Source organism: Petromyzon marinus, chromosome 1, assembly GCF_048934315.1.
Source record: "Petromyzon marinus isolate PM22_M1 ecotype Great Lakes invasive population chromosome 1, UKy_Petmar_22M1.pri1.0, whole genome shotgun sequence".
Lineage (NCBI taxonomy): Eukaryota > Metazoa > Chordata > Hyperoartia > Petromyzontiformes > Petromyzontidae > Petromyzon > Petromyzon marinus.
The window spans coordinates 17025351-17140953 of NC_133667.1; the positions used below are offsets into that span (position 1 = coordinate 17025351).

At 55.7% G+C, this 115603-nt stretch overlaps 2 protein-coding genes across 3 annotated transcripts; one reads left to right on the top strand and one right to left on the bottom strand.

The window, feature by feature from the left end:
* The first annotated feature begins 22105 nt into the window (after positions 1 to 22105).
* LOC116943281 (multiple PDZ domain protein-like) lies at positions 22106 to 74583 on the top strand. Of its 2 annotated transcripts, XM_076065029.1 has the most exons (39): positions 22149 to 22216; positions 25072 to 25169; positions 25998 to 26047; positions 29121 to 29368; positions 32118 to 32273; positions 33182 to 33330; positions 36787 to 36988; positions 39307 to 39456; positions 40605 to 40688; positions 40896 to 41090; positions 42599 to 42701; positions 43166 to 43254; positions 43720 to 44068; positions 45032 to 45169; positions 46387 to 46466; positions 46630 to 46776; positions 47483 to 47626; positions 48299 to 48382; positions 49583 to 49948; positions 50265 to 50474; positions 51317 to 51520; positions 53159 to 53230; positions 53470 to 53545; positions 55157 to 55355; positions 55821 to 55865; positions 57457 to 57534; positions 58595 to 58684; positions 59250 to 59430; positions 60382 to 60492; positions 62878 to 62955; positions 63615 to 63740; positions 64797 to 64929; positions 66909 to 67036; positions 67468 to 67551; positions 69047 to 69238; positions 69960 to 70156; positions 70686 to 70809; positions 71825 to 72195; positions 72308 to 74583. In XM_076065029.1, exons 3-38 carry the CDS (start codon positions 26032 to 26034, stop codon positions 71969 to 71971), a joined length of 5175 nt encoding a protein of 1724 aa, XP_075921144.1. In that variant the 5' UTR covers positions 22149 to 22216; positions 25072 to 25169; positions 25998 to 26031; the 3' UTR covers positions 71972 to 72195; positions 72308 to 74583. The 2 variants fall into 2 exon arrangements, with proteins under 2 accessions (XP_075921145.1, XP_075921144.1); XM_076065030.1 differs by lacking the exons at positions 25072 to 25169; positions 62878 to 62955; positions 63615 to 63740 and having other exon boundaries at positions 22106 to 22216.
* Positions 74584 to 74942: 359 nt separating this feature from the next.
* On the bottom strand, positions 74943 to 106969 carry LOC116943339 (uncharacterized). The gene is made up of 10 exons (XM_032956158.2): positions 106773 to 106969; positions 104114 to 104322; positions 96037 to 96197; positions 93835 to 93935; positions 91454 to 91552; positions 90892 to 90999; positions 89785 to 90378; positions 84801 to 85674; positions 79871 to 79957; positions 74943 to 77987 (listed from the first exon to the last, which is right to left on the bottom strand). Exons 1-10 carry the CDS (start codon positions 106881 to 106883, stop codon positions 77806 to 77808), a joined length of 2526 nt encoding a protein of 841 aa, XP_032812049.2. The 5' UTR covers positions 106884 to 106969; the 3' UTR covers positions 74943 to 77805.
* Between the last annotated feature and the right edge of the window lie 8634 nt (positions 106970 to 115603).

Sequence of the window (115603 nt, forward strand, 5' to 3'; positions counted from 1 at the left end):
GATGATGACGATGATGATGATGATGACGATGATGACGATGATGATGACGATGATGATGATGATGACGACGATGATGATGATGATGACGATGATGATGACGACGACGAGGATGATCATGATGACGATGATGACGACGATGATGACGACGACGACGATGACGACGACGAGGATGATGACGACGTTAATGACGATGATGATTATGATGACGACGATGATGATTATGATGCCGACGATGATCACGATGATGATGATGACGACGCTGATGACGAAGACGATGAAGACGATAATGAGAACGACGACGATTGAAAAACAACAAACGAATCCGCTGCTTCGACCGACCCATCGCCTGCACGTGGACAGCCGCGGCCACGCTTTGACGACGCCAGCGATGGAGGTTGCCAGGATGGCGACGTTCGGCTGTTGTCCGGCCCCCCCCCCCTCCACCTCCTCTTTATCCCCACCCGCAACCTCACACCCCCCCCCCCCCCCAATCGCCGGTGAACACGAGGCGTGGGCGCACACCGACGAGACATCCGGCGCGAGTTTGCCTCCTTTTGTAGGCAACGTTGAAACTTCTTTCGCACCGTACGTGGCCAAAACCCGTGGTGGATCGGAGGCGCTTCCAGCCCCCCCCCCAGCCCCCCCTACCCCCAGCCCCCCCTACCCCCAGCCCCCAGCCCCCCCTACCCCCAGCTCCCCCTTTCCCCTACCCCCAGCCCCCCCTTCCCCCTACCCCCAGCCCCCCCTTTCCCCCCACCCCCAGCCCCCCCTTTCCCCTACCCCCAGCCCCCCCTTTCCCCTACCCCCAGCCCCCCCCTTTCCCTTACCCCCAGCCCCCCAATGCCGTAACGCCTATACCGTAGGGCACGCGTGTCCTCGCTATACAAGACCCCCCCCACCAAAGTATTTATCTTGCTGTCGCAAATCTGTTCGTGAAACATTTACTGGGAAAATTGATGCTTTTTTTTTCCTATGCAAAAAAATGTGCGAGAGAGACTCGAGAAAAATGTTCATTAAAGAAATAGGCTTCGTGCTGACTCGAGCGGTCTCTCTGTGGGTGTGGGAGTGTGGGTGTGTGTGGGAGTGTGTGTGAGTGGGTGTGTGTGTGTGTGAGTGTGTGTGGGAGTGTGTGTGTGTGGGAGTGTGTGTGTGTGGGAGTGTGTGGGAGTGTGTGTGTGTGGGAGTGTGTGGGTGTGTGTGTGTGTGGGTGTGTGTGGGAGTGTGTGTGTGGGAGTGTGTGTGTTTGTGGGTGTGTGTGGGAGTGTGTGTGTGTGTGGGAGTGTGTGTGTGTGTGTGGGAGTGTGGGAGTGTGTGTGGGTGTGTGTGGGAGTGTGTGTGTGGGTGTGTGTGGGAGTGTGTGTGGGAGTGTGTGTGTGTGGGAGTGTGTGGGAGTGTGGGAGTGTGGGAGTGTGTATGTGTGGGTGTGTGTGGGAGTGTGGGAGTGTGTGTATGTGGGTGTGTGTGGGAGTGTGTATGGAAGAGTGTGTGTGTGGGAGTGTGCGAGTGTGTGTGTGTGTGGGAGTGTGTGTGGGAGTGTGGGAGTGTGTGTGTGTGGGAGTGTGTGTGTGTGGCTGGGCATGCCCAGCCACACAGCCACCGCATGCCGAAACAGCTTTTGTTCTGCCGGATCGAGGGGGCTAAACGGGCACGGCACGGGCTAGAGAAGAAATGGAGTGATGTGGTACAGGAGGACGTGGAGCTGAGTGGACTTGCCAATGACTGGTACCAGCGGTGTAAAGATCGGCCTCTGTGGAGGAGGCTCGTGAAGGATGCTACTGGGCAGTTGGAGGCAGTCGCCCTCCAACAACAACGGAGGGCGGAGGAGCGACGCTCACAACAACGAGCGGAGCGCCGGGTGGCTAAAGCACAGCAGGTTGGCACAGTAGGGGGCACAGGTGGTGCATCAGCCAGTCATCTCAGTCATCTCAGTCAGTCGACCCGTGGCACCTGGGTCTGCCCCGTGACCTCCTGGCAGCGGGCGTTCGACACTTCACGTGGCCTCAAGGTGCACATGGCCTGGCACAAGCGTCGTGGTGACGTCACCGCCACTTATTGGCGAATGGCGATTGTTGTTGTTGTGTGTGTGAAAACCCGAAGGACCCCGCGACCACGAGGGAGAGAGACGCAGACTCTAAATTTCCAGCAGGCGTCAGGGACGGGATCGAGCCACTGGTTCTTCACGTTCTGTAGATGTAGATGCCACTGGTTCTTCACGTTCTACAGATGTAGATGCCACTGGTTCTTCACGATCTGCAGATGTAGATGCCACTGGTTCTTCACGTTCTGTAGATGTAGATGCCACTGGTTCTTCACGTTCTACAGATGTAGATGCCACTGGTTCTTCACGATCTGCAGATGTAGATGCCACTGGTTCTTCACGTTCTGCAGATGTAGATGCCACTGGTTCTTCAAGTTCTACAGATGTAGATGCCACTGGTTCTTCACGTTCTGCAAATGTAGATGTCACTGGTTCTTTACGTTCTGTATATGCCACTGGTTCTTCACGTTTTGTAGATGTAGATGCCACTCGTTCTTCACGTTGTGTAGATGTAGATGCCACTGGTTCTTCAATTTCTGCAGATGTAGATGCCACTGGTTCTTCACGTTCTGCAGATGTAGATGCTACTGACTCTTCATGTTCTGCAGATGTAGATGGCACTGGTTCTTCACGTTCTGTAGATGTAGATGCCACTGGTTCTTCACGTTCTGTAGATGTAGATGCCACTGGTTCTTCACGATCTGCAGATGTAGATGCCACTGGTTCTTCCCGTTTTGCAGATGTAGATGCCACTGGTTCTTCACCTTCTATTGATGTAGATGCCACTGGTTCTTCACGTTCTACAGATGTAGATGCAACTGGTTCTTCACGATATGCAGATGTAGATGCCACTGGTTCTTCACGTTCTGCAGCTGTAGATGCCACTGGTTCTTCCCGATCTGCAGATGTAGATGCCGCTGGTTCTTCACGTTCTGCAGATGTAGATGTCACTGGTTCTTCACGATCTGCAGATGTAGATGCCACTGGTTTTTCACGTTCTGGAGATATAGATGCCACTGGTTCTTCACGTTCTGTAGATGTATATGCCACTGGTTCTTCACGTTCTACAGATGTAGATGCCACTGGTTCTTCACGATCTGCAGATGTAGATGCCACTGGTTCTTCTCGTTGTGTAGATGTAGATGCCACTGGTTCTTCACGTTTTTCAGATGTAGATGCCACTGGTTCTTCACGATCTGCAGATGTAGATGCCACTGGTTCTTCACGATCTGCAGATGTAGATGCCACTGGTTCTTCATGTTCTGCAGATGTAGATGCCACTGGTTCTTCACGTTCTGCAGATGTAGATGCCACTGGTTCTTCACGTTCTGCAGATGTAGATGCCACTGTTTCTTCACGTTCTACAGATGTAGAAGCCACTGGTTCTTCCCGATCTGCAGATGTAGATGCCGCTGGTTCTTCACGTTCTGCAGATGTAGATGACACTAGTTCTTCACGTTCTACAGATGTAGATGCCACTTGTTCTTCACGATCTGCAGATGTAGATGCCACTGGTTCTTCACGATCTGCAGATGTAGATGCCACTGGTTCTTCATGTTCTGCAGATGTAGATGCCACTGGTTCTTCACGTTCTGCAGATGTAGATGCCACTGGTTCTTCACGTTCTGCAGATGTAGATGTCACTGTTTCTTCACGTTCTACAGATGTAGATGCCACTGGTTCTTCTCGTTGTGTAGATGTAGATGCCACCACCGCCATCTATTGCGCAGCGGTTGATCTTTTGACTCTTGGTCCAAACGGGCAACTGGACATACGGACCAGGTTTGTTCGTATCTCTGACTGTTCGTAAGTCGAATATTCGTAAGTAGAGGCGTCCCTGCAACACAGATCCATTACGAGTCTGTAAATAGTTTTCGTTTGATTTCTTAATTCCAACATGATGATGATAACGATGCTAAAACTAATGAAGTGAGATGGTCCCATAAAACTGCTTTGCAAGGGAGGATGTCAGATTTAAATGTCAAACGAAAAAAATTGTACTCACAGCCAGTGGGATATAATATCCTATTCTTTGGTTCTTTCGGTAAAGTCACGTAGATAGAAAATAATAATACAAATAAAAACCACGACGTTTCGATTGCAACACAAGCGGTGGTCATCAGGAACATTTTTCTTACGTTATTATTTTTCGATTTAAAGCTTTCGCGACTGCAGGGATTCATATTCTTGGTTCTTTCGGTAAAGTCACGTAGAAGGGAAACAATAAAATAATACAAATAAAACACTCTTTTCAAATTTTCTTGCTGTGGTTTTCATAAATAATGATGATGATGATTTCTTGTGTTGCAATTGAAACGTCGTGAGAATTTGATTGTTTTATCTTTATTATTTTATTATTTCCCTTCTACGTGACTTTACCGAAAGAACCAAGAATATAAATAAAAATATTTTTATTATTTTCTATCTACGCGACTTTACCGAAAGAACCAAAGAATATTAATTCCTGCAGTCACGATAGTTGAGTCAAAATAGAATATCCTTGTTTAATTGTTAGAATGTTAATTGGCAAAAAAAAGCTATGCAAACACACGCATTCCCTCTTTTCTCATATTATACCAGGCAAGGCCTCACCACTGAGCTATATACATCGTAGGGCTGAACGATTTGGGGAAACTATAAAATTGAGATTTTTCTGACAGATATTGCGATTTGATTGGCGATTACATTTTTTTAAGTCACGCTTCAGTTCAATATTCACTGTCATAGATTTAAAACATGTGATGGAGCATTACCACGTGATACCATCAAAATATGAACTGCTCTATATATTATAATCCAAGGATGAGAACTTAAACGATATGAATTGCTTCCAACATGTATTTATATATATTAAAAAAATTGAAATAGAACAATCAATCATAGAACAATTGTTAAGTTAAATAAATAAAGTTATAATTAAAAAAAACAATTCCAATAATAAAGTAGTTGAACTTTTCAAATCGCAAAAAAATCGCAGCCTTTGCGATTTGCTAATCGCATTGTTTCAAATTTTGATTTGAAATCGATTCATCGTTCAGCCCGAATACAGAGCTCCTTCTCAGAAGCGACCTGGCTATCACAAATGATAGCTCACACGAAGTGGCTTGTCGTCGTCGTCATCATCATCATCATCACGTAGACATTCATAACAGCAGCCAAATAACTCGAGACGCCGTGACGTTGATTCTCAACGTGGAGGGGAGAAAACCGGAGGACCCGGAGAAAACAAATCCACGCCACCACCGGGGAGAGAGACACGCAGACTCCAAATATACAGCAGCAGGCGTCGTCAGGGTCGGAATCAAACCCACGACCTCCAGACGAGGAAATTAACATCTCCTAGCCATCGTGAGGATAATGAGAGAGAGAGACACGTACAGAAACTCCAAATATACAGCAGCCTTCGTCGTCAGGGTCGGGATCAAACCCACGACCTTCAGGCGAGGTAATTAACATCTCCTAGCCATCGTGAGGCTGATGAGAGAGAGAGACACGCACATAAACTCCAAATATACAGCAGCAGGCGTCGTCAGGGTCGGGATCGAACCCACGACCTCCTGTATACCAGGCGAGGTAGTTAACATCTCCTAGCCACCGTGGTGATGATGAGAGAGAGAGACACGCAAACTCCAAATATACAGCAGCAGCAGGCGTCGTCAGGGTCGGGATCAAACCCACGACCTCCTGTACACCAGGCGAGGTAGTCAACATTATTTCCCCAGACGCGCTGTTCCTGCTGTTCTCGCCGTGCGTGGCGCGATATGTTGATGACACTTTGGTTGTCTGGCCACATGGTAAGGATACACTTCATGAATGTTTAAATCATCTCAATGCACAAAACCCGGCCATCCAGTTCACCATGGAAATAGAGGTGGACAACACACTCTCCTTCCTGGATATTTGGCTTGGACGAGGTCAAAATGGTAAAATAACACCACACAGAGAGCGTCTCCCGAAAGAGAACGCACACTGATGGCTATCTGAAGGCAGATTCGCATCGTCACCCAGCACAGAAATCCTCTCTCATCAATTCGCTCATGCATCGGGCAAAAACAGTGTCAGATGGTGAAAGTCTAAGGGGAGAGATTAAACATGTTAAAGAAGCGCTACGATTGAATTGCTACAATGATGCTCAAATTAACAGAGCATTGAATGCCAAACCAAGACCGAACAACAATACTGCTGAAAGTGATCAGATTATCAAAACAATTAAAATGCCATATATCGCTGGAGTTACTGACAAATTATCCCGTGTTTTGCAAAAGCAAAACATTAAAGTGAGATTTGGTACGGGAAACAAAATAAATAAAAAACTAGTGTCTTGTATTAAAGATGAATTACCGAAGTTATCAACCGAAGGTGTATATCAGATCAATTACTTATGCGGTAAATGTTATATTGGACAGACGGGACGTTACATTAGTGCAAGACTAAAAGAACACCAAAGGAACATTAAATTCTCCCAAACACAGCTGTCAGCAGTGGCAGAACATTCTTGCCAACAAGGACATTCGATTGATTTTGATAACGTTGAAGTGTTGTGCAAAACTAATTATTACTGGCCAAGACTAATTAGAGAATCCATCGAAATGGAGAAGACAAATCATTTAAACCGCTCTGATAGCTACAGACTCGGCGCAGCCTGGAAGCGTATTAATAAGTAATACACATTACATATTGCAATTCCTTATAGAGGAGTCACATGCTAATTGGCTGATTACTGATCTATTACATAATTGCAATACCCTCTACCTCCGCCTCTGATCTCGAAACGTGATGGGGTTCAACAATGATGAACTATTTCAGACCGGAAGCAGGTGGATGATGGATTCACTATTCTGGCAAATCGCCCCAAAGATGCTGGATGTAATTACCAGCGAAACGTCGTACAACTCATATTCTAACTGTTGTGGATTCACTCTTCAAACACACCGGTGGGATGAACAAGTAATTAATTGGCGTTTTGTTAACGTGACACAATTTCTTACTGATTGGCCGTGTCGGGTGGTGGAGGGTTGCGACACATTTGTAAATAACGCGATCTAACCCGAAAAACCTTTATCATGATTTTTTGTCTTTGGTCATCTTGCCAAGTGCCTGACGGGTGGGTGGGTGGCTGGCTGGTTGCCAGGTTGGGTTTAGTGGCACTGTGGGTGGCTGGGTTGACAAAGTTCCCCCCTATAGCCTTCAAACAGACTGTTGGGGCAAGCGCTGCTAGCGAGTAGCAGCACCTACGAAGCCCGGCGCTCGGGCACGCAAGGGGGTGGGTGGCCAGCACCACGCACGCACGGCCGCCTTTGTCTCCCCAGTGGCGGTGTTTTTACGCACCGCGCCAGGTACTCATTTGAGGCCGAGTCGACCTAGGGGAGACCCGGCACCGGTTCAGGTAACCGTCGATGGTCCTTGTTGGCTGTGAGCGGGAAGCGAATGCGGGTCGTCGGGTTCGTAGCACAGCGCTCACCGTGAGTGGGTGGATAGGTTGGTTTGTGGCTTCGTGGGGATGAGTGTGGGCGGGCGAGTGGGTGTGTGGGCAGAGAGGTGGGTGGGTGAGTGGGTATCACGACCAACACCAGTGACAAGTCGACCCTGAGGTCGACGCAGCCTCAAATTAGTACCTGGTGCGGTGTAAAAAAAAAAAGTCGCCAATGGGGAGACAAAGGCGGTCGGGCGTGGGTGCAGGCCAACCAACCCCTCGAGTGCCGTGCCCGGCCTTTCATCGGGTGCTGCTGCTACTCGCAAACAGCACTTGCCCTAGCAGTCTGTTAGAGGCTACACGGGGGATCTTTGTCTTTGTCTCCTTCATAGGCGCTGCTGCTACTCGCTAACAGCACTTGCCCCAACAGTCTGTTAGAGGCTACACGGAGGCTCTTTGTCTGTGTCTCCTTCATAGGTGCTGCTGCTACTCGCTAACAGCACTTGCCCCAACGGTTCGTGAAGGCTATACGGGGGATCTTTGTCTTTGGGCAGGTGGGTGGGTGGGCACGGCTGGTGACTTGCCAAAGCGGCAGATGGTCACGAATGCTTTTGATGAGATATTTAAAAAAAAATGTGCCTCACTCTCACTTTCTCTCCCTTTAACTCTCTCACTCTCTCTCTCCCTTTAACTCTCTCTGACTCTCCTCTCTCTCTCTCCCTCTGTCTCTCTGCCCGGACCCATGTTCACGGCAGCCAAGACGACAGATGGGGGGGGGGGGGGGGCTCCGGTGCCCCGTCTGTGCCCCCTCTGCCGCTCACACAAATGGCCAATCGTGAAAACCACGCAGCGCGTCGCTTTGCAGAATGTGGGTGGTGGTGGTGGGTGGTGTTGGGTGGTGGTGGGTGGTGGTGGGTGGTGGTGGTGGGTGGTGGTGGGTGGTGGTGGTGGTGGTGGGCGGTGGGTGGTGGTGTTGGGTGGTAGGTGGTGGTGGGTGGTGGGTGGTGGGTGGTGGTGTTGGGTGGTGGTGGCTGGTGGGTGGTGGTGGTGGGTGGTGGTGGGTGGTGGTGTTGGGTGGTGGGTGGTGTTTGGTGGTGGGTGGTGGTGTTGGGTGGTGGTGGTGGTGGGTGGTGGTGGTGGTGGTGGGTGGTGGGTGGTGGTGGTGTTGGGTGTTGGGTGGTGGTGGTGTTGTGTGGTGGTGGGTGGTGTTGGGTGGTGGGTGGTGGTGGTGTTGGGTGGTGGTGGGTGGTGGTGTTGGGTGGTGGTGGGTGGGTGGTGGTGTTGGGTGGTGGTGGGTGGGTGGGTGGTGGTGGTGGTGGGTGGTGGGTGGTGGGTGCCCGTGCCAGCTTGTGGGGGGAGGAGCGGTGGCGCAGCGGTCAGGTTCCATTCCCTCTCGCAAGCCGCCACCACCAAAGCATCGGCGACGGCCCATTCGAACGGCTCCCGGGTCTCGCCGTAGGTTTGGCTCAGCTTCGAACAGACGAGTAGCGCCGGGTGCCGGTGGTGTGTAAATATCGTCCCGCTAAGGAGACAAAGGCGGCCGGGCGTGTTTTTCTAGCTACGCCCCCCCCCCTCCTCCCCATCGTGCGCCACAGCGCCGGCCTTCAGAGGTGACAACAGCACTTGCCCCGCTAGTCTGTTGAGAGGCTACACGGGGGACCTTTGTATGTGTTAATACCTCCACCGAGGGGGCTTTGCCAGGTAGTTTTGGTGTTGCGTCTGTACGTGTTTGGGTGATTGGTTTACCTTGCCTCTGCTTGGCACTTCGATCGTGTTTGTGTAATTGTGTTGCTGTGACGTTCTGACACCCGTGCCCCCCTCTACTGGAAATCCGTGAAAGAGAGAGAGAGAAAGAGAAAAAAAGGAGAGATTTACAGCTGATCGGATTTCCTCCTCCAGTATAAAATAAATGTTCCGATTCTTCGTGCTCATGCCAGCATGCGCATGCCAGTGAACGCGCTGAAACGCCTCACTGGCTCGCCTTGGGCCCTCTCAGCCTCGCCATCTGTCCCTTCGAAACATGCCAACCTGCTGTTCCTCCTCCTGCCCCTCCGAAATAATAATAATAAAACACACGGGGGACTCCTCTACTTACGAACGAATTGGGTTCCAGAGGTCTGCTCGTAAGTGGTTTTGTTCGTAAGTACCAACTTTATTCCCGTCGATTCCAAACGCGTTGTACGGCGTGTACACTAAACACGAGGAATGGCTTTAAAAGTTTTATAATCTCCTGCAGATGTAGATGCCACTGGTTCTTCACGTTCTGCAGATGTAGATGCCACTGATTCTTCACGTTCTGTAGATGTAGATGCCACTGGTTCTTCACGTTCTGCAGATGTAGATGCCACTGGTTCTTCACGTTCTGCAGATGTAGATGCCACTGGTTCTTCACGTTCTGCAGATGTAGATGCCACTGATTCTTCACGTTCTGCAGATGTAGATGCCACTGGTTCTTCACGTTCTGCAGATGTAGATGCCACTGGTTATTCACGTTCTGCAGATGTAGATGCCACTGGTTCTTCACGTTCTGCAGATGTAGATGCCACTGGTTCTTCACGTTCTGCAGATGTAGATGCCACTGGTTCTTCACATTATTCAGATGGAGATACCACTGGTTCTTCACGTTCTGCAGATGTAGATGCCACTGGTTCTTCACGTTCTGCAGATGTAGATGCCACTGGTTCTTCACATTCTGCAGATGTAGATGCCACTGGTTCTTCACGTTGTGCAGATGTAGATGCCACTGGTTCTTCACGTTCTGCAGATGTAGATGCCACTGGTTCTTCACGTTCTGCAGATGTAGATGCCACTGGTTCTTCACGTTCTGCAGATGTAGATGCCACTGATTCTTCACATTCTGCAGATGTAGATGCCACTGGTTATTCACGTTCTGCAGATGTAGATGCCACTGGTTCTTCACGTTCTGCAGATGTAGATGCCACTGGTTCTTCACGTTCTACAGATGTAGATTCCACTGGTTCTTCACGTTCTATAGATGTAGATGCCACTGGTTCTTCACGTTCTACAGATGTAGATGCCACTGGTTCTTCACGTTCTACAGATGTAGATGCCACTGGTTCTTCACGTTCTGCAGATGTAGATGCCACTGGTTCTTCACGTTCTACAGATGTAGATGCCACTGGTTCTTCACGTTCTGCAGATGTAGATGCCACTGGTTCTTCACGTTCTGCAGATGTAGATGACACTGGTTCTTCACGTTCTGCAGATGTAGATGCCACTGGTTCTTCACGTTCTGCAGATGTAGATGCCACTGGTTCTTCACGTTCTACAGGTGTAGATGCCACTGATTCTTCACGTTCTACAGGTGTAGATGCCACTGGTTCTTCACGTTCTACAGATGTAGATGACACTGGCTTTTCACGTTCTGCAGATGTAGATGCCACTGGTTCTTCACGTTTTACAGATGTAGATGCCACTAATTCTTCACGTTCTACAGATGTAGATGCCACTGGTTCTTCACGTTCTACAGATGTAGATTCCACTGGTTCGTCACGTTTTATAGATGTAGATGCCACTGGTTCTTCACGTTCTACAGATGTAGATGCCACTGGTTCTTCACGTCCTGCAGATGTAGATGCCACTCGTTCTTCACGTTCTATAGATGTAGACGCCACTGGTTCTTCACGTTCTACAGATGTAGATGCCACTAATTCTTCACGTTCTACAAATGTAGATGCCACTGGTTCTTCACGTTCTACAGATGTAGATGCCACTAATTCTTCACGTTCTACAAATGTAGATGCCACTGGTCCTTCACGCTCTGCAAATGTAGATGCCACTGGTTCTTCACGTTCTGCAGATGTAAATGCCACTGGTTCTTCACGTTCTGCAGATGTAGATTCTACTGGTTCTTCACGTTCTATAGATGTAGATGCCACTTGTTCTTCACGTTCTACAGATGTAGATGCCACTGGTGCTTCATGTTCTGTAGATGCCACTGGTCCTTCACGTTCTACAGATGTTGATGCCACTGGTTCTTCATGTTCTGTATATGTACATGCCACTGGTTCTTCACGTTCTGCAGATGTAGATGCCACTGTTTCTTCACGTTCTGCAGATGTAGATTCCACTGGTTCTTCACGTTCTATAGATGTAGATGCCACTGGTGCTTCACGTTCTACAGATGTAGATGCCACTGGTTCTTCACGTTCTGCAGATGTAGATGCCACTGGTTATTCACGTTCTGCAGATGTAAATGCCACTGGTTCTTCACGTTCTGCAGATGTAAATGCCACTGGTTCTTCACGTTCTGCAGATGTAAATGTCACTGGTTCTTCACGTTCTGCAGATGTAGATGCCACTGGTTCTTCACGTTCTGCAGATGTAGATGCCACTGGTTCTTCACGTTCTGCAGATGTAGATGCCACTGGTTCTTCACGTTCTGCAGATGTAGATGCCACTGGTTCTTCACGTACTGCAGATGTAGATGCCACTGGTTCTTCACGTTCTGCAGATGTAGATGCCACTGGTTCTTCACGTACTGCAGATGTAGATGCCACTGTTTCTTCACGTTCTGCAGATGTAGATGCCACTGGTTCTTCACGTTCTGCAGATGTAGATGCCACTGGTTCTTCACGTTCTGCAGATGTAAATGCCACTGGTTCTTCACGTTCTGCAGATGTAAATGTCACTGGTTCTTCACGTTCTGCAGATGTAGATGCCACTGGTTCTTCACGTTCTGCAGATGTAGATGCCACTGGTTCTTCACGTACTGTAGATGTAGATGCCACCACCGCCATGTATTGCGCGGCGGTTGAACTTACGACTCTCGGTCCAAACAGGCAATTGGACACACGGACCAGGTTTGTTCATAACTCTGAAAATTCGTAAGTCGAATGTTCGTATATAGAGTAGGCCCTACAAAAATCTCCTACAGCTGGTAAGTCGCGCGATCGTTCTCATTACACCCACAGCAGGGCCGATCGCCATCAGCCTTGATCACCAAGGTGCTGCAGAAGCTCAGAAGCAGAATCGATTTATTAATACAGCAGGAGGAATCCGATGAGCTATAAAGCTCTTTTTTCACAGGCACGGGGTAAGAACGTGACAAAAACTAAACGCAATATTTAAAAAAACACACACGATCGTGGTGCAAAGGACAAGAAAGGTGAACGAATCGCCCAAACACATCACGAATAAAAATCTAATAGCCATCCCCATCCTACCAGCCAAAAAGCCCGCTGAGGTATTAACATTTCTTTTTTTCAAAAGCGACCTGTCAATTCCAAATTAAAGCTACACAAAATGGGCTATCCTTAGGGCATTTGCAGCATCAACAGGAGGGCCGTGGGTTCGATCCCGAGGCCTGCCGCCTGCTGTGTATTTGGAGTGTGCGTGTCTCTCGAATTCTCTCCCCGTCGTGGTCGCGAGGATTTTACTATCCGGATCCTCCCGGTTTCCCCTCCTCGTTTAGAACCGACATCACGCGTTTGGAATTATTCGACCACCGCTATAAATGTCCACATGATGATGATGATGATGATAAGCCACCACTTCGTTGAGCTATCGTTTGTGATAGTCAGGTCACTCCTGAAAGGGAGCTATGTATGTGCAGCTCAGTTGGCCTCACCTGGTACCATAACAAAAATATAGTGGAAGTTTTAGTTTTAATAGACCACAGGGCCACACGAGCTAGCGCCGTCTGTGTGTGTGTGTGTCTGTATGTGTGTGTGGTACTGGCAAGGATTATTCAACATCGCCTTGCTAGGCACGCTGATGAGAGGCTTGCGGAGCCCCAATGCGGTTTCATGAAAGGGCGGTCCTGCACAGATGCCATATTTTCTGTCCGTCTGCTACAGCAGAGGTATAGGGAATTCCAACAAGACCTAAATCTCTGCTTTATTGACCTGGTCAAGGCCTATGATACCATCAGTAGGCCTGGGCTCTGGGTTGTTCTTCGTACTTTCGGAGTCCCTGGCCCTCTGCTCACGCTCATTAACAACCTTCATGATAGTGAGCGGGCCCGGGTAAAAACTATGTGGCCGGGAGTCAGAGCCATTCCCTGTACACCTTGGGGTGCGACAGGGATGTCCTCTGGCTCCCACATTATTTAACATATTTTAACCACGTAGTTCGTGAAGCCTTCAATAGCTGTACCGAAGGAATTTCCATTTGGTACAGATATAATGGGAGGCTGATCGATGCCTGCGTGCGGTCAAGGGATGGCTCCCTATTGCTCAACCACGTTAAGTATGCCGATGATCTGGTAATTGCTGCTCACACAGAGGAGGAGTTGGAGGCGCTGCTGCTGAACCTGGAGCTTGCCACCAAGAGGTGGGGCCTTACCATCAGCCCCACCAAAACTAAGCACTTGTCTGGGTATTTTGTACCATCGGAAACTCCACCCCGGCTCCGGTTTAGCAGCAGAGGTCTCACTCCGAATCAGTCGAGCGGCAATATCTTTTCATCGGTTGCGTAACGCTGTGTGTAAGCTACCTGGTCTGTCGCTCCGCACAAAGCTTCAGGTCTTCTCGGCCACGGTCATCCCCTCCCTTCTCTACGCTTGCGAAACGTTGCCCCCCCTAATGGAACATCTTCGCCAGTTAGAAACATTTAGGCTGGCCTGCCTACGATCCATCCTGGGTTTCATCGGGCTGGATTGTGTGAGGAGCTCACAAATCCTTAAAAGATCTGGGCAAAGTCCCTTCGGTGAGCTCCTTCGGCAGGCAAGGCTGCGTTGGCTGGGTCATGTAGCCCGCATGCTCAGCCACCGCATACCTAAACAGCTTTTGTTCGGCCGGATAGAGGGGGCTAAACGGTCGCGGCACGGGCTAGAGAAGAGATGGAGTGATGTGGTACAGGAGTACGTGGAGTTGAGTGGACTTGCCGATGACTGGTACCAGCGGTGTCAAGATCGGCCTCTGTGGAGGAGGCGCGTGAAGGACGCTACTGGGCAGTTGGAGGCAGTCGCCCTCCAACAACAACGGAGGGCGTAGGATCGACGCTCACAACAACGAGCGGAGCGCCGGGTGGCTAAAGCACAGCAGGTTGGCACAGTAGGGGGCACAGGTGGTGCATCAGCCAGCCATCTCGGTCATCTCAGTCAGTCGACCCGTGGCACCTGGGTCTGCCCCGTGACCTCCTGCCAGCAGGCGTTCGACACTTCACGTGGTCTCAAGGTGCACATGGCCTGGCACAAGCGTCGTGGTGACGTCACCGCCATTTAGTGGCGAATGGCGGTTGTTGTTGTAGTGTAGCGGTCAGCGCGCTGCGCGATGAACCTGGCGACCTGGGTTCGATTCCCGCTCACGGCCGACACCAGTGACGATTATCTGAACCGGTCACGGGCCTCATCTAGGTCGACTCAGCCTCAAATGAGTACCTGGTGCGATGTGTAAACACCGTCACTAGGAAAACAAAGGCGGCCGGGCGTGGTGTTGGCCACCCACCCCCTCGTGTGCCGTGCCGGCCTTCATAGGTGCTCGCTAACAGCACTTGCCCCCACAGTCTGTGAAGGCTATAGTGGGGGATCTTTGTGTGTGTGGCTCTAGCGCCGTCTGGCGGTAGCTTAGCGGGTAGCGCAACGCTGCACTCCGAACCCCGGCAAAAGTCCCGAGTCCGATTCCCCCGCTCACGACGCCAGTCGCGAGAATTATTACACCATGCACACACACAGACCACACCAAGACAACAACAACAACAACAGTGCCAGACAACACCAAGACAACAACGACAGTCCCAGACCACACCAAGACAACAACAACAGCAACAACAACAGTCCCAGGCAATACAAAAAATCGTCACAAATGAGTCGCGAAGTTTAAAAATCAAATCGTTCCCATTTTGTCGGCTCGCTCCGACCGGGGCCTCGTCGAATCGCATCGCCATCGATCGTCGTTAAGCAGCGTGACGAGGCTTCGAGCGAAGATTCCATCGATCGTCGATGAGCAGCGTGACGAGGTCTCGAACGAAGATGCCATCGATCGTCGATGAGCAGCGGGACGAGGCCTCGAGCGAAGATTCCGCCGATCGTCGATGAGCAGCGGGACGAGGCCTCGAGCGAAGATTCCATCGATCGTCAATGAGCAGCGGGGCGAGGCCTCGAGCGAAGATTTCATCGATCGTCGATGAGCAGCGGGGCGAGGCCTCGAGCGAAGATTCCATCGATCGTCGTTGAGCAACGGGACGAGGCCTCGAACGAAGATTCCATCGATCGTCGTTGAGCAACGGGACGAGGCCTCGAGCGAAGATTCCATCGATCGTCGTTGAGAAACGGGACGAGGCCTCGAACGAAGATTCCATCGATCGTCGATGAGCAGCGGGACGAGGCCTCGAACGAAGATTCCATCGATCGTCGATGAGCAACGGGACGAGGCCTCGAGCGAAGATTCCGCCGATCGATCGGCTCGGAGGCGGCATCTGATTCAAAACGGTGAGAGGCTCCCTGCCTCCTCCAAGTCGTGAAACATCCACGCCGCTTCGCTTGCATCGGGGTCTCTCCGCGTCGATCCTTTGCCAGGTCGGCGAGGTGTTGAGTGGAGTGGAGGCTTCTCCCTCGGACGTGGGGTGCACGGCGTTGTTCACGATGCGCGTTGGACTTCTTTCGCGCCGTACGTAGGGGCCGACCGCGCGAATAGTCGGAGGTGCGCTGGGGGGGGGGGGGTGCTGAAAGGAGAACAAGGACACACACACACAAAACAGTTCTGAATAAATGGGTCTCTGTGAGTCTAAGGGTCTCTGTGTGATTTCCGCGGATATCTGTGTGAGTCTATGAATTTGTATGTGCGTTGGACTTATTTCGGATATCTGTGTGAGTCTATGAATTTGTATGTGTGTTGGACTTATTTCGGATATCTGTGTGAGTCTATGAATTTGTATGTGCGTTGGACTTATTTCGGATATCTGTGTGAGTCTATGAATTTGTATGTGTGTTGGACTTATTTCGGATATCTGTGTGAGTCTATGAATTTGTATGTGCGTTGGACTTATTTCGGATATTTGTGTGAGTCTATGAATTTGTATGTGTGTTGGACTTATTTCGGATATCTGTGTGAGTCTATGAATTTGTATGTGTGTTGGACTTATTTCGGATATCTGTGTGAGTCTATGAATTTGAATGTTGGACTTATTTTGCGCCGTACGAAGCCGACCGCGCTAATCGGAGCATGCGGGGGAAGGACAACAAACGGAACCCAACACCAAGCAGTTGTAAAAAATTTGATTTTTCAATCTAGATGATGATGATTTAACAATGCATAGTTCCCAGTGGCTTCCCAAAATAGGAAGGAAGAGCGTTCCAGACGGCCACAGAAGCAGCAGCAGCATCTGAAAGCACGCAGATGCAGTTCTGTGAGTCCATGGGTCTCTGTGTGAATCTGTGGGTCTCTATATGAGTCTGTGGGTCTCTGTGTGAGTCCATGGGTCTCTGTGTGAGTCTGTGGGTCTCTATTTGAGTCTGTGGGTCTCTGTGTGAGTCCATGGGTCTCTGTGTGAGTCTATGGGTCTCCGTGTGATGAGTCTGCGGGTCTCTATGTGAGTCCATGGGTCTCCGTGTGATCAGTATACGGGTCTCTATGTGAGTCCATGGGTCTCCGTGTGATGAGTCTACGGGTCTCTATGTGAGTCCATGGGTCTCCATGTGATGAGTCTACGGGTCTCTGTGTGAGTCCATGGGTCTCCATGTGATGAGTCTACGGGTCTCTGTGTGAGTCCATGGGTCTCCATGTGATGAGTCTACGGGTCTCTGTGTGAGTCCGTGGGTCTTCATGTGATGAGTCTACGGGTCTCTGTGTGAGTCCATGCGTCTCCATGTGATGAGTCTACGGGTCTCTGTGTGAGTCCATGGGTCTCCATGTGATGAGTCTACGGGTCTCTGTGTGAGTCCATGGGTCTCCATGTGATGAGTCTACGGGTCTCCATGTGATGAGTCTACGGGTCTCTGTGTGAGTCCGTGGGTCTCCATGTGATGAGTCTACGGGTCTCGATGTGATGAGTCTACGGGTCTCTGTGTGAGTCCATGGGTCTCCATGTGATGAGTCTACGGGTCTCTATGTGATGAGTCCGTGGGTCTCTGTGTGAGTCCGTGGGTCTCCATGTGATGAGTCTACGGGTCTCTGTGTGAGTCCATGGGTCTCCATGTGATGAGTCTACGGGTCTCTGGGTGAGTCCGTGGGTCTCCATGTGATGAGTCTACGGGTCTCTGTGTGAGTCCATGGGTCTCCATGTGATGAGTCTACGGGTCTCTGTGTGAGTCCGTGGGTCTCCATGTGATGAGTCTACGGGTCTCTGTGTGAGTCCATGCGTCTCCATGTGATGAGTCTACGGGTCTCTGTGTGAGTCCATGGGTCTCCATGTGATGAGTCTACGGGTCTCTGTGTGAGTCCATGGGTCTCCATGTGATGAGTCTACGGGTCTCCATGTGATGAGTCTACGGGTCTCTGTGTGAGTCCGTGGGTCTCCATGTGATGAGTCTACGGGTCTCGATGTGATGAGTCTACGGGTCTCTGTGTGAGTCCATGGGTCTCCATGTGATGAGTCTACGGGTCTCTATGTGATGAGTCCGTGGGTCTCTGTGTGAGTCCGTGGGTCTCCATGTGATGAGTCTACGGGTCTCTGTGTGAGTCCATGGGTCTCCATGTGATGAGTCTACGGGTCTCTGGGTGAGTCCGTGGGTCTCTGTGTGAGTCCGTGGCTCTCTCTGGCGGACATCTGTGAAAGAAAAGAGAGAGAGAGAGAAAAAACACGCACACAGCTCATCGGATTTCTCCAGGTAACAAACAAATATTCCGCCGATTTCGATCCCATCGCTTGACCGGGGAGGGGTGTGGTGAGGTCAATGGCTGGGGAGGCACTGGCTCATGTCAGAGCCAGATTCACACCACACTGAGGGGGCGTGGCCTCACTGAGGGGGGCGTGTTAGACACGGAGAGGCATTGATCGACACTCCCCATGCTCTTTTTTCTCTCTTCTTGGGTCTTTCGGTAAAGTCACCACGTAGAATGGAAATAAAATAATAAAAATAAAACATAATAAAATAAAAAAAATCTCACGACGTTTCGGCCACAACACAAGTAGCCTTAACATTATGAGACCTCCTTTGCCAGAAACAAGATATAGGAATAGGTAAAACCTTTGCCAGAAACAAGATATAGGAATAGGTAAAACCTATTCCTATATCTTGTTTCTGGCAAAGGAGGTCTCATAGGAATAGGTAAAACCTATTCCTATATCTTGTTTCTGGCAAAGGAGGTCTCATAATGTTAAGGCTACTTGTGTTGTGGCCGAAACGTCGTGAGATTTTTTTTATTTTATTATGTTTTATTTTTATTATTTTATTTCCATTCTACGTGGTGACTTTACCGAAAGACCCAAGAAGAGAGAAAAAAGAGCATGGGGAGTGTCGATCAATGCCTCTCCGTGTACGCCTTTTGGCGTCTTCTGGTCCAACACCAATGGAGACTAGGCTCTAAGAAAAGCTGTCTCGGGTGGAGACCAATCAAATTCAAGGACAGTGCATATTATTATCAGAGTTGTCTTTTTTGTTTGCATTTTGACTGCTTGTGTTGTGGTCATTGCAAACATGATGCCTTGAATAAAGGTGTCAGTTTTTGTGCCAGTTAAAAGGGTAAAACCTATTCCTATATCTTGTTTCTGGCAAAGGAGGTCTCATAATGTTAATGCTCACCCCGAGCCCTCAATACTCTGATAGTGCGCTGTTTTTGAGTTGTACGCCTTTTGGCGTCTTCTGGTCCAACACCAATGGAGACTAGGCTCTAAGAAAAGCTGTCTCGGGTGGAGACCAATCAAATTCAAGGACAGTGCATATTATTATCAGAGTTGTCTTTTTTGTTTGCATTTTGACTGCTTGTGTTGTGGTCATTGCAAACATGATGCCTTGAATAAAGTTGTCAGTTTTTGTGCCAGTTAAAAGGGTAAAACCTATTCCTACAAGTAGCCTTCTTCATGTGAACGAACAGAAGCATCTCAAGGTTATATTTTACTTCCATTCTACGTGACTTTACCGAAAGAACCAAGAAGATGAATCCCTGCAGTCAGTCACTGAAGCTTTAAATCGAAACTCCCCAAGCTGTTAGCGGGTAGCTTCCCCTTCGCGTCAACAGGGGGCAGAAGTGCGATCACGTTCATGTGAAGGACTATGGCCCAAGGGGCCAACGGTAATCCCTGGGATAAGGGACCCTGGGGCACAATCCCCAAACCCCGGGTGGGGGGGACTGGGGGATGATGTCACCTTCCAGAATGTTCTGGAAGGGAGGCGTGGCGAGGGCGGAGCAAGCCACGGACCTGTATATAAGCCGGGCCTCTGAAGGGTCTGGCTCAGTCATCTCCAAGCCGAAGACCGAAGGGACCGTCCGTACATGACGTCACGCGTTTTTGGATGATTTTTGACCCCCCCCTCCGTCGTCACACGGCGTCACAAAAAGTCAGACCCCCCCCCTCAAATATGACGTCACAAAGCTCTTCCCCCACCCCCCGCAAATAAAATAAAACATGCTTCAATTCGCTTTAAACTATTGTCACTGTAGTGCATATTTAATGTGGCGCTGCACTCTGATGTTGTAGGAGAAAACATTTATTAAAAAGTATATTTAATTAAGTAGAACATTGATTTAAAGCTTTCGTGACTGCAGTGATTCATATTCTTGGTTCTTTCGGTAAAGTCACGTTGAAGGGAAACAATAAAATAATAAAATAAATATAAAACAATACAATTCTCACGACGTTTCGACTGCAACACAAGCAGTCATCATCAGGTGTGAAAACCAACGGCAAGAATTTTATTGTTTTATATATATTATTATTTTATTGTTTACATTCAACGTGACTTTACCGAAAGAACCAAGAATATAAGTAGAACGTCTTGTCTATATTCATTTAAAGTTGCGCATTTTGATGTGACGTCACATTTCTCAACCCCCCCCGCCCCCCCTCGTCACACATCGTCACAAATGTCTGACCCTCCCCCACCCCCCCAGGTGCGTGACGTCATTTATGGACGTCCCCAAAGACGGAGCTGAAGGATAGGACCCCAAGCTCAGCTGTCCTTCTAAGGGCCGGAGCTGAGCGAGGCCAGCGGTCAGGGGAGGGTAGGTTCCTGAAGGATAGGACCCTGGACCCCAAGCTTCGCTGTCCTTCTAAGGGCTGGAGCTGAGCGAGATCAGCGGTCAGGGGAGGATAGGTTCCTGAAGGATAGGACCCAGGACCCCAAGCTCCGCTGTCCTTCTAAGGGCCGGAGCTGAGCGAGACCAGCGGTCAGGGGAGGATAGGTTCCTGAAGGATAGGACCCAGGACCCCAAGCTCCGCTGTCCTTCTAAGAGCCGGAGCTGAGTGACGCCAGTGGTCAGGACCCAGAGACCTTGGCACGGTCGGGTCAGCGTGGCCTCAACCTCGGGCCCCTAGCAGGAGGGCTAAGAGTTAGAGTGGTCCCAGTGTTAGGCGGCAGTGTGACCCGGGGGCCATACCCCGTCAGGTGTCGGGTGAAAGGGGCCGTTAGCCCTTTTTTGTGTGAGGGACCCTGCATTCAGAGCAGTTCAATAAAATATCGTGTTGCCTCACAGAAATTATCCTCTGGCTATTGACCCACTGCATACACACACGTGAAATACGTTACCTGGAGTATGGAAGGCGAGGACGTGAAATGAAGGGGTCTACAAACATTACATTGGTGACACACACTGAGATTGTAACGGGCACGCGCTTATTGCCCGTGCTCCATCCCGTTACTGAGGGGTTGCGCAATCAGAGGGGAGGCTGAACTCGTCGCTGCCTCACCGCTCGTCTCTTCCGGTATTTGCAGCGGAGCTCCGCAAATTTGGCGATTTTGACTCTAAAAATGATTGGAATCGTACAGAAATGACATTTATAACACAGATCAGTGGAAAATTCTTCATATTTATTTCATTTGATTATTCTTTTTTTTACTTTTCGTAACAGCTATTTGCATTGTAGTATGACAGCTGAGGCTCTGCCTCCCCTAACCGCACGTCCCTGGGTTTTTATTATCAAGGGTGGGAAAAACCCGATTTTTTTTTTGCCCGACAAATCGGGGGTATTGGTTTTAATGGAATGAAATCCGATTTTGCCGATTTAAAACCTGGTTTTATTATCGGCGTCTCGTGCACACTTCAATCCTGCTCCTCGTCGTCGTCGCCCTCGCCGCTGGACTCGGCGTTGTCGTCGGGCGTCGGGTAGTCGTGGAACGCATTGAGGTTCGACTTGATGAAGACGAGCTTCTCGACCGCGTTGGGCGCCAGGCTCTTTCCTCAACTTGGAATGGATGAATCCCAGCGTCGAGACATTCCGCTCAGACGCAGCAGCAGCAGCGGTCCACGTGGCCATGCTGAACAGTTTGATGGCTGATCTTCTGGAGCGCGGGATAGTCGCTGCCGTCGGTCAGCCACCACTCTAGCGAAGGGGTCTTCCTCCGCTTGGCCAGGAGCTGAAAGCTAATGGGGTGCGTGCGACTGAAATCCCGACTTAACTTTAATAAAAAAAACGAATAAAACCGGATTCGGGCAGGATGCAGGTGCTCCGGCTTTATATAAAAACCGATTAAAACCCGAATGAATAAAACCGGGCCGTGCCAGCCCTGGTTTTTATTTTGTGCGTTCGGTGGCGCTAACCACTGCGCCACCGCTCCCCCCCCCTCCCCCCGCCGCTTCCCCCGGCGGCCCCCGCCCCTCGGTTGACCCGGCTGGGTCACGTGGTGTGGGCTGCCCCCACCCAGCACTCTAACGGGACCGATCGGAGGAGGAGTGGCAGCTCTTGGATCAATCGTCGTCGGTCAGGTTTGTACCTCGTTCGTTCATTAAGAAAACAAACAAACAACAACAAACAAACAACAACAAACAGCGGGCGACGGCGGAACCTTAAGCGGTCATCGCGGAGCGCGAGGCTCCATCGCGGAGCGCGACGAAACGCGAAGAAGTTTTAAAAAAAAAAAACTTGGCGGCCGAGTCGTCGTCATGGCGACGACTCGGCCGCCATCGCTGACCCACCACCATCCACAAACAACAACAACAACGACAACAACAACAACAACGACGAGCAGCAGCAGCAGGCAGGGCAGGGGACGGTATGGCGGGGGTTGCGTTGTTAGCAGCGGCTGGCTGAGGCAGGCCGGGCAGGCCGGGCAGGCCTCGGCGGGGCGCAAGTGTCGTGACTTGCTGCTGCTACTGCTGCGGCTACTCCAGGCGGTGGTGATGGTGGTGATGGGTGGTGATGGTGGGGGGTGATGGTGGTGGTGTTGGTTGTGGTGGTGGTGGGTGTGGTGATGGTGGGGGGGTGATGGTGGGGGGGGTGATGGGTTGGTGATGGTGGTCGTAGTGATTGTGGTAGTGATGGTGATGATGGGTTAGTGATGGTAGTGATTGTGGTAGTGATGATGGGTTGGTGATGGTGGGGGGTGATGGTGGTGGTGTTGGTTGTGGTGGTGGTGGGTGTGGTGATGGTGGGGGGGTGATGGTGGGGGGGGTGATGGGTTGGTGATGGTGGTCGTAGTGATTGTGGTAGTGATGGTGATGATGGGTTAGTGATGGTAGTGATTGTGGTAGTGATGATGGGTTGGTGATGGTGGGGGGTGATGGTGGTGGTGTTGGTTGTGGTGGTGGTGGGTGTGGTGATGGTGGGGGGGTGATGGTGGGGGGGGTGATGGGTTGGTGATGGTGGTCGTAGTGATTGTGGTAGTGATGGTGATGATGGGTTAGTGATGGTAGTGATTGTGGTAGTGATGATGGGTTGGTGATGGTGGTAATAGTGATTGTGGTAGTGATGGTGGTGATGATGGGTTAGTGATGGTAGTGATTGTGGTAGTGATGATGGGTTGGTGATGGTGGTAGTAGTGATTGTGGTAGTGATGGTGATGATGGGTTAGTGATGATGGTAGTAGTGATTGTGGTAATGATGGTGATGATGGGTTGGTGATGGTAGTGATTGTGGTAGTGATGATGGGTTGGTGATGGTGGTAATAGTGATTGTGATGGTGGTGATGATGGGTTAGTGATGGTGGTAGTAGTGATTGTGGTAATGATGGTGATGATGGTAATAGTGATTGTGGTAGTGATGGTGGTGATGATGGGTTGGTGATGGTGGTGGTAGTTTTGATGGGTTGGTGATGGTGGGGAGTGATGGTGGTAGTGATTGTGGTAGTGATGGTGGGGGTGATGGTGTTAGTGATTGTGGTACTGATGGTGATGATGGGTGCTGATGATGGTAGTGATGATGAGTGGTGGTGGTGGTTGTTGTGATTATGATGGGTGGTGATGGTGGTCGTGATGATGATGGGTGGTGATGATGGTGGTAATGGTGGGTGGTGGTAGCGATGGAAGTTGTGGTGATTGATGATGACGATGGTGATTATTGTGGGGGTGATGGTGATTATGTTGCTGCTGATGACGCTGGTGGTGGTGGTGGCAGTGATGCTGGGGAGCGGTGGTGTAGCGGTTAGCGCGCTGCACTACGAACCCGGCGACCCGAGTTCAATTCCCGCTCACGGCCACCAACACCCAGTGATGATTATCTGAACAGGTCCTGGGCCTCCCCTAGGTCGACTCAGCCTCAAATGAGTACCTGGTGCGGTGTGTGTAAACATTGCCACCAGGGAGACGAAGGCGGTGGGGCGTGGTGCTGGCTAACCATAGGTGCTGCTCGCTAGCACAACTTGCCCCAGGAGTCTACTGAGGCTATACGGGGCATCTTTGTCTTTGATGGTGCTGCTGGTGTTGGGGTTGATGGAGGTGATGGTGGTTGTGGTGATGTCGTTGTTTGTTGTCAATAGACTTGTTGTCATAGGCGTCGCCATGCATTGATTAATCCACAAGTGGTTGCTTATTTGCTGACTGCTGTTGCGGTTAAGATGATGATGACGGTGGTGATGATGGCGGTAGTGGTGGTGATCATAATGATGACTGTGGTTGTCGGGAGAGCGGTGGTGCTTCGCTTAGCGCACTGCACTACGAACCCGGCGACCCGAGTTCGATTCCCGCTCGCGGCTAACACGAAGTGACGATAATCTCAACTGGTCCTGGACCTACTGCCCTAGGTCGACTCAGCCTCAAATGAGTACTCGGTGCAGTGTGTAGTAAACATCGCCACCGGGGAGACAAAGGTGGCCGGGCGTGGTGCTGGCCACCCACCCCCTCAGGTGCCGTGCCGGCCTTCATAGGTGCTCGCTAACAGCACTTGCACCTAAAAGTCTGTTGAGGCTATACGGGGGATCTTTGGGGAGAGCGGTGGTGCAGTGGTTAGCGCACTGCACTACGAACCCGGCGACCCGAGTTTGATTCCCGCTCAATCCACTGCTGGATGAAGGCCCCAGCTCCTCCCCCCCTTACATACCAGACGGTTCACAGGAATTATCTGACCATACTTCACCATGCTGGGCATCGGGTTGACGAACACGGGAAGCGCGCCTTGGAGCGCTTCCCATTGTCACAACCGATTGAGTTACAGGGGTCATTTAAATAAAAAATGAGCCACCTGGAGTCTCACCGCTGTCCCTCCCCCCCCCCGCCCATGCCATTCTCGGCCGCCGTCATGGGCTGGCGCGGGCCTCGTGCCGCGCTGGATTCTTGAATCCATCTGTGAGCGGCTGTTGCGCGTTTCATCCGGTTTCCTCCCCCCCGCGCCCTACCCCCATCCGAAGCCAAACCTCTCATTGCTCGTGCTGCTGTCGCCACCCATGTGAATTCCCGCTTCTGGGCGATAACCTCCCACATTCTCCTCCGCACGTTCCTTTCCTTGGTGAGTCTTTGGGTCTCTCTGTGAATCTACACGAGTCTATGGGTGCTCTGTGCGAGTCTATGGGCGCTCTGTGCGAGTCTATGGGTGCTCTGGGCGATTCTATGGGTCTCTGTGTGATTCTATGGGTCTCTGTGTGAATCTATGGGTCTCCGTGTGAGTCTGTGGATCTCTGTGGGTCTCTGTCTTGAGTCTGGATCTGTCTGTGTATCTACACGAGTCTATGGGTCTCTCTGTGAATCTATGGGTCTCTGTGTGAGTCTGTGGCTCTCTGTGTGAGTCTATGGGTCTCTCTGCGAGCCTATGGCTCTCTGTGTGAATCTACGCATTGAGATCATTTCCATTATATTACTGCTATAAATTTCCACGCGATGATAAGCCACTTCCTTGGGCTGTCATTCCTGGCCGGGTCGCTTCTGAAAAAGAGCTCTTGGCCACGGAACCGGCGGTCGTGGTTTCATTCCCAACCACGGCTCACGTCAGCTGCGAGTGGCATCTGAACCGGCTCCGGGCCCCTCTCTCTCTCTCCCCCCCACCCACCCTCACTAAACCCCCACTGACCAGCCACGGTGAAGTATGGTCAAGCAACCTCCATGACCAGGGGCAACCTCAAATAACAAGGAAGAGCCGTTTTTTTGTTGTTCTAATTCTGTAAAAAAACAAACACGACTCAATATTGATGAGAAAATAAGAATTGGTGTTTTTTGGGGGGGGGTTTTTACCCAGGAGGTGTTAAGATATTTAAAAAGCAAGTAGATACCTTAATAGACAACGTCACGAGGCAGTCGCAGGTTTGACCTCCCCCCCCCCCCTGTCTCTTCTTTACTTCAGATCGCACCGGCGCATCAAACGCACCGCAGGAGGAATGCCGGAAAATCCAGGTGCATAAAATGTTGACGAGCGTCGCTTTTCCGATCGTTGTTGTCTGGTGGTGGTGAGGTGGTGGTGGGTTGGTGGTGAGGTGGTGGTGGGGTAGTGGTCTGCTGATCTCTCTGGGTACTTGAACCCTCACCAGTGATCTCTCTGGGTACATGAACCCTCGCCGGCAGTCTCTCTGGGTACTTGAACCCTTGCCAGTGATCTCTCTGGGTACTTGAACCCTCATCAGTGATCTCTCTGGGTACTTGAACCCTTGCCAGTGATCTCTCTGGGTACTTGAACCCTCATCAGTGATCTCTCTGGGTACTTGAACCCTTGCCAGTGATCTCACTGGATACTTGAACCCTTGCCAGTGATCTCTCTGGGTACTTAAACCCTCGCCGGCGGTCTCTCTGGGTACTTGAACCCTTGCCAGTGATCTCTCTGGGTACTTGAACCCTTGCCAGTGATCTCTCTGGGTACTTGAACCCTCATCAGTGATCTCTCTGGGTACTTGAACCCTTGCCAGTGATCTCTCTGGGTACTTGAACCCTCGCCGGCGGTCTCTCTGGGTACTTGAACCCTCTCCAGTGGTCTCTCTGGGTACTTGAACCCTCGCCGGCGGTCTCTCTGGGTACTTGAACCCTCTCCAGTGATCCCTCTGGGTACTTGAACCCTTGCCAGTGATCTCTCTGGGTACTTGAACCCTCATCAGTGATCTCTCTGGGTACTTGAACCCTTGCCAGTGATCTCACTGGATACTTGAACCCTTGCCAGTGATCTCTCTGGGTACTTGAACCCTCGCCGGCGGTCTCTCTGGGTACTTGAACCCTTGCCAGTGATCTCTCTGGGTACTTGAACCCTTGCCAGTGATCTCTCTGGGTACTTGAACCCTCATCAGTGATCTCTCTGGGTACTTGAACCCTTGCCAGTGATCTCTCTGGGTACTTGAACCCTCGCCGGCGGTCTCTCTGGGTACTTGAACCCTCTCCAGTGGTCTCTCTGGGTACTTGAACCCTCGCCGGCGGTCTCTCTGGGTACTTGAACCCTTGCCAGTGATCTCTCTGGGTACTTGAACCCTCACCGGCGGTCTCTCTGGGTACTTGAACCCTCTCCAGTGATCCCTCTGGGTACTTGAACCCTTGCCAGTGATCTCTCTGGGTACTTGAACCCTCATCAGTGATCTCTCTGGGTACTTGAACCGTTGCTGGTGATCTCTCTGGGTACTTGAACCCTCGCCGGCGGTCTCTCTGGGTACTTGAACCCTTGCCAGTGATCTCTCTGGGTACTTGAACCCTCATCAGTGATCTCTCTGGGTACTTGAACCCTTGCCAGTGATCTCTCTGGGTACTTGAACCCTCATCAGTGATCTCTCTGGGTACTTGAACCCTTGCCGGTGATCTCTCTGGGTACTTGAACCCTTGCCAGTGATCTCTCTGGGTACTTGAACCCTCATCAGTGATCTCTCTGGGTACTTGAACCCTTGCCGGTGATCTCTCTGGGTACTTGAACCCTTGCCAGTGATCTCTCTGGGTACTTGAACCCTTGCCAGTGATCTGTCTGGGTACTTGAACCCTCATCAGTGATCTCTCTGGGTACTTGAACCCTTGCCGGTGATCTCTCTGGGTACTTGAACCCTTGCCAGTGATCTCTCTGGGTACTTGAACCCTCATCAGTGATCTCTCTGGGTACTTGAACCCTTGCCGGTGATCTCTCTGGGTACTTGAACCCTCATCAGTGATCTCTCTGGGTACTTGAACCCTTGCCGGTGATCTCTCTGGGTACTTGAACCCTTGCCAGTGATCTCTCTGGGTACTTGAACCCTCATCAGTGATCTCTCTGGGTACTTGAACCCTTGCCGGTGATCTCTCTGGGTACTTGAACCCTTGCCAGTGATCTCTCTGGGTACTTGAACCCTTGCCAGTGATCTGTCTGGGTACTTGAACCCTCATCAGTGATCTCTCTGGGTACTTGAACCCTTGCCGGTGATCTCTCTGGGTACTTGAACCCTTGCCAGTGATCTCTCTGGGTACTTGAACCCTCATCAGTGATCTCTCTGGGTACTTGAACCCTTGCCGGTGATCTCTCTGGGTACTTGAACCCTTGCCAGTGATCTCTCTGGGTACTTGAACCCTTGCCAGTGATCTCTCTGGGTACTTGAACCCTTGCCAGTGATCTCTCTGGGTACTTGAACCCTCTCCAGTGGTCTCTCTGGGTACTTGAACCCTTGCCGGCGGTCTCTCTGGGTACTTGAACCCTTGCCAGTGATCTCTCTGGGTACTTGAACCCTCATCAGTGATCTCTCTGGGTACTTGAACCCTTGCCGGTGATCTCTCTGGGTACTTGAACCCTTGCCAGTGATCTCTCTGGGTACTTGAACCCTTGCCAGTGATCTCTCTGGGTACTTGAACCCTTGCCAGTGATCTCTCTGGGTACTTGAACCCTTGCCAGTGATCTCTCTGGGTACTTGAACCCTCATCAGTGATCTCTCTGGGTACTTGAACCCTTGCCAGTGATCTCTCTGGGTACTTGAACCCTTGCCAGTGATCTCTCTGGGTACTTGAACCCTTGCCAGTGATCTCTCTGGGTACTTGAACCCTTGCCAGTGATCTCTCTGGGTACTTGAACCCTCTCCAGTGGTCTCTCTGGGTACTTGAACCCTCGCCGGCGGTCTCTCTGGGTACTTGAACCCTTGCCAGTGATCTCTCTGGGTACTTGAACCCTCATCAGTGATCTCTCTGGGTACTTGAACCCTTGCCGGTGATCTCTCTGGGTACTTGAACCCTTGCCAGTGATCTCTCTGGGTACTTGAACCCTTGCCAGTGATCTCTCTGGGTGCTTGAACCCTCATCAGTGATCTCTCTGGGTACTTGAACCCTTGCCGGTGATCTCTCTGGGTACTTGAACCCTTGCCAGTGATCTCTCTGGGTACTTGAACCTTTGCCAGTGATCTCTCTGGGTACTTGAACCCTTGCCAGTGATCTCTCTGGGTACTTGAACCCTCTCCAGTGGTCTATCTGGGTACTTGAACCCTCACCGGCGGTCTCTCTGGGTACTTGAACCCTCGCCGGCGGTCTCTCGGTTGGTGGCACCCAGCGGACCTGCAGGGTGCCGTGGCTGCCGTGGAGCGGCTGCAGGCGCGGCTCCGCGAGCTGAGCGCCGGCGACGGCGACGCCAGCGGCGGTGGTGCCGCCGACGACGACGACGACGACGGCGGCGGCGGGGATGGCAACGCGATGGACGTGTGCGAGCGCCGGCTCGGCGCCCTGCGGGCCACCCTCGAAAGCCCCCTCTTCCAGCAGATCCTGCGCCTGCAGAGCTCCGTCCGGCACCTGCGTGACAAGGTGAGGTCGGCAAAAGCTAAGTCGGAATCGTAAATGGACATCCATCGCGGCGCGTGCTCCGGTCGTCATCCTCGCGGTGGCGGCGGCCGGCGGCGACCACGGCGGCGGCGCCATTCGGCTCGGCCGTCGAAACGAAGGCGGCGGTCGGCGTTCATCGTCGTCGTCGAGCGGCGCTTTCAGATGCTGCTGCTCCTGCGGCCGTCTGGACCGCTCTCTCCCTTCCGATATTCGGAGGCCACTGGTGGCTACGGTGCACTTTTTAACCATCGTCTAGTTTGACAAACTTGATTTGAAGCTCTCGTGACTGCAGGAATTCATACTCTTTGGTTCTTTCGGTAAAGTCCGCTGTGACGGGGCATTATATAGACCCTCCCCCTCCTCGGATCTATATAATGCCCCGTCACAGCGGCTTGTTTCTCTTTCTCACCTGAAGACGATTTGCTTGCTGCTGCGATCGAGACGTCGTGATCTATTATTTATTTTTCTATTTACGTGACTTTGCCGAAAGAGCCAAAGAGTACAGATTGACAAACTCGTTTCTTCCGGGCCCGCTTGTTGCATTTAGTGTTGTAGTCCTTCGCGCGGACCTCCGATTAGCGTACAGAGTCATTGTTTTTTTCCTAGGGAAATCCGATGAGCTACAAAGCTTTGTTTCACAGATGCCCGTGCGGTGCATGGACCGTGCGAGTACCGCACGTTTCGCAGCGGGCGGCCCGTAAGTGATCCCTTCTGCGTCCGCCGTTCGGCACGGAGGGCAGGGCACGGGACGACGATAGGGGTGGCTGGCGTCGTCATGGGCACATTCCATAAATTACTCCGAAGGTTGCTCCCCCTTGGGATGACCCGCCGCGGCAAATCATCGCTCCCCTCCTGCCAGATTAATTCCCACTGTTTTGCAGGCCGCCGCTGACTCTGTGCCACCCCCACCCACCCACCCACCGGCCCCGCCCACACTCCCCACCACCCCCACCACACTGTTCTGCCGTGGCATTCTAGGAATGTTCATTTGTCCAGACCGTGAGGGTCTGGAGGCCCACGTGTGTGTGTGTGTGTATGTGGCGGTCGTGACGGGCTGTGGTCCCGGCTGGCAGAAGCGCTGCGGATAGCACGGGCGTCCTCGGACACGTGTTCATGTTTTTAATGCACAATAAGCAAACAGAGAAGGCGCCGGGGTGAGGGCTGGTTAGCAGATGGGAGGTGTTGGGTACGTGTTGGGTACATGTTGGGTACGTGTTGGGCACGTGTGCGCGTGGCACAGTAGGAGGGGGGGGGGCACAGCTGGGTGCATCTGCCACTTATCTCAGTCACCGCGCCACCTGGGTCTGTCCCGTGACCGCCTTCGACACTTCACGCGGCCTCAAAGTGCACCTGGCTTGGCACAGGCGCCGTGGTGACGTCACCGTCACTTAGTGGCGAATGGCGTGGAGTGGTAGTTGTGTGCACGTAGGCAGTGGGGAGCGGTAGCGCAACGGGTAGCGCCCTACAAACCCGGCGAGCCGGGTTCGATTCCCCTCTCACGACCACCGCCAATGCCAGCAACGATTATCTGAACCGATCCTGGCCTCCCCGAGGTCCACGCAGCCTCAATTGAGTACCTGCTGCGGCGTGTCGTAAACATCGCCACTCGGGGAGACAAAGGCGGCCGGGCGTGCCGCTGGCCGCCCAACCCCTTCGTGTGCCACAGTGCCGGCCTTAATAGCTGCTGCTGCTCGCTAACAGCGCTTGCCCCGACAGTCCGGTCAGGATACACGGGGCCCATCTTTTGTCTCTGCGCCTCGCCAATGCAGCAAGGATCACGTTACGGCCGCACGCTCTCCCGTTTCCCTTTCAAGGCAGTAATGGGGTTTAAAGGGCTCAGCCGTGAGGTTACCCGTTGCTCTGTTTGGCTTGCGCTCGGAATTCAGCCGCAGCGGCGATAAGAGAGATTAATTGCACCCTACAGAGTCGAGACCCGCGCAGAATGCCTCAGCGGTACCCACTCGTCACCGCCTCGCAGCGACAAGGGTCTGGGTTCGATTCCGGACTCCAACACTGGTGTGTTTTAGAGTAAACCCACAACATCTTGTTGTGGGTTTACTCTCTAACACATCTTGTTGTGGGTTTACTCTACAACACACCGGTGTTGGAGAGTTAGAGAGTTAGAGAGTAAACCCACAACATCTTGTTGTGGGTTTACTCTCTAACACACCGGTGCGATGTACCAGTAACGCATTGGCATGTCTTTTGTTTACGCGACAAACCTTACTAATTGGCTGTGTCGGGTGGTGGCGGGTTTAATGACGCATTTATATTTACGTAATCTAATCCAAAAACCTCTATAATCTATATATACAGCAGGCATCATCAGGGTCGGGATGGAACCCACGACCTGTAAACCAGGCGAGGTAGTTAACATCTCGCCACAGAGAGAGAGAAAGAGACACGCAGACTCCAAATATACAGCAGCAGCAGGCGTCAGGGTCAGGATGGAACCCACGACCTTCTGTACACCAGGCGAGGTAGTTAACATCTCACCAAAGCGAGAGAGAGAGACACGCAGACTCCAAATATACAGCAGCAGCAGGCGTCAGGGTCGGGATGGAACCCATGACCTCCTGTATACCAGGCGAGGTAGTTAACATCTCAATACAGAGAGAGAGAGACACGCAGACTCCAAATATACAGCAGCAGGCGTCATGGTCAGGATGGAACCCACGACCTCCTGTACACCAGGCGAGGTAGTTAACATCTCACCACCATGGCGCCACAGGCGACACAGCTGCCCGGCGAGCTGGAGTTCGGCGTGGCGGACCAGCTGGGGCTGTCGGCGACGGCCGTGCCGTGCTCCCGCTCGCCGGTGCTCACCTCGGCGCAGGTGTGCGGCGAGCCATCCGGCTTCGGGCTGCTGGTGCAAGAGATGGCGCAGGTGAGGGTAGCGGTGCGTCCGTCCAGGCGTCCGTTCGTGCGTGCTTGCGAGCAAGTGATGAGCCATGTTCGCTCATCGACTCAGAGACAGATAGGGGTCTCTATGGGTCTCTATGTATCTCTGTGAGTCCCTATGGGTCTCTATCTCTAAGGGTCTCTATGTATCTCTGTGAGTCTCTATGTATCTCTGCGAGTCTCTATGGGTATCTATGTATCTCTATGGGTCTCTATGTATCTCTGTGAGTCCCTATTGGTCTCTATCTTTAAGGGTCTTTATGTATCTCTGTGAGTCTCTCTGGGTCTCTTTGTATCTCTGGGAGTCTCTATGGGTCTCTATGTAACTCTAAGGGTTTCCATGTATCTCTATGAGTCTCTATACATCTCTGTGCGTCTCTTTTGGATCTCTATGGGTCGCTGGGTCTCTTTGTATCTCTCTGGGTTTACGATACGGTCCATAGTGGCTCATGTCTTCAAGCCACAGTGCTGTGTTGTAAGAGCTGCGCTACGATCTCGGCGACCCGAGTTCGATTCCCGCTCACGGTCAACGACAGTGGCGATCATCTGAATCGGTCCTGGGCCTCCCCTAGGTCGACTCAGCCTCAAATGAGTACCTAGTGCAGTGTGCAGTAAACATCGCCACGAGGGAGACAAAGGCGGCCGGGCGTGGTGCTGGCCACCCACTCTCTGTGTGTGCTGTGCCGGCCTTCATAGGTGCTGCTCGCTAACAGCACTTGCCCCAACAGGTTGTTAAGGCTATGTGGGGGATCTTTGTCTTTGTGTACAACTCAACCTGAAATGAGTACCTGGCGCGGTGTGCAGTAAACATCACCACTGGGGAGACAAAGGCGGCCGGGCGTGGTGCTGGCCATCCCTGCTTTTGCCCCAACAGTCTTTTTTTTGTTGTTGCAGGGGCGAGTGGTGGAGTGCGTGGAGCTGCAGAGGCCGCGTGGGGGCACGCCGGGCGGCCTGGGCTTCCGCGTGGCCGGCCTGCGCAGCGACGAGAGGGGCGACCTCGGCATCTTCGTCCGGGACATCGCCCTGGGCGGCACAGCTCACCGGTAGAGCCACGTCGGCGGGCCTCGGGGGGTGCCGCCACGAATAACGTCCAAATCACCGGGGCGACCGAGTTCGGCTCTGGGGCGTGGCCTCCCTCCCCCCCCCACCATTGGTTACCACCCCCCCCCCCACAACGTTGGCTACCACCCCCCCCCCAACATTGGTTACCCTCCCCCCACCCCCCAACATTGGTTACCACCCCCCCTCCCCCACCCACCCAGGGCAGAGGTTGGCGGCTGTAATGGACCGGGAGCCAAGAAGTTGCCCCATGACTTCTTAAAAGAGCCAAACGCCGGTTGGGGGGCGCCGGTTGGGGGTCGCCGGTTGGGGGTCGCTGGTTGGGGGGGCGACGGTTGGGGGTCGCCGGTTGGGGGTCGCTGGTTGGGGGGGCGACGGTTGGGGGTCGCCGGTTGGGGGTCGCCGGTTGGGGGGGCAACGTTTGGGGGGCGACGGTTGGGGTCGCCGGTTGGGGGGCGACGGTTGGGGGGGACGCCGGTTGGCCACCGCTGCCCTAGGGGCGACTCGGGCTCACGGCACTTGACCCAAATATCCCCGGTAGGCTACCCGGATGATCTTTGCCCTCGTTTAGTTTTCTTGTCACACGCCCCCCCACCGCCCCCCCCCCACCCCTCGCGGCAATGGCGCACGCCAGCACCGAGTGCCAGCGCCGAGTGCCACTCGAGGTCGCCAAAGTGCATCCTGCAGCGGTCGGACGCGAGTGGGCCCAATGCGGCGACCCTGATCCGGTTTAATCGAAAAGTGGTACAAATTTCACGTGTTTTTATATTTTTTTATTCTACCAGGGTAAGGCCCACGCAGCCGCTGCATAGTAGCTCTTTTTCAGAAGCAGAACATTTATACTGTACGAGGAATCCAGTAGGGGTACGGGATAAGAACGTTACAACAACAAACAATACAACAACACGATTGTAGTGCAAAGCCAAAGATGGGTAAACACATCACCCACACACAGACAAACACAACAATAAACCATCCCCATCCATACTCTTTGGCGTTTTCGGTAAAGTCACGTAGGTAGACAAAATAATAGATCACGACGTTTCGGTCGCAACACAAGCGTCCGTCTTTTTTCTGCCTTCGTGACTTTACCGAAAGAACCAAAGAGTATGGATTCCTGCAGTCACGAAAGCTTCAAATCAAGATTCATCCCCATCCAACCAGGCAAAGCCCCACAGAGGTATTAATTTATTTTTCAGAAGCGACCCGACTATCACAAATGATCGCCCAGCGAAGTGGCTCATCATCATCATCACGTGGACATTTATAGCAGCAGCCAAATACGTGTGGTGACGTCGATTCTATACGTGGAGGGGAAAAACCGGAGGGCCCGGAGAAAAATCCACACGACCAACACGGTGAGAGAGAGACACGCAAACTCCAAATATACAACAGGCATCCGGGGTCGGGATCGAACCCACGACCTCCTGTAGACCAGGTGAGGCAGTTAGCATCTCCTAGCCACCGTGATGATGATGATGAGAGAGAGAGACTCGCAAACTCCAAATATACAGCAGCAGGCATCCGGGGTCGGGATCGAACCCACGACCTCCTGTAGACCAGGTGAGGCAGTTAACATCTAGCCACCGTGATGATGATGATGAGAGAGAGAGACACGCAAACTCCAAATATACAGCAGGCATCCGGGGTCGGGATCGAACCCACGACCTCCTGTAGACCAGGTGAGGCAGTTAACATCTCCTAGCCACCATGATGATGATGAGAGAGAGAGACACGCAAACTCCAAATATACAGCAGGCATCCGGGGTCGGGATCGAACCCACGACCTCCTGTAGACCACGTAAGGCAGTTAACATCTCCTAGCCACCGTGATGATGATGAGGAGAGAGAGAGACACACAGACTCCAAATATACAGCAGGCATCCGGGGTCGGGATCGAACCCACGACCTCCTGTAGACCAGGTGAGGCAGTTAACATCGCCTAGCCACCATGATGATAATGATGAGAGAGAGACACGCAGACTCCAAATATACAGCAGGCATCCGGGGTCGGGATCGAAGCCACGACCTCCTGTAGACCAGGTGAGGCAGTTAACATCTCCTAGCCACCGTGATGATGAGAGAGAGAGACACGCAGACTCCAAATATACAGCAGGCATCCGGGGTCGGGATCGAACCCACAACCTCCTGTAGACCAGGTGAGGCAGTTAACATCTCCTAGCCACCGTGATGATGATGATGAGAGAGAGAGACACGCAGACTCCAAATATACAGCAGGCATCCGGGGTCGGGATCGAACCCACGACCTCCTGTATACGAGGCGAGGCAGTTAACATCTCGTCGCCTTGGCGTCCAAAGTCGCAGGATCACGAGAGATGGCGAGTCGAAACCGGATGGCGTTTGTGATATTTTTCTTTACTTGGCCCAGTGAAGTCTGTAACGGCCATTCGTTCCTCCGTTTGCACGACGTGAAACGCCCACTGTTTAACGACCGATTTAATCGTGGTGGTTGCCGGCTTAACGAGCCAGTGAATTTGGGGGTTCATCGATGCCGCTATTTTTTCCATCCCTCCTGCTGCTCCTCCTGCTGCTTGCTCTTTTGCTTTGCGAGCAGCAGTTAGCGGGAACTTTAAGCGAAGCGTTTACAGAAACCACTCCGGTCGTCGCTCATTAGCTGATTACATTTGGAGCGTCGGTAATTGCTTTGTGCTCTGCCAGTAAAACAACAAAAAACCTCCATCGCCAATGTTACTGTGGAGCAATTACCGTTGTGGAATAATGGCTCTGTCTGTGAGTGTGTGCGTGGTGTGGAGAGCAGCCATCACCGGTGACGATTATCTTAACCGGTCCTGGGCCTCCCCTAGGTCGACTCGGCCTTCAAATGAGTACCTGCTGCCCTGTCACGCTTGGGGAGACAAAGGGGGCCGGGCATGGGACTGTCCACTGACCCCCCCCCCCCCCCCCCCCCGTGTGCTGTCCCGGCCTTCAAAGGTGTTACTCGCTAACAGCACTTGTCTCCCATTGCCTGTGTAGACTACACGTGGAACATTTAGCTTGTGTATATTGAGAGGGATGAGCTTTGTGTGCCTGAGGTGCTGTGAACATCAGTACCGGGGGAGACAAAGGCGGCCCTCGTGTGCCACCGTGCCGGCCTTCATAGGTGCTGCCCGCTCATAGCATTTGCCCCAACAGCCTGTGAAGGCTATACGGCGGATCTTCGTGTTGGCCTTTGTGTGCGTACGCAAGCACAAAGACACGCCAACAACAACAACAGCAACAACTTAGATTTGTCCTGCGCCCACAGCAGAAACAAACTGTCACGCAGTCACACACGCAAAGACAAAGATCCCCTGTGTAGCCTTAACAGACTGTTGGGGCAAGTGCTGTTAGCGAGTAGCGGGCACCTCTGAAAGGGAGGCGGTAACTTTGCGTTTTTTTTTTTTCTCGGCCGACCTGACCCCCCACCCCCCGCACGGCAGGGACGGGCGGCTGCGTGAAGGGGACCAGATCCTGGCGATCAACGGGCTGCCGCTGGACACGAGCGTGTCGCACGCGTGCGCCGTGTCGCTGCTGCAACAGGCCGCGGGCCCCGTCACGCTGCTCGTCGCTCGCCCGCCGTGCCGGCCCGGCGGCGACGACGACGACGGCGACGGCGGCGGCGGCGGCGGCGGCGTCTCGGCGGTAGGGGGCCTCCACCCTGCGTGTGCGTGTGTGTGCGCGTGTTCGTGTGTGTGCGCGTGTTCGTGTGTGTGCGCGTGCCAGTTTAGGGCCCCCCTCTATCCGGCCAAACGGAAGCCGCTTGGCCACGCGGTGGTGGTTGGGCATGCGGGGGCTGCCGGAGGAGCTCACCGATGATGGGGGAAACTGTTTCCAGATCTTTCAAGGATTCGTGAGCTCCTCACACTTTAATCCAGCCTGCAGGTTAAACCCAGGATGGATCTCGTAGGCAGGGCCAGCCTGAGTGTTTTTAACCGGCGCAGATGCTCCATTAGAAGGGGGTCCACGTCTCGCAGGCGTAGAGAAGGGAGGGCATGACAGTGGCCGAGAAGACCCGAAGCGTCGTGTGGAGCGACGGACCAGGTGGCTTCCTCTGCTGTCAAACCGGAGCTCGTCTTAATAAGCACTCACACACTCACACATACACAACACCAACTGCCAATGAGTGGCGGTGACGTCACCACAGCGCTTGTGCCAGGCTTTGTGCACGTTACGGCCACGTGAAGTGTCGAACACTTGCGCTGCCCTCCCCTCAAGATCTGGGGGAATGGCTTTAAAAGTTCTATAATCTCCTGTCGACGTAGATGCCACTGGTTCTTCACATTCTGCAGATGTAGATGCCACTGGTTCTTCACGTTCTGCAGATGTAGATGCCACTGGTTATTCACGTTCTGCAGATGTAGATGCCACTGGTTCTTCACGTTCTGCAGATGTAGATGCCACTGGTTCTTCACGTTCTGCAGATGTAGATGCCACTGGTTCTTCACGTTCTGCAGATGTAGATGCCACTGGTTCTTCACGTTCTGCAGATGTAGATGCCACTGGTTCTTCAGGTTCTGCAGATGTAGATGCCACTGGTTCTTCACATTCTGCAGATGTAGATGCCACTGGTTCTTCACGTTCTGCAGATGTAGATGCCACTGGTTCTTCACGTTCTGCAGATGTAGATGCCACTGGTTCTTCACGTTCTGCAGATGTAGATGCCACTGGTTCTTCACGTTCTGCAGATGTAGATGCCACTGGTTCTTCACGTTTTGCAGATGTAGATGCCACTGGTTCTTCACGTTCTGTAGATGTAGATGCCACTGGTTCTTCACGTTCTGCAGATGTAGATGCCACTGGTTCTTCACGTTCTGCAGATGTAGATGCCACTGGTTCTTCACGTTCTGCAGATGTAGATGCCACTGGTTCTTCACGTTCTGCAGATGTAGATGCCACTGGTTATTCACGTTCTGCAGATGTAGATGCCACTGGTTCTTCACGTTCTGCAGATGTAGATGCCACTGGTTCTTCACGTTCTGCAGATGTAGATGCCACTGGTTCTTCACATTCTACAGATGTAGATGCCACTGGTTCTTCACGTACTGTAAATGTAGATGCCACCACCGCCATCTGTTGCGCGGTGGTTTAAAATCCGACTCTCGGTCCGAACGGGCAACTGGACATACGGACCAGGTTTGTTCGTACCTCTGAAAGTTCGTAAGTCAAATGTTCGTAAGTAGAGGAGTCACCTGTATTGTTACCTTAAAAAGCTGTGAACCATCTTACACGCAGCCTACATCATTGACAACGCTGCACCCATTTGTCCCCCTCAAGGTCCCTAAAATGTGGGGGGGTGCAGATCATCTCTCTGCATTCTCAGATCGAGGCTTCTTCGGCCTATGGCAGACCGAGACTTTTTTTCCCCGTGTAGCCCCCAGGCTACGGAACGCTCGTCCACGAGATATCAGGGATTTCTCTCGGAGTCTGTGGATTTTTTTTTAAATGTCTCTTGAAACCTATTTACATACGCATCCGCTTTTTTAACCTTTAGTTCATTTGGCGACACGGATTTTTAAAACGTACTTGTAATATAATTGTTTTTCATGCCGAGTGCCTGCTGCTGCTGCTGCTGCTGTCGTTTACAGCGCTTTGAGATCCATGACAGAGACTTGGCTGTGTCACCATCCGACACAGCCAAGTTAGTAAGGAGTTTGTCACATCAACCAAACGTGGCCAATTCGTTACGAGTACAGCACCCACCGGTTGTGTGTTGGAGAGCAACCCCACTACAACGTTTACAATTCCAGTACCGTGACGTTTCGCTGGTGATGACAACAACCAGCATCATCAGGCGACAGCCAAATGTAACCCAACGAAAACCCCTATCTTGGATGATGTTGGTCGCGAAAGCCGACGTGTTAAACTGCTTTGAGATCCTTGATGAGAAGCGCTATATGAATGAAATGATTATTATCACCTGTGCCCCCAACCCACCGCCGTCACCGTCAACGGCGCGGCAGGAGGGCGACGTCCCGCCGTGGGGCTGGGAGCGGGCGGTGGACACGGTGGAGCTGACCAACGACGGCTCGGGGCTCGGCTTCGGCATCGTCGGGGGCAAGGGCACCGGCGTGGTCGTCAAAACCATCCTGCCCGGAGGGGTCGCCGCTCGCGTGAGTCCGGTGCAGGGCCAGCCGCAACCCGTGCCGCCTCCCCCCCCCCCCCCACTCCACATCCTCGCCTACCCCACCACCAAGGAGGAATCGGACAGATTTTATTTTTTCTTTTCTTTTATCTCTCTCCCATCACGATCAAACGATAGGCCGTCGCGTCGTCATCGTCGCCACCGGAGATTCCGTCCGGGAGGAAAATCTCGCGGGGGGGGTGGGGAGGGGGGGAAGGACGACACCACCCCTCCCCCCCCCCGCTTGTAAAGTGGACATCGCGGAGCCACGACCCGCGAGTTCCTCCCTTTCCGCATGGAGAAAGATTCCCCCCCCCCACCCCGTGTAGCCTTAACAGACTGTTGGGGCAAGTGCTGTTATAGGGAGCAGCGCCTATGAAGGCCGGAGCAGCACACGAGGGGGTGGGTGGCCAACGCCGCGTCTCTCCCAGTGGCGACGTTTACTACCCCACGCCGCACCGGGTACTCATTTGAGGCCGAGTCGACCCAGGGGAGGCCCAGGACCGGTTCATATAATCGTCACCGGTGTTGGTGGCCCGTGAGCAGGAATCCAACCCGGGTCGCCGAGTTCGTAGCGCAAAGCGCTAACCGCTGCACCACCGTTCCCCACCCTCCCTGCCCCCACCCCCGCCCTCATGCCTCCACCAAGGTGGAATAGGACGATTTTATTAGGACTGATTGGCCTCCACCATTTAGCGTTGTTTCTCTGGTCTCACACTGGTGGTGAGACTGGGCCGCAAAGGAGGCCGGCTATGGTGTGGGCCAATCTATTTCAAAGGCAAATGCGTCCATTATGAACGGAGCATGTTTGTTTGCATGTTCTAGCCACAAGTGCTGCGTGTAGTTAATCCAGACTTTTGATGCCTTGCAAAAGTTGTCTATTTGGTGTTTGAACATCTTAACACCTCCTGTTTCATTGCCAGGAATGGTAAAAACCTATTGTTATTTTACATCATTTTGGATACTGCTAAAAAAGTCCCGTGGATAAATATGGGGCAGTATGTATGTACGTTGAACTTCTTTCGCACCGTAAGAGGCCAATCTGAGGTGCAGTGCTGCGCCTGTGGATGATGATGATGATGATGATAATAATAATAGCGATACAAATAACAACAGCAACAACGTCTGGCCCTGCAGGATGGGAGGCTGCAGAGCGGAGACCACATCCTGCAGATCGGGGACACGGACGTGCAGGGCATGGGCAGCGAGCAGGTGGCTCAGGTGTGCCAACGCGCCCGCGCCCGCCCGCTGTGCACGCACACGCTCACCCCTCGCTCGTCTTCCCGTCCGGAGTTCCAGTGCGGTGAAGGGCGATGCCGGTGCCCGCGTGTGTCATTGCGTGCGTGCCGGTATGTGCTGTTCTGCGCGTGTGATGCACGCGCCGCCGCGTGTGTATGTGTGTGTGTGTGTGCACGCGTGCGTTCGAAGGTCCTGCGTCAGTGCGGCACGCACGTCAAGCTGGTGATCGCGCGCGGCCTGAGAGAGGCCGAGCTCCCGCAACCGTCGCCGCCGCCGCCGCCGTCTTCGTCCCCCGGGGGGCTGTCGTCGTCGTCCAGCCGGTCGGCCTCGAGGCAGGAGGAGATCCCCTCGGTCGCCTCCCTGCACGCCCTCCGCTCGGAAGAGGTGCGCGACCGGTGAATCGCCGGAATGGCCGAGCGGAAATTGCGTTTGGTCGCGCGCTCGCGGCTGCGCGCGCGTTTCATGTCGACTCGGCCACGAATGGGCGCCGAGGTGCGGTGTTGTAAAACGTCGCCGCCGTGGGGGCAATGGCGGCCCGGGCGTGGCGCTGGCCGGCCCACCCCCTCGTGTGCCGCTGTCGCCGCCGCCGCTGCTGCTGCTGCTGCTGCTGCTGCTCGCTCTAACAGCGCTTGTCCCCACCAACGGTCTTGTTGAAGGCGACACGGGGGGGGGGGGGGGGGAGGGGGGACCTTTGTCCCTGCGTGCCCACGGTCGTGACCGCCAGCGGCGCGTCGGGATTTCTCAACAGACGCGCGCGGTAAGCGTTTGGAAAGCATTTCTCTCTCGCGCGATCAGCGCAGCGCGTTAGCCCCGTGATTTTCACCTCGGCGACAGATGCCGCCGCGTGATGAGCTCGGAGATCGGCGTTGGCTCCCGCCCCCCCCTCCCCCCCCCCCGCGAGACGACTTCAAAAATCTGGTGCCGCAGATGCCACCGGGACTGGGAATTTGGCAGACGCGCGATAACGAGCCTTTGCCACCGCAACCCTCTCCCCATCCCCCTCCCCCACCGCCCCCCCATCCTTGGCAGCTGTGAACAACAACAGCGGCAGCAACGACTGAAAGGAAGGGGAAAAAAAAGGGGAAAATATCCGGCACAACATTTTGCACTTTTGGGGGGGGGCGAGGTGCCTGTTTGCCCGTCGCGTTGGGGCGCCAGCAGGCTGAGCGCCAGCCTTGCGCGCCGGCCAGCCGCGGTGGGCCGTTGTAAATTGGCGCCGTCTCATTGACCTGAATTAATGAATTTGTCTCGACGAAGTAGCTTTGGATTCCTTGAGTAACAAAAAAAAAACTGGAAAAAAAACTGAAATTGATCAAAGTGTCATTGGCGCCTGTGAAACTGAGCCTGTGAATTTGACAAATTATCCGCCGCCGCCGCCGCCGCCGCCGCCGCGTTGGGGCAGTGGTGCACAAGCACAACCAACAACAACACAAACCTGCCCAACGCGTGTCGACGACGACAACAACGCCGCGTGTGTGTGTGTGTGTGTGCGCGTGTCACGCTCGCTAACAGCACTTACCCCGGCAGGCTGGGAATGCTATAGGAGGGGGATCTTAGTGTGTCAGTGTGTCAGCATGTGTGTGAAACAGTGGCACAGCGGTCGGCGCTCCGCGCTACAAACCCGACGACCCCGACGTTCGATTCCCGCTCACGGCCACCACCAACGTCGGCGACGATTATCTGAACCGGTTCTGGGCCTTCTCCACTGGGTCAGCTCAGCCTCAAATGAGTAACCTGGTGCGGTGTGTATCAAACATCGCCACTGGGGATACAAAGGCGGCCGGGCGTGGTGCTGGCCACTCGCCCCCCCCCCCTCGTGTGCAGTGCAGGTTCGTCATAGGCGATGCTCGCTTGTTGAAGGCTACGCGGGGGACCTTTATCTGTGCCGGCAGGGCGAAGGGGTGGGTGGCGTGGAGGCCTACGAGGTGGAGCTCACGAAGGACGCGCAGGGGCTGGGCATCACCATCGCTGGCTACGTTGGCGATAAGAACTCTGGTAACGTTTCGCCATCAACGTGTCCATGGGTCTCTGTGCGCGTCGATAGTTCATGTGTGAGTCTGTGGGTCTCTGTGTGAGTCGATGCGTGTCTGTGTAAGTCTATGGGTCTCTGTTTGAGTCTGTGGGTCTCTGTGTAAATCTATGAGCCTCTATGCGAGTCTATGGTGTGAGTGTATGGGCAGTAAGATATTGGGTCTTGACCAGGCTACTCCCGAAGGTCGGCCTCTGGCTCACACGCCGGCCTAGGCTATCAAAAAACCTCCACCGGTGGAGGGGGGTGGGGGGTGGGTAGGGGAGGCCTTCGTCCAGCAGTGGATTGATCGTGACGACGACGACGACGACGTGGTTCAACTCCTCGCCCGCAAAGTTTCGAAGTGTGGAGCGTGTAGCCTGCGTGGCCGCGCAGGGGTGACGCTGCGTTGTTGCCGTGCACGGCTGTTTTGCGGTTGGCCGCCGAGCAGAGCTGTCGGGAATCTTCGTGAAGAGCATCACCCCGGGCAGCGCCGCGGAGCACGACGGGCGCATCTGGGCCGGGGACCAGATCATCGCCGTGAGGCTCGCGCGGCAAGCACCCACTCGCACGCACGCGCTCGCTCGCACGCACACGTGCATTCACACGCGCGCACACTAATACACTCACGTACTCGCGCACGCACGCGTACACGCACGCACGCACTCGCACCTCGCACACACTGACACGCACTCGCACAGGCACGTGTGCGTACGTGTGCGCACAGCACGTGCGCACACGTACATGTACACACGGCACGCACGCACAAAGAACGGTTCGGATAAACGTCACTGGTGTTTGGTGACCGTGAGCGGGAATCGAACTCGGGCCATAGCCGGGTTCGTCGTGCAGCGTAGCGCTGATCGCTGCACTACCGCTCCCCACCACACACGCACGCACGCACACACACACGTACACACGTACGCACACACACACGTACACACGTACGCATGCACGCACGCACACACGTACACACACACACACGCGCATACGCGTGTACGCCAGGTGGACGAGACGGACCTGCAGGGCTTCACCAACCAGCAGGCGGTGGAGGTGCTGCGCCGCACCGGCAGGACGGTGCGCCTCACGCTCGCCCGCCGGGAGCCGCGGCACGGCGCGGCCGCCGGCGGGCGGCGCTCGCGGAACAGCCCCGGCTCGGGGTCGAGCGAGGGCGGCGACGATGACGGTGACGACGGTGACGAGGTGGAGCAGGAGGAGGGGCGACAACGCTCAACCTCTCCCGGTGGTCGGCGCGGGCTCGGTGGCGGTGGCGGCAAACGAGAGAAGATCTGGAGCGCCGACGCGGAGACGGACGCCCCCACCGTCACCGTCACCATCTCGCCCTCCAGACCCGGTGAGACTTTGGGTGCGCCACGGTGGACTCGGAGATGTTGACTACCTCGCCCGGTATACAGAAGGTCGTGGGTTCGATCCCTACCCTGACGACGCCTGCTGCTGTATATTTGAAGTCTGCGTGTCTCTCTCTCTCATCATCATCATCACGGTGGACTCGGAGATGTTAACTACATCGCCTGGTGTACAGGAGGTCGTGGGTTCGATCCCTACCCTGACAACGCCTGCTGCTGTATATTTGAAGTCTGCGTGTCTCTCTCTCTCTCTCCCCGTGGTGGTCATGTGGATTTTTTTCTCCGGGGTCCTCCGGTTTTTCCCCTCCACGTTTGGAATCAACGGTAATGTGTTTAGAGTTATTTGGCTGCTGCTGTAAATTTCCACGAGATGATGATGATGGTAAGCCGCCACTTCGTTGAGCTGTCGTTTGTGATAGCCAGGTCGCTTCTGGAAAAATATCTACAATATAGCTGAGTGGGCCTAACACCGTGTGAAATAAAAAATTGTTTAGTTCAGTGGTGGTGGCGACGAGCGGTTGCCGGGTCGCAACAAACTTCGGGCGGCTTCCACCGTGCAAGCACCGCCGACTCTGCACAGCAAAAGTGCCGCGCCGGCTAATTATCGTCTTTCTTTTCTTACCAAATACAGATTTGTAAACACTAATTGTGTTTTTCCACAATCGTGGTTATTTTCACTTATTTTTAATCGGCCAAAATCTTTGACCGCGGATGGCCGCTGGGCTGCAACCGCTCGGGACGCGTCAAGCCCCGAATCGTTTCGTCGCCGGTTCGGTTTCTTCATCGTCGTCGTCGTTGTTGCCGAGGAGGAAGCGGTGGTGGCAGTGGCGGCGCTCGGAGGCCACGCGGCGGCGGCGGCGGCGGCGGCGGCGGGCAAAACGTTACGGACAAAACGAGCGAGCGAGCGATCGACGAGCGGGCATGCGCGGGCGTTGTGTTGGCGCGCGTAGGCGGTGTGTGGGGCGGCGCGAGGCGCACCAGCGGCGGCGGCGACGGTACTACGGTGAGCGCCGGCGGCACGGACAACGATGAGGAGGAGGCGGACGATGCTCGTGGGCGGGAGGCCGAGCGGCGCCGCTTCCTCCCCGGTTAGCTCGCCCGGCCCCCCACTCCCCACCCCCCCCCCCCCCGCCCCGCCTTGACGGCCACCAACGGGAAGGGGAGTTTCACAACAGCGTTCCACCAACCCTCCTCCCGCTGCTGCTGCTGCTGCTGCTGCCTCCACAGCGCCGGATTACAGGGCAGCCGCCGCCGCCGCCGCTGCCGCCACCACCCGGTTCCGTCCCGCGTTGCGCTGTTTTGGTCGGCCCGCGGTGTTTGACGTTGGCCATGCCGATTGTCGTCGGCGTGGCGCCAACTCGCGAGCTCTCTCCCCCCCCCCCCCCCCCCGTCGTGGCTAGGAGATGTTAACTCCCTCACCTGGTATACAGGAGGACGTGGGTTCGATCCCAACCCTGAGGATGCCTGGATTTTTGCGTGTCTCTCTCTGCCCGTGGTGGTCGCGTGGATTTTCCCTCTGGATCCTGCGGTTTTTCCGCCTCCACGTTCAAAATCGACGTGCGGGTATTTTGGCCGCTGTGCATTTCCACGCGATGGGCCACCGCTCCGTTGAGCTATCGTGCGTGACGGCCAGGTCGCTTCTGAAAGAGAGCTGCATAGCTCAATGGGCCTCACCTGGTAAAATAATAAAAAATAGTTTACAGTTGCATCGCGCACCGCCTTCAGGTGCGCTTCTGGTGACGCTCTTTTCCTCCCGCTGTTCGGAAGCCACCGTGAGCTGCGCACTTTTAAATCATCACGAGCTTGCGTGCCCGTCCAAGGACGGGTGTAGATTGCAGTGAATCTGAAGTATTAAATAGAAAAAATTGTTCAGCTCATGATTATTAATGAGGGGGGAGGGGGGGGTTGCCCCATGTGGAGTGACGTCACCCCCTCATGGTTATTGGGGACGGGTGCGGCATGTGGAGTGACGTCACCCGCTAATGATAATTATCAATGAGGGGGGGGGGGGGTGCCTCACGCCATCTGCTCATGATTATTAATGAGAGGGGGTGGGCCTCGTGTGGAGTGACGTCATGCGCGGGACACGCACACAATCTTGGCTTATTATATTAGTAATTATCTAGACTGGCAAACTCACTTCTTTGGACCTGCTTTTTGTGTGTTTAGTTTGTTGTCCTTCCGCCCCCGCCCCGTCCCTCCAATGAGCAAGTTTAGCTACGTACGGTGCGAAAGAAGTTCAACGTTCACACAAACTCCTCCTCATCATCCTCTTCCTCCTCCTCCTCCTCCTCGTCTCGCGCAGGAATCAAGGCCTCCACCGAGGACGACGACGTTGTCAGGGCCAGCTGGCAGAACATCCTCGGAGCCGGGAAAGAAGTCGTGGTGCGACGCCCAACCGCACACTCCCGTCGAGGACGGACACGCGTCCGCCCCCATTGGCGCACGGTTGGCTACGTGCGGTGCAGCTGGTAGACGTTCAAGACGGACGTGAGGCGTTCGCGTCGTCGTTGGTAACCCCCCCGCCCCCCCCTCCGCCCCCGTCCAGGTGTCGCGCGTGTTCAAGACGAGCGAGCGCAGCGGCCTGGGCATCAGCCTCGAGGGCTCCCTGGGGCACCACCACATCCGCTCCATCCTGCCCGAGGGGCCCGTGGGGCGCAGCGGGCTGCTGCTCAGCGGGGACGAGCTGCTGGAGGTCAGGGCCCCCCCACTCACCCACCCACCCCACCCCAGCCATCTGATCCACCCCCCCTATCCACCCCACCCACCCCACTTAATCCCACCCACCCCACCCACCCACCCCACCCCACCCCAGCCATCTGACCCACCCCACCACCCCACCCACCCATCCCACCCACCGCATCCACCGCACCCACCCCACCCATCCTTCCCACCGACCCCACCCACCCACCCCACCCCACCCACCCAACCCACCATACCCATTACACCCACCCAACCCCACCCACCCCACCTCCACCCCCACCCCACCGACCCCACCCCAGCCATCCGACCCACCCACCACCCCAACACACCAGCCCCACCATCCCACCCACCCCACCCCACCCATCCCACCCCACCCACCCCACCCATCCGACCCACCCACTCCACCCCACCCACCCCACCCACCGACCCCAACCTACAGCCTCCCCTCTCCACCCGCCCACTCCCCACCCACCCAACTACCCCCATACCCTCCTCTCGCCACCCCCCCCCTCTTATTGGGAGTGAGGGAATGGAGGGGGGGGGGAGGAGAGAGGGAGGGGGGTGGAAGCGAGGATGGGAGGGAGGGGGGAGGAGGGAAGAAGCGTGGGTGGGGGGGGCAGAGGGAAGGAAAGTGGGAGGGAGGAGGGGAGCGAGCGAGGGAGGTGACGCGTGTTGACTGCCCCCCCCCCCGCCCCCAGGTGAACGGCACGCGCCTGCTGGGCCGTGCCCACCGCGAGGTGGTGGCCATCCTCAAGGAGCTGCCCCTGGCCGTCACCATGGTGTGCTCCCGGCACGCCCACGACTACGACGCCAGCGGGCAAAGCGCCTCGTCGCCCAGCCAGGTGAGAGCCGGGTCGGCACTCGCTCTCTCTCGCTCTGGCGTCTCGCCCCTGCCCATAGACTCAACACTGCACCATAGACTCAACACTGCCCATAGACTCAACACTGCACATAGACTCAACACTGCACATAGACTCAACACTGCACATAGACTCAACACTGCACCATAGACTCAACACTGCACCATAGACTCAACACTGCCCATAGACTCAACACTGCCCCATAGACTCAACGCTGCCCATAGACTCAACACTGCACCATAGACTCAACACTGCCCATAGACTCAGGGCCGCACCTCCGATTAGCATGGTTGGCTACGTACGGTGCGAAAGAAGTTTAACGCATGGTACACACATAATGCTGCACTTATGATTCCGGTCGCGTGGTGCGTCTCACGTCACTATCATCGCCTAACGCGCGGCGTGTGTACGACTCTATGGGCGCGCCTGTGTGTCCGTGTTTTCGAGTCTACGTGTCTGCACGTGCGTCCGTGCGTGCGAGTCTACGAATGTTGGCGGCATCGACATCTCTGCGTGACCATGCGTGCGTGTTGTACCACACGTGCCCGTACGTACTCGGGCGCCCGCGTGATGGACCATGCGTGCGTGCGCGTGCGTACTGTATCCACGCGCGTGACTGACCGTGCGTGCGTGCGTGCGCCCGTCTCTCGCCAGCTCGGTGTGCCCGCCCCGCGGCTGCCACCTTTCGCCTGGGGCAGCCAGCAGAGCCTCTCCAGCTCCGACCACAGCCTTGGCCAGGTGAGAGGGGCCCATCCCTCGACGTGGGGCCCTCCCGCGGGGGTCGGTCCCGGCGCGGCTTCGTGCGTCCGCGAATGGTTGGTAGTTTTCTCGGTTAATTTTAGAGACGTTTTTGGCTTGCCCGGCCGTGGCGGCGAGAGGGTTGGCGGGTCGCGACCGACGTCACGAGGCTTCCACCTCGCGCGCCGAGAGGAGGGGCCGCACGATGGCCACACGGCAAATGCGCCACGCCGGTTAATTATCGTCTGTCCCCTATTACGTTAAGTATACATTTAGAAGGCGCTGCTATGTAGGTTATAACATTGCACGTAAGATGACAGTGGTTTAGAGGTGGTTGTTATTAATGGCGGTGGTGTAGTTATGGTACGTACTTTGGACTTCTTTCGCAACGTACACGGCCAACCGTGTTAATCGGGTTCGGCGATGGATCGTCGGCGCTGGGCAGCACCAGCGCAGCTTCTCTTGCGCATCGTGGGGTGAGCTGTTAGACTATTTTAATCTATTTTTTATTAATCAGGTAAGGTCCAATAAGCTAGCTGTCACAAACGATAGCTCTATGCCAGCGGTTTATCCTCATTGCGTGGAAATGTACAGCAGCCAAATACTCTTAAACACACATCGATTCTCAATGTGGAGGGGAAAAACCGGAGGACCCGAATAAAAATACACACAGAGAGAGAGAGAGACACGCAAACTCCAAATATACAGCAGGCGTCAGCGTCGGTATCAAATCCACGACTTCCTGCATACCAGGCGAGGTAGTTAACATCTAGCCACCTTGAGGAGGATGAGAGAGAGACGCAAACTCCAAATATACAGCAGGCGTCAGGGTCGGTATCGAACCCACGACCTCTTGCATACCAGGCGAGGTCGTTAACATCTCCCGGCCACCGTCATGCTGATGAGAAAGAGCCGCAAACTCCAAATATACAGTTTGACACGTAGACTTTCGCGAGCAATATCATCCATAATAGAGGTCACGTAGGTAGAAATAAAATAAAACAAATCACGACGTTTCGATCGCAACACAAGCGGCCTTCATCAGGTGGGACAACCACAGCAAGAAAATGCTGAAGTCAGCATAATGGAGGTTTTGGGTTCAAATCCACGACTTCCTGCATACCAGGTGAGGTCGTTAACATCTCCTAGCCACCGTGGCGCCCTTAGTAACCGCACCGCCCCCCCCCCCCCACCACGCAGATGTGGTCCGGAGGTAGCCCCCCCGCGTCTCCAGACAGCGCTCTCGCGGCCGGCAGGCCCAAGGCTCCGGCCGCGACGAACCTCGGGCCCCAGAGTGGCGTCTCCTCCTCCTCCTCGTCTCCCGCGGCGTCGCGGATGGAGACGGAGCGAGCACCGTGGAGCCCCCCAGACGACGCCGGTGTCGTTCTCGGGGGACCCCGGAGCGCCGGGCCGGTGGGGGGGAGTGCGACGGGGACAGAGGCCGAGGAGGAGGGGGGAGTGGCGGCGGTTGCCGGAGGGCAGCAGCCCATGTGGGACTCGGAGGTGCAGTGGATCGAGCTGGAGAAGGGCAGCCAGGGGCTGGGGTTCAGCATCCTGGACTACCAGGTGGGTGAGAGGCCGAGGGACGATCCCGGGAGGCTCTCCAGCCGCAGCCGTCGTCGTCGTCAGCCACATTGTCATCGTCGTCACCACCATCATCGTCGTTACCGTCGTCATCATTGTCACGATCATCGTCGTCAGCAGCCACGGTCGTCCCTTCCAGCCCCTCCCATCACGGCCGCCCCCCCTCCTCACGGCTGTCCCCACGGCCTCTCCAACGGCTGCCCCCCCCTCCCCCCACCACGGCCACCCCCCAATGGCCGCCCCACCACGGCCGCCCCACCCACCACGGCCGCCTCCGGGCGTCGTGTGTTGCCGGCAGGACCCGTGGGACGCCGACCGCAGCGTGGTGCTTATCCGCTCGCTGGTGCCTGGCGGCGCCGCCGAGCGGGACGGTCGCCTGCTGCCCGGGGACCGCCTGGCGTTCGTCAATGAGCGCGACCTCACCGGCGCCGGCCTGGAGGAGGCCGTCGCGGCCCTCAAGGGGGCACCGCCGGGCACAGTTCGCATCGGCGTGGCCAAGCCGCTGCCGGTGAGAAGGGGGAGGGAGGGAGGGAGGGAAGTGGGAAGGGAGAGAGGGAGGGAAAGGATGGGAGGGAGGGGAGGTGGGAAGGGAGAGAGTTAGGGAGGGGAGGAAGGATACTCCATTGGCTGTGCTAGGCCCAAGCAAACCAAGCAAAGGCAGAGGCTTATCGGGTAAGCTGTATAGCCATTTTTGAGAAGCTACTTGACCATCACAAATGACAGCTCAACGAAGTGGGCTGATATCATCATCATCATCACGTGGAAATTTGAAAGCGGCAGCCAAATACTCGAAACGCAGAAGACGTTGATTCTAAATGTGGAGGGAAATAAACCGGAGGGCCCGGAGAAAAATCCACACGACCGCGTGGAGAGAGAGACATAGACTCCAAATATACAGCAGGTGTCCGGGTCGGGATCAAACCCACGACCTCCTCCATACCAGGCGAGGTAGTTAACATCTCCTAGCCACTGGAAGTAGGGGGGGAGGGACAGTCGGTGTACGTGTGCAGTTTGTCTCCGCGTGAGCATGCAGCACGCTCATCAGTTGCACGGCAACAGCGCCCAACCTTCGATTAGCACGGTCGGCTACCTACGGCGCGCGAAAGAAGCTCAAACATACCGTACGGTACACACACACACAAGCCCTGTGGAACCCCCTCGCTCGCTTCTATTCCAAACGTTTCCCCACCGTCGCTCTAACACCCCCCCCCCCCCACCTCGCCTCGCTCGTTAAACCTAACGGGACGCTCCCTCTGTGTTTCCCCCCCCTCCCGACCCTCATCCCTGTCTAACCGACTAACCGCACCGCGGCCGCCGCCGCCGCCGCCGGCGACGTCGTCGCGCGGGCAGCCCGACCCGGCGCCGGGCTCCTCGGGCCTTCGCGCCGGCCGCGACCCTCCGGCCGTCACCAGGGAGACGCAGCTCCCCGGCGCCGCCGGCCCCGTCGCCAGGGCGGCCGTCGCCACGGCGACCCCGTACCGCACGCGGGGGTTCCAGCTGCCGCCGCGCGCGCCGCGCGTGAGCTCGCCCCTCTTCCACGCCGAGCTGGCGCTGGTCTGTGCGCGACGTGCTCGCGACGTGTCGCCCGCGGTCGCGTTCCCCTAGCTGCGTGTCGGCGTGTCGCCCGCGGTCGCGTTCCCCTAGCTGCGTGTCGGCGTGTCGCCCGCGGTCGCGTGCCCGTAGTTGTGTGTCGGCGTGTGCCCGCGTTGTATGCCAGCGCCCGTGCGCCCGCACTCGTATGCCCACGGTCCTGTGCCCGCGCTCGTGCCGGGATGGGCAACGAGTCGGCGGTGCCTGGCAGAGCCGCCGCCGCAGAATCCACAGGTGGTTTTAATGCGTAATTTGTACCGGATTTCGAATAGATTTGCAACGCGATATCCACGGGATTCGGGGGTCACCCCGGCAGGTCTTGTCAAGCCCCGACGTAAGCCGCGTGTGAAGACGCAAAGCATTCTGGGATTGACCAGGTGACCTCCTCCAGTGTGCCTGGGGGTGTCAAGGCGGTGGGGGGGGGTGGGCGGTGTGACGCTTGCACGCTCGGCGCTCGCGCGCAGACCATCGGCAACGCACGCGGGTGCAGCGTGGGGGGGTGGGGGGGGTGGCATCCCTCAGGCTGGAAGGGGGACACGGCGACACAGGGGGACCTGGGGGGACCCTGGGGGGACCCTGGGGGACCCAGGCACATTGCATTTTTTACACCTCCAGGGGCCGTGCCACCACCACGTCCAGGGCACCCACGCGGCGATCCGCGATGGGCCCCCCTCACCCCCGCATCCGATGACGACGACCACGATGATGACGATGACGACGACGACGATGATGATGACGATGACGACAACGACGATGATGACGATTGCTCCTCCTCGTTTCCTTGCGTAGCGTTGCCTCTCCTCGAGCCTGTACTCACGACTAATCCACTAACAACGCTGCAGTAGCTGATCAGGCCTGGGTCATTGTCGGTGTGGGAGTCGGAGGGGGGGGATGGGGATGCTCGGTTTTGTAGAATAAGTTGAGTGTTGTTGTTTATGTGTTTCTTGTTGTTCTTGTTGTTGTTTGGGGGGGTGGGAGGGGGGTGCGGCGGCCTCCTTGGGCACTGCTCTGCTGATGAGTTCTCGAAAGGGTGAAATCTCTGTAAGAGTTGCCGGTGGCAGCCTCCTGGTACAACAACAAATCAATCGGTCGGGAGAAAAACTCCCAGCAGGAAACAACGCCCCCCCCCCCCCCTCAACCCCCCACTGCCTGCCCGTACTACGGCAACTACCGGCGGCGCGAGTTGCAAAGGTGTCGATGTGCACGCGTCACTGCACCCCGCGTCACGTACGCTCGCCACGCTCGTGTACACGTGGTCGTGTCCGCTCGTCGTGCGCGCAGGGTCGTACACACGTGGTCGTGTGTCCGCGTGATCGTGTACGCGTGGTTGTGTAAGCTCGTTGTGTACGTGTGGTCGTGTGTCCGCATGATCGTGTACGTGTGGTCGTGTCCACTTGTCGTGTACTCGTGGTTGTGTAAGCTCGCTGTGTACGTGTGGTCGTGTCCGCTTGTCGTGTACTCGTGGTTGTGTAAGCTCGTTGTGTACGTGTGGTCGTGTCCGCATGATTGTGTCCGCTCGTCGTGTGCGCAGGGTCGTACACGCGTGGTCGTGTCCGCATGATCGTGTACGCGTGGTCGTGTCCGCTTGTCGTGCACGCGTAGGTGGAGCCCACCGAGTCGGAGGCCTTGGAGTCGTCGTCCACCTCGGGGCAGTCCCACGGCTCGACCTCGCAGGCACGCCGGCACCACCAGCAGCACCACCAGCAGCACCACCACCAGCAACTACCAGTACCACCAGCACCACCAAACCATCACGACCAGCGGCAACGGCAGCACCAGCCACTTCCACTGCTAACACCGGCGCCACCACTAAGAGCAACAACAGCGGTAGCAGCAGCTACCTGCAGCGCTAACCGTGACTCCGTGACTCTCTGACTCTGTCACACCGTGAATCCGTGACTCCGTGTGTCCAGGTGAGCGAAGGGGTCACCCGTCCTCCGTCCGAGTTCGAGAAAACCATCACGGTGAACAAAGGGACGTCCAGCCTCGGTGAGCAGCAGCCGCGGATGCTCGGTGCACTGCTGGCTGAATGCCTCTCGCTTCCCCTTGGTCCGCGTGCACTCTTTATTTTGTTTGACTACGATCAGAGGAAACAAGAAGATGCTCGGTGTAGTCGGCACTTTGCTTCGTTCATCATTTCGTGTTTTTTTGTTTTGTTTTTTCAATGCTTTGCTTTATGTGCCCACCCCCCCCTCCCTCCCTTTTTAAATGAAAGATTTCACAAAATATTTCGCGCTCTGCTCTCCTCTCTCTACCCCCACCCCCTCTCTGTACCCCCTCTCTCCCTACTCTATGTCTATGTTCCCCCTGTTTGCTATGTAATATTTGTTAAAAAAAAAACATTTTTTTACTGCGACAAGCGCTGCATCTGCACCCAGCCCGTCTTGCGTGCACTCGTCCGTCCGTGAGCGTGCGTGCGTGTGTGTGTGTGCGTGCGTGCGTGTGTGCGTGTGTGTGTGCGTGCGTGTGTGCGTGCGTGTGTGCGTGCGTGTGTGCGTGCGTGTGTCCGTCCGTGAGCGTGCGTGCGTGCGCGCCAGCGTGTTGGCCGCGAGCGGGAATCGAACCCTGGCCGCTGTGTTCGTGGCGCAGTGCGCGGTGCCACCACTCCCCTCCCACTCCCACCCCCCTGCCAAAACCCAAACTCGCGTTGTTGCCGTGCCGGCCTTCATAGGTGCCGCTGCTGCTCGCTGACGGCACTTGCCCCAGCAGTCTGTTAAGGCTACACGGGAGACCTTTGTCTTTGCGTCTGTGATTGCGTGACGGTTTGTTCCACTGTGAACGCAGAACAAACGTTGATTGTTGTTGTGCACACACAACCATGGACTGTTTGGGGCAAGTGCTATTAGCGAGTAGCACCTATGAAGGCCGGCACGGCACACGGAGTGAGTGGATGGCCAGCACAACACCCGACCGCCTTTGTCTCCCCAGTGGCGATGTTTTTACTCACCACACTGGGTACTAATTCGAGGCTGAGTCGACCTAGGGGAGGCCCAGGACCGGTTCAGATAATATAATCGTTGTGAGCGGGAATTGGACTCGTGTTGTAGATGCAGTGCGCTAACCCCCTGCGACCACCGCTCCTCCCACCTTTGTCTTTGCGCACGCACACACGCACACACTCACACACGCACTCACGCACACACGCACACACGCACACACGCACTCACGCACTCACACACACACGCACACACGCACTCACGCACTCACACACACACGCTCACACGCACACACGCACTCACGCACACACGCACACACGCACTCACGCACACACGCACACACGCACACACACACACGCACACACGCACTCACGCACACACGCACTCACATACACACGCACACACGCACTCACACACACACGCACTCACGCACGCACGCACTCACACACACACGCACTCACACACACACGCACTCACGCACGCACGCACTCACACACACACGCACTCACACACACACGCACTCACGCACACACGCACTCACACACACACGCACTCACACACACACGCACTCACACACACACGCACTCACACACACACGCACTCACACACACACGCACTCACGCACACACGCGCGCACGTCCTGTTGCCGGCGGCACTGCTGCAGGCATGACGGTGACGGCGGACCCGGAGGGCGCCGGCATGATGGTGCGCAGCGTGATGCACGGCGGGGCCATGGGGCGCGACGGGCGCGTCACGCCGGGCGACGTGCTGGTGGCCGTGAGCGGGGAGCCCGCCGCCGGCCTTGGCAGCGCGCAGGCTCGGGCCCTCCTGCGCAAGCACTCGCTCATCGGAGCGCAGATCGAGTGAGTGAGTGAGCGGGCGGGCGACTTCCCTTGTTCGTGATCTTTCTCCGCTCTCCCGTGAAGAAGGCCCATCGCCTGAAACGTCACCTGTATTTAAACGGCAAAGAGATCCCCGTCCTCTTAGGGCGGAGCTCTTGACGAGCGTGTGTCCGCTTTTCGTTACGTCTTCTACGCTCCGCTTAGCTGCTTTTCGCCCTCTGCGTGCGTGCGTGTTAGTGCGTGTGTGCGTCGCTACGCAGTAGCACACGTGCGGCAACACTCCCACGTGGCGACCGTTGCCCGTTAACCCGGTGGCGACCGTTGCCCGTTTACCCGGTGGCGACCGTTGCCCGTTAACCCGGCGGTGGCGACCGTTGCCCGTTAACGAGGCGGGGAACGTTGCCCGCGATGCCGATGTTCCTGCCGTGCCGCTCACTGTTGCTCCCCCTTCCGCGGCCGCCGCCGCCCCCTCTCCCCGTGGCCCAGGTGTGATGGGCCCTCTGTGGGGCCCAGGGAGGCCCCATCCCTAGAGTGAGTACCCCCCCCCACCTCCTTCTTGCCCTCCACCCCCTCTGCCCCTTTACCCCCCCCCCCACATCATCTGTGCTGCCCCCCTTTCCAAGCCTTGGATTATTTACCAACAATAACAACAATAACGTCACCGACCACGTTTTATACTGCGCCCGTAAAGTAGCACGACACTTAAACGTCCCGAGTTGGCGGATTGGGGGGGTCCCCGTTTTATCAACCTGTGGAGGGATGATGATGGTGATCATGATGATGGTGAAAACAACGATCGTTATCATTTTTGAGTCAATCAAAACAACTAATCGACTAACTAACCATCCCAGCCGTACCGTGGAGCGAGAGCGGGCAGGCATGTCACGTGAACCACCCAATCCCGACCCTGACGCCTGCTGCTGTATATTTGGAGTCTGCGTGTCTCTCTGTCTCTCATCATCACGGTGGCTAGGAGATGTCAACTCCTTCGCCTGGTATACAGGAGCTCGTGGGTTCTATCTCGACCCCTGACGACGCCTGTTGTATATTTGGAGTCTGCGTGTCTCTCTGTCTCTCCCCGTGGTGGTGGCATGGATATTTTTTTTCTCTCCGGATCCTCCGGTTTTCCCTCTTCCACATTTAGAATCGGCATCACGCATTCCGGGTATTTGGCCGCTGCTATAATTGTCCACACGACGGTGGACATTTGCGATGGCCAGGTCGCTTCTGAAAAAAGGTGCTATCTATAGCTCAGTAGGGGGGCCTTACCTGGTAAAATAAAAATATACTTTTATTTCATATATATATATATTTTTAAAGCCACAAACACACGCCGGCGTTTCTGGCCACCGCAGCGGTGTTTCGCCCCACGCCACGTACAAAGACTTCTCCTCTGCTCGCTCCCCCGCCCCCCACCGCCCCACTAACCCCGGCGACGCGTCGACCGCTGCCGGGCCTCCGCATGCGGCCCGAGCGGCTGGCGCCGGCGCCGCGCTTGCACGGTTCTCACTCTGCCGGGAGCGCCGCCGCCGCCGCCGCCACCGCCCCCTCCCACTGCCACCACCGCTACAGCCACTGCTGCCACCATCGCTACCACCATCGCTACAACCACTACCACCACTGCCACCACTACCACCGTTACCACCACTGCTACCACTACCACCGCTACCACCGCTACCACCGCTACCACCGCTACCACCATCACTACTGCCACTGCCTGCCCGGCGCCCATCTCACTAACACGGCTCGTTGTGTCCTCGCTGTGCCGTCGACGAGCTGCGCGCTGGCGCGAGGAATTGCGCTGGCGGGGGTGCCACGCAGCAGCCCTGGTAAAGGAGCTGCTGCTGGTGGTGCTGCTGATGCTGCTGGTGCTGATGCTGGTGGTGCTGCTGATGCTGCTGGTGCTGCTGATGGTGCTGCTGGTGCTGCTGATGGTGCTGCTGATGGTGCTGATGCTGGTGGTGGTGCTGCTGCTGGTGCTGCTGATGGTGCTGCTCGTGCTGATGGTGCTGCTGATGGTGCTGCTGGTGCTGACCCTGCTGGTCTAACGGCAACGTGGGGCGTTTTGTTTGCGGCCGTGCCGCCGTGTCGCTTGTGCCCGGTTTTGGCGCCGGCCGTGCAGGCTCACGTTCGTGAGTGCCGGCGACCTGGAGGAGTACCGGGAGAGTCGGCGCGCACACGCTGGCGCCGCGGCAAGCAGGTGACACGCCTGCCGTTACCTCGTCGTCACCGTCGTCACTGTCATCGTCACCGTCATCACCGTCATCACCGTCGTCATCATCACCGTCGTCATCGTCACCGTCATTGTCATCGTCGTCATCACCGTCGTCATCACCGTCGTCATCACCGTTGTCATCGTCACCGTCATCGTCGTCATCACCGTCGTCATCACCGTCGTCGTCATCATCACCGTCATCGCTGTCATACCTACTATAATCACCCAGGGATGTCTGTCCTTAACGCTCGTGAGGCCACTCCACATCGACCAGCCCCCCTCATTAATATTTATTAGCGGCTGACGCCTCCTCCCCCCTCCTCGGCATCAACTTACAACCCTCACTACAAAGGCAGAACCCTCACGCCACGTGATCTCCGTAACGCTGTTGAGACATCGAAGTAGAAAGGACGTCGTGATGGACAAGGGATTATAACCTTAAAATGACATAGGTCTGTGTCACCGCGCCCTTACAAATTGCACGCGAATGGATGCAATGAATATCACGTCGCGCTCTGCTTTTCGCTTGCAAGTTTCAGATTTACTGCAATACACCCGTCCTTGGACTGGGCAAAAGGCTAGTCATTGTCATAGTCATCATCGTCATCTTTGTCGTCATCATCATCATCATTGTCATTATCGTCGTGACCATCATCGTCATCGTCCATTCCATCATCTGCTGGCGCTGCTACTGCTGGTGGTGGTGGTGCTGCTGGTGTTGATGGTGGCGGTAGTGTAGCGGTTAGCGCTACGCTGCGCTACGAACCCGGCGGCCAGAGTTCCATTCCCCGCTCACGACCAACATTATCTGAACCTGTCATGGGCCTCTCCTAGGTCGACTCAGCATCAAATGAGCACCCGGTGCGTTGCGTAAACATCGCCACCGGGAAGACAAAGGCGGCCGGGCGTGGTGGTGTTTGCCACCCACCCCCTTGTCTGCCGTGCCGCCCTTCATAGGTGCAGCTCGCTTTACAGCACTTGCCCCGACGGTCCGTCACAGGCTACACGGGGGATCTTTGTCTTTGTGTGCGTGTGGGGGGGACAGAGAAGCCGATTTGCCGGAGCGTGAAGCTGGGGAGGGGGAGGAAAGCGAAGAGCGGGGACCCTCGCAGGTTCACTGGGGGCCCCCCCGCCGGTAAGGACCCTCCCCCCCCCCTCCACCACCAATAAAGACCTCTCTGTCTCCCCCCACCAGTAAGGACCCTCCCCCCACCAATAAAGACCCCTCTGTGTCCCCTCACCAGTAAGGACCCCCCCCCCCACCAATAAAGACCCCTCTGTCTCCCCCCACCAATAAGGACCCTCCCACCAATAAAGACCCCTCTGTGTCCCCCCACCAGTAAGGACCCCCTCCACCAATAAAGACCCCTCTGTCTCCCCCCACCAGTAAGGACCCCCCACCAATAAAAACCCCTCTGTCTCCCCTCACCAGTAAGGACCCCCCCCCCCACCAATAACGACCCCTCCCCCCCACCAGTAAGGACCCCCACCAATAAAGACCCCTCCCTCCCCCCCACCAGTAAGGACCCACCGCCCCCCCCCCCCCCCCCCCCCCCACCGATGAGGACCTCCTCCCCCACCCCCCAACTTGACTATGGCGCATCATCGAGTCTATGGGCCACGGTCTGTTTGGGCGACACGGGGGGGGTTCTTTGTCTGCGTGTGCACGTGTTCACGTCCGCGTGCGTGCGAGCGAGCAGGGTGCTGGTGGACCGCGACCCCGGTGGGCGGTCGCTGGGCATCAGCATTGTGGGCGGGCGAGGGATGGGGGCGCGCTTGACGCCGGGCGAGGTGCTACGCGGGATCTTCATCAAGCACGTGCTGCAGGACAGCTCCGCGTCGCGCCTCGGAGGGCTCAAGGAGGGCGACCGCATCCTGGAGGTGCGGCGGGCAGCGTTCGGTCACGGTGATGGTCGCGTGGCTGACGGTGTGGGTGACGATGCGGGCGATGCGTGGGTGGTGGTGTGGGTGATGCGTGGGTGGTGGTGTGGGTGACGGTGTGGGTGATGCGTGGGTGGTGGTGTGGGTGATGCGTGGGTGACGGTGTGGGTGAAGGTGTGGGTGATGCGTGGGTGATGGTGTGGGTGACGGTGTGGGTGACGGTGTGCGTGACGGTGTGGGTGACGGTGTGGGTGATGCGTGGGTGATGGTGTGGGTGACGGTGTGGGTGATGCGTGGGTGACGGTGTGGGTGACGGCGTGGGTGACGGCGTGGGTGACGGTGTGGGTGACGGTGTGGGTGACTGTGGGTGACTGTGTGGGTGATGCGTGGGTGACGGTGTGGGTGACGGTGTGGGTGACGGTGTGGGTGACGGTGTGGGTGACGGTGTGGGTGACTGTGTGGGTGACGGTGTGGGTGACGGTGTGGGTGACGGTGTGGGTGACTGTGTGGGTGACGGTGTGGGTGACGGTGTGGGTGACGGTGTGGGTGACGGTGTGGGTGATGCGTGGGTGACTGTGTGGGTGACTGTGTGGGTGACGGTGTGGGTGATGCGTGGGTGACAGTGTGGGTGACGGTGTGGGTGACGGTGTGGGTGACGGTGTGGGTGACTGTGTGGGTGACGGTGTGGGTGACGGTGTGGGTGACGGTGTGGGTGACGGTGTGGGTGATGCGTGGGTGACTGTGTGGGTGACTGTGTGGGTGACGGTGTGGGTGACTGTGTGGGTGACGGTGTGGGTGACTGTGTGGGTGACTGTGTGGGTGACGGTGTGGGTGACGGTGTGGGTGACTGTGTGGGTGATGGTGTGGGTGACGGTGTGGGTGACGGTGTGGATGACGGTGTGGGTGATGCGTGGGTGACGGTGTGGGTGATGCGTGGGTGACGCGATGCAGGTGGGTGGTGAGGACCTACGTGACGCCAGCCACGAGCGGGCTGTGGACGCCATCCGGCGAGCGGTGCACCCCGTCGAGTTCGTGGTGCAGAGCCTCGTGCCCAGGGCCCAGGTGAGGGCGCCCCACCCCCACACACACACACAAAGACAAAGATCCCCCGTGTAGCCTTAACAGACTGTAGGGGCAAGTGCCGTTAGCGAGCAGCGAGCGCCTACGAAGGCCGGCACTGTGGCACACGGGGCGGGGGGTGGGGGGTTTGGTGGGTGGCCACCGCACCACGCCTGGCCGTCTTTGTTTCCAGTCAATATGTCTGGGAGATTTACAGACGCGGCGTTGTTATCGCGACTCCGTTAAAGCGTTCAGTTGAACCGCTGACGGGTCGATGTTTCGATGTTCCGCTGCCCCGAATCATTGCCACTCATCCTGGGATTCTGCCCTCTCATCATTTCCACAATCTCCATCCACTCCTCCATCATCATCTCCATCATCATCTCCATCATCATCTCCTCCATCCACTCCATCCACTCCATCATCCCCATTATCCTTCGTGCCCTGCTCTCACTCACCACCGCTCACCACATCTCTCTCTCTCTAGGCCCTGCCTCTCTCCTTCCTGTGCACTTTCCCTCTTCGTCCGCCACTACCACCGCCACCACCACCGCCACCTCTGTTCTTTGAGAGTTCCAACAGCTCCCCCCCATCCCCCACACCCCCCCCCCCCATTCCGCTCTCTCTCTCCCTGAATCGTCACAATGCATGCCCCTAACGTCCGCACCGCAGCGCAAGCAGCCGCACGTTCCGCGCTTTGCCTCGGTCCTTGTTGCTGTGCTGCTAACCCCTTGTTGTTTTGCATGTCCGTCCGCTCTCTGTTGTTTGGCTGTGCGACCCCCCCCCCCCCACTTTCCCCCCCCCACCTCCGCCCCCCCCACCCCACCGTGCGCTGCCCTCGACCCCCCACCCCCCCCTCATCTTCCTCGCACCTTCACGCCCGCTCGCTCGGTTCACTCCCGCCCACTTGTCCGCCCGCCCGCTCGCTCGCTCACCCGCCCGCTCACCCACCGACTCATCCTGCCGCTCACCCACCCCTCTCGCCCGCTCATCCACTCGCCCGTCCTCTCGCCCACCCGCCCACCCGCCCGCCCGCCCACCCGCCCGCTCACCCGCCCACCCGCTCCCCCACCCGCCCGCCCACCCGCCCGCTCACCCGGCCGCCCACTCACCCGCCCGCTCACCCGCCCACCCGCTCCCCCACCCACCCGCTCACCCACCCGCTCACCCGGCCGCCCACTCACCCGCCCGCCCACCCGATGGCGTGATCCGTGGAAGCAGCCCACGACGCTGCCGCCACCGAGCCCCCAGCCGCCCGCGCTCCCCGTTCGTCTCACCGTGCGCTAGCGTCCCCGGGGGACGGACTCGCGAGCGCACAAAGCCAAAAGCTCCCAAAAAGAGAGGTAGCCTCGTTGGGGCAAGTGCCGCTAGCGACGATAACAGTGACGGCAAACGGCCACCGTGCCCCGCCAACCGTGGCGGTGACATCGCCGCGGCGCTCGTGCCAGGCTAGGTGCACTCGGTGGCCGTCGCCGTGAAGTGTCGAAGGCTCTCGCTGGTGGCGGGAGGACACGGGACAGACCCATGTGGAGGTTGAGGAGGGGAACTGCTTAATGTTCAGGGGCAGCATTAGGTCTATGGGTAGTGTTGAGCATGGGTAGCGGTGCCGAGTCTCGTGTTGAAGCTGATTCCGGTGTAGGGGTTGCAAGGAGGGGAGAAGGATTGAAAAATGGATTGGGGCACGGGGAGAAGGCATGGACAGATGCACTGTGAGTCACAACCAGAGACTTTAGACGCTCAACACACACACATATATATACACAGGGAAAGAAATCACTTGACGTTTGTGAGTGTTGACGCACGAGCCGCTCGAGTGTCGGCGGTCGGTCGCGTCAAACTCCTCGCGCGGAAACGTCTCCCCACTCGCGCCGAAGTCACGTCCCCCCCGCTCGCGACGCGTTGCCGTTCGCGAGTCGCCACCGCCGCTACGACGGCGGTGGCTGTCGTCGTCGCTGTCGTTGGTGTCAATAAAAAATATAGTTTAAAAATGTAACGCTGCTCGCTGCTCGCTGCTTGCCGCTGCCGCTGAAGCGACGGTCGTGTGAGGTCCGGAGTCTGCGGCTGCGGAGGGTTTTTCGTAGGGGGTGGGGTCAGTGGGTGGGGCTCGCGTGGTCGGCCGCGACGTCCGACGTTTCGCTCCACGCGGCGAGGGAAGCTCGAGAGCCGAACGAGAGTGGTGGGGGGGGGGGGGGGGGGGTGGGGGGTGGCTCGCGCGACCCGAAAACGCGTGCGTCCGTGCGTGCACGTGGCTGCGTGTGTATGTGCGTGGCCTGGTGTGTGCTCGCACGTGTGTGTGCGTGCGTGTACGTGCACGGGTGTGGTTCCTCGACCGGCGCGTTGCAATCACGTCCGCGCTGCGTCTGATTTTCACGCCTGCGCTGGGAAAAGTCGCGGCAAAAGTTTGCCGCGCCGCGGCAAGACTTCAGCCTTAAGCCTAGCAACCCTTTCTACCACCTACTAACCCAGGTCAGTGACTAACCCTGCCTCACCCACCCACTCACTCACGTACCCACGCACCCACCCGTTCACTCACCCAGCCAAACATTGACGTCTGTCATTGCTCTCACCGTGCAGCGCAGCCGACACAACCACACCCACGCTCGCCCACGCTCGCCCACGCTCGCCCACGCAATGCAAACCCCTGGCCGACGCGCGTCCTTCCGCGCTAACGCACGCGCAGCGCAGGCGCCGATGTTGGCGCCGAGCGAGCAACGCACTAACACGCCCCTCCCTCTCCCCCCGCACGCGACCTCCTCCTCCGGTCTCCGCGAGCCCCCCGCCACTACCACCGCCACTTCCACCGCCACTACCACCGCCACCACCGCCACTACCACCGCCACTACCACCGCCACCACCGCCACTACCACCGCCACTACCACCGCCACCACCGCCACTACCACCGCCACTACCACCGCCACCACCACCGCCACTACCACCGCCACCACTACCACCGCCACTACCACCGCCGCTACTAACGCTAACAGGAACGCTTTCGCCGTCCGTCCGTTCCGTTGCGTGCGCGCGGACGCATCCGCCGCCGCCGCTTTGTTCCGGGGCGTCCTCTGCTGCGTCCGACCTCCGCGGCCGCTCGGGGTCGCCGGCGATTGGCCGCGGCGCTTGCCAAGCCGGCGGGTAGCCTAGACGCGCCGCCGCCGCTGCCACCGGCGCCGGCTTCGCCCCCCCCAAAGCCTCCTCCTCCGTCCCTGTACAACCCCTTCCTCTTCCACGCCACCGCCGACCCCTGCCAGCAGGTGAGTCGGCGGGTGGCAGTTGTCAACGCCACCCTGCTTGTGGCTTGCGAGACCATCGGTCATCCGGCAGCTTTGGCTTGGAGGGGCGGGACGCCAGATTAATTTTTTTAAATGCCGGATAATTAATCGCTACGCCACGGTAATTTAAAATGAGCTTATTTTTTGCACATTCTTGCGTGACGTTATGTTTTTGATCGACGGACCGGTTAAAGCCCTTGTAGCGGTTTGCCGGTTTCTCTGGATCGACCCGGCACCGCCGGATAATGTTGGGAGCAGCCGGATAATCGATGGTCAACCGTGTTGTTGTATTTAATTTTATTTGTTTTTACATTTTCCAGGAAAGGCCCAACGAGCTGCTGTGAAGCTCTTTTGTCAGAAGTGGGCTCATCATTGCAATCACGTGGACGTCTTTATAGCGGCAACCAATGCACATCTTTCAACGCGTGGTGACGTCGATTCTAAATGTGGAGGGAAGGTGAAAAAAAAACTGAAAAATCCACGCGACCCCGGGGAGAGAGAGACACGCAAACTTCTAATATACAGCAGGTGTCCGGGCCGGGATCGAACCCACGACCTCCTGTATACCCGCCAAGGTAGTTAACATCACCTAGCCACCACGGCGCCTGCCTCGCCTGATATGGAGGAGGTCGTGGGTTCGATTCCGACCCTGATGACGCCTGCTGTGTATTTGGAGTCTGCGTCTTTCTCTCTCTCGCCCCGTGGCCGTCAGGTGGATTTTTCTCCGGGCCCCTCCGGTTTTCTCCCTCCACATTTATAACCGACGTCGCTCGTTCAATAAGCGTATTCGACTGCCGCTATGGATGTCCGCGCGATGATAATGACAAGCCCACTTCGTCGAGCTATCATTTGTGATGGCCAGCCAGGTCGCTTCTGACAAAAGAGCTCTCTCTATCTAGCGTGGTCAGATAAAAGTCGTAGTTTAGTTTTAGCGCCGCTAAAAGGCCGGGCACGTCGGGCTGCGTGCCACACCGACACAGAAGTCGCTCGGGCCCGCGCGACACGTTCCGCTCGACGGCCGTGGCCGCGTTTTTGCAGGACGCCGCCGGCGCTCGCGCGGGGTCAGAGGTTGCCGCGACGGGGACGGACGAGGAGGAGGAGGACGAGGGGGAGGGGAGCGGGGAGGGAGGGCGGCACGCGGACTTCCCGCTCGGAGCGCCGCCGCCGCAGCGTGAGTCGACTCTCGGCCTGTTGGCGCACAGCAACCACCTCCACTCACCTCGTGGACGTCACGGCATCGAGAACCTCCCTCCCCTCACTCCCTCCCCTCACTCCCTCCCCTCACTCCCTCCCCTCACTCCCTCCCCTCCCTCCCCTCCCTTCTCACTCCCTCCCCTCACTCCCTCCCTTCCCTCACTCCCTCCCTCCCCTCACTCCCTCCCCTCACTCCCTCCCCTCCCTTCCCTCACTCCCTCCCCTTACTCCCTCCCTTCCCTCACTCCCTCCCTCCCCTCACTCCCCTCCCCTCACTCCCTCCCCTCACTCCCTCCCCTCCCCTCCCTCCCCTCCCCTCCCCTCACTCCCTCCCTCCCCTCCCCTCCCTCACTCCCTCCCTCCCTCCCTCCCCTCCCTCCCTCCCTCCCTCCCTTCCCTCACTCCCTCCCTTCCCCTCCCTCCCTTCCCTCCCTCCCCTCCCTTCCCTCACCTCCCTCCCCTCCCTTCCCTCACCTCCCTCCCCTTCCTTGCCTCCCTGCCTTCCCACCTGCCTACCCTCCCCTCCCTCCTTTCCCACCTCCCTCCCCTCCCTCGCTCCCCTCCCTCCCCTGTCCCACTTGCCTCCCTTCCTCTATCCCTCTCCCCCTCCCTCCATTCCACGGATTTCTCCTTGCTCCCAGGACCTACTGCTCCACCATATTAGCTGCGTCATTCTATTGTTCTCTGTGTGGTCTTTTGATCTCCGTGTAAGTCTGTGAATCTCCGTGTTATTCTATTGCTCTCTGTGTGAGTCCATGGATCCCTGTGAGTCTATTGTTGTCTGTGTGAGTCTGTGGGTCTCTGTGTGGTGAGTCTATGGGTCTCTGTGAGTCTACTATGGGTCTCTGTGAGTCGATGACTGTCTGTGTGAGTCTGTGGGTCTCTGTGTGGTGAGTCTATGGGTCTCTGTGATTCTACTGCTGTCTGTGTGAGTCTGTGGGTCTCTGTGTGGTGAGTCTATGGGTCTCTGTGAGGCTACTGCTGTCTGTGTGAGTCCGTGGGTCTCTGTGTGGTGCGTCTATGGGTCTCTGTGAGTCTACTGCTGTCTGTGTGAGTCTGTGGGTCTCTGTGTGGTGAGTCTATGGGTCTCTGTGAGTCTACTGCTGTCTGTGTGAGTCTATGGGTCTCTGTGTGGTGAGTCTATGGGTCTCTGTGAGTTTACTGCTGTCTGAGTGAGTCTGTGGGTCTCTGTGTGGTGAGTCTATGGGTCTCTGTGAGTCTACTGCTGTCTGTGTGAGTCTGTGGGTCTCTGTGTGCGAGTCCATGAGATATTTCTGGGTTGGAGGTCAGAGTAGTTGTGAAAGGCAGAGTTGGCATTGTAGTGGGAGCACAACCGGTGTGACTGCCAGTCGTCTCAATCAGTCAACTCAATCAGTCAACCCCATAGCACCTCGTGTGAGCAGCAAGAGCCTTCGACACCTCATGTGACGACCTGAAAGTGCACCTAGCCTGGCACAGGCGCCGTGGTGAGTGGGCGGCCGCTCTGGATTATTTGACGGCGCTCCATCACTAACACCCGCCCGGTGGTGCTGGTGGTGGTGGTGCTGGTGGTGGTGGTGCTGGTGGTGGTGCCGCTGCTGGTGGTGCTGGTGGTGGTGGTGTTGGTGGTGCCGGTGCTGCTGGTGGTGGTGCTGGTGGTGGTGGTGCTGGTGGTGGTGATGCTGGCGGTGGCACTGGTGGTGGCGGTGCTGCTGGTGGTGGTGCTGGTGGTGGTGCTGCTGCTGGTGGTGGTGCTGCTGCTGGTGGTGCTGGTGGTGGTGCTGGCGGTGGCGCTGGTGGTGGCGGTGGTGCTTGTGGTGGCGGTGGTGGTGGCGGTGGCGGTGGTGGTGGTGGTGGCGGTGGCGGTGGTGGTGGCGGTGGTGCTGGTGGTGGCGGTGGCGGTGGTGGTGGCGGTGGTGCTGGTGGTGGCGGTGGTGGTGGTGGTGGCGGTGGCGGTGGTGGTGGCCATTGCTGCAGCAGTGCCGGGCGGCGCGGGGGAGCCGGCGTCGTGCGCCATCGTGCCGGGCCTGGAGACGCACATCGCCATCGCCAAGGGGCGCACGGGCCTGGGCCTCAGCATCGTGGGCGGCACCGACACGCTGCTCGTGAGAGACTCACATGCCCACACGCTCGCCCCTCTGCCCACACGCTCGCCCCTCTGCCCACACGCTCGCCCCTCTGCCCACACGCTCGCCCGCACGCTCGTACGCTCGCTCGCCCGCACGCTCGTACGCTCGCCCGTCTGCCCGCCCGCCCGCACGCTCGTACGCTCGCTCGCCCGCACGCACCCTCGCCCACCCGCGTACCCGGACACTCGCTTACTCACCCACGTACTTGCTCACTCACCTACAGAAAAGCTCACTCGCAGACTCACTCACCCTCGCTCATTTGCGCACTCACTCACCCGCTCGCTCGCTCGCTCGCTCACTCAGTCGGTATCACCCCGGGGTAGCAAATGCTACCGGTGTCCACCACGGGCAGCGTCCACCCTCACAAGCGGCGTCCGCCACTCTCCCGCACCTCTCTCGTCCCCCAGGGAGGCATCATCATCCACGAGGTCTACGAGTCCGGGGCTGCGGCGAAGGACGGACGCCTCTGGGCGGGCGACCAGATCCTGGAGGTGAGGTGACGTGGCGGAACTCTGCCCGGCTTGCCGCGGCAAATGGTATCACCGCATGTATGTTCGAGTACGTTTAACTTCTTACGCACCATACGTAGCCAACCGTGCTAATCGGAGGTGTAGTGTTGAGTCTATGGGCAGTGTTGAGTCTATGGTGCAGTGTTGAGTCTATGGACAGTGTTGAGTCTATGGTGCAGTGTTGAGTCTATGGTGCAGTGTTGAGTCTATGGTGCAGTGTTGAGTCTATGGTGCAGTGTTGAGTCTATGGTGCAGTGTTGAGTCTATGGTGCAGTGTTGAGTCTATGGGCAGTGTTGAGTCTATGGGGTGTTGAGTCTATGGGCAGTGTTGAGTCTATGGTGCAGTGTTGAGTCTATGGGCAGTGTTGAGTCTATGGGGAGTGTTGAGTGTATGTGCAGTGTTGAGTCTATGGTGCAGTGTTGAGTCTATGGGCAGTGTTGAGTCTTTGGTGTAGTGTTGAGTCTATGGTGCAGTGTTGAGTCTATGGGCAGTGTTGAGTCTATGGGGTGTTGAGTCTATGGGCAGTGTTGAGTCTATGGTGCAGTGTTGAGTCTATGGGCAGTGTTGAGTCTATGGGGAGTGTTGAGTGTATGTGCAGTGTTGAGTCTATGGTGCAGTGTTGAGTCTATGGGCAGTGTTGAGTCTTTGGTGTAGTGTTGAGTCTATGGTGCAGTGTTGAGTCTATGGGCAGTGTTGAGTCTATGGGGTGTTGAGTCTATGGGCAGTGTTGAGTCTATGGTGCAGTGTTGAGTCTATGGGCAGTGTTGAGTCTATGGGCAGTGTTGAGTCTATGGTGCAGTGTTGAGTCTATGGGCAGTGTTGAGTGTATGGGCAGTGTTGAGTCTATGGGCAGTGTTGAGTCTATGGTGCAGTGTTGAGTCTATGGTGCAGTGTTGAGTCTATGGTGCAGTGTTGAGTCTATGGTGCAGTGTTGAGTCTATGGTGCAGTGTTGAGTCTATGGTGCAGTGTTGAGTCTATGGTGCAGTGTTGAGTCTATGGGCAGTGTTGAGTCTATGGGCAGTGTTGAGTCTATGGTGCAGTGTTGAGTCTATGGGCAGTGTTGAGTGTATGGGCAGTGTTGAGTCTATGGACAGTGTTGAGTCTATGGTGCAGTGTTGAGTCTATGGTGCAGTGTTGAGTCTATGGTGCAGTGTTGAGTCTATGGTGTAGTATTTACCGTGCGTTGAACTTATTTCGCACCGTGCGTCACCAGCCGCGGTGGGGGGGAAGGACGCCAAACTAAACGCATCACCGAGCAGTTCTCAAGAAACCAGTTCGTCAATCTAGATGATGATTTGAAAGTGCACCGTAGCTCGCAGTGGCTTCCTTGACGTCGGCAAGGAAGAGAGCGTTCCGGACGGCCGCAGTGGCGGCGCGTCCGAGAGCGCCGCGCGGCGGTGCGGTGACCGCCGCCTTTGTTCGACGGCCGAGCCAAGAAGCCCTCGCCCCCGCCCCTCCCCCGCCCCCTCCCCCAGGTGAACGGAATCGACTTGCGTTGCGCGACGCACGAGGAGGCGATCGCGGCCCTGCGCCGCACGCCGGCCACCGTGCGCCTCGTCGTGTTCCGGGACGAGGCTCAGGACCCCCCCCCTCGCGACGCGCCGGACGACGACGGCGGGGGGGGCAGCCCCCCCACCGAGCGTACGTGGGGCCCCCCGGAGCCTCGGGTAACGCGGCGAGCAAAGTGGCGGTTCTGCTTCACACTCTTGCATTCGTAAAAATATTTAAATAAAATGAAAACATCAATTCTCTTTTTTAAATGTATAATGTCGTTATCGCCGTTGCGTCTCCAGACGCGGAATCTCCACCCACGCGACCACCCAGCCTCTCACCCGCCCGCCCACTCACCCACCAACCTACTCACTCACCCACCAACCCACTCACTCACCCACTCACTCACCCACCCACCCACTCACTCACTCATTCACCCACTCACTCACCCACCCACTCACTCACTCACCCACTCACTCACCCACCCACCCACCCACTCACTCACTCACTCACCCACTCACTCACCCACCCACTCACTCACCCACCCACCCACCCACTCACCCACCCACTCACCCACCAACCCACTCACTCACCCACCCACTCACTCACCCACCCACCCACTCACTCACTCACCAATTCACTCACCCACTCAATCACCCACTCACCCACCCACCCACTCATCCACCCACCCACTCACTCACTCACCCCACTCACTCACCCACTCACTCACCCACTCACTCACCCACTCACCCACCCACTCACCCACTCACCCACCCACCCACTCACTCACCCACTCACTCACCCAACCACCCAACCGCTCGCCACGTCCGCAGCTCACCACACCACACTCACCCATTCACTCACAACACTGCCCGATCTGCTTCTTCCCCCCCACAGGCTGAGTACGAGGATGACCTGCCACGGCAGCCACCACAGCAGCTTCCACAGCAGCAGCCACCACTGCAGCAGGGGGGGGTGACCGCGGAGGTGGCAGACCAAGTGCAGGCTGGAGGCGGCGACGAGGCGCTGGAGGTGGCCGCACCGGCGCCCGCGTCACCGCCGCACCACGGAGACCCCTCCTGGGACGAGCGAAGGTCGGTGTCGCCCCCCCCCCCCCCCCCCCCACCCAGTGCTCGCCGTAGTGACGGGGGGTCGGTTGGGTAGGAGGGGGTGGGGGGGGGTGCGGTTGGTACGGCAGCCACGGTAGTGAGATGTTAACTACCTCGCCTGGTATACAGGAGGTCGTGGGTTCGATCCCAGCCCCGACGCCTGCTGCTGTATATTTGGAGTCTGCGTCTCTCTCTCTCTCTCTCTCCCCGTGGTGGTCGCGTGGATTTCTGTCCGGGTCCTGCGGCTTTTCCCCTGCACGTTTAGAGTCGACGTCATGGCGTTTAGAGTACTCGGCTGCTGCCATACATTGCCACGTGATGGTGATCGGCCACTTCGTTGAGCAATGATTTGTGGCAAGGCTGCACGGAGGGTCTCTGTCTGCGTGTGCGTGTGTGCCGTGCCGGCCTTCATAGCCGCGGCCACTCGCTCACGGCACTTTCCCCGACAGTCCATTCAGCCTACGGGGCGGGGGGGGGCTTTGTGTGTGCCGTGCCGCTGTCCGGTGGAGCGCAGGCCGGGCCAGTGCCGCACCGTGGTTCTTCACCGGGGCCCCGAGGGGCTCGGCTTCAGCATCGTGGGGGGCCGCGGGAGCCCCCACGGAGACCTGCCCATATACGTGCGCAGCATCTTCAGCAAGGTGCGTGAGAGTGTGTGCGTGAGAGTGTGTGCGTGAGAGTGTGTGCGTGAGAGTGTGTGCGTGTGAGTGTGTGCGTGAGAGTGTGTGCATCAGTGCGTGAGAGTGTGTGAGTGTGTGCGTGAGAGTGTGTGCGTGAGTACGTGTGAGTGTGTGCGTGAGAGTGTGTGCGTCAGTGCGTGAGAGTGTGTTTGCATGTGCGCATGAGTGTACGTGTGAGTGTGTGTGTGAGAGTGAGTGTGCGGGTGTGTGAGTGTGCATTTGGCACAGTAGGGGGCACAGGTGGTGCATCATCCAGTCATCTCAGTCAGTCAACCCATGGTACCACCTGGGTGTCCCGTGACCTCCTGCCAGCGAGCCTTTGACACATCACGTGGCCTCACAGTGCCGTGGTGACGTCACCATCACGTCGTGGCCAATGGCGGGTGTTGTGTGTCTGTATGGGGAGCGGTGGTGCAGCGGTGAGCGCTACGCTGCGCTACGAACCTGGCAACCCGGGTTCGATTCCCGCTCACGGCCGTCGCCAGTGACCATTATCTGAACCGGTCCTGGGCCTCCCTCCCTCCCCTAGGTCGACTCAGCCTGAAATGAGTAACCTGGAGACAAAGGCGGCCGGGCGTGGTGCCTCGTGTGCCGTGTCGGCCTTCACACTGTACTCGCTAACAGCACTTGCCCCTACAGTATCTTAGTCTATAGAGAGCAATGGTGTAGCGGTTAGCGCGCTGCACAACGACACCGGCGGCGACTATCCGAGCCGGTGCTGGGGCCTCCCCTCCCCTCTAGGTCGACTCGGCCTCAAATGAGTACCCGGCGCGGTGTGTGCGGTAAACATCGCCGCTGGGGAAGACAAAGTCAGCACGAACCGTGAATAAACACCGCGCTTCGCACATTCCGGGTGCCGAACCCAATGACACCACCGCCAACAGCAACAACGGTTCGCGATCGCTTTATTTTGTTACAAAAAAATATTTCCCTTGACGGACAGCGCCCCCCGGTGCCCTCGCCCCCCCCCCCAAAGGGAGCGGCGGCCGAGGACGGGCGGCTCCAGCGGGGCGATCAGATCGTGGCGGTGAACGGGGAGGCGCTGGAGGGGCACACGCACGAGGAGGCGGTGGCCGCCCTGAAGCGCGCGGCGGGCACCATCACGCTGAGCGTGCTGTCCTGACGGCACGCGGGGGGGTCCCGGCGGCGGCGGCGGCGGCGCGGCGCGCGAGAGGAAGGGAAAGACCGCGACGGCAACAGTAAATGCGCGCCCAGATTTCGTTCGCTCTCGGGGACGCGCAGTGTTGAGTCTATGGTGCAGTGTTGAGTCTATGGGCAGTGTTGAGTCTCTGGTGCAGTGTTGAGTCTATGGGCAGTGTTGAGTCTATGGACAGTGTTGAGTCTATGGTGCAGTGTTGAGTCTATGGGCAGTGTTGAGTCCATGGTGCAGTGTTGAGTCTATGGTGCAGTGTTGAGTCTATGGTGCAGTGTTGAGTCTATGGGCAGTGTTGAGTCTAAGGTGCAGTGTTGAGTCTATGGTGACGTGTTGAGTCTATGGTGCAGTGTTGAGTCTATGGGCAGTGTTGAGTCTATGGGCAGTGTTGAGTCTATGGGCAGTGTTGAGTCTCTGGTGCAGTGTTGAGTCTATGGTGCAGTGTTGAGTCTATGGTGCAGTGTTGAGTCTATGGGTAGTGTTGAGTCTATGGGCAGTGTTGAGTCTATTGGGCAGTGTTGAGTCTATGGTGCAGTGTTGAGTCTATCGGTAGTGTTGAGTCTATGGTGCAGTGTTGAGTCTATGGGCAGTGTTGAGTCTATGGGCAGTGTTAAGTCTATGGGCAGTGTTGAGTCTATGGTGCAGTGTTGAGTCTATGGTGCAGTGTTGAGTCTATGGGCAGTGTTGAGTCTATGGGCAGTGTTGAGTCTATGGTGCAGTGTTGAGTCTATGGGCAGTGTTGAGTCTATGGGCAGTGTTGAGTCTATGGGCAGTGTTGAGTCTATGGGCAGTGTTAAGTCTATGGGCAGTGTTGAGTCTATGGTGCAGTGTTGAGTCTATGGTGCAGTGTTGAGTCTATGGGCAGTGTTGAGTCTGTGGGCAGTGTTGAGTCTATGGGCAGTGTTGAGTCTATGGGCAGTGTTGAGTCTATGGGCAGTGTTGAGTCTATGGTGCAGTGTTGAGTCTATGGGCAGTGTTGAGTCTATGGGCAGTGTTGAGTCTCTGGTGCAGTGTTGAGTCTATGGGCAGTGTTGAGTCTATGGGCAGTGTTGAGTCTATGGGCAGTGTTGAGTCTATGGGCAGTGTTGAGTCTATGGGCAGTGTTGAGTCTATGGGCAGTGTTGAGTCTATGGGCAGTGTTGAGTCTATGGGCAGTGTTGAGTCTATGGGCAGTGTTGAGTCTATGGGCAGTGTTGAGTCTATGGGCAGTGTTGAGTCTATGGGCAGTGTTAAGTCTATGGGCAGTGTTGAGTCTATGGGCAGTGTTGAGTCTATGGGCAGTGTTAAGTCTATGGGCAGTGTTAAGTCTATGGGCAGTGTTGAGTCTATGGGCAGTGTTGAGTCTATGGGCAGTGTTGAGTCTATGGGCAGTGTTGAGTCTATGGTGCAGTGTTGAGTCTATGGGCAGTGTTGAGTCTATGGGCAGTATCTACCTTTGTTGAACTTCTTTCGCACCGTACGTAGCCAGCCGTGCTAATCGGAGGTGCGGGGGGTGGTGGTGGTGGTGGGGAAGGACAACCAAACTAAACGCAAAAAAAACAGCTCTCCCAATTTGAAATGACTTTGTCAGTCTACGTGACAGCTCCCAGTAGCTTCCGAATGTCGGCAAAGGAAGAGCGGCGTTCCCGACGGCCCCAGACAGCGCGTCTGAAAGCGCCGCACGACGTCTGAAAGCGCCGCACGACGCGACGGCCAGAAGCCGTGACGGCGCTTGGCACCAGCTGGGGCGGCGCATTTGTCGCTCGCCGTTGCGGAGGTGTCCACGTGTGTACACGCACCACCGTGTGTACACGCACCACCGTGTGTCCCCGTGTGTACACGCACCACCGTATGTCCACGTGTGTACACACACCACCGTGTGTACACGCACCACCGTGTGTACACGCACCACCGTGTGTACACGCACCACCGTGTGTCCCCGTGTGTACACGCACCACCGTGTGTCCCCGTGTGTACACGCACCACCGTGTGTACACGCACCACCGTGTGTCAATGTGTGTACACGCACCACCGTGTGTACACGCACCACCGTGTGTCCCCGTGTGTACACGCACCACCGTGTGTCCACGTGTGTACACGCACCACCGTATGTACACGTGTGTACACACACCACCGTGTGTACACGCACCACCGTGCCCACGTGTGTACACGCACCACCGTGTGTCAATGTGTGTACACGCACCACCGTGTGTCCGTGTACACGCACCACCGTGTGTCCGTGTACACGCACCACCGTGTGTCCACGTGTGTACACGCACCACTGTGTCCCTGTGTGTACACGCACCACCGTGTGTCCGTGTTCCCATGTCCCCATTGTCCCCGCGTGTAGAGATTTGCATTGTGTTCCTCATGAATGCAGTGGAGCGTCGTGCGTTCGCGTCACGCGTTCATGTCGTGTGTTCGCTCCGTGTGTTCGTGTCACACGTTTGTGTCGTGTGTTCGTGTCACGTGTTCGTGTCACGCGTTCGTGTCACGTGTTCGTGTCGTGTGTTCGTGTCACGCGTCCGTGCCACGCGTCACGTAGGCAGTGCGATCCATCGGCGGGCAAAACACATGACAAGTAAAGGTTAAGTCGAGTTTAATACTCCCCGTGGATTTTCGCTTCATTGTTGTGGTGAGTGGATTGGTGAGTGGGTGGGTTGGTGAGTGATTGGATGGGTGGGTGGGTTGGTGAGCGAGTGGGTTGGTGAGTGGGTGGGTGAGTGTGTTGTTGTGACCTACATTGTCGTGAGTGGATGGGTTGGTGAGTGAATGTATGAGTGGGTGAGTGGATGCGTTGGTGAGCGAACGAGCGGGTGAGCGAGCGAGCAGCGTGCGTTGATGGCGCACTTAAACTCGCGCTTGTTTGCCAGCCAACGGTTCGCTGTTCGGATTGTCAAGGCCCTCCTACGGTGGTGTGCGTCACAGCCCGCCGCCACGTTGGCCACTCTCGACCACTCTCGACATTCCCAGCTCAGCATTTTATTGTTTGTTTTTTGCGAAGTAAAGGAGCACATTAAGGTGCCCCGCGCCCTTCCGCCCCCGCCAGGTCAAGAAGCCACGAGGACGTTCAAGCGGTTCGAGGAACCTCGTCCAAAAATGAAACCAGCCAACAATCTTACATTGTCCACGACAAAAAAAAAACACAACATCCGCCTCGACCGCGCAAGCGGGCGGACAAGGGCATGACGCCCACGTGTGCTGCCCCCTTGGGCGCGGTTGCCGACACGAAACGACGGACCTCCCCAGCCCCCCCCACCACCACCCCCAGGGAACCTTTCAAACGACGTCGCCGGGAGCGGCGGCGCAGCGGTTGACACGCTGCCGCCATCAAAATATTCTTACTGGAGGAAATCCGATGAGATGTAAAGCTCCTTTTCACACACACACACAGAGCCCGAGTTTCGACTCCCGCTCTCCGCTCTCACGGCCACCACCAACGTCCAGCGGTCACGATTATCGGAACCGGTTCTGGGCCTCCCCTAGGTCGACTCGGCCTCAAAATGAGTACCTGGTGCCGGTGGTGTGTAGTGAACGTTGCCCCTCGGGGGAGACAAAGGCGGCCGGGCGAGGCGTAGCTGTGCCCGTTGTTTTTAAAAGGCCGCAGAGCGCCGTAGCGCCAGGAAACTACGAACTACGTTTTGTTTCACCAGCTAAGGCCCATTGAGCTACGTAGCTCTTTTCATCAGAAGCGTCGTGGCCATCACAAACGATGGCTCAACGGAGCGGTGGCTTGTCTCATGCAAATTTTTAGCAGCAGCCAAATCCTCTGAACGCGTGTGTGCTGATGCCAAATGTGGAGGGGGGGGGGGGGGAAAGCTGGAGGACGCTGGGTAAAAATCCGCGCGACCACCGCGGGCAGAGAGAGAGGCACCGCCAACAGCGCGGGCCTCAGGGTTGGGATCGAAGCCACGACCTCCTGTATAGCAGGCGAGGTCGTTAACATCCCCTAGCGACAGCCGGTGAGATGTCCGCGACCGCTGACGGCAGCGAACGATTGAGGAAGGACGCTGATTTTACAAGCGGGCACGCGCTGACCGCCACCGAGCAAACAACGACAACAACCTAATGGAGAAAACGGGCTGTCGCCCGACTATGCTGGTTGTAATTACTGGCGAAGCGTCACGGTACTCGAATCGTAAATGTTGCGGTGGGTTCACTCGCCAACGCACAACCGGCGTGCGCTGTACTCGTGACGAATCGGCCACGCTTTGTTGACGTGACAAGCCCCTTACTGATTGGCTGTGTCGGGTGGCGGCGGGTTTAACGGCGCATCTACATTAACGTGATCCGACCCAACAAAAAACACCTCTATCATGGATAATATTGGTCGCGAAAGCCCGACTACTACTACGACGACGACGACGTGTTAAAACAACAACAACAGCCGGTCCAAAAAAATAAACAAAACCTCCCACAGAGACTTTCAACCGCTGAGCTGAGCCCCAGCCGGAGATTGAACGCCGTCGCATTCACGAGCAGCGGCGGCGACAGCGGCAGCAGCGGCGGTGGTGGTGGTGGCGGTGGTGGTTGTGGTGGTGGTGGTGGCGGTGGCGGTGGTGGTGGCTGCAGCAGCGACAGCGGCGACGGCGGCGACAGTGGCGGCGGCGGCGGTGGTGGCGGTGGCGGCGGTGGTGGTGGCGGTGGTGGCGGCGACAGCGGCGGCGGTGGTGGTGGTGGCGACAGCGACAGCGGCGGTGGTGGTGGTGGTGGCGGTGGTGGCGGTGGTGGTGGCTGCAGCAGCGGCGGCGGTGGTGGTGGCGGCGTTCTGGGCAAGAGTGCACAGCGACTTGTGCACGGATCGCACGTGCGTCAGGTTGGGGCTTCTTCTTTCGCATCCACTGCACGTAGCCAACCGTGCTCAGAATCAAAGTAAACACGCGCACACACGCGGACACACGCACACGCGCACACACGCGAACACACACGCACACGCACACACACGCGAACACACACGCACACACGCGAACACAACCGTACTGCGTGGTGCGCGGTGCATTGCGGCACGTCGTAGTACGCAGTACGTCATAGTACGTATCTGTTATGACGTACGTGGTGTTACATTGTACGTGTCTATGACGTCAAAGTATGTATCTGTTATGACGTACGTGGTGTTACGTTGTACGTGTCTATGACGTCAAAGTATGTATCTGTTATGACGTACGTGGTGTTACGCTGTACGTGTCTATGACGTCATAGTATGTATCTGTTATGTCGTACGTGTCTATGACGTCATAGTATGTATCTGTTATGACGTACGTGGTGTTACGTTGTACGTGTCTATGACGTCAAAGTATGTATCTGTTATGACGTACGTGGTGTTACGTTGTACGTGTCTATGACGTCACAGTATGTATCTGTTATGACGTACGTGGTGTTACGTTGTACGTGTCTATGACGTCAAAGTATGTATCTGTTATGACGTACGTGGTGTTAAGTTGTACGTGTCTATGACGTCAAAGTATGTATCTGTTATGACGTACGTGGTGTTACGTTGTACGTGTCTATGACGTCATAGTATGTATCTGTTATGACGTACGTGGTGTTACGTTGTACGTGTCTATGACGTCATAGTATGTATCTGTTATGACGTACGTGGTACGTCGTCGTACGTGTCTATGACGTCGTCCTACGTAGGTGTGCGTCGTGGTCCGTCCAGCAATCAGGGATGCCGCGAATCAGAAGGACTTTGTGAGCCCCCTTTGACGCCCGACGTTCTGGGGAACGACCCTTCTTCAGAGCACATCCGTCGGTAGGCGGCGGAGGGTGGGGAGGGAGGGGGCCGTGGGGGGGGGGGTGGTGGTGGTGGTGGGGGTCGGCGGGGGCTACTGCAGGATGCCGGCGGCGATGCGCATCTCGGTGTAGGAGAGCTGACGATCCTGGTTGAGGTCGAAGCCGAGGAAGCGCTCCCGCGTGGGGGCGCCGTCGCCCAGCAGGCGGCGGACGTCGTCATAGGTCACCAGGCCGTCGCGGTCCCCGTCACAGCGGTACAGGAACCACTGCAGGTCTGTTGCCGGGGGAGACGAAGAGAGGCGAAGATACACACAGAGACACATAGACTCGCACAGAGACACACAGACTCGCACAGAGACTCACACAGAGACCCATAGACTCGCACAGAGACCCAAAGACTCGCACAGAGACCCATAGACTCGCACAGAGACCCAAAGACTCACACAGAGAGCCACTATACACTGATACAGAGACCCACAGACTCACACAGAGACCAACAGACTCACACAGAGACCAGCAGACTCACACAGAGACCCACAGACTCACACAGATACCCACAGACTCACACAGAGACACATAGACTTACGCAGAGACCCATAGACTCACACAGAGACCCACAGACTCACACAGAGACCCACAGACTCACACAGAGACCCACAGACTCACACAGAGGCACATAGACTCACGCAGAGACCCATAGACTCACACAGAGACCCACAGACTCACGCAGAGACCCACAGACTCACACAGAGACCTACAGACTCACGCATAGACCCACAGACTCACACAGAGACCCATAGACTCGCACAGAGACCCATAGACTCGCACAGAGACCCACAGACTCACGCAGAGACCCACAGACTCACACAGAGACCCACAGACTCACGCATAGACCCACAGACTCACACAGAGACCCATAGACTCGCACAGAGACCCATAGACTCGCACAGAGACCCACAGACTCATACAGAGACCCATAGACTCACACAGAGACCCACAGACTCACACAGAGACCCATAGACTCACACAGAGACCCATAGACTTACACAGAGACCCATAGACTCCCACAGAGACCCATAGACTCGCACAGAGACCCAAAGACTCGCACAGAGACCCACAGACTCGCACAGAGACCCAAAGACTCACACAGAGACCCATTGACTCACACAGAGACCCATTGACTCACACAGAGAGCCACTATACACTGACACAGAGACCCATAGACTCGCACAGAGACCCATAGACTCGCACAGAGACCCATAGACTCACACCACAGAGACCCATAGACCTACACAGAGACCCACTATACACTGACACAGAGACCCATAGACTCACACAGAGACCCATAGACTCGCACAGAGACCCAAAGACTCGCACAGAGACCCATAGACTCGCACAGAGACCCAAAGACTCACACAGAGAGCCACTATACACTGATACAGAGACCCACAGACTCACACAGAGACCAACAGACTCACACAGAGACCAGCAGACTCACACAGAGACCCACAGACTCACACAGATACCCACAGACTCACACAGAGACACATAGACTTACGCAGAGACCCATAGACTCACACAGAGACCCACAGACTCACACAGAGACCCACAGACTCACACAGAGACCCACAGACTCACACAGAGGCACATAGACTCACGCAGAGACCCATAGACTCACACAGAGACCCACAGACTCACGCAGAGACCCACAGACTCACACAGAGACCTACAGACTCACGCATAGACGCACAGACTCACACAGAGACCCATAGACTCGCACAGAGACCCATAGACTCGCACAGAGACCCACAGACTCACGCAGAGACCCACAGACTCACACAGAGACCCACAGACTCACGCATAGACCCACAGACTCACACAGAGACCCATAGACTCGCACAGAGACCCGTAGACTCGCACAGAGACCCACAGACTCACACAGAGACCCATAGACTCACACAGAGACCCACAGACTCACACAGAGACCCATAGACTCACACAGAGACCCATAGACTCACACAGAGACCCATAGACTCACACAGAGAACCCCATAGTTTATTGTTGTCCCCCGCACCTCCGATTAGCACGGTTGGCTACGTCCGGTGCAAAATAAGTTCATCACACGACATGAATAAACCAAAAGGACACAGCCCTCACCTCTGAGTGAGACGATCCCCGGCAGGTCCAAGTGAGCAGCGGCATCCTCTGCTTGAGGCGCGCCGTCAACCCAGTCCGCTCTCATCTCTGCGGGTCCACAGACGCACGCGCCACGTGCATTGCCACGTTACGTCACAGCAACCACAGTCGCCCATATCCCCCCCCCCGCCAGCCCCCCATAATAAAACAGGCAGCAACAACACAACCCCACACAGCACACGCACACCCCACACACAACACATATAACACACACAACACACTCACACTCCACACACAACACACTCACACCCCACACACAACAGAAAACACACACAACACACTCACACTCCACACACAACACACTCACACTCCACACACACCACACTCACACCCCACACACAACAGAAAACACACACACAACACACTCACACTCCACGCACAACACACTCACACCCCACACACAACAGAAAACACACACAACACACTCCACACACAACACACTCACACCCCACACACAACAGAAAACACACACACAACACACTCACACTCCACACACAACACACTCACACCCCACACACAACAGAAAACACACACACAACACACTCACACCCCACACACAACACACTCACACCCCACACACAACAGAAAACACACACACAACACACACACACCCCACACACAACACACTCACACCCCACACACAACACACACTCCACACACAACACACTCACACTCCACACACAACACACTCACACCCCACACACAACAGAAAACACACACACAACACACACACCCCACACACAACACACTCACACCCCACACACAACACACACTCCACACACAACACACTCCACACACAACACACACTCCACACACAACACACCCCACACACAACACACAACACACCCCACACACACACCCCACACACAACACATAGACTCACGCAGAGACCCACAGAAAAAACCCAACGCACAAACTTGATTTTAAGCTTTCGTGACTGCAGGAATTACTCTTTGGTTCTTTCGGCAAAGTCACGTGGAAATAAAATAACATAAATAATAAATCACGACGTTTCGTTTGCAATACAAGCAACCGTCATCAGGCGTGAATGAATGCAAGCTCGGAGAGAGACACACACAGAGAGAGAGACAGACATGGGGGAGAGACACACGCAGAGAAAGACACACAGAGACAGAGAGAGACACAGAGAGAGAGAGACAAATAGAGAGACACACAGAGACACAGAGAGAGAGAGACACACAGAGAGAGAGACAGACATGGGGAGAGACACACAGAGAGACACACGCAGAGACACACGCAGAGACACACACAGAGAGAGAGAGAGACAGACATGGGGGAGAGACACACGCAGAGAGAGACACACAGAGACAGAGAGAGAGACACAGAGAGAGAGACAAATAGAGAGACACACGCAGAGACACACAGAGAGAGAGACACACGGAGAGAAAGACAGACATGGGGAGAGACACAGAGAGACACACGCAGAGACACACACAGAGACACACAGAGAGAGAGACACAGAGAGAGAGAGAGACAGACATGGGGAGAGACACATAGAGAGACACAAGCAAACAGAGACACACAGAGAAACAACGCTTCCGTGACGAGGCATTATATATAGAGAGGGGGGGGGGCAGATAAATTAGCAAGTCAATGAGAGTGGCAGGGGGAGAAAAATTGGAAGTTTGAGAACACAAACCTAGTAAACTTAGAAATGTAATGCAATGCAACACAGAGAGTCGGCTAACACATTGCCTGGTTGATCACGTTCTTCCAAAGATTGCTAAATTTGAAGTTAAGTATGAGTTGTGTGGAAATCCTCCCCGGAGAGGTGGTTCAAACAACACTCTACACAACAGCACCCTGCGGAACACCCCGCACACAACAACAACCGCCATTCGCCACTAAGTGGCGGTGACGTCACCACGACGCTTGTGCCAGGCCATGTGCACCTTGAGGCCACGTGAAGTGTCGAACACCCGCTGGCAGGAGGTCACAGGGCAGACCCAGATGCCACAGGTCGACTGACTGAGATGACTGGCTGATGCACCACCTGTGCCCCCTACTGTGCCAACTTTCTGTGCTTTAGCCACCCGGCGCTCCGCTCGTTGCTGTGAGCGTCGCTCCTCCGCCCTCCGTTGTTGTTGGAGGGCGACTGCCTCCAACTGCCCAGTAGCGTCCTTCACGAGCCTCCTCCACAGAGGCCGATCTTGACACCGCTGGTACCAGTCATTTGCAAGTCCACTCAGCTCCACATCCTCCTGTACCACATCACTCCATCTCTTCTCTAGCCCGTGCCGCGCCCGTTTAGCCCCCTCGATCCGGCCAAACAAAAGCTGTTTAGGCATATGGTGGCTGGGCATGCGGGCTACATGCCCAGACAACGCAGCCTTGCCTGCCATAGGAGCTCACCGATGGGACTTTGTCCAGATCTTTCAAGCATTTGTGAGCTCCTCACACATTCCAGCCTGGTTAAACCCAGGATGGATCACAAGCAGGCTAGCCTTAATGTTTTTAACCGGCGAAGATTGTCCATTAGGGGGGTCCACGTTTCACAAGCGTAGAATTACTGTGGCCGAGAAGACCTGAAGCTTCGTGCAGAGCAAGAGACCAGGTACCTTCCACACAGCGTTATGCCGCTCGACTGATTCGGAGAGAGACCTCTGCTGTTAAACCACAACTGCCCTATCACCAATTGGGAGTTGTGGGGGTGGAGTGTCCAATGGTACAAAATACCCAGGCAGGTGCTTAGTTTTGGTGGGGCTGATGGTAAGGCCCCACCTCTTGGTGGCAAGCTCCAGGTTCAGCAGCAGCGCCTCTAACTCCTCCTCTGAGTGAGCAGCAATTACCAAATCATCAGCATACATAACGTGGTTGCGCAATAGGGAGCCATCCCTTGACCACACCCGGGCATTGATCAGCCTCTCATTGTATCTGTACCAGATGGAAATTCCTCCGGTACAGCTATTGAAGGCTTCATGAAGTACGTGGTCAAAATAGATGTTGAATAATGTGGGATGCAGAGGACATCCCTGTCGCACCCCAAGGTGTACAGGGAATGGCTCCGACTCTCAGCCACGTAGTTTTACCCGGGCCCGCTCACCATCACGAAGGTCCTTAATGATCGTGAGCAGAGGGTCAGGTACTCCAAAAGCACGAAGAACAACCTAGAGCCCAGGCATACTGATGGTATCATAGGCCTTGACCAAGTCAATAAAGCAGAGATGTAGGTCTTGTTGGAATTCCCTACACCTCTGCTGTAGCAGACGGACAGAAAATATGGCACAGAAATGCTCAGCAAATCTGAAAACCTGTTCCTGAGGGTCGGAGATTGGATCACCGTTTTTTCCCCTAATGATGGTAATAGGTGTGGCGCTGCAGGTTACTTTTTTGATGGAATTAAAGAGCGATTTGTGATCGCGGGCCATTGAGGCAGACTCCATCTCCTCAGCAACCCGCGACCACCACCCATCCGAACCTCCAAGCGAAGGCTGCGGTAAGCCTCCTCATTCTCCGACGTGGGATGCTGTAGCCGATGAGAGTGGGCCTGTCACTTTTTCTCAGCCAACTTGAACACCTCCTCTGTCAGCCAAGGTCTCTGGGGAGGTCTGGATCGTGTACCCAAAGTAGCCATTGCAGCTGCATGAGCCACAGTCCTAAACCTCACCCATTTCCCCTCGACATCAGGAGTGGTGGACGATGCCAATCCCAGCTTCAAGCGATGATGAAATTATCGCTTGCAACTTTCATCATCTAGCTAAGACCATGCCACTAAGGGTTTAATTGGGTGTACACCGACCACCGGAGTGGAAATATGGCAGGCGCATCTTACAGATGACAAGTCGATGGTCAGTGGGCAGATCAGCTCCACGATAGGTCCTCGTGTCAAGGACATGGGCCCGCATCCGCTGTTCCGTCACTATGTAGTCCAGCAGATGTTCTTGCTTGGACCCGGCATGCATCCATGATGTTGTGTGGATGCACCGATGCCAGGTACCAGCATCATGACCAACTCGGGCATTGAAGTCACCCAACAAGGTGACTCTATCCCAAGGGGACACTTCAGCTAGCACCTGTGACAGAAGGTCATAGAAGGCATCTGGCTCATCGGCCTTGCCTGCATCCCTCCATAGATGTTCGTCTTCAGTGGGGGCATAAGTAACCACGACCACCACTCCTCGCCTCTGGTTGATGGGAAGGCGAGCCCAAAGTAGCCTGGGGCTTACAACTTCCCACACCTCACCATCATGCTCCCACGCCCCCTTTATTATTTTGTTCAGAAGAAGAGCCACTGCTTGTTGTTTGGCAGTCTCCTGCCCCGAGTAGAGGACTGTCCACCCCTCATGGTAGCAGGAGCCAGAGCCGATCCACTGGACCTCCTGAATACCACAGAGATCCAGGCGGTACCAGTCCAGCTCCCGACAGAGGAGTGGCAGCCTCTCCTCCGCAGTGAGCGTTCGATCATTTCACGTGGCCACACGTAATGGTTTTTTATTGTTTCTGGAGGAGCCCCGAGGGTAAGGATTCAGTCTCCTGGCTCTGCCAAAAGGGGTTTGGCCAGGAGATGTCATAGACGCCTGTCCCCCCCATGGCCTCCGGCACAAGCTTATTTATTAAATTTTGTGGTCGTGGTTTAGTGGTAATTAATTGAAGGTGGAGGGGTTACCAACCCCTCGTACCCGTCCAGAGCCCCCATTTGGCCGCTGTGGTGGTTACAAACACCATGAGGGAAACGGCAAATCGGAATTGGCCCTCCCCCACAGCACTGCCCACGACAGCGTTGCCCGTCCGGCACCACGAGGAGGTAGGGGGTTGTTTTGCACACAACAACACGCAGCGACACACAACACCCGACACCGCCCCACCATACGCACCACCACAACAACAACAACAACACAACACACGGCGGGGGACGGTGTCGCCACTCAGCTGTCACAGCCGCTCGCGGGTCCGTCGCTCCGTGTCTCCGAGAGCTCGCGGCCGTGCTCGTCCACGCACCAGCACTCGGCACGCCCGCGCGAGCACTGCGTCGCGCCGTAGCGCCCCGAGCCGTCGCAGCTCGGCACGAACGCGCCGGGCGCCAGCAGGCCCCGCCGCAGGGCCCGCTGGGCTCCCAGCAGGACCTCGGCGCAGCTCGGCGGCTCCTCCTCCTCCTCCTCCTCCTGCTCCTCGTCGCCCGCCACCACATCGTCCTCCTCGTCGGCCACGGTCGTCCGGCGCGTCGTTCCGACCGTCGTCGTCGCGGCGACGGTCGCCGTTGTCGGTGGCGCGTCCTGGCCGGGCCCGGGGAGTCCGACGTCCCCGCCGCCGCCTGCCCCTCCCTGGCGCTGCGCCCCGGCGGGGTGAGCCTCCATCCACTGCTTGCCCAGGATTCTCTGCAGCACGGCTTGCATGTCCGCGCGGTCCTCCTCATCCTCCTCCTCGTCGTCCTCCTCCTCCTCCTCGTCGTTGTCGTCGCCGCCTTCCGCCGCGTCCACGCTCATCCCGGGAGCGTCGCCCAGTTTCACTTCGATTACCTCGTGTGGCCTCCCCTCCTCCTCCTCTTCTTCCTCCTCTTCTTCCTCCTCCACCTCCTTCTTCTCGGCATCCTTTACCTCTTGCTCAGTCTCAAACACCTCCTCCACCTGACTCTCCCCCTCCTCCTCCTCCTCCGAGGAGGAGGAGCCGAAGCCCATCCCCAGCCGCACCTTGGCGAGCACTCCCTGTTTGCGACCCGCCTCTGACTCCCAGGACGTCAAATCCCCTGGTCGATCTTCTTCATCCTCTTCCGACGACGACGACGATGACGACGATGATGCAAGGCCCTGTAGGAAGGGGGAGTGGGAGGGAGAGGGGGGGAGTCATCGATCCACGCCGGGTTTTGTAAAAACGCCTCGAGTCAAGCGGAATGTCGAACGCGGAGTCTCGCGCTCGCCATTACTCTGCGATATTATTTTCGTGTTTATTGTTCTTGTTATTATCTAGCCACGGTGGCTAGGAGATGTTGACTACCTCGCTTGGTGTACAGGAGGTCGTGGGCTAGATCCCGACCCCTGACGACGCCTGCTGCTGCTGTATATTTGGAGTCTGCGTGTCTCTCTCATCATCATTACAGTGGCTAGGAGATGTTGACTACCTCGCCTGGTACACAGGAGGTCGTGAGCTCGATCCCGACCCCTGACGACGCCTGCTGCTGCTGCTGTATATTTGGAATCTTCTTCTCTCTCTCTTTCTCCCCCGTGGTGGTCACTGCGTGGATTTTTCTCCGGAGTCCTTAGGTTTTTCTCCCTCCACATTTCGAATCGACAGAACGCGTTCAGAGTTCTTCGGCTGCTGCTATACATTTCCACGCGATGACGACGACGATGATGATGATGATGATAACATCAGCCACTTTGTTCAGCTGTTATTAGTGATGGCCAGCTCGCTCCTGACAAAGGAGCTACGTGGCAGCTCAATGGGGCCTTTACCTGGCACAATAAAATAGCGTGATAGTTGATTTGAGGCTTTCGTGACTGCAGGAATCCACCTACCCTTTGGTTCTTTCGGTAAAGTCACGTAGGAATGAAAAATAAAATAAATCGCGACGTTTCGGTGCGTGATAGTTTGAGAGTCGTTTATCCCGGATAGCCTCACCGAGTCTCGGGACCCGTTTCCAGGAGGGTCCCGCCAGGTTTTCGCAGCGCGCTAACCGCTGCGCCGCCGCTCTCCATAATACAGGGTGCTTCGAAAGAAATGTGAACACTTTGTGAGAATGTTGCAGCAGCAGCAGCAAGAAACACCGCGGGAAACGTGCTGGCTGCCTCCAGCCTCTGGAGAACACCTCGAGAAGATTCCGGGCTCGCGTTCACAACGACGGCAAACAAGTGGGAGACTCTTGGGGGGAGGGTGGGGAGGGATGGGGGGGTTGGGGGGATGGGGGGGTTGGGGGGAGGGTGGGGAGGGTTGGGGGGGGTTTGGGGGAGGGGGGATGGGGGGGTTGGGGGGAGGGTGGAGAGGGATGGGGGGGGGTAATCGCCCAACTTTAACGCGGTATTTTTTTCTCGTCACTTCGCGAAGGGTCTCACCGCTGGCGCCTCCGTCTCTCGCTCCTCCTCGAACCGGCGAACCGGTTTCTTGCGTCATACAAAGCCAAAGCTTCTCCCCCCCCCCCCACCCGGTATAGCCTCAACAGACTTTCGGGGCAAGTGCTGCTGAGAACTTGCCCCGCAGCAGCAACAACAACGACAACGGCCGCCCTTCGCCAGTGAGTGTGCAGGGACGTCACCGCGGCGCTCGTGCCAGGCTCGGTGCACTTTTGAGGCCACGTGAACTTGCCCACACAAAGGCAAGGATCCCCCGTGTAGTCTTAACAGGCTGTAGGGGCAAGTGCTGTTATCGAGCAGTGCCTATGAAGGCCGGCACGGCATACGAGGGGGTGGGTGGTCAGCACCAAGCCCGGCCGCCTTTGTCTCTCCAGTGGCGACGTTTACTACACACTGCACCAGGTACTCATTTGAGGCCGAGTCGACCTAGGGGAGGCGGCCCAGAACCTATTCAGATAATCGTCACTGAGTGTTAGTGACCGTGAGCGGGAATCGAACCTGGGTCGCCAGGTTCTTAGCGCAGCGCTAACCGCAACACCGCTACCCCACTTACACACACACAGGTACACACATACACAGGTAGATACACACAGGTGTACAGGGAATGGCTCCGATTCCCAGCCACGTAGTTTTACCCGGGCCCGCTCACCATCACGAAGGTCCTTAATGATCGTGAGCAGAGGGTCAGGGACTCCGAAAGCACGAAGAACAACCCAGAGCCCAGGCCTACTGATGGTATCATAGGCCTTGAACAGGTAAATAAAGCAGAGATGTAGGTCTTGTTGGGATTCCCTACACCTCTGCTGTAGCAGACGGATAGAAAATATGGTATCTGTGCAGGATCGCCCTATCCTGAAACCGCATTGAGGCTCCACAAGCCTCCCCTCAGCGTGCCTAGCAAGGTGATGTTGAATAATCCTTGCCAAGACCTTTCCCGGCACACTGAGGAGTGAGATGCCCCTGTAGTTGTTACAGTCTGTGCGGTCCCCTTTCTTAAAGAGGGGGACCACCAAGGCATCCTTACAATCCTGCGGAACTCGTCCAGTGGTCCAGACTGTTGTTATGATGTCATGTAGGGCAGTCTTTGCACAAACGCCACCCTCCCTCAGTATTTCTCTTGGGAGATCATCTCTGCCCGGTGCCTTTCATGGTCTCAGACTCTGCATTGCCTTCAGTACTTCCTCAACAGATGGCACCTCAGCCAGCCCCTCACAAGGGGGTGACTTCCAATATTTGAGGCACCGCAGCCTCGGGAGGGTCATCCCCACTATGTCCCACGTTGTTATCCAGGCTGAGGGATGTTCCCTCCCCCAGGATCTCACATAAATGCTCAGCAAATCTGCAAACCTGTTCCTGGGGGTCAGAGAATGGATGAGCGCTCTTCCCCCTAATGATGGTAATAGGTGTGGTGCTGCAGGTTACTTTTTTATTTAATTAAAGAGTGATTTGTGATCGCAGGCCATTGAGGCCGACTCCATCTCCTCAGCAACCCGTGACAACCAGCCATCCTTGCAGCACCTCACGGCTCTCCGAACCTCCGAGCGAAGGCTGCGGTAAGCCTCCTCATTCTCCGACGTGGGATGCTGTAGACGATGAGAGTGGGCCTGTCACTTTTTCTCAGCCAGCTTGAACACCTCCTCTATCAGCCAGAGTCTCTGGGGAGGTCTGGACCGTGTACCCAAAGCAGCCATTGCAGCTGCATGAGCCACAGTCCTAAACCTCGCCCATTTCCCCTCGACATCAGGAGTGGGGGACGATGCTAACCCCAGCCACAAGCAATGATTAAATTCTCGCTTGCAACTTTCATCAGCTAGGTGAGACCATGTCACTAAGGGTTTGATTTGGGTCCTGGGTGTGCAACCACCACTGGAGTAGAAGATTGGCAGGCACATCTTACAGATGACAAGTCTATGGTCAGTGGGCAGATCAGCTCCACGATAGGTCCTGGTGCCAAGGACATGGGCCCGCATCCGCTGTTCCATCACTATGTAGTCCAGCAGATGTTCTTGCTTGGACCCGGCATGCATCCATGATGTTGTGTGGATGCGCCGATGACAGAACAGCGTGTTGGTAATTACAAGCCCATGGGCTGCACAAAAATCTAGCAGCCTCCTGCCTTTGTTATTGAGCTGATCTGGCCCATGCCTTCCAATAACTCCAGACCAGGTGCCAGCATCATGACCAACTCGGGCATTGAAGTCACCCAACAAGATGACTCTATCCCGAGGGGCCACTTTAGCTAGCACCTGTGACAGGAGGTCATAGAAGGCATCTGTCTCATTGGCCTTTCCTTCATCCCTCCAGGGATATTCGTCTTCAGTGGGGACATAAGTAACCACGACCACCACTCCTCGCCTCTGGTTGATGGGAAGGCAAGCCCAAAGTAGCCTGGACCTTACAGCTTCCCACACTTCACCGCTACGCTCCCACGCCCCCTTCATTCTTTTGTTCAGAAGAAGAGCCACTCCCGGTTGTTTGGCAGTCTCCTGCCCCGAGAAGAGGACTTTCGACCCCTCATGGTAGCAGGAGCCAGAGCCGGTCCACCGGACCTCCTGAATACCACAGAGATCCAGGCGGTACCGGTCCAACTCCCGATAGAGGAGTGGCAGCCTCTCCTCCGCAGTGAGCGTTCGAACATTCCATGTGGCCACATGTAGTGATTTTTTGTTGTTTCTGGAGGAGCCCCGAGGGTAAAGATTCAGTCTCCTGGCTCCGCCAATTGGGGTTTGGCCAGGAGACGTCATAGATGCCTGTCCCCCCGAGGCCTCTGGCACAAGCTTATTAATTACAAATTTTCGACGTGGTTTAGCGTTTGCTGCTGCTCCTGTTAGGGTGGAGCGGTCATTTCACCTCGGATGGAGCGGTGGTGACGGTGGCGGTGGTTGACCCCGAGTCCGCTCCGGGGCTCGCCGAGGTTCCAGGCTCAGCGGAGTCCCCCGCGGGGGAGACTCCGGCGGAGTCCACGGGGGAGTCTACGGGGGAGTCCACGGCGGAGTCCACGGGGGAGTCCACGGGGGAGTCCACGGCGGAGTCCACGGGGGAGTCCGATGGGGAGTCCGATGGGGAGTCCGATGGGGAGTCCACGGAGAAGTCCAGGGAGGAGTCTCCGGTGGAGTCTCCGGTGGAGTCCGCGGGGGACTCCACGGGGGACTCCGCGGGGGAGTCCGATGGGGAGTCCACGGAGAAGTCCAGGGAGGAGTCTCCAGTGGAGTCCGCGGGGGACTCCGCGGGGGACTCCGCGGGGGAGTCCGATGGGGAGTCCACGGAGAAGTCCAGGGAGGAGTCTCCGGTGGAGTCCGCGGGGGACTCCGCGGGGGAGTCCGATGGGAAGTCCGCTGAGGAGGCCGCTGAGGAGGCCACGTATGGCTTGGGAGCAGCGATGGCGTTGATGCGCGTGCCGAGTTGCCCCAACGTCTCCCCCACGGCCTCCTCATGCTCGGCAGCCTGCCAGGAGCGGGGAGGGGGTAGAGGGGAGACGAGAGGGGGGGGGGCACGAGGAGGAGGGGGTGGGGGGGGATGGACACGAGGACGAGGGGGTGGGGGTGGACACGAGGAGGAGGCCGTGATTATCGCCGTGAGCTCATCAGGAGCGGCGTAGTCGGAGGGTGGCACGGGTGGGGGCGGTCACTCGGCCAGTGGGCCTGCTGGCTTGTGAGTCGGCCAGTGGGCCTGCTGGCGTGTGAGTCGGCCAGTGGGCCTGCTGGCATGTGAGTTGGCCAGTGGGCCTGCTGGCTTGTGAGTCGGCCAGTGGGCCTGCTGGCGTGTGAGTCGGCCAGTGGGCCTGCTGGCTTGTGAATCGGCCAGTGGGCCTGCTGGCTTGTGAGTGGGCCAGTGGGCCTGCTGGTGTGTGAGTGGGCCAGTGGGCCTGCTGGCGTGTGAGTGGGCCAGTGGGCCTGCTGGCGTGTGAGTCGGTCATCCGAGAGGAAGACGAGGGGGGGGGGGGGGGGAGGGGCTCGCCTGCTGGAGGTGGTCGCTGAGCTGCTGCTGGAGGTTGACCAGCTGCTGCTGCAGGGCCTCGTGGTTGACGCGGATCTCGTCGATGCCCGGAGTGAGGGATCGCACCTCCTGCACGCCACGTCACGCCACGTCACGCCACGTCACGGCGCATCACGCCACCGTCATGCCACCGTCATGCCACCGTCACGGCGCGTCACGCCACGTCACGCCATCAAGGTAGTTCAACTGCACCGGGGCGTTGGGGAGCTACGACGAACTGGGGGTGGGGGTAGGGGGGGTTAGGGGGGGTGGGGGTATGGGGGGTTAGGGGGGGTTAGGGGGAGTAAGAGGGGCTAGGGGGGGTGGGGGGGTTAGGGGGTGGGGGTAGGGGGGGTTAGGGGGGGTTAGGGGGAGTAAGAGGGGCTAGGGGGGTGGGGGTTAGGGGGGGTGGGGAGGTAGGGGGGTTAGGGGGGGTGGGGAGTAAGGGGGGTTAGGGGGGGTTAGGGGGAGTGGGGGTAGGGGGGGTTATGGGGGGTGGGGAGTAAGGGGGTGCTAGGGGCTGAGGGGGGGGGGGGCCGCTGACCTCCTGGAGTTCTGCTACGACGTCCGGGAGGTAGGCGAGCAGCAGGGCATGCTGGGAGTTCTCCTCCAGTCGCGCCACCACCTCGCTCAGCTTGGCCAACTGCACGCACGCGGGCAAAGACAAAGACAAAGATTCCCCGTGTAGCCTGTGAGACTGTAGGGGGCAAGTGGCTGTTAGCGAGTAGCACCTATGAAGGCCGGCGCTGTGGCACACGAGAGGGTGGGTGGCCAGCCCCACGCCCGGCCGCCTTTGTCTCCCCAGTGCTAGCGATGTTTACTACACACCGCGACGGGTACTCATTTGAAGCTCAGTCGACCTAGGGGAGGCGGCCCAGGACCGGTTCAGATACTCGTCACTGGGTGTTGGTGCCGTGAGCGGGAATCGAACTCGGGTCGCTGGGTTCGTAGTGCAACGTAGCGCTAACCGCTGCACCACCGCTCCCCTACAGACGCTGGCACGCGCACGGACTGACTGGAGGTGTCTCAAGACGTTCAGCTTTGTTATCGACCGTAAGGTCCGCACGTTAAAGATCTCGCGCCAACCCGCTCGCTCACTCACTTCATCCACCACTCGCTCGCTCACTCACTCACTTCATCCACCACTCGCTCGCTCACTCACTTCATCACTCGCTCACTCACTCACTTCATCCACCACTCGCTCGCTCACTCACTCACTTCATCCACCACTCGCTCACTCACTCACTTCATCCATCACTCGCTCGCTCACTCACTTCATCCATCACTCACTCGCTCACTCATTCACTTCATCCACCACTCACTCACTCGCTCACTCACTTCATCCACCACTCGCTCGCTCGTTCACTCACTTCATCCACCACTCGTTCGCTCACTCACTTCATCCACCACTCGCTCACTCACTTCATCCATCACTCGCTCGCTCACTCACTTCATCTATCACTCGCTCACTCACTTCATCCACCACTCGCTCGCTCACTCACTTCATCCACCACTCACTCGCTCACTCACTTCATCCATCACTCGCTCGCTCACTCACTTCATCCATCACTCGTTCGCTCACTCACTTCATCCATCACTCGCTCACTCACTTCATCCATCACTCGCTCGCTCACTCACTTCATCCATCACTCGCTCGCTCACTCACTTCATCCACCACTCACTCGCTCACTCACTTCATCCACCACTCACTCGCTCGCTCACTCACTTCATCTATCACTCGCTCACTCATTTCATCCACCACTCGCTCGCTCACTCACTTCATCCACCACTCACTCGCTCACTCACTTCATCCATCACTCGCTCGCTCACTCACTTCATCCATCACTCGTTCGCTCACTCACTTCATCCATCACTCGCTCACTCACTTCATCCATCACTCGCACGCTCACTCGCTTCATCCATCACTCGCTCACTCACTTCATCCACCACTCACTCGCTCACTCACTTCATCCACCACTCACTCACTCACTTCATCCATCACTCGCTCGCTCACTCACTTCATCCATCACTCGTTCGCTCACTCACTTCATCCACCACTCGCTCACTCACTTCATCCATCACTCGCTCACTCACTCACTTCATCCACCACTCGCTCACTCACTTCATCCATCACCCGCTCGCTCACTCACTTCATCCACCATTCACTCTCACGCTCACCCCCCTCGCCCGCTTATCCGGTTGTACAAGAACGGCAAATGAACTTATGGGTTTATTTATTTTGTTAAACCGCCCCAGGACACACAACCTACGCACACTCCACACACACACACACCGCACACATACACCCCCCACACAAACATACACCACACACAGACACCACATACACACACCCCCCCCACACACACACCCCACACACACACCCCACACCCCACACACGCACCAGCGGGTGCCTGACTGAGTGACTGACTGACTGAGTGACTGACTGAGTGGCTGACCGAGTGACTGGCCGACTGAGTAACTGAGTAGCTAACTGACTGAGTGACTGACCGACTGACTGAGTGACTGACTGAGTGACTGACCGACTGAGTAACTGAGTGGCTGACTGACTGAGTGGCTGAGTGGCTGACTGACTATCTGAGTGAGTGACTGGCCGACTGAGTAACTGAGTGGCTGACTGACTGAGTGACTGACCGACTGACTGAGTGACTGACTGAGTGAGTGACTGACCGACTGAGCGACTGAGTGGCTGACTGACTGAGTGACCGACTGAGTGACTGACTGCGTGACTGACCAACTGACTGACTGAGTGCCTAACTGACTGAGTGACCGACTGACGTGACTGAGACCAGGTTGCATTCCGGGTCACGGGCAAACACTTGAATCGCACCGCGGCGCTTGCGGGCTAATCAGGGCGGCGCCCCATCCAGCAGTGGATAGATGGTGGCTGGTGACGGCCGCACGTACCTGGGCACTGAGCACGCTGGGCGGTGGCGGCGGTGGCGGTGGTGGTGGCGGTGGTGGCGTCTCATCTGGATCGTACAGCATGCCCCCATCACTGATCAACACTGTTAAGAGGCACACAACACACACGGCCAAAGACAAAGCTCACCCATGTAGCCTTAGCAGACGGCTGGGGCAAGTGCTGTTGGCGAGCAACAGCAGCGCACGACCGCCTTTGTCTCCCACAGTGGCGATGTTTACTACACACCGCACCAGGTACTCTTTTGAGGCTGAGTCGACGTAGGGGAGGCTCAGGACCGGTTCAGATAATCGTCACCGGTGTTGGCCGTGAGCGGGAATCGAACCCGGGTCGCCGGGTTCATAACTCAGCGTAGCGCTAACCGCTACACTACCGCTCCCACAGACACACACACAGACACACACAGACACATGCACAGACACACGCACGCACGCACACACAGACACACACACAGACACACACAGACACACACACAGACACACACAGACACACACACAGACACAAACACAGACACACACAGACACACACACAGACACACACACAGACACACACACACAGACACACACACACAGACACACACACAGACAGACACACACACACAGACACACACAGACAGACACACACAGACACAGACACACACAGACACACACACGAACGAGTAAACGAACGAGTTAATAGACGAATGATGAACCAAGAGGTGCAACCGCTCACATCACGATCAGCGCCACCACCGCCAAAACCAATGCCAATACCAAACGTTCGCCCACTCAGTGGCCGGTGACGTCACCACGGCGCCTGTGCCAGGCTAGGTGCACGTTGAGGCTATCGCCTGAAGTGTCGAAGGCTCGCTGCTGACAGGAGGAGGTCACGGGACAGAACCAGCAGGTGCCACGTGAGTCGGCTGACTGAGATGACCGGCAGACGCGACCACCGGCTGTCCCCTCCTGCTGTGCCAACTTGCTGCATTTTATCCGCCCGGCGCTCCGCTCGTTGTTGTGGGAGCTGCGTCGCTCCTCCGCCCTCCGTTCGCATTGGAGGGGCGACTGCCTCCAACTGCCCAGCAGCTGCGGCCTTCACGAGGCACCGGCGGCCACGGCCCCCACCACAGCCACCCACAGCCACCACCGCCACCACCGCCACCACCGCCACCACCGCTACCACCACCACCTGCCGTGCCAAGCGATCGAAAGCGGTGACGTCACGACGCGTGGCCAGTGACGTCACGACGTGTGGCATGTGACGTCACGATGCATGGACTGTGACGTCACGACGCGTGGCCGGTGACGTCACGACGCGTGGCCAGTGACGTCACGACGCGTGACCTGTGACGTCACGACGCGTGGACTGTGACGTCACGACGCGTGGCCTGCGACGTCACGACGCGTGGCCGGTGACGTCACGACACATAGCCGGTGACGTCACAAACACAGTCCACGCTTCGAGACCGATGGCCTGGGGCTGTGTGGCCGCTCTTGCCAGAATTTTTTCGCGCTATTTATAAACGTCACATTTGTGGAGCGCCCTGCCTTCAGGGCGCTCTACAAAGTTCAAAAAAAGCGGCAGCACTGACGGAGCGCAGGGGCGGAGTGACGAGGCAGGGGCAGAGAGGCGGAACGAGCGACGGCGATTGGAGAGGTGACTCGGAGATCACGGCAGCGCCACCACAGCCACCACAGCCACCACCACCGCCACCACAGCCACCACAGCCACCACCACCACCGCCACCACAGCCACCACAGCCACCACAGCCACCGCCACCACCATAACCACAGCCACCACAGCCACCACAGCCACCACCACCACCGCCACCACCGTAACCACAGCCACCACAGCCACCACAGCCACCACCACCACCGCCACCACAGCCACCACAGCCGCCACCGCCAACACAGCCACCACCGCCACCACCGCCACCACAGCCACCACCGCCACCACAGCCACCACCGCCACCACAGCCACCACCACCACCACAGCCACCACAGCCACCACCGCCACCACAGCCACCACCACTGCCACCACCGCCACCACAGCCACCACCACTGCCACCACCACCACCACTGCCACCACCGCCACCACAGCCACCCGCCGAGCCAAGCGCGTGGCCAGTGACGTCACGACGCGCGGCCGGCGACGTCACGACGCGTGGCCGGCGAGCAACCGCCCACGTGGTTATCACCGCCACCAACCTCGCTCGTAGTGCGCGACGCTCTGCGCCTCGTGGAGTCGCCAGATCTCGCCGCGCAGAACGAGGTGCGAGGCGACGAGGGCGGCCCCCAGGGCGAGGACCGCCGACAGCTGCAGGGCCACGCAGGCCCAGCCGGGGACGCAGCCCCGGCAGGCGTGGGGCCTGCACAGGGGAGGAGGAGAAGACGAGACGGGTCTCTATGGGTCTCTATGAGTCTCTATGGGTCGCTATGGGTCTCTATGGGTCTCTATGGGTCTCTATGGGTCTCTATGGGTCTCTGTGGGTCTCTATGAGTCTCTATGTGTCTCTATGTGTCTCTATGGGTCTCTATGTGTCTCTATGTGTCTCTATGGGTCTCTATGGGTCTCTGTGAGACTCTGTGTGTCTCCAGGAGTCTCTATGGGTCTCTATGGGTCTCTATGGGTCTCTGTGAGTCTCTATGGGTCTCTATGAGTCTCTATGAGTCTCTATGGGTCTCTATGGGTCTCTATGTGTCTCTATGGATCTCTATGGGTCTCTATGGGTCTCTATGGATCTCTATGGGTCTCTATGAGTCTCTATGGGTCTCTATGGGTCTCTATGAGTCTCTATGGGTCTCTATGGGTCTCTATGTGTCTCTATGAGTCTCTATGGGTCTCTATGGGTCTCTATGGGTCTCTGTGGGTCTGTATGGGTCTCCGTGGGTCTGTATGGGTCTCTATGAGTCTCTATGGGTCTCTGTGGGTCTCTGTGGGTCTCTATGAGTCTCTGTGTGTCTGTATGGGTCTCTATGGGTCTCTGTGGGTCTGTATGGGTCTCTATGAGTCTCTATGGGTCTCTGTGGGTCTCTATGGGTCTCTGTGGGTCTCTATGGGTCTCTATGGATCTCTATGGGTCTCTATGGGTCTCTATGAGTCTCTATGTGTCGCTATGAGGCTCTATGAGTCTCTATGAGTCTCTATGGGTATCTATGAGTCTCTATGAGTCGCTATGAGTCTCTATGGGTCTCTATGGGTCTCTGTGAGACTCTGTGTGTCTGTATGGGTCGCTATGGGTCTCTATGAGTCTCTGTGGGTCTCTATGGGTCTCTATGGATCTCTATGGGTCTCTATGGGTCTCTATGGGTCTCTGTGAGTCTCTGTGTGTCGCTATGAGTCTCTATGGGTCTCTGTGTGTCTCTATGGGTCGCTATGAGTCTCTATGGGTCTCTATGGGTCTCTGTGTGTCTCTATGAGTCTCTGTGTGTCTGTATGGGTCTCTATGGGTCTCTGTGGGTCTCTATGGGTCTCTATGAGTCTCTGTGTGTCTGTATGGGTCTCTATGGGTCTCTATGGAACTCTATGAGTCTCTATGGGTCTCTGTGTGTCTCTATGGGTCTCTGTGTGTCTCTATGGGTCTCTATGGGTCTCTATGAGTCTCTATGGGTCTCTATGTGTCTCTATGGGTCTCTATGGGTCTCTATGTGTCTCTATGTGTCTCTATGGATCTCTGTGGGTCTGTATGGGTCTCCGTGGGTCTGTATGGGTCTCTATGGGTCTCTATGGGTCTCTGTGAGTCTCTGTGTGTCTCTATGAGTCTCTGTGTGTCTGTATGGGTCTCTATGGGTCTCTGTGGGTCTGTATGGGTCTCTATGAGTCTCTATGGGTCTCTGTGGGTCTCTATGGGTCTCTATGGGTCTCTATGGATCTCTATGAGTCTCTATGGGTCTCTATGGGTCTCTATGGGTCTCTATGTGTATATATGAGTCTCTATGTGTCTCTGTGTGTCTCTATGGGTCTCTATGAGTCGCTATGTGTCTCTATGAGTCTCTATGGGTCTCTATGGGTCTCTATGGGTCTCTATGGGTCTCTATGGATCTCTATGGGTCTCTATGGGTCTCTATGGGTATCTATGGGTCTCTATGAGTCTCTATGGGTCTCTATGAGTCTCTATGGGTCTCTATGCGTCTCTATGGATCTCTATGGGTATCTATGGGTCTCTATGGGTCTCTGTGGGTCTCTATGAGTCTCTGTGTGTCTGTATGGGTCTCTATGGGTCTCTATGGGTCTCTATGGGTCACAATGAGTCTCTATGAGTCTCTATGGGTCTCTGTGGGTCTCTGTGGGTCTCTATGAGTCTCTATGGGTCTCTATGGGTCCCTATGAGTCTCTATGGGTCTCTATGGTTCCCTATGAGTCTCTGTGTCTGTATGGGTCTCTATGGGTCTCTATGAGTCTCTGTGGGTCTCTATGGGTCTCTATGGATCTCTATGGGTCTCTATGAGTCTCTATGGGTATCTATGGGTCTCTATGGGTCTCTATTGATCTCTATGGGTCTCTGTGTGTCTCTGTGTGTCTCTATGGGTCTCTATGAGTCTCTATGGGTCTCTATGGGTCTCTATGGATCTCTATGGGTCTCTATGAGTCTCTATGAGTCTCTATGGGTCTCTATGAGTCTCTATGGGTCTCTATGGGTCTCTATGTGTCTCTATGAGTCTCTATGGGTCTCTATGGGTCTCTATGTGTCTCTATGAGTCTCTATGGGTCTCTATGGGTCTCTATGGGTCTCTGTGTCTGTATGGGTCTCTATGGGTCTCTATGAGTCTCTATGGGTCTCTATGGATCTCTATGGGTCTCTATGAGTCTCTATGCGTCTCTATGGGTCTCTATGTGTCTCTATTGATCTCTATGGGTCTCTGTGTGTCTCTGTGTGTCTCTATGGGTCTCTATGAGTCTCTATGGGTCTCTATGGGTCTCTATGGATCTCTATGGGTCTCTATGAGTCTCTATGAGTCTCTATGGGTCTCTATGGGTCTCTATGTGTCTCTATGTATCTCTATGGGTCTCTATGGGTCTCTATGGATCTCTATGGGTCTCTATGAGTCTCTATGAGTCTCTATGGGTCTCTATGGGTCTCTATGTGTCTCTATGAGTCTCTATGAGTATCTATGGGTCTCTATGGGTCTCTATGTGTCTCTATGAGTCTCTATGGGTCTCTATGGGTCTCTATGGGTCTCTATGAGTCTCTATGGGTCTCTATGGGTCTCTATGGGTCTCTATGGGTCCCTATGAGTCTCTGTGTCTGTATGGGTCTCTATGGGTCTCTATGAGTCTCTGTGGGTCTCTATGGGTCTCTATGGATCTCTATGGGTCTCTATGAGTCTCTATGAGTCTCTATGGGTCTCTATGGGTCTCTATGTGTCTCTATTGATCTCTATGGGTCTCTGTGTGTCTCTGTGTGTCTCTATGGGTCTCTATGAGTCTCTATGGGTCTCTATGGATCTCTATGGGTCTCTATGAGTCTCTATGAGTCTCTATGGGTCTCTATGGGTCTCTATGTGTCTCTATGGATCTCTATGGGTCTCTATGGGTCTCTATGGATCTCTATGGGTCTCTATGAGTCTCTATGAGCCTCTATGGGTCTCTATGGGTCTCTATGTGTCTCTATGAGTCTCTATGGGTCTCTATGAGTCTCTATGGGTCTCTGTGTGTCTCTGTCGGTCTCTATGAGTCTCTATGGGTCTCTATGAGTCTCTATGGGTCTCTATGAGTCTCAATGGGTCTCTATGAGACTCTGTGTGTCTCTGTGGGTCTCTATGAGTCTCTCTGTAATTTTCACGACATTTCCCCAGACGAAGTGTGTCCGTGTCCTCGCTGCACCAAGCGCGCACGCGCACGGACAAAGAACAAGACAAAGATCCCCCGTGTAGCCTCTAACAGACTGTTGGGGCAAGTGCTTTTAGCGAGTAGCAGCAGCACCTATGAAGGCCGACTCGGCACACGTGGGGGCGGGTGGCCAGCACCACGTCCGACCGCCTTTGTCTCCCCAGTGGCGATGTTTACTACACAGCGCACCAGGTACTCATTTGAGGCTGAGTCGACCTAGGGGAGGCCCATAATCGGTTCATGTAATCGTCACTGGGTGTTGGCCGTGAGCGGGAAACGAACCCTGGTCGCCAGGTTCGTAGAGCAGCGTAGCGCTAACCACTGCACCACCGCACACACCCACAGTCACACACACAGGTGCACACACACCTACACACACAGGTACACACACAGGCACACAACAACAACAACAACCGCCATTCACCACTAATTGGCGGTGACGTCACCACGACGCTTGTGCCAGGCCATGTGCACCTTGAGGCAACTTGAAGTGTCGAACGCCTGCTGGCAGGAGGTCACGGGGCAGACCCAGGTGCCACGGGTCGACTGACTGAGATGACTAGCTGATGCACCACCTGTGCCCCCTACTGTGCCAACCTGCTGTGCTTTAGCCACCCGGCGCTCCGCTCCTTGTTGTGAGCGTCGCTCCTCTGCCCTCCGTTGTTGTTGGAAGGCGACTGCCTCCAACTGCCCAATAGCGTCCTTCACGAGCCTCCTCCACAGAGGCTGATCTTGACACCGCTGGTACCAGTCATCGGCAAGTCCACTCAGCTCCACGTCCTCCTGTACCACATCACTCCATCTCTTCTCTAGCCCGTGCCGCGCCCGTTTAGCCCCCTCGATCCGGCCGAAGAAAAGCTGTTTCGGCATGCGGTGGCTGGGCATGCGGGCTACATGACCCAGCCAACGCAGCCTTGCCTGCCGGAGGAGCTCACCGATAGGACCTTGCCCAGATATTTCAAGGATTCGTGAGCTTCTCACACAATCCAGCCTGGTTAAACCCAGGATGGATCGTAGGCAGGCCAGCCTAAATGTTTCCAACCGGCGAAGATGCTCCATTAAGGGGGTCCACGTTTCGCAAGCGTATAGAAGGGAGGGAATGACCGTGGCCGAGAAGACCTAAAGCTTAGTGTGGAGCGACAGACCAGGTAGCTTCCACACAGCGTTACACAACCGATTAAAAGATATTGCCGTTCGACTGATTCGGAGTGAGACCTCTGCTGTTAAACTGGAGCCAGTCATAAGCACACTGCCCAGGTATGGGAAACTCTCCACTCTCTCCACAACTGCCCCATCACCGATTGGGAGTTGTGGGGGTGGAGTGTCCGATGGTACAAAATACCCAGGCAGGTGCTTCGTTTTGGTGGGGCTGATGGTAAGGCCCCATCTCTTAGTGGCACGCTCCAGTCTCAGCAGCAGCGTCTCCAACTCCTCCTCTGAATGAGCAGCTATTACCAAATCATCGGCATACATAACGTGGTTGAGCAATAGGGAGCCATCCCTTGACCGCACCCGGGCATCGATCAACCTCCCATTATATCTGTACCAAATGGAGATTCCCCCGGTACAGCTATTGAAGGCTTCACGAACTACGTGGTCAAAATAGATGTTAAATAATGTGGGAGCCAAAGGACATCCCTGTCGCACCCCAAGGTATACAGGGAATGGCTCTGACTCCCGGCCACGTAGTTTTACCCGGGCCCGCTCACCATCATGAAGGTCCTTAATGATCATGAGCAGAGGGTCAGGGACTCCAAAGCACGAAGAACAACCCAGAGCCCAGGCCTACTGATGGTATCATAGGCCTTGACCAGGTCAATAAAGCAGAGATGTAGGTCTTGTTGGAATTCCCTACACCTCTGCTGTAGCAGACGGACAGAAAAAATGGCATCTGTGCAGGACCGCCCTTTCCTGAAACCGCATTGGGGCTCCGCAAGCCTCTCCTCAGCGTGCCTGGCAAGGCGATGTTGAATAATCCTTGCCAGGACCTTTCCCGGCACACTGAGGAGTGAGATGCCCCTGTAGTTGTTACAGTCTGTGCGGTCCCCCTTTTTAAAGAGGGGGACCACCAGGGCATCCTTCCAATCCTGCGGAACCCGTCCAGTGGTCCAGATTGTTGTTATGATGTCATATAAGGCTGTCTGTGCACAAACGCACACACACAGGTACACACACAGGCACACACACACACAGGTGCACACACACAGGTACACACACTTGCACACAAAGATAAAAGATCCCCCATATAGCCTTAACAGACTGTTGGGGCAAGTGCTGTTAGCGAACACCTATGAAGGCCGGAACGGTACATGAGGGGGTGGGTGGCCAGCACCACGCCCGACCACCTTTGTCTCCCTAGTGGCAATGTTTACACACCACACCAGGTACTCATTTCAAGCTGAGTCGACCTAGGGGAGGCCCGGGACCGGTTCAGAGCCCAGGCCTACTGATGGTATCATAGGCCTTGACCAGGTCAATAAAGCAGAGATGTAGGTCTTGTTGGAATTCCCTACACCTCTGCTGTAGCAGACGGACAGAAAAAATGGCATCTGTGCAGGACCGCCCTTTCCTGAAACCGCATTGGGGCTCCGCAAGCCTCTCCTCAGCGTGCCTGGCAAGGCGATGTTGAATAATCCTTGCCAGGACCTTTCCCGGCACACTGAGGAGTGAGATGCCCCTGTAGTTGTTACAGTCTGTGCGGTCCCCCTTTTTAAAGAGGGGGACCACCAGGGCATCCTTCCAATCCTGCGGAACCCGTCCAGTGGTCCAGATTGTTGTTATGATGTCATATAAGGCTGTCTGTGCACAAACGCACACACACAGGTACACACACAGGCACACACACACACAGGTGCACACACACAGGTACACACACTTGCACACAAAGATAAAAGATCCCCCATATAGCCTTAACAGACTGTTGGGGCAAGTGCTGTTAGCGAACACCTATGAAGGCCGGAACGGTACATGAGGGGGTGGGTGGCCAGCACCACGCCCGACCACCTTTGTCTCCCTAGTGGCAATGTTTACACACCACACCAGGTACTCATTTCAAGCTGAGTCGACCTAGGGGAGGCCCGGGACCGGTTCAGAGCCCAGGCCTACTGATGGTATCATAGGCCTTGACCAGGTCAATAAAGCAGAGATGTAGGTCTTGTTGGAATTCCCTACACCTCTGCTGTAGCAGACGGACAGAAAAAATGGCATCTGTGCAGGACCGCCCTTTCCTGAAACCGCATTGGGGCTCCGCAAGCCTCTCCTCAGCGTGCCTGGCAAGGCGATGTTGAATAATCCTTGCCAGGACCTTTCCCGGCACACTGAGGAGTGAGATGCCCCTGTAGTTGTTACAGTCTGTGCGGTCCCCCTTTTTAAAGAGGGGGACCACCAGGGCATCCTTCCAATCCTGCGGAACCCGTCCAGTGGTCCAGATTGTTGTTATGATGTCATATAAGGCTGTCTGTGCACAAACGCACACACACAGGTACACACACAGGCACACACACACACAGGTGCACACACACAGGTACACACACTTGCACACAAAGATAAAAGATCCCCCATATAGCCTTAACAGACTGTTGGGGCAAGTGCTGTTAGCGAACACCTATGAAGGCCGGAACGGTACATGAGGGGGTGGGTGGCCAGCACCACGCCCGACCACCTTTGTCTCCCTAGTGGCAATGTTTACACACCACACCAGGTACTCATTTCAAGCTGAGTCGACCTAGGGGAGGCCCGGGACCGGTTCAGATAATCGTCACTGGTGTTGGCCGTGAGCGGGAATCAAACCCGGGTCGCCAGGTTCATAGCGCAGCGCGCTAACCGCTACACCACCGCTCCCGCTACACTTACACACACACACTTACACACACAGGTACACGCACAGGTACACACACATAAGTACACACACACAGGTACTCACACAGGTACGCACACGTACACACACACTAACACACACAGGTACACACACACAGGTACACACAGGTACACACACACACACGTACACACACACAGGTACACACACGCAGGTACACACAGGTACACACACACAGGTACACACAGGTACACACAGGTACACACACACACACGTACACACACACAGGTACACACACGCAGGTACACACACAGGTACGCGATTTTGCTGAGTTGCTCAATTTTTCGAATTCCCAGCGCCGTCACTGCAGTGCCCCACCCCCCAATACCCCCCACCCCCCAATAGCCCCCACCCCCCAATACCCCCCCACCCCCCAGTACCCCCCATCCCCCGCATCCCCCCCCATCCCCCAAACACCCCCCACCACAACAAACACTCCTCCCCCGACCCCCACCCCCACGTCCCCCCACCCCCCCTCACCCCCCCTCACCCCCCCACCCCCATCACCCCCCACCCCCCCTCCACCCCCCCACCCCCCCTCACCCCCCCCATCCCCCCTCACCCCCCCACCCCCCCCTCACCTGCATTTCTCCCCCGGGCCAGGCGGCTCGCCGGCGCACGCCTCGCCCCCTTGAAGCGCCACCTGGCAATCGGAGCCACCTCCACCACCACCTCCTCCTCCACCTCCTCCTCCAACCTCATCCTCCTCCTCGTTCCCCACGAGGGAATACTTCTCCTTGGCGGGCCTCGCCATCGTCACCCCTCGGATCACCACCAAACAACCGCTCGCCTGCGTGCCACCAGCGGAGAGGAGACGCAGCACCACACAGCCCCCACCACCGCCACCGTATTGCTACCAAAGTGTCGCTTCGTCATCGTCTCTTCTTGCGAACGCACGCGAAGCGACGAATCCACAATCCCAAATCCACGTGGCCGGTAGCGGCCACGTCGGAAGGCAGCCACGTCAGGGGCAGCGGCGGCGTGGCGGTGACAGCGGTGGAGCAGTGGAGTTGTGGTGTCGGCGGTGGAGTTGTGGTGTCGGCGGTGGAGCGGTGGAGTGGTGGTGTCAGCGGTGGAGTGGCGGTGTCAGCGGTGGAGTGGTGGTGTCAGCGGTGGAGTTGTGGTGTCAGCGGTGGAGTGGTGGAGTGGTGGTGTCGGCGGTGGAGTTGTGGTGGCAGCGGTGGAGTTGTGGTTCAGCGGTGGAGCGGTGGAGTGGTGGTGTCAGCGGTGGAGTTGTGGTGTCAGCGGTGGAGCGGTGGAGTGGTGGTGTCAGCGGTGGAGTGGCGGTGTCAGCGGTGGAGCGGTGGAGTGCTGGTGTCAGCGGTGGAGTTGTGGTGTCAGCGGTGGAGTGGTGGAGTGGTGGAGTGGTGGTGTCGGCGGTGGAGTTGTGGTGTCAGCGGTGGAGTGGCAATGTCGATGTTATTGTTGTGATTGTTGTTGTTAACGACGGTCTGTTCTGCATGACCACAGTCCGCACCACCTGTACACCACCACCACCACCACTATTGTGGAGAGGGTCTTCATTGTCCAATCGTGAAATCGTCATCAGGGTGGACCATGAGCTTTCACTGAATTAGATAAGTGGGGGTCGGGGTTTAGGTGGGGGGGCAGACCCCCCTCCCAGCTCCCCCCCCCCCCAACCAAACTCAGATTTCCTCTTGAAAAACCATCCCGTGTATTCTCAATGTACGTATGTTGAACTTCTTTCGCACCGTACGTAGCCGACCGTGCTAATCGGTTGGCCACGTACAATGAGTTATCATAACCCAGTAAACTCTCGACTATTTTATTATATATTTACCAGGGTAAGACCCCACCGCGCTGTGCAGTCAAAGCCCTTTGTCAGAAGCGACCTGGCTTATCGCAAATGATAGCTCAACGTAGTGGCTTGTCGTCATCAGGTGGGACATTATAGCAACGGCAAAACCACTCGAGACGCCACTGTTGCCATACGCTCTTTAAGTCTACATTGAGAAGTTTATTTCTTGAGAACGGATGCCCGTGTTTAGTGCTTGCTGTCCTTCCCCCCACACCTCCGAGTAGCGCGGTTGGCTGCGTGCGGTGCGATAGAAGTTGTGCACGTGCGCTACGATCCTAAATGTGGAGGTGAAACACCCCGAGGACTCGGAACAAAATGCACGCGACCACGGGGAGAGAGACACCCACGACCTCCTGTATACCAGGCGAGGTAGTTAACATCTCACCACAGGGAGAGAGAGAGACACACAAACTCCAAATATACAGCGGCAGGCGTCAGGGTCAGGAGTGAACCCACGACCTCCTGTATACCAGGCGAGGTAGTTAACATCTCACCACAGGGAGAGAGACACGCAAACTCCAAATATACAGCAGCAGCAGGCGTCAGGGTCAGAGGTGAACCCACGATCTCCTGTACACCAGGCGAGGTAGTTAACATCTCACCACAGGGAGAGAGAGACACGCAAACTCCAAATATGCAGCAGCAGCAGGCGTCAGGGTCAGAGGTGAACCCACGATCTCCTGTACACCAGGCGAGGTAGTTAACATCTCACCACAGGGAGAGAGACACAGGGAGAGAGAGAGTGTCGACCGGGGATGATCGCACCGCAATTGTAAGACGCTCCGGAGAGGAAGACGCGAGGCACAACATTACGTGTTGATAAAGTTCTACAAATAAAGTTGTACAAATAAAGCTCTACAAATCTTCTCTCACACACACACACGCGCGCACAAAGATCCCCCGTATAGCCCTCAACAGACTGTAGGGGCAAGTGCTGTTAGCGAGTAGCAACCTATGAAGGCCGGCACTGCGGTACACGAGGGGGTGGGTGGCCAGCACCACGCCCGGCCGCCTTTGTCTCCCCCAGTGGCGACGTTTACGACACACCGCACCAGGTACTCATTTGAGGCCGAGTCGACCTAGGGGAGGGAGGCCCGAGGACCGATTCAGATAATCGCCACTGGCATTTTGCCGGGCTCGCAGCGCGGCGCGCTAACCGCTGCGCCACCGCTCCCCACACAACATGCAGAGTCCAAAGATCCCCCGTGTAGCCTCGAACAGACTGCTGGGGCAAGTGCTGTTAGCGAGTAGCAGCAGCGCCTATGAAGGAGACAAAGACAAAGATCCCCCGTGTAGCCTCTAACAGACTGTTGGGGCAAGTGCTGTTAGCAGCGAGTAGCAGCAGCAGCGCCTATGAAGGAGACAAAGATCCCCCGTGTAGCCTCTAACAGACTGCCGGGGCAAGTGCTGTTAGCGAGCACCTGCGGAGGCCGGTGCTGTGTCACACGAGGGGGTGGAGGGTGTCCAGCACCGCTCGTTTCACGCTCCTCACACGCGCACAACACACAGCCCACCGGGTCCATGAGACGCATCGTCGATTTTTTTTTACTTTCAAAATGACAAATCCTATCGTGCGAAAGGTACGTGCCGCGTCTGTGCGCGTGTGTGTGTGTGAGCGCGTGAGACAACTCACTTGTACCGGGAGGAGATCGTCAATCCGACCGCTCACAACAACAGCAGCAGCACTAGCAGCAGCAGCAGCCACTCGCGAGAACTTCGTCGAAGCTTCAAACTTCGCCCGCTCAAGACGACATCCCTGAACTCGCAGGGGGAGGGAGGGGGGGTGTTTGGAGGTGTTTGGAGGTGGTGCATTCGCCTCGTCTCACGCCCACCAATCTCAAAAAAGACCCAACCCCCCCCCGTGTAGCCAGTTGGGGCAAGTGCTGTCAGCGAGTAGCAGCACCCCTGAAGGCCAGGAGCAGTGCACGACGGGGTGGTCAGCGGTCACGCCCGGACGCCTTTGTCTCCCTTAGCGGCGATGTTTACACGCACATCGCACCAGGTACTCACTTGAGGCTGAGTCGACCTAGGGGAGGCCCAGGGGATAGGGGTTCTCATTTCCCCTGGGTCTCCTGGGTCCCCTCTCACGACAAAATCGATTGATGTTGGGCTGTTGGCTGGGGATCGACTCGAGGGATCGCTGTGGTGTGCCGCCGGGTGCTGTGTGCCACCGTACGAATTGTTCACGATCTGTGTCACCGTACGAATTGTTCACGATCTGTGTCACCGCACGAATTGTTCACGATCTGTGTCACCGCACGAATTGTTCACGATCTGTGTCACCGCACGAATTGTTCACGATCTGTGTCACCGCACGAATTGTTCACGATCTGTGTCACCGCACGAATTGTTCACGATCTGTCACCGCACGAATTGTTCACGATCTGTCGCACCGCACGAATTGTTCACGATCTGTGCCACCGCACGTAGCCAACCGTGCTAATCGGATATGCCAGGGGGGGTGGGGGGGTTAAGGACAACAAACTGAACACAACAACAACAAGAAGCGGTTTGAAAGAATCATCTCACGTGACCGTTCCTTTTGTGTCCGAATTTGTTTAACTTTGCCGAGCCCCCCTCCCCCCCTTACAAATAAGACTCCCCCCTCTCTCCCCTGTAAATCTCTTAGCGATTCTCACCAAGGTTTAGTCAACAACAACATTCACCTGGGGGAACTGCAGTCTTTGACGGGGGAGAGGGAGGGGAGCAACGGCGTAGTGGTTAGCGCACTGCGCTACGAACCCGGCCACCCGCGTGTGCATGCAGGTAGGGTAGGTGCTGAATGATACCTCATTGTATCGGACTCACACAGAGACCCATAGACTCAGACTCACACAGAGACCCATAGACTCACACAGAGACCCATAGACTCACACAGAGACACAGAGACTCACACAGAGACCCACAGACTCACACAGAGACCCACAGACTCACATAGAGAGCCATAGACTCACACAGATACCCATAGACTCACACAGAGACCCATAGACTCACACAGAGAACCATAGACTCCCACGGAGACCCATAGACTCACACAGAGACCCACTATACACTGACACAGAGACCCATAGGCTCACACAGAGACCCATAGACCCCCACGGAAACCCATAGACTCACACAGAGACCCATAGACTCACACAAAGACCCACTATACACTGACATAGAGACCCATAGACTCACACAGAGACCCACAGACTCACACAGAGACCCATAGACTCACACAGAGTCCCAAAGACTCACACAGAGACCCACAGACTCACACCTATAGAGACCTATAGACTCACACAGAGACCCACAGACTCTCACAGAGACCCAAAGACCCCCACGGAGACCCATAGACTCACACAGAGACCCACAGACTCGCACAGAGACCCATAGACTCACACAGAGACCCACAGACTCGCACAGAGACCCATAGACCCCCACAGAGACCATCGTCGCATTTCACGGCGCTGGCTTGGACGTAACGTCACTCGGACGTTCCAGCAGCGAGGCGCGGCCGCCTCGTGACTCAAAGTCGCAGTTCCGGTCGGGCGAGAAGGAACGACCTGGCACGGCAAGTCGCTTCAAGGGTCTCTGTGGGCTCACAGTGGGCGGAGTGGGGGGTCGGTCAGCTGAGCCACCTTGCCTCGGGGCCAGTGCCGGATTATCCGAGTAGCACAAGTAGCTACATAGCTACACGTGCAGTAGCACAAGTAGTGCTACTGCACGTGTAGTAGCTGCTGCACGTGTAGTAGCTACTACTACATGTGTAGCTACTACACATGTAGTAGTAGCTGCACGTGTAGTAGCTGCTGCACGTGTAGTAGCTGCTGCACGTGTAGTAGCTGCTGCACGTGTAATAGCTGTTACACATGTAGTAGCTACTACACATGTAGTAGTAGCTGCACGTGTAGTAGCTGCTGCACGTGTAGTAGCTGCTGCACGTGTAGTAGCTGTTACACATGTAGTAGCTACTACTACATGTGTAGCTACTACACATGTAGTAGTAGCTGCTGCACGTGTAGTAGCTGCTGCACGTGTAGTAGCTGCTGCACGTGTAGTAGCTACTACTACATGTGTAGCTACTACACATGTAGTAGTAGCTGCACGTGTAGTAGCTGCTGCACGTGTAGTAGCTGCTGCACGTGTAGTAGCTGCTGCACGTGTAATAGCTGTTACACATGTAGTAGCTACTACACATGTAGTAGTAGCTGCACGTGTAGTAGCTGCTGCACGTGTAGTAGCTGCTGCACGTGTAGTAGCTGTTACACATGTAGTAGCTACTACTACATGTGTAGCTACTACACATGTAGTAGTAGCTGCTGCACGTGTAGTAGCTGCTGCACGTGTAGTAGCTGCTGCACGTGTAGTAGCTACTACTACATGTGTAGCTACTACACATGTAGGAGTAGCTGCTGCACGTGTAGTAGCTACTACTACATGTGTAGCTACTACACATGTAGGAGTAGCTGCTGCAAGTGTAGTAGCTACTACTACATGTGTAGCTACTACACATGTAGGAGTAGCTGCTGCAAGTGTAGTAGCTACTATACATGTGTAGCTACTACACATGTAGTAGTAGCTGCTGCACGTGTAGTAGCTACATATGTTAAGGGCCCGCGCTTTCCAGCTATCAATTCCGGTTCAGTGATTCTACACTTGCTCTATTGCGATAGTACTATATCGCCTGATGATGCTAGTTGTAATTACTGGCGAAACGTCGTACTCAGATTGTAAATGTTGTGGCTTGGCTCTTCAACACACCGGTGTGCTGCACTGGTATACTACACTACACTATATACTACACTATACACTACACTATATACTACACTATACACTACACTATACACTACACTATACACTACACTATACATTTTACTACTATACACAATACACTACACTACTATACAATGCACTATACACTACACTACTATACACAATACACTACACTATACACTACACTTTACACTACACTATACACTACTATACACTACACTACACACTACACTACTATACACTATACACTACATTACTACACACTACACTATACTACTATACACTACATTACTACACACTACACTATACACTACACACTAATGCTGTGCTAGTGACGAATTGGCACGTTCTGTTTACGCGACAAACCTTACTAGTTGGCTGTGTCGGGTGGTGGCGGGTTTAATGACACATTTAATACATTTACGCGATCTAACCCAAACAACCTCTATAATGGATGGTTTCTAAATATTCATCAAGAGGGATAATTTTCATTAAGGAGGAGGGAGTGGCTTCCTAATATTCATCCCAATTGTCTCACTGACCATCCCCTAGTAGGGGGGGGGGGTCGAGGAAGGGAGTGGTCAGCTGAACCACCCTGCCTATTGCTCACATTCCACTCGTTCGTCGCTGGTTGTTTGACGTTTCGGGCCTTGGGCCCGTGGCTCAGTGACTTATTATTCGTTCGTTCGCCGTGTTCCTTTCCTCTCTCTCTCACACACAAACGTCTTCGCACCTCCTTTAACTCGAGCGGCTTTTTTGTTTTATCCCGAACCGAGGTTTTTGTTGTTGGGTAGGATCGCGCCAATGTAAAAATGTGTGTCGTTAAACCCGCCGCCGCCACCACCACCCGACACGGCCAATTTGGTAAGGGTTTTGTCACGCGAACAAAACGCGGCCAGGTCGTTACTTGCAACAGTTGGAGAGTAAACCCACTTCAAAATTTATGTTTCGCCAATAAATGCAACCAGCATCATCAGGCCTACTTGTTAAACTGGCTTGTCCTTACATCTCTCAGTAGGCCTTGCTCCCCCACATCATTTGCCTCTCTGTGTGAGTCTATGGTGGGTCTCTGTGTGAGTCTATGGTGGGTCTCTGTGTGAGTCTATGGTGGGTCTCTGTGTGAGTCTATGGTGGGTCTCTGTGTGAGTCTATGGTGGGTCTCTGTGTGAGTCTATGGTGGGTCTCTGTGTGAGTCTATGGTGGGTCTCTGTGTGAGTCTATGGTGGGTCTCTGTGTGAGTCTATGGTGGGTCTCTGTGTGAGTCTATGGTGGGTCTCTGTGTGAGTCTATGGTGGGTCTCTGTGTGAGTCTATGATGGGTCTCTGTGTGAGTCTATGGTGGGTCTCTGTGTGAGTCTATGGTGGGTCTCTGTGTGAGTCTATGGTGGGTCTCTGTGTGAGTCTATGATGGGTCTCTGTGTGAGTCTATGGTGGGTCTCTGTGTGAGTCTATGGTGGGTCTCTGTGTGAGTCTATGGTGGGTCTCTGTGTGAGTCTATGGTGGGTCTCTGTGTGAGTCTATGGTGGGTCTCTGTGTGAGTCTATGGTGGGTCTATGTGTGAGTCTATGGTGGGTCTCTGTGTGAGTCTATGGTGGGTCTCTATGGGAGTCTATAGTGGATCTCTGTGTAAGTCTATGGTGGGTCTGTGTGAGTGTATGGATCTCTGTATGAGTCTCTGTGTGACTCTATGGTGGGTCTCTGTGTGTGTCAATGATGGGTCTGTGTGTGAGTCTATGGTAGGTCTCTGTGGGAGTCTATGGGCCTCTGTGGGAGTCTATGTTGGGTCTCTGTGTGAGTCTATGATGGGTCTCTGTGTGAGTCTATGATGGGTCTCTGTGTGAGTCTATGATGGGTCTCTGTGGGAATCTATGGTGGGTCTCTGTGAGAGCCTATGGTGGGTCTCTGTGGGAGTCTATGGGTCTCTGTGTGAGTCTATGGTGGGTCTCTCTGTGTGAGTCTATGATGGGTCTCTGTGGGAATCTATGGTGGGTCTCTGTGGAAGTCTATGGTGGGTCTGTGTGTGTCTTTATCAATCAACACTCTGTCTCTCTCCTCTCTCTCTCCCTCCCTGTCCTTGCTTCTTCCTCCCCGTGTGTGCCAAGTCGCCTTTTCCATTCGACTCGGCCTCAAACGAGAACCCCGATGCATTGATGTGAAACAACATCGCAGCTTAGGGAGAAAAAGGGCGTGGAATTTGGCCACCAAACCCCCTTTACCCTTACCCTAGCGTGCCGTGCCAGCCTTCGACGGGTGCTGACTCGCGAACAACAATAACAGCAGCAGCACTTGCCCCAAAAGCCTCTTAAAAGCCTATACGGGGGGTGGGAGGGGGGGTGGGTGTGCGAGACAACATTTGCGTGACATTTCATCGACGCACAAATCTTGGTGGGTGCGTCTGACTTCACGGGAGCGTCTTCTATCTAATGCAGAGACTATGGCAATTAGTTTTTCTTTTTTCCATTCGATTGATTGTGTCACGTACGTGAAACATCAAGTGCTTCGCCTGCTCCACCCGAATTGCACTGCAGGCCTCAGCTGACGATGAGAACAGAATATTTAAAACGCGACGCAACGGCGCAGGTAATACTGGCTCAAAGAAATTGCTTTAATAATTATGTAAACGTCTCTTATGTAATTTTAATATATACACGAGCCTTTTGCCCAGACCAAGGACGACGGGTGTATTGCGGTAAATCTGAAACTTGCAAGCGAAAAGCAGAGCGCCACGTGATATATTCATTGCATTCATTCGCGTGCAATGTTAGGCTGCGGTGACACAGACCTATTTCATTTTAAGGTTATAATTCCCTTGTACATCACGACGTCCTTTTTACTTTGATGTCTCAACAGCGTTACGGAGATCACGTGACGTGAGGGTTCTGCCTTTGTAGTGAGGGTTGTGAGCTGACGCCGAGGAGGGGGGAGGAGGCGCCTCGGTCCCCCCATGTGGAGTGACGTCACCTGCTCATGATTATTAATGAGGGGGGCTGGTCGACGTGGAGTGACGTCACGAGCGTTGCACACAGACATTTTTGACTCATTATAGTAGTTAATAATAATGGGGGGGGGGGGGCGTGTCCATTTGGAGGACGTCACCTGCTCATGAATATTAATGAGGGGGGGCTTGTCGCTTGTTTACTCAGGAGAGTCCCACCGAATCTCACCCCATGATGATTGAGTGTGCGATCACTGCTTAAGCATATTGGCAAGACAAGACCAGAGAGGAAAAGTGGGAACAAATGACGCACTACGGGTTTGTCTATCTGGCCCGCGGATTGTGACGATGGTGACGAGGGTGATGCTGATGATGATGCTGATGGTGGTGATGGTGGTAATGATGTGTTGCGCGAACCCAATTGAGTCATTCGCGTCGCGATTTCTTTCAAATGTGGGCACGCAACGGCCCTGACTCTTGCTAACGATGCCAAGGCATCTTTAGCATTCGCTGTGAACGCACACCACGCGCGGTATGTTTATGGTAAACAAGCAACAAACAAACTGTATACCAGACGAGGTAGTTAACATCTCCTAGCCACCGTGATGATATGCGACACAGACACACAAACTCCGAATATACAGCAGCAGGCAACGTCAGGGTCGGGATCGAACTCACGACCTCCTGTATACCAGGCTAGGTAGTTAACATCTCCTACAGTGAGGGAAAAAAGTATTTGATCCCCTGCTGATTTTATGCGTTTGCCCACTGACAAAAAAAATGATCAGTCTATAATTTTAATGGTAGGTTTATTTGAACAGTGAGAGACAGAATAACAAGAACAAAATCCAGAAAAACGCATGTCAAAAATGTTATAAATTGATTTGCATTTTAATGAGGGAAATAAGTATTTGACCCCTCTGCAACACATTACTTAGTACTTGGTGGCAAAACCCTTGTTGGCAATCACAGAGGTCAGACGTTTCTTGTAGTTGGCCACCAGGTTTGCACACATCTCAGGAGGGATTTTGTCCCAATCCACTTTGCAGATCTTCTCCAAGTCATTAATGTTTCGAGGCTGACGTTTGGCAACTCGAACCTTCAGCTCCCTCCACAGATTTTCTATGGGATTAAGGTCTGGAGACTGGCTAGGCCACTCCAGGACCTTAATGTACTTCTTCCTGAGCCACTTCTTTGTTGCCTTGGCCGTGTGTTTTGGGTCATTGTCATGCTGGAATACCCATCCACGACCCATTTTCAATGCCCTGGCTGAGGGAAGGAGGTTCTCACCCAAGATTTGACAGTACATGGCCCCGTCCATCGTCCCTTTGATGCAGTGAAGTTGTCCTGTCCCCTCCATGTTTGACGGTGGGGATGGTGTTATTGGGGTCATAGGCAGCATTCCTCCTCCTCCAAACACGGGGAGTTGAGTTGATGCCAAATAGCTCCATTTTGGGCTCATCTGACCACAACACTTTCACCCAGTTGTCCTCTGAATCATTCAGATGTTCATTGGCAAACTTCAGACGGGCATGTATATGTGCTTTCATAAGTCCTTCACGGCGTAGTGTTACCAATTGTTTTCTTGGTGATTATGGTCCCAGCTGCCTTGAGATCATTGACAAGATCCTCCCGTGTAGTTCTGGGCCGATTCCTCACCGTTCTCATGATCATTGCAACTCCACGAGGTGAGATCTTGGATGGAGCCCCAAGCCGAGGGAGATTGACAGTTCTTTTTGTGTTTCTTCCATTTGCAAATAATCGCACCAACTGTTGTCACCTTCTCACCAAGCTGCTTGGCAATGTTCTTGTAGCCCATTCCAGCCTTGTGTAGGTCTACAATCTTGTCCCTGACATCCTTGGAGAGCTCTTTGGTCTTGGCCATGGTGGAGAGTTTGGAATGATTGATTGATTGCTTCTGTGGACAGGTGTCTTTTATACAGGTAACAAGCTGAGATTAGGAGCACTCCCTTTAAGAGTGTGCTCCGAATATCAGCTCGTTACCTGTATAACATACTCCTGGGAGCCAGAAATCTTTCTGATTGAGAGAGGGTCAAATACTTATTTCCCTCATTAAAATGCAAATCAATTTGACATTTTTTACATGCGTTTTTCTGGATTTTCTTGTTGTTATTCTGTCTCTCACTGTTCAAATAAATATACCATTAAAATTATAGACTGATCATTTCTTTGTCAGTGGGCGAACGCACAAATCAGCAGGGGATCAAATACTTTTTTTCCCTCACTGTAGCCACCGTTATGATATGAGAGAGACAGACACACAAACTCCGAATATACAGCAGCAGCAGGCAACGTCAGGGTCGGGATCGAACTCACGTCCACCTGTATACCAGGCGAGGTAGTTAACATCTCCTAGCCACTGCTGCAACATAGGTCGCTCGGGACGGGGGGGGGGGGTTATAAAGGGTTGGTTCAACAAACCAAACCCACCTACCGAGGCTAAGATCCTGGATCAGGATCCGGGTTTTGGCCACCCGCGACTAATCCGTTCTGTCAAGGTTACGGTGAGTTGGTGATCTCAGCTTCGCTTACCAATGAC

Excerpts from the sequence above, each read along its gene's own strand:
- LOC116943281 (XM_076065029.1), top strand. Across the intron at positions 47,627-48,298 it reads GCGCCTCGTCGCCCAGCCAG|CTCGGTGTGCCCGCCCCGCG; the intron begins GTGAGAGCCGGG and ends GTCTCTCGCCAG. Across the intron at positions 62,956-63,614 it reads TCTACCACCTACTAACCCAG|CCGGCGGGTAGCCTAGACGC; the intron begins GTCAGTGACTAA and ends GCGCTTGCCAAG.
- LOC116943339 (XM_032956158.2), bottom strand. The coding sequence starts at position 106,883 with ATGCGTCTCATGGACCCGGTGGGCTGTGTGTTGTGCGCGTGTGAGGAG. Across the intron at positions 104,323-106,772 it reads CACAGCACCGGCCTCCGCAG|GCGAGCGGTTGTTTGGTGGT; the intron begins GTGCTCGCTAAC and ends GGTGGCACGCAG. Across the intron at positions 91,553-93,834 it reads CCAGCGTGCTCAGTGCCCAG|TTGGCCAAGCTGAGCGAGGT; the intron begins GTACGTGCGGCC and ends GCGTGCGTGCAG.